A 114,836-nucleotide genomic window follows, 5' to 3' on the forward strand; every position below is an offset into this window, starting at 1 on the left:
TGCGTGTGCGCGGCCGCTCTCCCCACTCCCTACTAAGGCTTTGCACCTCGGCCTATTGTCGGAGGGGGAGAAGCTGGCATGTCCTGCCTTCAGCCCTTGGAGGAAGCGACCTTCCAACCCCAGACCCCCCCCCCTCCCTCTCCCTCCCTCCCCTTCCCCCCAGCCCTCCTCCCCACCGGCGGATTGGAGGGGATGGAGAAGAAGGGGGAACTGCCTTCCAGGAGGACTCCAGACGGGGGTCGAGAAGCCCCTGCGGAGGGTCTGCGCGGAGTGGCCCCCTTCTCCCTCCAGCAGCCCCCCCCTCCCTTTGCACTTCGGGAGGGGGGGGGGGGGAGACTTGCGGGCAGCTCTGGAAGAGGAGGAGAAGAAGGAGGAGGCGATTGAAAGGGAGACTCCGCGGGGCTCCGCTCGCTCCTTCGCCGGCATCCCCGCCGCGGGCTGTGTCAGGGGCGGCCAAGAGGAGAAGCCGAGAGCGCCGCGCTGCCCCGTGTGGGGCGGGAGGGGAGCGGGGGGGGGGTCCGTTCTTTCCTCTCACCTGCTCGAAGGCCCAAGTTTCGGCCACCCGCCGGGCGCTCAGGTCCAGAAGCGTCTCGACGGCCGAAGAGGTGGAAGCGGAAGGGGGGGGAGAGGAGGAGGCGGCGGCGGCGCCTGGTCCCGGTCCCGGCTCGGGCTGCTCCCCAGGGGCGCCGCCGCACCTGCGCTTAGCGGGCGGGAGCTCCATAGGCCCGGCCGATCCCCGGCCTCTCCTGGAGCACCTTTCCCCGAAAAAAAACCCACCAGTGTTCGGCCCGGGCCCAGCCCGGTCAGTTGGTCGTTTCTCTTTCTGTGGGCGGCGGATGCGGCCCCTTTAAGGAGCTCCCACAACAATGAGCTCGACGGCTGCTGCTTCCCTGGACCTCCCTTTTCTCTCCGCCGGCTTCCTATTGGCCAGCGCGCAAGAGAGAGCCTTGAGCCGATTGGGCGAGCCCGGCTGCCGATCAAGGAGGGAACAATGCACGCCCCCATGTTGTGGGCTTTAAAAAAAAAAAAGAGAGAGAGAGAGAATAGGAGCTGTCTGGAAAAAAGGGTGTCAATCAAAGGTCGGGAAGCCCCACCCCCCCCCAGCCAATCAGGCAAGGCAGGACACCCAAGGCCCTTAAGATAGGGTTCTACGTGGGCGTGGCCTACGCCCCCCAGCCAATCAGGCAAGGCAGGAGACCCAAGGCCCTTAAGATAGGGTTCTACGTGGGCGTGGCCTACGCCGCGATCCTTCCATTCACAACATTCTGATGCCGGCTGGGAATGGCAACAATGTAACGAGCTGGGGGTTGAGCCGCATTCCGGCTCAGGCTGTTTCTCTACCCCGCCCGTCACTTCATCTTGGCCGGGACCCTCTTCGGTCTCCTTAACCGGACCCTAGAAAACGGGGCTGAATGGATGTGGTTATTGTATTTTAAATATTTTTCGCTGAAAAACCAAAATAAAGGCTTATGCTGGATGTAAGAAAGCAAAAAACGTGCCAATTGAGTTGTTACAGAGAGTGGAATGATGCTAACAGCCTGATACCCAGAACATTTAAAAGCGTTTAAGTAGTAATCCTCTGAACAAAGTTTGTGTAGGATACACTGAGTTGTCCGCCTTGTCTGCGAAGCATTGCTACCCCCCTTTTCAGCCCAATCCAACCCTGTTCAAATATCCCTTTGATTCTTAATAAGCCAGATAAATAGGCTGGGTTACAATATCAAAAGGGGAATTTGGCATTAGTCATAATGCCTTTTCTGCATCTACACATTGAAATAAGAAACGCAGTATGGGTCCTTGGGGGGGGGGGGAAACCTCTGCAGTTGAGGAATATCAATCATAATTCCACAAGCATTACTGTATTTATGCAATCATGAATTTCCTTTATTTATGAACTGCCAGACTCCAGGAGGACTCAAACTTCTAAGTCACCTGCCAAGCTTTTGAAAATTAGATTAGGAGTAGGGGAGAAGTAAGGGAGGGAAGAAGGGGAAGGAGAGGAGGAAGGAAGGAAGTAGAGAAGGAAGGGAGGGAGAAAAGAAAGAGAAAATAAGGTGGGATGTGGAGGAGAGGTAGGGGAAGAAGAAAGAGGTAAGGAGAGGTGGGCGGGAGGGAGAGAAAGAGAAGGAGAGGAGGGAGGAAGAGAGAAAAAGAGAAGGAGAGAGGGCAGGAAGGAGAAGACAGAGAGTAGGAGTAGGGGAGAAGTAAGGGAAGGAAGAAGGGGAAGGAGAAGAGGAAGGAAGGAAGTAGAGAAGGAAGGGAGGGAGAAAAGAAAAGAAAGAGAAAATAAGGTGGGATGTGGAGGAGAGGTAGAGGAAGAAGAAAGAGGTAAGGAGAGGTGAGTGGGAGGGAGAGAAAGAGAAGGAGAGGAGGGAGGAAGAGAGAAAAAGAGAAGGAGAGAGGGCAGGAAGGAGAAGACAGAGAGTAGGAGTAGGGGAGAAGTAAGGGAAGGAAGAAGGGGAAGGAGAAGAGGAAGGAAGGAAGTAGAGAAGGAAGGGAGGGAGAAAAGAAAAGAAAGAGAAAATAAGGTGGGATGTGGAGGAGAGGTAGGGGAAGAAGAAAGAGGTAAGGAGAGGTGGGTGGAAGGGAGAGAAAGAGAAGGAGAGGAGGGAGGAAGAGAGAGAAAGAGAAGGAGAGAGGGCAGGAAGGAGAAGACAGAGAGTAGGAGTAGGGGGGAAGTAAGGGAAGGGGAAGGAGAAGAGGAAGGAAGGAAGTAGAGAAGGAAGGGAGGGAGAAAAGAAAAGAAAGAGAAAATAAGGTGGGATGTGGAGGAGAGGTAGAGGAAGAAGAAAGAGGTAAGGAGAGGTGAGTGGGAGGGAGAGAAAGAGAAGGAGAGGAGGGAGGAAGAGAGAAAAAGAGAAGGAGAGAGGGCAGGAAGGAGAAGACAGAGAGTAGGAGTAGGGGAGAAGTAAGGGAAGGAAGAAGGGGAAGGAGAAGGGGAAGGAAGGAAGTAGAGAAGGAAGGGAGGGAGAAAAGAAAAGAAAGAGAAAATAAGGTGGTGTCATAGCAGGTGTGAAGGATGGTAAACAATACATTCCAAATTATACCTTATAACCTTTTAAATGGAATAATAATAATATAAGAATGGCAAAGAAAAAGAATAACTATGTGAATGTATACCTAGAACTGTATGTAAGAGAATAAATGACAGTAAAAATATAAAGCACAATTATAGGTAAATAATACTTGATCATAAGTAGCTAAGTATAAATAAATAAAGAAATGTATATAAAAATGGATAATGAATAACGAGATTATGAACGCAAGATAGAAGGAAAAACACTAACTGCAAAGAAACCGATTCGGAACTGCTGTATGATATACGATGGAACTTATTGTTCCTATGTTGTTTTTAAGTTATGTGGTTATTTTTGTTTAATGTGCTTATGTGTTCTATTGATGTGTTTATGTGTATAAAATAAAAAAAATTAAAAAAAAGAAAATTAGTTTTTTTTTTAAACAAAGGAAATACTTTGTGATTGCTTTACTTAATGTGGGAACTTTCTTGTCAAAAACAAAATGCTTTTAGTTTCATTTTGTAAAATGCCTTTGGCAGACCTGATAGACTTACATAAAAATGATAAATAAGTCAATCTTCTGTCAAAAAAAAAAAAGACAGACATAATAAACCTGGCTTGAGGTTGAGCAAAAAAACATATACAGACACCAACAGGAAATCATTATAGCCTTTCAAACTGTAATTGACCTTAAAAGTGGCCATTGCTGGCCAGGGGGGGACTTCAAAAGGAAACATCAACATGAAACTGCTGAATTTCAATACACCAAGTGGTTCAGTGTGGTCTGATATCCAGCTAAAAGTGTTAATTAGCTTACCAATGCCAGGATGTTTACAATATCTTCAACATTGCTTTGTGAGTGGTCCCTTCTTCACAACCCCTTCTTCACTACTTAATACCTTCTCATTGTATGTTTGCGTATAGACACATAACTGCTAACTTGGGCTAACATCCTGATGTATCCAATGAACTTGGATTTCTCTCCAGAAAAGCTTGTATTTAATTCATTCATATTTAAGGTGTTGGAAATCTTTCTTGTTTTTTTGCAACAGCACATCATTATGGCTAGAAATAACATTGATCGTTTTTATAACACCTCCCATGTCCTAATCATTCCTTGCAGCCATGCAAGGTGGATCGGTATTTTACTGTCGATGGAAACAGGATGAGGCAGAGGGTGGATTCATGGTGCATGTTAAGACAGAACGTGGCTTGTTTAGGTTTGGCTCTGCGTGCTGGCAAATAAATTGTGACTCCTGTAAGAGTGTGTGGTTTACCCCAGGATGCTTCTGAGTTAATAGCAATGATGACATCTCAAGCAGAGATTGTCTTTTTTTTCACAGCTCAGATGGATGACCCCGGGACTCATAAACTGAACTATCTAGAGTTCCCAGTTTCGAACAAATTAAAGAACTGCAGAACTTAATGCTTCAGCCAGAGATCCTGTGAGCAATCATCTGACTGTTCCTAATAGTGTGTGTTAATCAGTCAAGTGATCACAGTGTTCCAAGTTGAACCTAGTTGCCAGATCACTCTTCAGGATTCATTTGATTACTGCCCGAGACTAGAGACTCCTTATTCAAATCGGCTGCTGCTAATCAGGGGTGAGAAATGTCTGCTCTGCATATTCCTTAAGTGCAGTTTACATCCAGCCTCACCTCTGGTGTCAAGGAGAGATGGGCCAACTGCAGCTGGTTTAATGTTATTTCAGGGGATGACCATTGTCCATTTGTGCCATAGATTCATCCGCCGTTAATGCCTTGCAAGGAATTAACGGCCGATAAGATCTCACAGGATGGGCCTTCTCCGGGTGCCGTCGACCGGACAATGCCGGCTAGTGACTCCTCGGGGCAGGATCTTCTCGGTTCCACCACAAAACCGCATTCGACTAAAGCGCGCTCGACGAAACCGCGTAGCTGACATCATCACAGGGCGACAACAGCGCGGAGACAGAAGCACGCTGTAAACGCTAAACCTAAAATTAAACCCTAAACCTAAACCTAACCCCCCTAAACCTAATCCTAATCCTAATCCTAAACCTAACCCTTAACCTAACCCTAAACCTAACCCTTAACCTAACCCTATACCTAACCCTAACCCTAACCCTAACCCTTAACCTAACCGTAAACCTAACCCTAAACCTAACCCTTACCTTAACTTGAATCGGCTTGCTTTCAAAGCGCTATTTAAAGCGCCCTTCTTTCTCCGCGCTCGCTGTTGTCGCCCTGTTGATGACATCAGCGATGCGGTTTAATCAGGCGCGCTTTAGTCGAGCGCGGTTTTGTCGTGCCATGGATCCTCTCTGTAGCTGCTTCGGCCCTGTGGAACGATGTACCCCCAGAGATCCGGACCCTTCCCACTCTCCTGGCCTTCTGAAAGGCCACAAAAACCTGGCTATTCTGGCAGGCCTGGGGCTGTTGACCTCAGGACTGAGGTCCAGCCTCACCTAGATTGAGGGTATGATGTGTTGCTTTTTAATCTGTTTTTCTCTTTCCTTATTTTTAACTTTTTATCTTTTTAGTCTTGTATTTTGTAAGCCGCCCAGAGTCCTTCGGGATTGGGCGGCATATAAATTCATTAAATTTACAATTTTACAATTTACAATCTGGACTGTCCTTATGTGAGGGGTTTCCCCCCCCCACTGTCTTTGGACAAAAGGTGCTATTTCATTACGATGGGTGGGATAGAAAGAAAGACATAATTTGTACTATTAAATGTATCTGGATGCATAATTCCAAAGACTGAAGCAGAGACTAACCTGGAAGCTGATCTACTTACCAAAAGAATGAAGTGGTCAGATTCCAATCATTTCAGTTACTAACAAGAGGTCATTAATTTATACTTTGTCATGTTGTTCTATGTTGAACAAAAAAGCCATTGTATTAGAGAATTTCCTTATTGTGCAGTTCATTATGACCAGTGAATATTTTGCCTGCAGCAACATTCAAATAAATGGTACCTACCCAGACACAACCATTCATATTTATTTATTTTTTAAAAGAAGCAATTGGCTACTTTTTAAATAACTGGAATGCAGATTCTGTATCCCATTCTGCATAAAAAGATAGATATTCGTTCCTTGGGAAAGAAATGGAACCTAATGCAAATCTAGAAAGGGAGGATGGCAAAATATAGCCTCGGCAATGTTACCATTATAGGGTTCAGTGGTGGGTTTCAAAAATTGCTCGAACCTACTGTGTGGGTGTGGCCTCCTTTGTGGGAGTGGCTTGCCGCCGGTTGTGACTCAGCAGAAGTTTGCTGTGAGTTGAGTCGGGATGCAAGATTAACAATGCAGCTGGGGCTCGTTAGTGGCGTCTTCTGGTGATAAAAGAACGGATGGTGCCCTGGTTGCAGAAGTCAATGTTCATTCATCGGTCGTGGTTTGTTGGTGAGAGACACTTGGAGAAGTGATTGGCTTTCTGTAACCCTGATTCAAGGAGACACTTGGCGAAGTGAATTGTTTTGTAAGAGTTTTGTTTTGCATTCTGTTATCTTCTTGTCAGAGACTTTATGTTTATTTTTGGGCTCACAGCCAGTCTGAGCCGAGGACTGATAAAGTTCTTTCCTTTTAAGTTTGTCTGCCTGTCGTCTGTTAACAAGCGAAGAAGGGGGGGACAGAACAGCCACCCATGTGACCAGATGGGAGTGGCTTGCCACCCATGTGACCGGATACGAAATTATGAATTAGTACTTAGGTCGGTCCAAGTAGCTATTCAGAAACTCTGGCATAGAAGCATGCAAGTCTTAAAGCTGTCAAGTTACAAGATCCTTGCACCCCTAACCCTTTAGAAAAAAAACTAGGGGTCTTCAAACCTTAAAGCTTTAAGACTTGTGGACTTCAACTCCCAGAATTCCTCCTCCAGTCACGTTGGCTCAGGAACTTTGGCATTGAAGCATGCAAGTCTTAAAGCTGTCAAGTTACAAGATCCTTGCATCCCTAACCCTTTAGCAGTTGTGGGTTTCAAAAAAATTTGGAACCTCTTCTGTAGGTGTGGCCTGCTTTCCAGGTCCACTGGTGGAACCTCTTCTAACCGGTCCGGTAGATTTGACGAACCGGTTCTACCGAATAGGTGCGAACTGGTAGGAACCCACCTCTGATAGGGTTACAGAGCGAATTAAATAGCTGTATCAGTATGTGGGCATCAATGGTTGTGTGAGTCAAGCTAGAAAAAAGTGGGATGCCACTCTGGGCCCAGTAATGTCTTTTCATATCCAAATAGGACTTTTGGAGCCTGAAACAGGAACAATGGTTTGCAAAGCACTGGAGGTTAGGAGTTTCTCTGCGTTCTTTCATGCCGACAGGGAGCAACATTTCCCTTTTCACCCAGAGGAAGTTAGAAAGAGGGCTAGCGGAATTAGGGCTTTCACTTCCCTGTGCTTACTGATAAATGGGTTGCTAAAATAAACATGCCCAATTTCCAACATTCTGTAACCTAATCCCATTGTTGTTGCAACTGGTTCCACCACAAAACTGCATTTGACTAAAGGGCACTTGACGAAACCGCATAGCTGACGTCATCACAGGGCGACAACAGCGCGGAGACAGAAGCACGCTGTAAACGCTAAACCTAAAATTAACCCCTAAACCTAAACCTAACCCCCCTAAACCTAATCCTAAACCTAACCCTAAACCTAACCCTTAACCTAACCCTAACCCTTAACCTAACCCTAAGCCTAACCCTTAACCTAACGCTAAACCTAATCCTAACCCTTAAACTAACCCTAAACCTAACCCTAAACCTAACCCTAACCCTAAACCTAAACCTAACCCTAAAGCTAACCCTAAACCTAACCCTTACCTTAAGTTGAATCGGCTTGCTTTCAAAGCGCTATTTAAAGCGCCCTTCTTTCTCCGCGCTGGCTGTTGTCGCCCTGTTGATGACGTCAGCGACGCGGTTTAATCGGGCGCGCTTTAGTCGAGCACGTTTTTGTCGTGCCACGGTTACAACTGTACCTTCCAATCGATTTTGATTCCCTGCAAACTGCCTGGCCTCCTCTCTCCAGTTGTCTTGGCAAGATTTTCAGAAGTGGCTGGCCATTGCCTTTTTCTTCCTAGGGCTGAGAGGGTGTGATTGGCCCAAGGTCACCCAGCTGGCTAGGTGCCTAAAGTGGGGTTAGATTTAGAACTCATGATGCCTTAACCACTCTACTAACCACTCTACTAAACGGGCTCCTCTAATTTAATCCCTTTTATCTTTCAAAAAAAAATCTGACTAATGTGACCCTAAGGGGCTTGTCAGCAACTTATTTTTAAATAATGGAGAAGCAGATAGGAGTTCAGGAAGGGAAGCCAAGGGAGAAGAACCTTTACTCTTCTTCTGCTTTTTCTGCATTTGATCTCCCCCCCCCCCCCCGCCCGCCCATCTTCTTCCAATCCAGAGGAACCATCACCCAGAGAAGCCCTTTCTAGGCCCTCGCAAAGCAAGTGAACAAGGAAGGACTGGCTAAAAAAGTCTAAATCAGTGTTTCTCAACCTTGGCCACTTGAAGATGTCCGGACTTCAACTCCCACAATTCCACATTCGCTGGCTGGGGAATTCTGGGAGTTGAAGTCCGGACATCTTCAAGTTGCCAAGGTTGAGAAACACTGCTCTAAATAATTGGGACCAGCAGGGGAAGGATTATGGTGATCTGCAAGATGTGTGCACTATTTGTCTTCCTGCCCTAAGAGGACCCAAACCTCTCCCCGTGCAAGTTCAAGCTCGTTCCCTTATTGGAAGAAAATGTGAAGGAACTTGAAAGGAGAGATGCTACCCTGAAATGCATCAGGAAAAAGTGGGTTTGGATCAGAGGTGGGTTCCTACCAGTTCGCACCTATTCGGTAGAACCGGTTCATCACATCTACCGAACCGGTTAGAAGAGGTTCCAACAGTGGACCCGGAAAGCAGGCCACACCTACAGAAGAGGGTCCAAACATTTTTTGAAACCCACCACTGGTCCTTGGATATGATTATTCTACACTATCATGCTCCTATTTATAAAACTCAGGGCCTCTGTGAACGGTAAGGATGACTCCTGCGTTTGTGGTGCAATCAGAATATTGCGTGTGTTGAGGTTGTTTTAACGCAAACCAAAGATGCCTTTTAAAAAACAAGTTTGCATCCTATTCTTATGCATGCCAGGGCTGTGTGTGATGCAATTTAAGGTGGTTCTGACAAATGTCGTCGGCATCTTCATATCTGGTCACATGAACGGCAAGCCACTCCCATCCGGTCACATGGGCGGCAAGCCACTCCCACAAAGGAGGCCACACCCACAGAGTAGGTTCGAACAATTTTTGAAACCCACCACTGTTTTGGAGCCTCTAGGAAGAGCAGAGAAATGAAGAGAACTCTGGAGAAAGGGGAGGAAAGAGTTTCGGCAGAGGCAAATATGTGGAAGCATGGGACCTGAAGAAGCAGGAGGCCTCTGATGCAAATGGGACTCACACATCAGTTCCAGGCGTTCCTTCTAGGGGCTGATTGACAGCCACCTGAGCAAACAGTGCTAAAGAACAGGGGTCTCCAACCTTGGCATCTTTAAGCCTGGTGGACTTCAACTCCCAGAATTTGCTCCCACTCACCTCCCAAAGCTTTGCTGGCTGAGGAATTCTGGGAGTTTGAAGTCCACCAGGCTTAAAGTTGCCAAAGTTGGAGATCCCTGCTATAGAACATCTCTTAGGCTCCCATAGATCAAAGAAATCCACTCTGAGAAAGAAGACATGTGCAAAGGTGATGGGTGAGTCCAGTGGTGGGTTTCAAAAATCGTTGGAACCTACTCTGTGGGTGTGGCCTCCTTTGTGGGAGTGGCTTGCCACCTGTTGTGACTCAGCAGAAGTTTGCTGTGAGTTGAGTCGGGATGCAAGATTAACAATGCAGCTGGGGCTCGTTAGTGGCGTCTTCTGGAGATAAAAGGACGGATGGTGCCACGCCCTGGTTGCAGGAGTCAACGTTCATCATTCATCGGTCATGGTTTGTTTGTGAGAGACACTTGGAGAAGTGATTGGCTTTCTGTAACCCTGATTCAAGGAGACACTTGGAGAAGTGAATTGCTTTGTAAGAGTTTTGTTTTGCATTCTGTTATCTTCTTGTCAGAGACTTTATTTATGTTTATTTTTGGGCTCGCAGCCAGTCTGAGCCGAGAACTGATAAAAGTTCTTGAACTGATAAAAGTTCTTGTCTGCCTGTCGTCTGTTAACGAGCGAAGGAGGGGGGACAGAACAGCCACCCATGTGACCGGATGGGAGTGGCTTTCCGCCCATGTGACCGGATATGAAATTATGAATTTGTACTTAGGTCGGTCCAAGTAGCTATTCCGAAACTCTGGCATTGAAGCATGCAAGTCTTAAAGCTGTCAAGTTACAAGATCCTTGCCAGTGGTGGGTTTCAAAATTTTTTGGAACCTCTTCTGTAGGTGTGGCCTGCTTTCCGGGTCCACTGGTGGAACCTCTTCTAACTGGTTCGGTAGATTTGACGAACCGGTTCTACATAATAAGTGCGAACTGTTAGAAACCCACCTCTGGGTGAGTCCCACTTCAGGGGACCCAATGCAGGATGTGCAGGCTTTGTAAGATTTTGCAGGAGGTTTGTTGTGAATAGGTACCAGATGCCTGCATGTAGGATGTGATGGAGAAATTATTAAGACTATTGAAACGTACCAAGATCTATCATTTCCTCTTGATCGATGTGGAGGCAAAGGATTTGGCCAGAAGAAACCCTGAAAAAAATCTCTGAATATGATAAGTCCTGAAGGAGGAGAGTATAGAAAACTGGTAGTTTTTTTCATCAATCCTTCCTGTTGAAGGCATAGGAAGAGAAAACAGAACTCAATAATTTGCTACGTAAACGGTGATGCTGAATAGAAGGGGAAAAATGGTTAGCAGAACCAGATATGTGGCCAAGGACCGTTCCAAGAAAATGAAACATCATATTCCACGTGCACGGAATACAGGAAAGAAAAAGAGGAAATTATAGATGCTTACTCCGGAAGACCAAGAGGATGTGACAGGGAAGTTGGAGGGATGATGCATAAGATTTGGATACAGCACAGGAAGCCTACAATTTATTTTAAAAAGCAGGCCAAATAGAAAGGATAGGGCTGTTGTGCTGTAAAGAAAAAAATATACATGCACAGAAATTAAGGAATGGGATATAGAAATCCTGCTGGAAAAAAATGGGCAAGGATAAAAGCAGAGGGATACAAACCATAGTGAGAGTTATCATTGTGAGACTGTGTGAGCAGCAGAAGACATACAGTAGACAAAATACAGTATTTCCAGGATTTATTTATTTATTAATTAGACTTATATACCGCTTCATAGGGCTTTCAGCCCTCTCTAAGCGGTTTACAGATTTTTAGCAAATTGAGTCAGCATATCGCCCCCACAGTCTGGGTCCTCATTTCACCTACCTTGGAAGGATGGAAGGCTGAGTCAACCTTGAGCCGGTGAGATTTGAACCTCTGAACTGCAGACCACAGTCAGCTGAAGTGGCCTGCAGTACTGCACCCTAACCACTGCGCCACCTCGGCTCTAAATGACCAGCCTTTCAAAGGGGCATGCAAGAGTGATAACCAGAGATTTCAATTATTCTGTCATCTGCTGGGAATTTTACTCTATCAAGAGTCAACCGACAAATTCTTGCCCCTTTTTTTTTGCTGACAACTTCATATGCAAGAATGGGGATGGAGGAAACAGAACATTTCCTATCTCTAGCAACCAGAAAAGAATTGGTGAAGAATTGAAGGTGACTGACATTTGGGGGGGGGGGGATTAATAATATTATCCTTGATGATATTTGGTGATAGCCAGAAGAGGAGGAATTGAGGTGAATCAGATCTGCACGCTGGACCTCAGAAAAACTGGCTTTGATAAACTGCAAAAAAAGGTAAGTCGGAGCTGATGGCTTCAAATCCTTAAGGAGAAAAGAGTCGAGGAAGGATGGGAAATTCTATGAAATCAGATATTGAAGGTACAATTGCAAACAATTCTCACAGGAAGTATAATGGGAGAAACCAAAAGAGGCCAGCGATGATGCACGGAGAGTTCTTTAAACTGTGGGAGAGAAACGGGACCTTTATAGAAAATGGAAGGAACAGAACGGTTCCACCACAAAACCACGCTCGACTAAACCGCGCCCGACTAAACCGCATAGCTGACATCATCAACAGGGCGACAACAGCGCGGAGACAGAAGCACGCTGTAAACCCTAAACCTAAAATTAACCCCTAAACCTAAACCTAATCCTAACCCTAACCCTAAACCTAACCCTAAACCTAACCCTTAACCTAACCCTAAACCTAACCCTAACCCTAACCCTAACCCTAACCCTAACCCTAAACCTAAACCTAACCCTTAACCTAACCCTAACCCTAACCCTAACACTTAACCTAACCCTAAACCTAACCCTGAACCTAACCCTAACCCTTAACCTAACCCTAAACCTAATCCTAACCCTAACCCTTAACCTAACCCTAAACCTAACCCTAACCCTTAACCTAACCCTAAACCTAACCCTAACCCTAACCCTAACCCTAACCCTAAACCTAAACCTAACCCTTAACCTAACCCTAACCCTAACCCTAACACTTAACCTAACCCTAAACCTAACCCTGAACCTAACCCTAACCCTTAACCTAACCCTAAACCTAATCCTAACCCTAACCCTTAACCTAACCCTAACCCTAACCCTAACCCTAACCCTAACCCTAACCCTAACCCTAACCCTAACCCTAACCCTAACCCTAACCCTAACCCTAACCCTAACCCTAAACCTAAACCTAAACCTAACCCTAAACCTAACCCTTAACCTAACCCTAAACCTAACCCTAACCCTTAACCTAACCCTAAACCTAACCCTAAACCTAACCCTAACCCTAACCCTTAACCTAACCCTAAATCTAACCCTAACCCTTAACCTAACCCTTAACCTAACCCTAAACCTAACCCTTACCTTACGTTGAATCGGCTTGCTTTCAAAGCGCTATTTAAAGCGCCCTTCTTTCTCCGCGCTGGCTGTTGTCGCCCTGTTGATGACGTCAGCGACGCGGTTAAATCGGGCGCGGCTTAGTCGAGCGCGGTTTTGACGGGTCACGGAACAGAACATCACCAGAGATGGATACAAGGTAGTTTCCAGGATCTCTAGAAATGAAAAGGAAAGCTATAACTCAGAATGAGTGGTGAGGAGTGCAAGAAATACTAAAATAAAATAAAAAAATAACAGTGTAAGCAAGCCACAAAGAAAAAGAAAGCCGAAGACAGCATAAGTCCCTTCAGGAAAGAAGTGGCGATGGGTGATGATAAGAAGGCAGAACTTCTTAACTCCTTCTGTATTTTGTAAGAATGGGAAGAACAGATGCCTAGCTGGTCGTGGTTTTGTCACTGGAAGGAAGGAGGAAACAGCAGCTTAAGACCGACAAGGAGACTGAAAGGGCTAATTGAAATGAATTCAAGTCTCTAGAGCCAGATGGATCAAATGCTAGTGGAGAAACAAGTAAAGGTGGTTGCAGGCTCTCGCTTAATTTATTTTTGAGATTCTTGGAGGACAGGTGAGGACGCGGAACATTAAGAGTAGGGCGAACGTCATACACATCTTCAAAAAGCAGGAGGAGGCGGATCTTGGAATTACAACCTGCCAGCTTGACATCTACACTAGGCAAGAATCTTTGAACAGATGACCAAACATCAGGTGTGACTTGGATAAGACATGCTACAGTTAACAGGAGCCAGTGTAGGTTGTTCCAAATGAATCATGCTAGACTAATCTCCCACTCCCTCTTTAATAGAGTTACTAGCCTCGTAAATCAACCAAGGGAATGCTATAGTCATAGAGTATGTGGACCTCAGCAATGCTTTTGTCCAGTGTTTCTCAACCTTGGCAACTTGAAGATGTCCGGACTTCAACTCCCAGAATTCCCCAGCCAGCATTCGCTGGCTTTTGTCGGAATGCCCCATGATTTCTTCCCTCATACAATGTAAATATGGGCTAGAGATGTTAGACTGATTAGCGTGCGTGCGCACAGTTTTGGCCCGCAAGGGGACAAAGGTTAGCCATTACTGTGCTATAGTTTAATCCTGGAAGTCAAATCAAATGCAAACTTGATTATGAGCCATGAACAGGGATAAACTACTGTTGTGACTCAGCAGAAGTTTGCTGCGAGTTGAGTCGGGCTGCAGGAATAACAATGCAGCTGGGGCTCGTTAGCATGGTCTTCTGGAGATAAAAGGACTGATGGTGCCACACCCTGGTTGCAGGAGTCAACGTTCACTCGCTCGTTCGTGGTTCATCGTTCATCGGTCGTTGTTTGTTTGTGAGAGGCACTTGGATAAGTGATTTGTTTTCTGTAACCCTGATTCAAAGAGACACTTGGAGAAGTGCTTGGCTTTCTTTCTGTACACCTGGTTTGGCCGTAAGAGATCTTTGTTTTGCATTCTCTTATCTTCTTGCCAGAGATTTTATTTATGTTTATTTTGGGCTCGCAGCCAGCGGGAGCCAGGACTGATAAAGTTATTTCCTTTTAAGTCTGTCTGACTGTCATCTTTGAACAAGCGAAGAAGGGGGGTCAGAACAAACTACTATGTTGCATGGAATACTTTTCTTCCAAATTCGACAGCACTATAAATAGTCATCAGTTTATGATTACAATTGGGACCAGAATTTTTGATTCTAAGCCGTGGTTTGTTAAATTAATCACACCTGATTTTATGGCCTTTTTTTTTTGGCCAAGTTGTTAAGCAAATCAGTGCAATTGTAAAATTGAGCCAGGCAGTTTTTAATCCAGCTTTCCCCCATTGACTTTGCTTATCGGAAGCATCCTTTTCCAGTGCTGTTGTAACTTCAAATGTCACTGAATGAATGGTTGTAACCCAAGGACAACCTGTACAGAGTATAGTATAGTATACGGTATAAATCTGCCTACTCTGAACCCTGACAGTTCATCTCTCAAGATGAATCAAGCCAATCTAGGAATTCAGCCAGCAGATGTTTAGTATACATATGACTGGTTTAGCTCAACAAAAAATTGCCAGACTCATTCCAATCTCTTATAGATTGGAATTATAATAAATCAAGTCACAATCCTTCGGAATCTTGGTGGAATTATCTATGGCCATGAATAAGGAAGGCGGGGCAGATGTCCATCAGTTCAAATTACTGCATATAATTTCTTTTTTTTTTCTTTTTTCATTCTTTTTTACTTGCCCCTTAATTTGCTAAATAAGACAATGTCCAAAAGGCAGGATTAAAAAGGTGTTTGGAAGCTGATGTCAAAGCCCGGAGTTCTTTGAAAGTTACAAACCTAGCCGAGATGGCTAAAATATCGGCATATCTTAAAGACCATTCAAATGAGAGATATAAACGAGACTGGAAAAAATGGATTGACTATATACAAAACAAATACGGGACTAAGAAATTACAGATAGCCTATGCTTAAGATCAGGAATAATCTAAACTGCTCAAAGTTAGTGTAACAGGAAGAAGCTGAGTTTAATGCAGAGATGTTATTAACTTCTTTTTTTTATTTCCTTTGTCTTAATATATTTTAGACTGTATTTGTTAAAAACCTATACCGTGTACGGGCTCTGGGAAGTCGGGGGGGGAGGGGAAGGGAGGTGGGGTGTTAGGGGGGAGGGGGGATATATAGTATGTGTTAGATTTTAAAGTAACGCGACTGCACTTTTATACTGTTGCTCTTTAATTTCACTGTAAAAATAGGACAAGCTGAATATATTAATAGATTGTAGAAATACACCGAAGGGAGGAGTAGAGGGATAGAAGAAAGAGGGGTAGAGAGAGGATGGGAGGGAGGGTGAGAGGGAAGGGAGGGAGTGTACTGGGAGAGAGGAGTGGTAGAGGGGGAGGGGAAGTAGGGTAGAGGGGAATGTTGGAGGGAAGATGGAAAGTTGGACGGGGGCGAAAGAAAGAAAGAAAGACAGACAGACAGACAGACAGAAAGAAAGAAAGAAAGAAAGAAAGAAAGAAAGAAAGAAAGAAAGGGTCGAAGAGGTATATTGGGTTTGTATTTTGGGGGGTATTGTTGACAAGAGGAATGGCTGTGTTTATTGTTCAATGTTATATGGCCCCGGTTATGCACAGTATATATGTGACTGTACGAAATGAAAATGGAAAAATAAAAACACATTTATAAATAAATAAATAAAAAAGCCCGGAGTTCTTTCATGCTCTTACACTGCCTGACTGGGGCAACTGTTTTTAAGAGGCAATTGGCATTTTTTTGTCACTGAGCTCCTCAAATACAATTTTGTGGAACGCTCAGCAAAGAATTAGTTTATCCATTTGTTCTCAGGGTTTTTTTTGTTGTTTTGCACATGCCTCTTCCTAGAAGCCTACAGCCCTCAGCATACCCACACTTCAGTTTTGTAGTACATTCTTTAGATATTCTTGCACAACTGCCTGAGCCTGGATGCCCTCTCATCCAGTATGTTTTAACGGGAGTACCTTGGCTAGCTGTCCATTTCCGGGCCATGTTTGGAACACCCAATCCAATCCGGTGAGAAACATGTTGCTTAAGTAGCAGGTCTTCTACTGCATATAATTTCTTAAGACAGGATTCTAATCTGGAACCTTTGTTTTGCATCTTTAGAGTAGACCTTTGATTCCATAACGTGAAACTTGGGGCCCTGCAGTTAAAGAAGTCACTTTCTAACTCCAAATCTAGGGAATGGGTGCTTGTGTGCACACGAGGTAGCAAAATGTTCTTCTTAACACCATTTGATATACGAGAGAGGACAGATAACAAGATACTATTTAGATGACATGGAGTTATCAGGCTCCCTACCAGGACGCTTTGAATGAGCAGCTGCTCTCGGTTGCTGCCACGATTCTCTTGAGGCGTCCTTCTTTTTATTTTATTTTTATTTTTATTTTGTTATTAATAATATGTATTTATAACAATTTTTCCCTACAGTTGACAATATACTTGAAGATTGCTTTTTTAACATCCCATAGATCCATCTTATCTTACAACGGTCCTACTTCTTCTTCCCTCCCTCCCTCTTTCCTTCCCCCGTCTCTTCTCTCCTACTCCCCTTCCTTCCCTCCTTCCTTCCCTCCCTCCTTCCCCTTCCCTCCTTCCCTCCTTCCTTCCCTTTCTTTTCTCCTTCTCTCCTTCCTTTCCCCCTTCCTTTCCTCCTTCCTTCCCCCCTTCCTTCTCTCCTACATTCCCTCCTTCCTTCCCTCCTTCCTTCTCTCCTTCCTTCCCTCCTTTCTTCTCCCCTTCTCTCCTTCCTTCCCTCCTTCCTTCCCTCCTTGCTTCCCTCCCTCCTTCCTGCCCCCCTTTCTTCTCTTTCTTCTCTCCTTCTTTTTAAATGGAGCAACTGCTACAGTCTTAATAACTTTTGAGCAGGAGTTAAGAAGCGTGATTTCGTTTTTTTTTTTTGTACTGTCTGAAAAATTGGTTCAGCTTTTCGCAATCGTAACTCAACTGGGCTTGAGATTTACAGGCACAGCTCCCGAGAAGAGGAAGGGATGATATACAGTAGTTATTGTATCCCCATTTAAGTCTGTGGTTTTGTGATGGGGTGGAGTGGTTAGAAAATATGGTTATCAGATTTTCAGATGACTGAAAAATAAAGAGGATAGCAAACTTATTCAGCGGACACTGTTGAGATTCAAGAATATTTTGATGAGGGACAGTTGGCCAGCATTTTCTAGAAAACAAGATGTTTAAATGATAAAGGAAGAGATTTTGATTGGACAGTGGGAAGGCTTTTCTAACTATTAGAGCAGTTTAAGGAGATGATAGCAATAACAGTTAGCAATAGCAGTTAGACTTATATACCGCTTCATAGGGCTTTCAGCCCTCTCTAAGCAGTTTACAGAGTCAGCATATCGCCCCCAACAACAATCCGGGTCCTCATTTTACCCACCTCGGAAGGATGGAAGGCTGAGTCAACCCTGAGCCGGTGAGATTTGAACAGCCGAACTGCAGAACTGCAGTCAGCTGAAGTAGCCTGCAGTGCTGCATTTAACCACTGCGCCACCCCGGTCTGTTCTTCAGTGGAGGTGTTTAATGAAAGCTGAATTGGGCATCTGTCACGGAGGCTGAAGCAGTAGATTCCTGCACTTGGCAATGAGTTGAATTAGATGATTTTCAAGAACCTTTCCATTTCTCCTATCATTCGTTCATAGTTTTATATCCTACCTTTCACTCTATGGCCTTCTGTGGCTGAAAGCGAATTTAAAACCTCGGTCGTAGTCCAACTCCTTAACTACACATGAAGGTAGAACAGCAAACTTTAAAGCTAGTACGAGGCCGAATTGTATTGTATGCGCTCTACATGGGGCTACCTTGAAAGTCTTCAGAGACTGCAACTATTCCAGAATGCAGCCGCGCGAGCGATATGGGGTGTACCTAGGTACACCCATGTTACACCTATCCTCCGTGAGCTGAACTGGCTACCTATTGGTCTCCGGACGCAATTCAAGGTGTTGGTTATTACCTTTAAAGCCCTACATGGCTTAGGGCCAGCGTACCTGCGAGACCGCCTACTGCCACACTCCTCCCAACGGCCGGTAAGATCCCACAGGGTGGGCCTCCTTCGGTTGCCGTCAGCCAGACAATGTCGGCTGGTGGCTCCCCGGAGGAGAGCCTTCTCTGTGGCTGCCCCGACCCTTTGGAACGAACTACCCCCAGAAATCCGGACCTTACCCACTCTCATGGCCTTCAGAAAAGCTGTTAAAACCTGGCTATTCCGGCAGGCCTGGGGCTGTTGACCTCATTGTTGAGGTCCAGCCGCAACCGAAAACGAATGTATCTGTGTTGTTTTTAATTTGTCTATTTTTATTCTTATTTTCTTTATTGCTTTTCTTTTTCCCCTCGTTGTAAGTCGCCCGGAGTCCTCCGGGATTGGGCGGCCTATAAATAAAATTAAACTCAAACTTGTTGAAATTGCTCTCGTTCTGTGATAAAAACCAGAAGGCATAAGAAAAGTGGCTATACTGAAAGCTGTAGATGCATGAAGACGTCATGTTTAGAGAAACGTTTTCACTTATGTGACTCTGTCCATACTTCTTCCATAGATACCACACACATTGCAAAGGCATATTTGGGGTTTCCCCCCCCCCCTCCTGATACCGATACAATTGCCTTACCAAAGAAGCACTTCTCATCCTGCATACTATTTGCCATGTTATTTCCTCTTTCCCCCATCCAACTAAATCCTTTTGAAGTTCTTTGTCAGCCAAGGATCTTCCATTCTAGCTTACCGCTGTGCCATTGTACCCTCTCCAACTGGGAAGGCCCACACATCTTATTAACCTATGAATAGGTGATAGACCAAACCTGCAGAGGCTTCCCTTTGATTTCCACAAATGGAAGGAAAACTGCCAACTATCTTCTTTGATTCAAACAACTGAAACCTTTGGAGGGATTTCCTGATGTACTTAAAATAGTAATGGTGAGGTGATGTTGCAATCCTTTAGACATTTCCCCAAGGATCATCCCACTTAACTCAGGAGAACCTATTCCTAACTGGACCCGTGGAGGATTGCTTTGTAAGATTTCAGGGCTACAGCTGGCTCCAATAAATTGAAAAACTCTGGCCCTATCAGCACAGAAGAATTATTTTCATGGAAAAGCACCATGAAAGACCATCTGAAGACCATGTTGGTTATCACCTTTAAAGCCCTGCATGGCTTAGGACCAGGATACCTGCGAGACAGCCTACTGCCACATTCCTCCCAACGGCCAGTGAGATCCCACAGGGTTGGCCTCCTTCAGATGCCGTCAGCCAGACAATGTCGGCTGGCGGCTCCCCGGAGGAGAGCCTTCTCTGTGGCTGCTCCGACCAACTACCCCAGAAATCCGGACCTCACCCACGCTCATGGCCTTCAGAAAAGCTGTCAAGACCTGGCTTTTCCGGCAGGCCTGGGGCTGTTGACCTCATTATTGAGGTCCAGCCCTGACTGAAATGAATGTATCTGTGTTGTTTTTAACTTGTCTTATTTTATTTTTATTTTATTTTCTTTCTTTTCCTTCTGTAAGCCGCCCGGAGTCCTTCGGGATTGGCTGGCCCATAAATAAAATTAAACTTGCAAACTTGCAAGGCCATCCCATCACCCTTTCCAACAGTGGAGAAATAAAACTATATCCTGGGAAAGGGACTAGGATCGGTCTTTCCCATTGGCAAGATTCAGAGAAAGACATTAAAGTTGACAAGACTAGAAACCACTTTTAGGACAGATTGGAAAAAAAAACCTGAGTGTTTAACATTAGGAAGAAACTAAGGAGGGGGGGGATACGAGGGCACTGGAAGGATGCCAAAGAGAAGTAGACTTGAGATTCGATCTTGGGTGTTTCAGATGCAGGACACAGAGGAACTGATTTATGGTACTCTACAGGAAAGCTACATCAACCTGCCAATGTTTTTATTTCAACGGGAATAAAAGGAAGGAGGAAGGGAGGCCAGAGATTCTCCCATGTCTCAGTAAATAGTTGGTCCATCCGACAAATATGCATAACATGATTTTTTTTTAAAAAAATTACTTATTTCCATTTCATTAAAAATGCGTACGCGCTTTCAGAAGGATGCTCTGCCAATCCAGTATTGTCTCCAACACTGACCTCTTCTGGCCATTACTGATAAAACCTGAGCAGCATTCAGCCATCAGAGAGCAGGGCAGTCACTTCCAAAATTGTGTTGCTGGTCTATAATAAATTACGGTATTTTGTAATCTCAAAGTAACCTTTTTGCAGAGGAAGATGCCCAATCTATCTCTGTAGGATGTTCTGCTGAGGTTCTGGACTCCGGTCTCCATCTGTTGGGACACCTTGGAATTATCAGTTCTGCTCATTCATTGCATAAAGTGGGAGCATTAACTCATTCCTAACACAGAAATGCATTTGAATTAACAGTTTAAGAGGCTCTACATCGCATCCCTGTTTGAGTCTCTTCCTTCTTCCAATCAGGTGTCCAATCAGATGACAGCAAAGGGATAACTATCATTCATTCATTCATTCATTCATTCATTCATATATATATATATATATATATATATATATTATATTATATATATATATATATATATATATATATATATATATATATATATATATATATATATATGTATATATTTGTGTTTTTTTTATTTGTGTATAGATCTATTTCAAGCTATTTAGCTCTCATCAGCTAGCCATACCCATGTTGGGAATCGAACCTGTGCTCTATTGCCTCTTAGGCAGATGTGCTAACCATTGAGCTACAGAGCTCGACTCCTTATCAGCCAGCCAGGGTGAGAGGTATATATTTAAAGTCACAACCCCTGGTATGCCCAAATATGGGAGGAAGGTCACACTTCCACTCTCTGTCTTCGGCTCGTCACAAGAGACCATCCAGACAGAAACCCAATATTTTTTACTGTTGCCTTTTTGTTACATTTGTTATATTTATGCTGATAAATAAATAAAGGGAGACTAGTATAGATCTATTTCAAGCTATTTAGCTCTCATCAGCTAGCCATACCCATGTTGGGAATCGAACCTGTGCTCTATTGCCTCTTAGGCAGATGTGTTAACCATTGAGCTACAGAGCTCGACTCCTTATCACTCCTTATACTAGTCTCCCTTTATTTATTTATCAGCATAAATATAACAAATGTAACAAAAAGGCAACAGTAAAAAATATTGGGTTTCTGTCTGGATGGTCTCTTGTGACGAGCTGAAGACAGAGAGTGTAAGTGTGACCTTCCTCCCATATTTGGGCATACCAGGGGTTGTCACTTTATATATATATATATATATATATATATATATATATATATATATATATATATATATATATATATATATATATATATTATTTGATTTTTACAACCCCTGGTAAGCCCCATTTATGGGAGGAAGCTAACTGCTTCCATAATCTGTCATTCGGCTCGTCACAAGAGTCCATCATGACAGAAACCCAATATTTTTACTGTTGCCTTTGTTATATTTGTGTTTTTTTTTTAATTTGTGCTGATAAATAAATAAAGGGAGACTAGTATAGATCTATTTCAAGCTATTTAGCTCTCATCAGCTAGCCACACCCTTACTGGGATTTGAACCTGGGCTATATTGCATACTAGGCACACTAGGCAGAGATCTTAGCCATTAGGCCACAGGCTCTTATCCGTTTATCAGCGAAGCCAGGGTGAAAGGTATCTATTAGATTTTTACAACCCCTGGTAAGCCCCAATTATGGGAGGAAGCTAACTGCTTCCATCATCTGTCATTCGGCTCGTCACAAGAGTCCATCACGACAGAAACCCAATATTTTTACTGTTGCCTTTGTTATATTTGTGTTTTTTTATTTGTGCTGATAAATAAATAAAGGGAGACTAGTATAGATCTATTTCAAGCTATTTAGCTCTCATCAGCTAGCCATACCCTTACTGGGATTTGAACCTGAACCTGAAATAGATCTATACTAGTCTCCCTTTATTTATTTATCAGCACAAATAAAAAACACAAATATAACAAAGGCAACAGTAAAAATATTGGGTTTCTGTCGTGATGGACTCTTGTGACGAGCCGAATGACAGATGATGGAAGCAGTTAGCTTCCTCCCATAATTGGGGCTTACCAGGGGTTGTAAAAATCTTATTTATATATATATATATATATATATATATATATATATATATATATATATATATATATATATATATATATATATATATATATACACACACACACACACACACATATACACACATATATACATACATACATACATACATACACACACACACACACACCAATTTTTAGAATACCTTGTTGAAAAATGAAGGAATAACATCTTTGTTTGAATGTATGATGTACAAGGACAATAATGAACATAAGCACACTTGATAGTTGATTGGTGGGATTTTACATAATTGAAAACAGTGATATGCAAATATAAATGGTTGGTAAATCTCTTTCATATCGGAATCTGTGATTGTATAAAGGTATATTGTTATTAAGCAGACTATCAAGAATGTAAGGGAATTAGGTTTATTGAAAAAAAATATTAATTGTAATTGAATATATGTACAATGAAAGTCAGGTATCTAGTTATATTAGATGAAAAATCTGTGATGGTAAATGTAATTGAGAACATGGATGCAAAAACACTTGTAACCAAACGACATGCTGTGCGTAATGGATGAAAAAAAAATTATTATTATTTTATGTTTAAAAATAAAAACAAATTGCAAAAAAAAAGCAAAGGGATAATTTTTATCCCTATAACCTAAGGCAGAGTTCTCCAATCTTTCCGACTTGCGCACAAATGCTGGGTGTGTGTGTGTGTTTCATGCAAACAGAGCACAAGTGGGGATATGTGAGTGGGCTCGCCCACCACTTCCGTCACCCAGAAGGGCTCAAGCTCAAGGCTTGGTAGTGGGCTACAGCATGGGGGTTGGGGCCCCCTGTTCTATGGGAGTAAAAAGCTATCCGTTTACTTGCAGAAAAATCCAGATTTAACCCTAAATTTTGATTAGGGATTCCGAACAACCTCTACTACCCCAAAGCTTGGACAATTGCTATGGAATTAAGTAGAGAAAATCCTGGCCCAAACAAATAAAATGACCTTCTAGGAAATGCTTCTCCAGATCTGCTCCTGAATTTAAATTGGACAGCCTACAGCGATTTATTTCTCAGGTTTTTTAGAAATCTAGTTAAGAACTGTCTGCCCAGGATATTCATTCCAAAACACACTACAGCAAGAACCTGTTTGTATTTCAGGTATTGTTTTTCCACTGTAGGACCGAGAAGTGAAAAGAATTTTGGTTCTCCTCAAAAGTAATACAATACAAAAGCAGAGTTGGAAGGGACCTTGGAGGTCTTCTAGTCCAACCCCCTGCCTAGGCAGGAAACCGTATACCGTTTCAGACAAATGGCTATCTAACATCTTCTTAAAGACTTCCAGTGTTGGGGCATTCGCAACTTCTGGAGGCAACTTCTGTTCCATCGATTAATTGTTCTAACTGTCAGGAAATGGGGAAAAAAATTACTTATTTCCCTTTCTCCAAGGTGGTGCAGTGGTTAGGGTGCAGTACTGCAGGCCACTTCAGCTGACTGTTATCTGCAGTTCAGCGGTTCTAATCTCACCGGCTCAAGGTTGACTCAGCCTTCCATCCTTCCGAGGTGGGTGAAATGAGGACCCAGACTGTGAGGGCGATATGCTGACTCTGTAAACTGCTTAGAGAGGGCTAAAAGCCCTACGAAGTGGTATAGAAGTCTAACTGCTATTGCTATTCTCTATATCAGTCGATCCATTTTCACTACCATCTCTGAAGCCATAGAATATTAGAGATACATATCCCAAAAGATCCCCTATCAAAGCAATTTTCTTCCCCTTTGGGGATTGCACATGTACTCTACGCTGTGTAGATTTGTATTAAGAGTTTCAGAAGGAACGCAATAGAAGTCTACACTTCCAGAAGAAAATCTTGATGCTGCCATTTCCCCATCTGTCTTTTTGCTCACTAAACTAGCCTCTTCAACCTAGTGTTTCAGATGCGTTGAATTACAACTTTTCTAAGAGCGGTAGAGACACATCACCAATATTTTGAGGATACCAAGATATTGGCGGAATATTGATTGAAATAGCTTTCCCAAATAGTATTTTTTCAGATGCGTTGGACTTCCGCTTCCAAAATTCCCACCCAGCATTGTGCAAAAGATTTAAAGCAGCATTTTTCAAACTTGACCATTTTAGGATATGGACTCCCAGAACTTCCTAGTCAGCAAGATGGCGAAGGTTAATTTTCACGGTTCACCGACAAAAGGGCGAACGACAAAACTGCGCCCGACTAAACCGCGGTGACAAAACCGCGTGTTCTAAAGCGCTGACGAATGAGCGCTGAATCGCGCCAACAGCGCGGCGACAGAGGCGCGCTGTAAAACTAAACCTAACCCTAAACGTAACCCTAAACCTAACCCTTACCTTAACTTAAATCGGCTTTCTGTCTCCGCGCTGTTGTTGCCGCGTTGATGACGTTGCAGTTTTAGCGACGCGGTTTAGTCGGGCGCGGTTTTGTCGTTCGCCCTTTTGTCGGGTTACGAATTTTCACACATTTTCCTGCGCCAGTCCTCTTTGAAACTGGTTTCGGCCAGCCTCTAAACATTATTTTTGAAATACAAAAACATCTCTGCTTCTCAGAGTCCTTTTCTTCTTGACAGAATTGACCAGACTTCATGATTTAGAAATCCTATCTGGAAGAAAGATTCAGATACCTTCTTGCGTTGATCAAAAGTAGAGAAAAACAGTTCTATTTCTTTTTTTCCATGTCCACTTGTTTTTTCTGGTTTTCCAGTGTCACCAAGCAATAGGAAAGGGCCAGGCCAGTAAAGATGCTGTACGCCTTGAAAAAAACTTGGGTGTGTTACAGTCACCATCACCTATAAACTTCTCCTTTCCCTACGCTGCACAAATTTTCACCATTACAAAAATCTTGATTATCTCCAGATTAAAACTGGATTTTCTCTTTTTATTGCCTCTTCTCATTTCATCATCCCCTCCACTTTTTATTATGACCCAAGCCTCAAATGCAAGGCAATATAAAAAAAAACCCAGGCATTACAACCATCAGCCACAAAATTCTATTTCTGATGTGGGTTTTTTTCGTTTTACAAAACTTACAGGATTGCTTATAGCAGTGTTTCTCAACCTTAGCAACTTGAAGATGTCTGGACTTCAACTCCCAGAATTCCCCAGCCAGCATTGGAGTGCTTAGTGTTTCTGTGAAGAGGTATAATCATGCCATTCCATTCCTCCATGCCATTTCCAAGTTTTCTGTACCCTTCCTCCACTTTTCCAAAATCCTGTATTCAAGAAACATCCCCCATTCCTTCACCTCCCCCCTCCCTTGTTTCTTTATTGGGAGTGGGGAGAGAATGGGGACTTATACCCAAGCCAGTGGTGGGTTTCAAAAATTGTTCGAACCTACTCTGTGGGTGTGGCCTCCTTTGTGGGAGTGGCTTGCCGCCCATGTGACCGGATGGGAGTGGCTTGCTGCCCATGTGACCGGATATGAAATTATGAATTAGTACTTAGGTCGGTCCAAGTAGCTATTCAGAAACTCTGGCATTGAAGCATGCAAGTCTTAAAGCTGTCAAGTTACAAGATCCTTGCACCCCTAACCCTTTAGAAAAAAAAAAACCCATGGGGTGTTCAAACCTGACAGCTTTAAGACTTGTGGACTTCAACTCCCAGAATTCCTCTTCCAGTCACATTGGCTCAGGAACTCTGGCATTGGAGAGTGAAAGTCTTAAAGCTGTCAAGTTACAAGATCCTTGCACCCCTAACCCTTTAGCAGTGGTGGGTTTCAAAAAATTTTTGGAGCCTCTTCTGTAGGTGTGGCCTGCTTTCCGGGTCCACTGGTGGAACCTCTTCTAACCGGTCCGGTAGATTTGATGAACTAGTTCTACCGAATAGGTGCGAACTGGTAGGAACCAACCACTGACCCAAGCCCAACTTTATTTAAAAAAAAAAAAAACAAGTCTTAAAGTTGCCAAGGTTGGAGACCCCCTGCTCTAGAGTACTTTAAAGTGTGGTAAAATACACTGAAAAATTAACAGCTTGCATTCTTGAACTGATTTGGATATCTGCACGGAGGGGGGCAAAGAATGACAAGTGTGAAATGCTAACATCATCATATCCAAATCACAATTTGTTACTTGCCTCAGATAATGTGACACAAGTACAAAATGTGGGCAGGACGATGCCAGTGCACACATCATTTTGACCTCACTGTAGTTTATTATAACTATATGCAATTTGTGGGGGCAGGAGGATTCAACTACGATAAGCAGATGTGGGATGAGATAAATAGGAACAGAATCAGCAGGCAGAAAAGCATCACACTATACGTTATAGTGATCAGAAGACAATAGGTAAAAGCAGATAGAAGAGAGCTGGCAATAAGCCAAGCTACTTTCCAGCAGAAGGGATCACATTCCCACAATTGAGAATAAACTCAAGGTTGCCATTTCTGCTCCTATGTCCAAAACTGAACACAAAAGATGCGAATCCATGTTTGATGTAAAAACATTAAAATTTGTGGTTCTATAGCAATAGCAGTTAGACTTATATACCGCTTCATAGGGCTTTCAGCCCTCTCTAAGCGGGTTTACAGAGTCAGCATATCGCCCCCAACAACAATCCGGGTCCTCATTTTACCCACCTCGGAAGGATGGAAGGCTGAGTCAACCCTGAGCCAGTGAGATTTGAACAGCCGAACTGCAGAACTGCAGTCAGCTGAAGTAGCCTGCAGTGCTGCATTTAACCACTGCGCCACCTCGGCTCGGTCATAAACCCCAAAACAAAGGAGGGAAACTTGAAACTAGAGTAAGTCAAGTTTGAAAGCAATCTAATAGCTATTGTATTAGCCCACCATCCAGTATCAGGCAAGGAGCTAACCAGGTGGATTTTTATGTAGAAGAAAACTCTTTCTCTGCCAGATGATCAGCCCTTAAAACCTGGCTTGTTCCGACAGGCCTGGGGCTAAATAGCAATAGCAATAGCAGTAGACTTATATACCGCTTCATAGGCCTTTCAGGCCTCTCTAAGCGGTTTACAGAGAGTCAGCATATTGCCCCCAACAATCTGGGTCCTCATTTTACCCACCTCGGAAGGATGGAAGGCTGAGTCAACCCTGAGCCGGTGAGATTTGAACCGCTGACCTGCTGATCTAGCAGTAGCCTGCAGTGCTGCATTTAACCACTGCGCCACCTTGGCTCTTCTCTAAAGAGCTTTTGCCCCCCCCCCCCCCCCCCTCGAATGGTATGGTTGTTGTGTGCTTTTAAATTGTGTATTGTTTTGTTCGTCTTTTTTATCCCTTATCTGTATCCCCTTCCCTGACTTGGATTGTGAGCCGCCCTGAGTCCCCTTCAGGGGGAAAAGGGCGGCATATAAGTGCAATAAATTCAATTTAATTCAATTCAACAAAATCACAGATACCATGGACACAGTCAAACTGAAATGTATTGCAGGCCACAATCACCAGTTCAGCAGTCCATGAAACATTGTTATGACTTGCTAGAGTGGCCTGGATCTTTCTTTTTTCCCACTTTGGGGGCCTTTAACAAACTAAGTTTCTTGGCTAACTTAGTGCTGGCTTTCATGACCACCTCATGCTCAATCTTCTTACAGATGGTAACCTCCAGATTCTGCAGAGAGGAAGAGAGAAAGGCTCAGTTTATAGAATGACAGGCAATTCATGACGATTAACCAATAATTGCTTAATCCTGTAAATGTTCAAGGGTCTTGCTAGATTTATGAACAAAGGTACCACGCTTTTCAACTCCCTAAGTAACGTAATATTTTTTTCTGTTATTTGGTTGTCCTTCATAAAATAAACATTAAATCAGCATAGAGTAACATTAAATCAGCATAGAGTAACATTAAACAAAAAGGAAAACAGCAACCCGAATACAAAAATACCTATATTTCCAAGAATTTTTGAAAAAGGTTTTCCTAACACCAAAAATTTAAGACAAGGGAGGCACCCTGGGAGGGAAGTTTTGTAGACGACATACTTGAGAAGAAACACCTTTCACACATCATCAAATCCAGCTCTGCCATTAGGCAAAGTGAGAGTTCTTCATGCAGCTGACCTTGGATATTACACAATAGCAAGATCTTCATATTTGCTGGAGTTGCAAAGTGTTGTGGCCCAGAAGGAGCCGTTGGAGCTGCCACCAGACTCCCGACAGCGAGGGGCCCTATGAGTCAGCTCTGAAGGATGTAGAGGACCCTGGACAGGGTTCCGATTCCGAGCAGGGCGCAGAGAGGCTGGTTGGCCACCAAGAGGCACCTGAGCCTTGGACCAGTGGGGAGGATTTCAATTTCAATTTTAATGGATTTGTATGCCACCCAATCCCGAAGGACTCCAGGCGGCTTACATAAAAAATAGTTTAAAAAATATTAAAAGAATTTAAAATACAAGACAAAGCGAATTAAAAAAGACACAACATGCACTCAATCTTAATGGGGCTGAAGCTCAATCAAAGATCAGCAGCCCCAGGCTTGCCGGAACAGTCAAGTCTTAACAGACTTTCGGAAGGCTGAGAAAGTGTGGAGGGTCCGGATCTCAGGGGGTAGATCGTTTCAGAGGAGACAAGGGAGTGTGATCCGGACATCAGCAGTGAGTTGTTCCTAGATGCTCGGCACCGAAGAGCTGATAGGCGTCAGGAACAGTTGCGCAGTTACAGGAGGTAATTGCACTCAGCTGGTGGTCATTAGGCTCCTCTCCAGACTATAAAAGGACTGCTTGCGCACATGCCCCTCTTTCAGAAGTCAACGCAGGAACTAATGTTGGAGAACATTATTGTGAGCTTGGCAGGCTGGATTGCTGCCATGGCTTATCTGTGCTGGATTGCTGCCCAATCTTGTCTGTGCCGGTTTGCTGCCAAGGACCTGTCTGTCAATTAAATGCCGTAATGTATCTTTGGCTCGGAGTGTGTGTTGGTGTGGTGTGTGTGTGTGTGTGTGTGTGTGTGTCTCAGAACAGTCAGCTATCTAATTAAAAATTCTGCAGCCAAATTTTATATGCACCACAAGTTTTGAACCCTCTTCCAGAGCTACATTTGTGCAGTAGTTACCAGAACATAGACAACTGGTGAAGCTATTCAAGTTCGGAAAAGGATACAAGTAATGAATTAGGTCACATTCATAGATTTGTAGTAAAAACAAACTCTGTGCCACCGATTTAAAGGCAATTATTGGTGGACGAAGGGCTGAGAATGAGAGATAGCACACCTTTTTCACTTTCTGTTGCTGGATCACGCGGGCTTTCTTGGGCGCAATCACACGACCTGTGAGAGGAACCAAATAATTATAAATATATTTTGTTCTGGCATCAACGTCTCATGAAAAAAATTGCATTAGATTAATTTCTATTACGTTTGTTAGATTTCCCTAACAAGCTGCCTTCCAGGCACGGAAGACGTATTTCCCGTATTTTGCAGCCTGCATGATAGCAATCTGAGAAGGACTCCAACTGCATCTGGAAAGCACCAGAGTGGGGGAGTGGCTGGTGTTTAGAGAACAATCTGCCCAACACATGTTCTTTTTCACATAGAAAATTTTTATTTCCCATTTTCATAGCATATAATCACATGTATACTATTGTATAGTCAATATCATGTTGTATTATTAAGTAATTACATAAATTAATCTTACCATCAACTACCAAAGAAAGAAAAAAGAAAAACACCAGTTATTGGCTCTTCTGCTCTCCATACACCATATTTATACCTTATCCGACACTTTCTTCCCCCTCTCTCCTCCCCCTTTCTACATTCTGTCTTCCCTCCATCATTTTCTACTCTACTTCCCCTTCCTTTCTCCTTCTCCTCTCTCCCCTTACCACTCCTCCTTATAGACCTCATCTTCCCCCTTCACCCTCTCTCCTGTCCCTCTCTTCCTATCTTTCTTCTCTCCTCTGCTTCCCACTCTTCTACATCCTGTCTTCCCTCCATCATTTTCTACTCTACTTCCCCTTCCTTTCTCCTTCTCCTCTCTCCCCTCACCACTCCTCCTTATACACCTCATCTTCCCCCTTCACCCTCTCTCCTGTCCCTCTCTTCCTATCTTTCTTCTCTCCTCTGCTTCCCACTCTTCTACATCCTTTCTTCCCTCCATCCTTTTCTACTCTACTTCCCCTTCCTTTCTCCTTCTCCTCTCTCCCCTTACCACTCCTCCTTATACACCTCATCTTCCCCCTTCACCCTCTCTCCTGTCCCTCTCTTCCTATCTTTCTTCTCTCCTCTGCTTCCCACTCTTCTACATCCTGTCTTCCCTCCATCCTTTTCTACTCTACTTCCCCTTCCTTTCTCCTTCTCCTCTCTCCCCTTACCACTCCTCCTTATACACCTCATCTTCCCCCTTCACCCTCTCTCCTGTCCCTCTCTTCCTATCTTTCTTCTCTCCTCTGCTTCCCACTCTTCTACATCCTTTCTTCCCTCCATCCTTTTCTACTCTACTTCCCCTTCCTTCTCCTTCTCCTCTCTCCCCTTACCACTCCTCCTTATACACCTCATCTTCCCCCTTCACCCTCTCTCCTATCCCTTTCTTCCTATCTTTCTTCTCTCCTCTGCTTCCCACTCTTCTACATCCTGTCTTCCCTCCATCGTTTTCTACTCTACTTCCCCTTCCTTTCTCCTCCTCTCTCACCTTATCACTCCTCCTTATACACCTCCTCTTCCCCTTCACACTCTCTCCTGCCCCTCTCTTCCTATCTTTCTTCTCTCCTCTGCTTCCCACTCTTCTACATCCTGTCTTCCCTCCATCGTTTTCTACTCTACTTCCCCTTCCTTTCTCCTTCTCCTCTCTCCCCTTACCACTCCTCCTTATACAGCTCATCTTCCCCCTTCACCCTCTCTCCTGTCCCTCTCTTCCTATCTTTCTTCTTTCCTCTGCTTCCCCCTCTTCCTCTAATTCACTTGGTGCATTTCAGCTTCTGAGCAAACTCCCTTTTGTGTTGATGGTATTTATAATTCCATTTCAATATACATAAAAAAGAAAAAATAGCAGTATACATGTACAATCATAATACCTTAAAATCCAACACCCCTCCTCCAACTTAGTAAACCCACCCCAACCTTCCCCCCCCCGCCTTCCCCCCCTGACTTCCCAGAACCAATACAAGGTATAAATCTTTAACAAAAACAGTTTAAAATATACTTAAAGAGAAAGTAGAAAATTAATAACGTCTTTGAATTGAGCTTAGCTCCTCCTTGCTAGGCTAACTATAAACAATTTGTATCATTTCTGATCTTAATCATAAGCTATCTGCCCAACACATGTTCTTATTGCCACTCCGAAAAAGCTCTTTAGCACACTGTGTGCTACTCAACCACTTTTGTTGTTCAAAGTATTTTTAAAAAAAACAAATGAATAATTGGAAGAACGTTTGCAAAGGTTGTGTTTAGAAATCTTCCATAATAGCCCTAAGGATCGTGCAAACTTGCACTAATCGAAGTTGGTGTAAATAAAGGAGAACATCTGTAGCTCGGGGCTGAAATGTGGGGTCCTTGGTGCTCTCTGAGCTTGATTATTTTCTTGCAGATGTTTCATTACTCAAACTAGGTAGCATCACCAGTGCTAGTGATGTTAGACTACCGCTGATAATGCTATTTAATTTGGGTAATGAAACCAAGTTCCGACAGCACCAAAACCCCCTCAAAGCTGGTTTAAAAAATAAAGTAATTGCTAGTGCTGATTTAAGAAGACTACTTCTCTGCTTCAATTCTATAACACTTTGTTTGTTGTGTTATCCTTAAACAGCTTCAAACACTATGTATGATGGTTCTCCCACATCCTCTTTCAGAGCAATCTCTAAGATAGCAAAAGCAATAGCAGTTAGACTTATATACCGCTTCATAGGGCTTTCAGCCCTCTTTAAGCGGTTTACAGTCAGCATATCGCCCCCAATAACAATCCGGGTCCTCATTTTACCCACCTCGGAAAGGATGGAAGGCTGAGTCAACCCTGAGCCGGTGAGATTTGAACAGCTGAACTGCAGAACTGCAGTCAGCTGAAGTAGCCTGCAGTGCTGCACTCTACCCACTCCGCTACCTTGCAGGCTCAGACATCAAGTGGACCAAAGGCCCTTCAGGGAACTTCATGACTGCAGGGATCTGTACCAGTCCTCCCCCGAGGGGTATGTGGATTATCCATAACCTGCCTCAATAAGATGCATCATCTTTGATCATCACGTTTGATGCACTAACGCAGTTTTTCTCAAACTGGGCAGCTTTAAGAAGCATGGACCAACTTCCAGAATTCCCCATGGGTAGCTGAGGAATTCTGGGAGTTGAAGTCCACCCCTCTTAAAGTTGCCCAGTTTGAGAAACCTGAATCCAGGTTTGGTTGAGTTCTCAGATGCCATGTAGTCAATCCCATCCCCCCTGGAGCTGAAGTGGAGAAGCCTTTATTATGTAAAGTGGACTAGCTTGGCCTTCTTAATGGCCCATTGACAAAGTGGGGATGGGCAGGAAGCTACAGGCAGGTATCCTGTCTTTGAAAACACTTTTCTTTCTTTTCACATCCAGAGAAATATTCTGCCTTTTCAATATTTCCTAGGATATTTCATTTTTTTCTGGGAGAGGGCTGGGTGATAACTGCCTACACCAGCACCACCACCCTCCAGTACTGTGGGAAGTTATCATCCAGCCCTCTCCGAGAAAAATGAAATATCCTAGGAAATATTGAAAAGGCAGAATATTTCTCTGGATGTGAAAAGAAAGAAACATGCTTTAAAAGACAGAATAGTTGCCTGTAGCTTCCTGCCCATCCACACTTTGTCAATAGGCCATTGAGAAGGCCAGGCTAGCCCACTTTACATAATAAAGACTTCTCCACTTCAGCTCCAGGGGGATGGGATTAAAGCATGATAATATTGGCCCTTTACTCAACTGACCACATGGCATCTGAGAACTCAACCAAACCTGGATTCAAAACGCAGCCTAGAGAGTTGCCCCTGCATGGCCCCATGGGAGTCTGACAACCAATCAGAATACATTTCTTACACAGGAACAGGAAACAGAGAGGTGGGACTAAACAGGGTATAAAAAGCCTAGCAAGCCCCTCCCTCAGCCCTTCTCTTCTTCTCCACCAACATTGAAGCATGTGATCCCCTTTTCTGTCCAGGGCTCAAGCCATGTGGCCCTGTCCAACAATAAACCATCTTTCCAAGCAGCCTCCGTGTCTCCAGTGTCTTTTCCCCACTTGGAGCCGAACCCAGAAGGACATTTCTTTCAACAGTGCAATGAAACCCCAAAAAATGTACAAGTGAAACACTTTGAAGCTCCAAGTCACTCTTATCAAACTATCTAGATTTTGCTTAGTACGTGTTTCTCAACTATGGCAACTTGGAAGAGGTCCGGACTTCAACTCCCAGAATTCCCCAGCCAGCATTCGCTGGCTGGGGAATTCTGGGAGTTGAAGTCCGGACCTCTTCCAAGTTGCCAAGGTTGAGCAATCTTGGCTTGGACAGGGTGCATAAAAAGCCCGTTCTTCCTACGCACCAAAAGGCTCTCAGCCTCCTTCCTGTTCATGGACGAAGCAAGGCTAGCGCGACCAGTCCGGCCCCCCAACCCCCCCCCCCTACCCTCCCCGCCCTCGGCGCCTTTTCCCCAGCTATACCTCCTTTGCGAGGTCCGCGGGCAGCCGCAGCCGCCGCCGCCTTCCCCGCAGCGGCCGTCTTGCGCGCCTTGAACTTCTGCTTGCCCTGAGCCATCGATCCCAGCGAGCTCTCCGCCTCCGGGGCTCCTCCGCCCACCAGAAGCAGAGCCGGAAACAGCCCAGGCGCTGCTGGGATAGGAAGGGATTCGGCGTTTCGGCGCAGCCGCGAAGTTGGTAGCGAAAGCGGCCGTGCTTTGCACTGATGCATGAGAAAGCGCTTGCTTTTCGCCTGAAGACTCGGTGCATTGATGCATGAGAAAGCGCTTGCTTTTTACTTAAAGACCCGGTGCATTGATGCATGCGAAAGCGCTTGCTTTTTTCCTTGGAGACTCGGTGCATTGATGCTTGCGAAAGCACTTGCTTTTTGCTTAAAGATCTGGTGCATTGATGCATGCAAAAGCGCTTGTTTTTTGCTTAAAGATCCGGTGCATTGATGCTTGCGAAAGCGCTTGCTTTTTTCCTTGGAGACTTGGTGCATTGATGCTTGCGAAAGCGCTTGCTTTTTGCTTGGAGACCCGGTGCATTGATGCATGCGAAAGCGCTTGCTCTTTGCCTGAAGACCCGGTGCATTGATGCATGCGAAAGCGCTTGCTCTTTGCCTGAAGACCCGGTGCATTGATGCATGCGAAAGCGCTTGCTTTTTGCTTGAAGACTCGGTGCATTGATGCATGAGAAAGCGCTTGCTTTTTTCCTTGGAGACCCGGTGCATTGATGCATGCGAAAGCGCTTGCTTTTTTCCTTGGAGACTCGGTGCATTGATGCATGCGAAAGCGCTTGCTTTTTGCTTAAAGACCCGGTGCATTGATGCATGCGAAAGCGCTTGCTTTTTGCTTAAAGATCCAGTGCATTGATGCATGAGAAAACGCTTGCTTTTTGCTTAAAGACCCGGTGCATTGATGCATGCAAAAGCGCATGTTTTTTTTTTGCTTGGAGACCCGGTGCATTGATGCATGCGAAAGCGCTTGCTTTTTGCTTAAAGATCCGGTGCATTGATGCATGCGAAAGCGCTTGCTTTTTGCTTAAAGACCCGGTGCATTGATGCATGAGAAAGCGCTTGCTTTTTGCTTAAAGATCTGGTGCATTGATGCATGAGAAAGCGCTTGCTTTTTGCTTAAAGATCTGGTGCATTGATGCATGCAAAAGCGCTTGTTTTTTGCTTAAAGATCCGGTGCATTGATGCTTGCGAAAGCGCTTGCTTTTTTCCTTGGAGACCCGGTGCATTGATGCATGCGAAAGCGCTTGCTCTTTGCCTGAAGACCCGGTGCATTGATGCATGCGAAAGCGCTTGCTCTTTGCCTGAAGACCCGGTGCATTGATGCATGCGAAAGCGCTTGCTTTTTGCTTGAAGACTCGGTGGATTGATGCATGAGAAAGCGCTTGCTTTTTTCCTTGGAGACCCGGTGCATTGATGCATGTGAAAGCGCTTGCTTTTTTCCTTGGAGACTCGGTGCATTGATGCATGCGAAAGCGCTTGCTTTTTGCTTAAAGACCCGGTGCATTGATGCATGCGAAAGCGCTTGCTTTTTGCTTAAAGATCCAGTGCATTGATGCATGAGAAAGCGCTTGCTTTTTGCTTAAAGACCCGGTGCATTGATGCATGCAAAAGCGCATGTTTTTTTGCTTGGAGACCCGGTGCATTGATGCATGCGAAAGCGCTTGCTTTTTGCTTAAAGATCCGGTGCATTGATGCATGCGAAAGCGCTTGTTTTTTGCTTAAAGATCCGGTGCATTGATGCATGCGAAAGCGCTTGCTTTTTGCTTAAAGATCCAGTGCATTGATGCATGAGAAAGCGCTTGCTTTTTGCTTAAAGACCCGGTGCATTGATGCATGCAAAAGCGCATGTTTTTTGCTTGGAGACCCGGTGCATTGATGCATGCGAAAGCGCTTGCTTTTTGCTTAAAGATCCGGTGCATTGATGCATGCGAAAGCGCTTGTTTTTTGCTTAAAGATCCGGTGCATTGATGCATGCGAAAGCGCTTGTTTTTTGCTTAAAGATCCAGTGCATTGATGCATGAGAAAGCGCTTGCTTTTTGCTTAAAGACCCGGTGCATTGATGCATGCAAAAGCGCATGTTTTTTTGCTTGGAGACCCGGTGCATTGATGCATGCGAAAGCGCTTGCTTTTTGCTTAAAGATCTGGTGCATTAATGCATGCGAAAGCGCTTGCTTTTTGCTTGAATGACTCGGATGTGGAGGGGGGGTCGATTCCCACGGCAACAAATGCGGCCGTTAAGTGGGCCACACAACTTACCAAAGCATTTGTTCATGGCTAAACCAAAAGGGTCATTAGAAGTAAAAAAAAAAAATTTTTTTTTTATTTTAAGCACATAAACACATCAACAGAAACAGACACATGACTTAAAAACAACATAGGAACAAGAAGTTCCATCGTATATCATACAGCAGTTACGAATCGGTTTCTTTGCAGTTAGTGTTTTCCCTTCTATACGTTTCTATCTTGCATTCATGGTCTCCTTATTCGTTATCCATTTTTATGTACAATTCTATATTTATTTATACTTAGCTATTTATGACCAAGTATTATTTACCTCTATTGTGCTTTATATTCTTACTGTCATTTATTCTCTTACATACAATTATAGGTGTACATTTACATAGTTATTCTTTTTCTTTGCCCTTCTTATACTATTGTTATTCCATTTAAAAGGTTATAAGGTATAGTTCGGATTGCTTTGTTTACCATCCCTTGCGCCTGTTGTAACACCACCTTATTTTCTCTTTCTTTTCTTTTCTCCCTCCCTTCCTTCTCTACTTCCTTCCTTCCCCTTCTCCTTCCCCTTCTTCCTTCCCTTACTTCCCCCCTACTCCTACTCTCTGTCTTCTCCTTCCTGCCCTCTCTCCTTCTCTTTCTCTCTCTTCCTCCCTCCTCTCCTTCTCTTTCTCTCCCTTCCACCCACCTCTCCTTACCTCTTTCTTCTTCCCCTACCTCTCCTCCACATCCCACCTTATTTTCTCTTTCTTTTCTCCCTCCCTTCCTTCTCTACTTCCTTCCTTCCTCCTCTCCTTCCCCTTCTTCCTTCCCTTACCTCTCCCCTACTCCTACCCTCTCTCTTCCCCTAGGATAATTTTGATTGCGGGAGACTTGCGTGATTGGCTTCTTTCCCAAGAAGTGTTCCGTTAGATCTCGTGGCTAAATGACCACGTTACTGCAGTTGTTTTCTTGTTACGTTGCCCGGAGAAACGGCGGGTTTGTTTTCTGTACACGAATTGAGTTTCATTTTGTAGGAAGTTATCACCCAGCCCTCTCCCAGAAAAATGAAATATCCTAGGAAATATTGAAAAGGCAGAATATTTCTTTGGATGTGAAAAGAAGCATGCTTTAAAAGACAGAATAGCTGCCTGCAGCTTCCTGCCCATCCATACTTTGTCAATGGGCCATTAAGAAGGCCAAGCTAGTCCCTTTACATAATAAAGACTTCTCCACTTCACGTCCAGAGTGATGGGATTAAGGCATGATAATATTGGTCCCAACTGACCACATGGCATCCAAGAACTCAACCAAACCTGGATTCAAAACACAGCCTAGAGAGTTGCCCCTGCATGACCCCATGGGAGTCTGACAACCAATCAGAATACATTTCTTACACAGGAACAGGAAACAGAGAGGTGGGACTGAACAGGGTATAAAAAGCCTAGCAAGCCCCTCCCTCAGCCCTTCTCTCCTTCTCCACCAACATTGAAGCATGTGATCACCTTTTCTGTTCAGGGCTCAAGCCATGTGGTCCTGTCCACCAATAAACCATCTTTCCAAGCAGCCTCCGTGTCTCCGGTGTCTCTTTCCCCACTTGGAGCCGAACCCAGGAGGACATTTCTTTCATCAATTTCTGGGCAGCCTCATTGTTTTCTAGCTGGAAAGCCCCATTGGATTTAAGCCCTTTGGCACGGTTGAACTAGTAACAGTGTCAACAAGAATTAACATTGCTATTTATGGAAGTTCTTGTTTTCTGGTCTGATATGATTATATTCCATGTCCGTACTAACTATTCTAATCCAGCAATAGCCAGTGCATCAGTTCTCTATCCTCTCAGAGATAGCGCAGAAGTGTTTGCTGATCAAGAAGAAGAAGAAAATGCTCATCCTTCAGTCAAGCAAACAAAATTATATCACTTGTATAAAATGATCAGTTGGTTTATAATTAAGGCAGAATGCTGCTGAGAATTCAGGTGTAACATTTCCAATGTTGAGTTCAATGAAAAGGTCAAACACTTTTTTCCCTTGACTTTATAAGAATTCAAGACTTTATAAGAATTGGGCAGGATGCACGAGCTGTTCAGCATTGCTCTTTCAACTTAGGACAGTGTTTCTCAATCTTGACAACTTGAAGATGTCTGGATTTCAACTCCCAGAATTCCCCAGCCAGCGAATGCTGGCTGGGGAATTCTGGGAGTTGAAGTCCAGACATCTTCAAGATGCCAAGGTTGAGAAACACTGGCTTAGGAGTCTGGCCGGCCTTTTCTGACTTTTAACAAGTTTTATTAAAAGACATAAAACTTTCCTGAGTTGCAATTCATTTCATCAGATGCAACTTATAGATGGGCTTTCCAACCACCTTTTTCAGATCTAAATTGTAAATCTCTTGACTGAATTGAAAATGTCTTTAGATAAACTGTGCTTATTTACAAACAATTTCTTTAAAAACTTGGGGGACAGCTGGCCCTTGTGTTTTTTTAATTGCTTGGGAGTTTTGTAGGACACTCCTTTTGGATTCAATTGAAAAATACGGATAGCTTTTATAATAAAAAGATATTATTTTATAATAAAAAAAATCAAATAATTATTTCATTCTCAGAAAGCTGCTATAACTTCAGCATGTTTTTTAGCTGTTTCCAAATAGCAGTCAATCGGATCGGTGGTATTTGCACTATACAGAGTTTTTAACCATGGTTTACAAGCATCTCAACTGAAGTCAGCATCTTTTTCGTTTGCTGGGGTGAGCAGCTGAACAGGGTCTAATTTTGATTAGTACTTGAAGGGGAATTTTCCAATGTATCCCAGACCCTTAGAAGTAAAAAAGAAAATTGCCAGAAGGGAAACATTTCCATTTTCCTGCCAGAAAACACACACGGATGTGTTCATTTAAGTTACTAGTACAACTCAGCTGTGGAAGACTGTCCTTTACAAATATGATTATGCTAAAACCAAATAATCTTGCTGTGTGAACCCAGTTAAGCCATTATGTGAAATTTTTAATGATAAATACGGTTCCACCACAAAACCGCGCTCGACTAAACGGCGTCCGACTAAACCGCGTAGCTGACGTCATCAACAGGGCGACAACAGCGCGGAGACAGAAGCACGCTGTAAACCCTAAACCTAAAATTAACCCCTAAACGTAAACCTAACCCCCCTAAACCTAATCCTAACCCTAACCCTTAACCTAACCCTAAACCTAATCCTAACCCTTAACCTAACCCTAACCCTTAACCTAACCCTAACCCTTAATCTAACCCTTAACCTAACCCTAAACCTAACCCTAACCCTTAACCTAACCCTAACCCTTAACCTAACCCTAACCCTTAACCTAACCCTCAACCTAACCCTTAACCTAACCCTAAACCTAATCCTAACCCTTAACCTAACCCTCAACCTAACCCTAACCCTTAACCTAACCCTTAACCTAACCCTAAACCTAATCCTAACCCTAACCCTTAACCTAACCCTAACCGTTAACCTAACCCTCAACCTAACCCTAACCCTTAACCTAACCCTAAACCTAATCCTAACCCTTAACCTAAACCTAACCCTTAACCTAACCCTCAACCTAACCCTAACCCTAAACCTAACCCTTACCTTAACTTGAATCGGCTTGCTTTCAAAGCGCTATTTAAAGCGCCCTTCTTTCTCCGCGCTCGCTGTTGTCGCCCTGTTGATGACGTCAGCGACGCGGTTTAATCGGGCGCGGTTTTGACGTGTCACGGATAAATACCAATATAACCCAAACAAATAAAAGCTTGAGTGCAAAAAAGTTTCTAAAACACTTATCTCGGTGATCCTTCATTTTATATTTCTTTCCTCTTTCCTGGCACACACAGTTTCCTGTAATGGCATATAACTGTTATATTCTGGGCATAACAAAGAAGAAAGGCTAAGGAGATAGCATTGTTTATTTTATGACACTTGGGACCAAACAATGGGCTGATGTTTAAAGAATTGGGGAACAAGTGCAGACGATGTAAGAAAAAAACAGCAAAAGGTAGTTGGCCATGGAATGCTCTCCCCCCCCCCCCTCTCTCTCACACTCACACAAACGCACACACACAGACTCGCATACACTTCTATTCACATATTCCAACTGCTTCATGTACCAACTGCAAAGAGTACTTTTGTTGTTTGGAGGGGGGGAAAAAAAGACATTGATTTGCACATCATTTCCGGCCATATTTTCTCTCTCTATATCCATAAACTCGGTTCAAAGTTCAGCATCTGAACCAGATGCAGAATCTGAATAATCTGCAACAAGAGAAGCAGCAAAAGTAGAGGGGGGGCTCCTCTCCGCTTTTTGGGAGCCTCCTGAAGGCCTCGCGGGAGAGTCGAAGGGCATTTCACTCGCTCCGCTGTCCTGCCTGTTGACTTGTGCCGGGGCATCCGAGGCGTTGCTCTCCCCTTCGCTGGGAGTTTGCTTGGCATCCCTGGATTTCCGACACACGACACCGAGGCTGTTCAGAGGTACAAGGGACTTGCTAGAGGGTGATCTCCCAACAAATGCCAACTTTTTCAGGGTGTCATTGGTCTTGGAACTTGAGAACCACGGGCGATCTACAATCTCATTGCGTTTTTGTTTCTGTCTGTCTTCGTAGGCTGAAAAGGAAGAAGCAAGCATGCTACAATGACAGAAAATAGGAACAACAGAGGTCTAGTTATAGTAATAGCAGTTAGACTGATATACCGCTTCATAGGGCTTTCAGCCCTCTCTAAGCGGTTTACAGAGTCAGCATATCGCCCCCCCCAGTCTGGGTCCTCATTTCACCCACCTCGGAAGGATGGAAGGCTGAGTCAACCCTGAGCCGGTGAGATTTGAACCGCCGAACTACTGAACTAGCAGTCAGCTAAAGTGGCCTGCAGTACTGCACCCTAACCACTGCGCCACCTCGGCATCCCAATCTAGCCTACAGTTCTGGGGTTTTCAAGTAGTCTTCCATCTATTAATAAACCAAATCCCACCCTACTTGGCTTCTTAAAATCAGTCCAGATTGCCCAGATGCTGCCATCTAGCTGGTCAGTTCTTTTCTCGGATCTATGCAGTAGGGATCCGTCACACCTCCTTTCCCTAGATCCAGGGATCTATGCCATGATTTAGCAATAGCAATAGCAATAGACTTATATACTGCTTCATAGGGCTTTCAGCCCTCTCTAAGCGGTTTACAGCGTCAGCATATTCCCCCCCCCCCCCAGTCTGGGTCCTCATTTCACCCACCTCGGAAGGATGGAAGGCTGAGTCAACCCTGAGCCGGTGAGATTTGAACCGCCGAACTGCAGAACTGCAGTCCGCTGAAGTAGCCTGCAGTGCTGCACTCTAACCACTGCGCCACCTCGGCTCTTAGCTTACTCTATTGGTATATTTCTGTATTTGGGATATAGGGTGAGTAGTTTCCCACCTCTATAGGGAAATCCTACAAATAATCGTGCATGGAGAAAGATGACAAGAAATTCAGCAATTATTAAAAATTACACTCATGGTAGCAAAGGTATAGAATCAATTTACCAGCAAAATATACAGTATGTCTTGTTAAAATTAGTATTGGCATTACCCTTATATTGTATTAAGGTGGTAGGCTGAACCAAAGTAGGCCTCAAGCCTGAACCAAACTAGGGTTTCATGAGATTAAGCTTTAACTGTTCACATAGAAATTGCAAGGTTTGCTTTTAGTGCGGTTAGACACGGGTTAGAAGGAAGTCTGCACATGAAATATGCTGAAGTAAAACATCTATTTTAGCCCATCTTCTGGCTTGGCTGTTAATCTGTTTGGTAGACACGTATTGTTAGTTCCTCAAAATACGAGCTATGCATGTCCGTTAGCTGACCCATGTATTATGACATCCTGTAGACATACTTTCTGTAACTCAAGGGCAAATCTTGAGGGGTGTTTCCAAAACTAACAGATGGCTTTAGCTGAAAGTGATAAACTATATAAGGAAGTTCTTGAATTTCACTCAGTGTTCAGGCCATTTATTCTTTGCTATGAACCTGCGCAAATAAACGTTTCCTTCTCTGAAGAGCTGGCTTGTGTGTCCTGTCATTTTCTACAACAGTATAATAAAGGAGATTAAGAAGCACTGTTTGGAAAGTGGGGGTAGCAATCCAAACCTACCTCTTAAAAGCAACTCCTCCTACAGTACAGCCAACAACACTTTGTCAAGCACACATTCTTCTAGGAGGGAGTTCCATCCTTGAGCCCCACATGCTCCCCCCTGCAAAGACCCCTTTACGTACAATCAAGGCTCTGGTACTTGAGGAGAGCTGCCAGATGCCGATCTTCTTCAGCTTCCTGTACAAGTGGAATACTTAAGTTTGCTCTTGCCTGCAAAGCAAGGTCTTTTTTCTCTTCTTCTTGGAGAACTTTCTTCTCTTCCTATGAGAAGGGAAAGAGGACAGAGGCAGCATGACACATGAGGCGCACTCATTACTGCCATGAAGCCGGAACAGAAGAAAACAGGTTTGAAAAATACAATAGAGGGGAACAGTGACATCTTTTTAAATACTACCTCCAAAGAGCCCAGCTGTCCCAAAGACGTTTAAGAAAATTAAAGTAAGAACAAGTCCACAACTTTAATCCAAGATTTTCATTTTCAATCTTTAGCTTGGTTATTTGTACAGTAGTTACTACAATTATGACTTCCTATATAAAAATTGGTTGTTATATACTGTATATACTCGAGTATAAGCCTAGTTTTTCAGTCCACTTTTTGGGCTGAAAAAAGCCGCCTCGGCTTATACTCGAGTCAGTGAAAAATTTGCCCGAAATGGAGGAGAAAAAGGGGCAGGGCCATGCCGCTGGGTGACACTCGTGAATGGCCCAGTGCCCCTGTGAGTTTCCCCTCCCTCTGTGTCAGTTTGCCGCGCAGCGCGCACCGCACCATCCCCCCTCCTCACGTTCTAATGTAATGCAGGGCTGTCTTACGATTCCCCTTCCTCCCCCTCCTGCCGCTCTGCAACGATGTCCCACCTCCTCCTTGTTATGGCAAGCAGCCACATAGCGATGTCCCACCTCCTCTGGTACAGTGATCCAATGATAGGAATCACTGTGCCGTGTGTCATAGGAGGCGGGACATCGCTCCCGCGGCTGCACGGGACATCATCATCACAGCGGGACATCAGCATCATGAGGTGAGTGAAGTATTTCATTGAATACACCGCTAGTTTACTGTTTTTCTTTGAAATAAATATTCAAAAACATTATTGGTATCTATTTTTATTTTTGAAATTTACCGGTAGCTGCTGCATTTCCCACCCTAGGCTTATACTCGAGTCAATAACTTTTCCAGTTTTTTGTGGTAAAATTAGGTGCCTCGGCTTATATTCGGGTCGGCCTATACTCGAGTATATACGGTAAGTGGCTTATGTAATAGAACAATAGTATAACATAAAATCCTGCTACCATGAATTTGAAAATACTGCGATTACACTTCTATTACAAGTGAAGAAAAAGTGCTCCATAGAAAATAAAATGTGGGTTTTTAAAAAAGCTTTTGAAAGAAGAAACAGGATAGAGATAAGATGGAAAAATGAATACAGAAACAATTTTAGATGGCTAAAATATCGGCATATCTTAAAGATCACTCAAATGAGAGATATAAACGAGACTGGAAAAAATGGATTGACTATATACAAAATAAATACGGGACCAAGAAATTCCAGTTAGCCTCTGCTTAAGATCAGGAATGATTTAAATGGTTTAAAGTTAGCTTAGCAAGAAGAAGCTAAGGTCAATGTAGAGATGTCATTAATTTCTTTATTTCTTTTTTCTCAATAGATTTTAGACTGTGTTTGTTAAAAATCCATACCGTGTACGGGTTCTGGGAAGTCGAGGGGGGGAAGGAGGAGGGCGGTTGGGGGGGAGGGTGGAGGGAGGGAGGGGTATACATTAGGCTAGACAAGAATTTGGTGGTAAACTAGAACTATTTTGACACCAAAAAAAAAAAAAAAATGTACTCCGATGTCTCACTGATTGAGGAATGATGAAATGTTTGTTTTAAAAGAAAATAAAACTTTTGAAAAGAAGAAACAATTCTTTTTTTAAAAAAAGAGATCTACAATCATAATGGGAAATGATAATGTTGAAAAGTTTTATCAGATTTTTAAAAAAGAAAAAATGTATTATGACTTGAAATGCAATTGCAGTTGTTCTATTCTGTTTTCATTTGCTGAACTTTAGAAACATCATTCTAGGAATATTCAAAGGAATCCTTCTCCCTCCCTCTACCCATCTTCTCCCTCCCTCTACCCTCTTCCCATCATTTACCCTGAACTTCCGCCGAAGGCGGCTGTTGAGCGCGAAATCATCCTTCCAGGCACTTTGAGCCTCTTGGATATTCTGGAGCGTAGGGAGGGCTCGCTGAAGCTTGCTCTGATCCTGTGTGCCGTGCTCCAATCGGTACATAGGATCTGTCTCCAGCTTCTGCTTTTCCTCGTGGGCTAAGAATCAGACACATACATCAAGCCAGGCCCAGTTAAAGAAATGTTCAAGGATGCTACTGGTCCCAAAACACACACCTGTGGCCATTACTTGTTCACTGGCTTCAGCATCCCAGCGCTCTTCCTTGCGCCGGGCACCACTGACAATGACATAGTCACAGCTGGCAGGATCAGTCTGCATCTCAATGTAGTTGGGGCAAAGGTGGCACTTCATACGGAACCTGTAAAGCCAAATGCAATGGAGCAAGAAGGGGAATGAGGGCACCAGGTCTGAGGCTGCGAATGCCAGAAACACCCGAAGCCACCCTCTTGCCTTCATGCCAAATCTCTTTCTTTTTTCATGCAAGCCCAATGACCCAAGGAGAGATCTGCCTTTGCTCTGAATTACTGACCACTCAATCTAAAGCAGTGTTTCTCAACCTTGGCAACTTAGATTTAGATTTAGAAGGTTTATTTATATGCCGCCCTTTTCTCTGGGGGGACTCAGGGCGGCTCACAATCCAAAGGAAAGTGGGGAAAACAGACTTTTTATATATAAGACAATACATAATTAAAACACAACATTCATACCATTCGGGCATGTTACAATCTTAGCCCCAGGCCTGACAGGATAGCCAGATTCTGAGGGCTGTGCGGAAGGTCTGGAGGGTGGTGAGGGTACGAATCTCCACGGGGAGATCGTTCCACAGGGTCGGAGCTGCCACCGAGAAGGCTCTCCTCCGCATAGTTGCCAGTTGACATTGACCGGCAGATGGGACTCGGAGGAGGCCTAATCGATGAGATCTAATAGGTCGTGTGGAGGTAATTGGCAGTAGGCAGTCTCTCAAGTACCCAGATCCACTACCATGGAGGGCTTTATGGGTGACAAGTAGCACCTTGAAGCGTATCCGGAGATCGACAGGTAGCCAGTGCAGCTCGCGGAGGATAGGTGTTATGTGGGTGAAGCGAGGTGCACCCACAATCGCTCGCGCGGCTGCATTCTGGACTAGCTGAAGTCGCCGAATACTCCTCAAGGGCAGCCCCATGTAGAGCACATTGCAGTATTCCAGCCTAGAGGTCACAAGGGCACGAGTGACTGCTGTGAGGGCCTCCCGGTTCAGGTAGGGGCGCAACTGGTGCACCAGGCGAACCTGGGCAAATGCCCCCCTGGTCACAGCTGACAAATGGTGTTCAAAAGTCAGCTGTGGGTCCAGGAGGACTCCCAAGTTGCGGACCCTGTCTGAGGGGTGTAATGTTTGACCCCCCAGCCTGAGAGGTGGAATACTTGCCGGATTGGTGGGAGGGAAACACAACAGCCACTCGGTCTTATCTGGGTTGAGCATGAGTTTGTTAGCCCTCATCCAGTCCCTAACAGCTTCAAGTCCCTGGTTCATCACGTCCACCGCATTCGCTGGCTGGGGAATTCTGGGAGTTGAAGTCAGGACATCTTCAAGTTGTCAAGGTTGAGAAACACTGATCTAAAGGAATTCAGCAGTCAGAACTCAACTTTTTAATGAAACTGTGGATTTAGGAATGGCCTCAAAGTACATTCCAGCAGTACATTGTGACATTTTGGTTACTAGATGGAGACTGCGCAAGTTTTGGCTCTGGCATGTAGCTTTGTGCGTCTTGTATGTTTAATAGATGTGGATTTACGTATCACAAATCAAATCATGCAGAGTTGCATAAATTAGCTAGGTTCTAAGAATTTGTCCTTTCTTGGATTACCATTGAGAAAGTTAAATGAAAAATGCTAGCACAGAATAGCAATAGCAGTTAGACTTATATACCGCTTCATAGGGCTTTCAGCCCTCTCTAAGCGGTTTAGAGTCAGCATATCGCCCCCAACAACAATCCGGGTCCTCATTTTACCCACCTCGGAAGGATGGAAGGCTGAGTCAACCCTGAGCCGGTGAGATTTGAACTGCAGAACTAGCAGTCAGCTGAAGTAGCCTGCAGTACTGCACTCTAACCACTGCGCCACCTCGGCTCTTTATAACATAGCCTGACCAGGAGTCTTTTCCATCTGCTGGACCGATCCTTTCCAACTCCCCACTAGGGCACTTTCCACCAAACGATCAATGACAATAGTATCTTCTGCCTTCAGAGTACCCACCTGAAAATAGGAGTGGTGTAATAATTACCGACCTTCTTCTTCTCTGCATTATAGCGAACACCTGCAGAAACAAGTGGAAGAAAGGACATCTCACCTTTGTATAAGCTATTTATAGGCCACAAACTCTGCTTGGAAACCGACTAACGAATCACTGAATGTGTTTTAAACTACCATATCCACTCTTTAAAACATTACACCATAATAGGCCTTTAGGAACTCTGCCTTGTTACACCTAGGAACAAGTCCAATTTCCTTAAATTTGGAAACATCTGAGAGGTCAGACCACAACCCTCCGCTAGTATGCCTCATTCCCTGTATTCCAGAGGATATAGGAAAAAACAAGTTTGGTCAGAACAAGATTCAGGGAGGCCAAATCCACCAACCCATTCAGAACTGAATTCAAGCCCTTGAATTCTATTCCTCCTGTTCTAACATTTTACATTTAGCAACATGATTATTACTGAGTTCTTATTACATAAGCTGGAATGCTACCTAATTCACTCGAGATTAATAACCGAATTTGGGGGTCTGGGGGGATTTCTTTCTGAAGTAATAATCGAAAAGGGATATACACATTTGAATAATATCAATCAAATCTATTGGCTGAAATACTGATAAAAAGAGAGGCTTTAGTGATTATAAAGTGTTCTCATCAGTTTTGGCAAACAGGCAAAAAGGTTTTTAGGCAAGTTTATTCATGAAGATCAATGTGCGTTTTACCGAAAAGGCAGCAAAAAGTTAATGTGGGAACTGTTATATGTAGTAGAATACATACAACAGAATGATGAAAAACAAGTTGCATTAATTTTTTTAGATGCTCTTGACATTTTGAACTAGTTCTTCTTGTTTAAAGTCCTGGAAGAATTAAACTATGGTGAGAATTTTCTTCATGGAATCAAATCAATATATACAGTATATAGGTTAGAGTCCTAAACACCGAAGAGAAAAATGATCACGAAGAAATCAAATCTGTTGACATCGATGGTGAATGGTTTGTGTCTGGAAATGGAAAGAGTGGAATACGGAAAGAGGAGTTAGATGGATGGGAACTCTACCCCAGATGGCAAGACATAGAAGAAGAAAAAACAAAAGAATTTATAGATTTAAAGAGAGAAATGTTATCAGTAACATCATTGATAACACCACAGATAATTAAACATAAGCTGATCAAGGAAACAGAAGAAGGCTATCAAAATTATATAAGGGACTTAATAAGCAATGAACTGTAAAGAGGAGTTCATGGAAATTTGATTAAGGAGATGATTAGAGGACTGATACCACAAATGGCAGAAGACATGAGATTGTTTTGCTACTGGAAAGATACAGGTTGATAGATGAAAGTGTATAATCTAAAACTAGTTAAACTTAGTGAAATTTAGTGACAATAGATATAGTTAAATAAATAATTGATAACGATAATAATGTATACATATGTATTGCTATGATAAGTAATAATTGGATATGAATATTGAATGGTAGCTATGAAAGGAAGATTAGAAATTTGTTGGTTTTATATGAAGGTTAATAAAAAAGAACTAAGTTAAATTTAGTTAAGTTTTGATTATTAGGTGGAAAAATGTTATGATAAAGGATATAGTCAAATAAAGGAGGGATAATGATAACGTATATATATGTATGGGTACAACATAAGGAAATTGGATGTAAATTGTAAACAGTGATTTGGAAAGGAGGATTAGAAATTTTTGTTACTAAATATTATGGATGTTTAGCCAGAATAGGCCATAAGGATTTAGTGTTTATTGGAGGATATTAGAAATAGCAAATGAAATGCCAGTATGTGGTTATGTTTTAAATCTTGGTATATTTTATGATGAAGGATGTTTAAACAATTATAGTCAAATTAAAATGGAGGTATGAGGATGGTAATATGTATAAATATATCTGAGTTAAAATACTTGAGCTAGTATGAATTATGCTTGATGACTGTGGAAGAGATGCACGAAAGTCTTTTGAAACCAACTGATACACTTTCTACAGTATGTAAAGGAGGAGGATTCTTTGTGTTGTGTTTGTTTTGAAAATAAAAAATTAAATAAAAATTTAAAAAACGAAACAGAATTAAATATAAATTCCGGCAGGACGCTAAAGAAAGAGTAGGTTTGGGAGTATCGTGTTTGAAATTATATTTTAAGCTTGTTGTTTAGTTTGGATGAAAGAGGAGGTGACTTTAAGAAATAAGAGGTTATTGCAATTGGAAGAGTATGATTTAGCATTTGGATGACAAAACTATTTGTGGGATGACAAAGTTAAGGTTAATGTAGATTTCAAAAACCATTTTTTGACATGCCATAATGAGAATTTAGAATAGATATAAGGCAGAACTATTTTATAAAATCTCTTTAAAGTTGTTACCCCAAGAAGCCTTTTAAGAAGGGAAATTACAGTTATAAACAAAAATGATTAACTTATGCTAACTTGATTTTTTAAAGTTTAACTTAAAATGAGAAAACTTGGAGCTGGGAAGGTTTTACTATTAGTATTTTTACATTCAGCTAATGGAAAGATTTAAGTTGGATAAAAGGAATTATGAATATGAAAAGGGTAACACTGAATTTGATGTAGAGCTCCCTGCAAATGATAAACATATTATTATTATTAGGAACTCTCGCTGAATTATTAATTCTCACTGAATTATTAACTCTTAACTGAAAATGGAAACTGAGGACAAACAAGTTAAAGACTGTATGATAAAATGGGCAAAAAAATTAAAACACAGTTGGGCTAATGAGAGAGTAAGGTTGAAATTTACATTGAATTACAAGCTTAAGAGAACGTTTATAAACTGATTGTTGGTACAAGACACTGGATAAATCGTCAAAAATCTGTAAGGGAATTTCAAATATTGTTTGGAAATCTAATCAAACTGAGTGATGTGTATCACTTTACATTAACTACTAAATGGTGGTCACACAGTAATAGTTTTTTCTCCTGCATGTAACTCCAATCACTACCTATAAACTGGACTGTTTTGAGGGATATATCCATACTTACCCATCCCAATGTGATTCTGGCAGCCATCACACCAAATATTATAGGGCATCTCAAATCTGGGAAAGAAGTGACATGTTTACGCATGTTGCAGAAACATTCAGAATTTTACTTAGTGGGAGAAAACAAGCCCTATCAGAATAGAAAGGGAACTGCTTCCGATGTTCCCTTGCTATGACTAGGATGTAGTCAACATTTCTTGCCTCCAGCAACCCAAGAGTTCTTGCTCTAAGTACAGATGTGGCTAGGTGGCCTTACCTGATGATGAGGATACCCTGGGACAGTTTACGAGCTCTTTCCCGCAACGGATGGCTATTGCGATATTTGTTAAGGGAGCCATGCTGCAAGATAGATAAAGTCGGTGTTAAGCTTCTTGTACATAAGATACTTCCATGAATCTTTATCTGGTGGACAATTAACAAGCATTTGTTGGCCGTGGTATTGGGGGGGGGGGGGGGAATAGCCAAAAAGGCTGAAATTCCTTTTCCGTTTATGTGGATATTTCAATTATACAACTATACATAAAAACAGAATCCAGAAAGTTTAATTCTACATTACATTTACATTTAATTCTATTTTATCTTATTGAAGTGTTCTGACACCATTCAAACACTGACTCTGTATCTTAGCTTGTAAATATACCAACAGGAGGTTATCCTGCATAAGCTCTATTTGTTTAAATTCCTTGTAATGACCCAATATCCCAAGCTACTCCAACATTCCAGATGGACCTCTTACCTTGGCTGGATCAAAATCAGGTGGGTAATACTTGTTGACTCCTTTCCTTTCCCCCTGTGAGAAACCAAAGGCAAAGCCATGTTGTTTGATAGTAAATTGAGCAATTTGTGTTTTTTTTTTAAGTTTTTATTTTACACACATAAACACATCAACAAGAACAAACACACGACTTAAGACAACATAGGAACAAGAAGTCCCATCATATATCACACAGCAGTTCCGTATCGGTTTCATTGCAGTTAGTGTTTTCCCTTTCTATAGTTAGCTATTTATAACCAAATATTGTTTAGCTCTAATGTGCTATATATACATCCAATTCCTGGTAAACATTCACATGGTTATTCTTTTTCTTTGCCAATCTTATACTATTGTTATTCCATTTAAGAGATTATAGAGTACAGTTTGGATTGGATTGTTTACCATCCCTAGCGTCTGTTATGACACCACTTTATTTTCTCTTTCTTTTCTTTTCTCTCTCCCTTCCTCCTCTTCCTTCCTTCCCCTTTTTTCTTCCCTTACCTCTCCCCTACTCTTACTCTCTCTTCCCCTTCCTGCCCTCTCTCCTTCTCTTTCTCTCCCTTCCTCCCTCCTCTCCTTCTCTTACTCTCCCTTCCACCCACCTTTCCTTATCTCTTTCTTCTTCCCTTACCTCTCCTCCACTCTCTTCCTTCCCTACTATCTCTCCTTCTCTTTCTCTCCCTTCCATCCTTCTCTCCTTTCCCTTCCTTCTTCCCTCCTTTCACTACTTCCTTCCTCCTCTCCTCTCCTCTCCTTCCCTCCCTTTCTTTTTCTATTGTTATAGATGTCTCTTTCAAATCTCAAGTAAATTAAGCAATTTGAAGGGCACAAACATTCTCCAGACTGAGGTAGGTTAATTTATACAAATGGTACCACTACAGATTCAGCCTCCAAACTACCAAATAGGAAGCAGCCCTTTAATAAGTATTTCTCATTATTTCATTTATAGTCATCACAATCTGACAAAAGAGGCCACAAGCTTCTAGGGACTCTTGCAAATTAAGGACTAGGTCCTATTTGGCAGCATAGACAGCACCATGACAGCTACTACTGTATTTGTAGAAAAATCAAATTTCCACAAAGGCCCTGATTGTGAAATAAAGAGTTTCGTGTGAGATTGCATAAATGCTATTAAGTGTAAGCTGTAATTATATATGTTGCAAAAGGAGTTGGATCTATCCTCATGAGGTTAAAGAACGAAGGAAGAGAAATTGCAGTTGTGGATTTGATTCAAAATCCTGCATCCACTTACCATGGTGATAGTGATTTAGTCAGGCAAGAGTGATAGTCTAGGAGAAAAACTAGAGAATGTTATTTCTAGGGTTCCCTTGAAATGAAAAAAAAAACATCACTTTTGGGAGCATGCAAGCCATAGCTAGCTAGTCACAGCAAAACAACCTGCTTTTGATTCCAATATAGAATATGCAATGAATACATAATGCCATGCCTCTGAGCATTGTGAGACCTTTTGTATTGCTTAGCAACAGTCTAAATATGCAATAATGAAGCTTTTAAAAAAGTTATGGCAGAGGTAGCACAAAAACTTAAATTCTGGATCTGAATTAATTCTTCTCATTTACAACTATACTTTTATTTGTTTTTATTTATTAAATTTGTTGGCCGCTATCTCACAAAGATGGGTTACCAAGAGGCCTCTAAAATGCTAAAAGCAGGGAATGAAGTTGACTCTTCTCCCCTGTTGCTGGCTTCCAATATTTAAGTGTACATTGTTTCTGAATATAAAGTTTCCATTAAACTATACATTAAGCAATCATAGGTTTTAAAAAAAACCTTTCAAAGCTATTATCTTTTACAAAGCCTTGGGTTTTATCAATCATCCTACATCAAAATTAAGCATATGAGTTCAATGTATACATTTACAACACCCATGTAATACTCCTAGCATACAATTATTCAGGACTAATGCGCCATAAGGCTATTTCGTATGCGTGACCTCCAGATACACCAATCCCATAATCCTCAATTGTTACACAAGCAAATAATAGAAAATTAATCTCCAACACAATTTGGAAACACCAGGTTGTGAAGGTTCTTCCAACACCTTCACAATTTTCAAAATGTGGGCCACACATTACAGTTTTACACATTAACGTAATACTTGGATTTTATTAGGAAAGGGTTTATAAACAATTTTACAATCAGCAAGTTTAGCTGGTGGCTCAAGGGCAGCCCCAACACCTTTAACTGACACGTTGAAAGACGTTGCGTTGCTGTGAATCCTGCCGTATGGTATATATCCATCACCACTTACTTTTCAGGCACTTCAGAAAGGTGGGAATGCAACCCCCAACATCTCCAGTTGGTTGGCAATCAGGATACTGTAATGCAAGAACAAATGATAAAATGGGCACAGAACTTTGGCTATAATATTGAATTAAGACAAATGGGAAAAATTTTGGGGAATAAATTTAAAAATGACATTATCAGTTGCATACAAGGAAAACCAGTACACAATGTTTTACAGATGGCACCTGGCACCAACAAGGTTAGCTGAAATTTTAACAAACACCTCCCCAAAATGCTGGAAATGTGAATCAATACACATATTACCATTTATGGTGGACCTGTGAGGAGGCAAAAATTTTTTGGAAAAGGATCAAAAATTGGCTGGAGGCAATAACAGGGGTTAAAATAGAATGGAAACCTGAAGTTTTTTTTATTAGGAATAATGTTTGCAAAACACAAAAAAGAAATCCAGTATTTAATACTACATATTATTACGGCGGCAAGGATTGCCTTTGCCCAGAAATGGAAAAACAAATTAATCCCAAGCGAAGATGAAATAATAAGAAAGGGTATGGACTGTGCCGAAATGAACAAACTAACTAAAGAAATCCAAGGAAAAGAAGAATCAGAATTCTACCAGATATGGGATAAATGGTATAGGTGGATGGAGGAAAGAAACAAAAATCAATGAAGGAATATAACAAAACTCAAAAAACAATAGTTATGAGTAAAATAAGAGGGTTAATGGTGAAACCCAAATGAAATACAATAGAAGGGGAAATAATATAAGGTGAGTGGTATCGATTGATGATTGCTATTATAAAGAACAGGAAGTTCCTGTTCGTATTGTATAAATGTGATATACGTCTAATTTGTGTGTGTGTATTTTACATGTTTGTTAATAAAAATCTTTTTAAAAAAGTAAAAATAATAAACTATGATAATAAACTCACTATTACAGCTCAAAAAACGAAAAATAAAAAGTTACATAAAATGTTGATAGATAATCTGCCCAGGACAAAATAGACAATGGAGAAAGGGAAGGCAAACTGGTTTGTTTACCAGTTCAAGTATTATATATACACTATATTGCCAAAAGCATTCGCTCACAACTGCTTCTGATTATGTGGATGGGTGAGAGAATACTTTTGGCAATATAGTGTATGTATATCTATCTATCTATCATCTATCTATCATCTATCTATCTATCTATCATCTATCTATCTATCTTATCTAATCTATCTATCTATCTATCATCTATCTATCTATCTATCTATCTATCTATCTATCTATCTATCTATCTATCTATCTATCTATCTATCTATCTATCTATCTCTATATCTATGTTGCATTTGTGCTGATAAATAAATAAATAAAGGGAGACTAGTATAGATCTATTTCAAGCTATTTAGCTCCCATCAGCTAGTCATACCCTTACTGGGATTTGAACCTGTGCTGTATTACATATTAAGCAGTTGTGTTAACCACTAAGCCACAAGGTTCTCCTCCTTATCAGAAGGAGATTATCTTATTATACCTTATTATCTCTATCTATCTATCTATCTATCTATCTATCTATCTATCTATCTATCATCTATCTATCTACAGGAGTGGGTGAGAAAAGTCTTTTTTAACCTCATTAAGAGATAATTCTAAGAGCATTATGACTGAATGTGGTGTACGTCTAACTTTTGTGTGTGTGTGTATTTTACATGTTTGTTAATAATTTTTTTTTAAAAAAAGGTAGGATACTGTAATGCAAAGGAAGAGGGACATCAGTTTGGGAAAAGTTCCTATCTACAGTACGCGTCCACCAAGCAGACCCCACAAGCAAGGTAGTCCCCCACCCCACTTTCCAAAGTCATCAGAAGGATAGGAGATGAGCAACACCATCATACCCTATTTGCGCCCCCCCCCAAATGGGGTCTATATCCCCAACAATAAGGTGCCTACTGCCCGTCCCGAAAGAATAGGGCAGTGTTAGGGCCTGGTCGAGAATGGAGAGGAACCTGACTGGTTTCTAGCCGAATAGGCCCCCCACCCGCCGGGATAATCCTAAAAGGAAACGCCGTGTGTGGGGAGGGGTGTGTGTGATGGTGGCGCGCACCGGTCTACTAACCTCCCCCGTCCCTTCGCTTGCTCTTCTTGCCTCCGCCTCTTTCGGATGACATCATCAACTCGCGCCAGAACTGCTCGACTTCCCCATCCAACGGCCGGCGCCGGATCCAGTTTCTGCGTGGCGACTTCTCGCGAGAGTACCGCAGGTCGGTTCTGCCGGCAAGCGGGCGGGCGGGCGGGCGCTTGGTCCGAGAGGAGGAGGAGGTAGCTCTTTGAATCCTTTGGGCAACAAAAAAAGGCAGTGGCGGCAGGGCCCAAGAGCCTTGCCTGGGATTATGGGAATTGTTGTCAAATAACCCGGGAGGAGGAGTTGGAGTCGGCGAAGGCGTACCTTTTCCAACCTTGGCAACTTTTAAGACTTGTGGACTTCAACTCCCAGAATCCCTCAGCCAGCATTGGTGGCTGAGGAATTCTGGGAGTTGAAGTCCACAAGTCTTAAAAGTTGCCAAGCTTGGAGACCCCTGCCGTAGAGCAATTCGGGACGTTGCTGTCTTCGTATCCGAATCTAATGGAGGGACTTTTATTACACAGATTATATCTATGTTTGTAGCTTTAATATTCAATTATGTTTACAACTATCCTCCGGCGTGCATTTCGTTAGGAAATAAGTCCCTATTGAAGGGTTTGTGGGGTGGGGTTTTTTTTTTTGGGGGGGGGGGTGCTTTGGAGTCTTGGCGACTGCTTGGAATAACAGAAAATTGGTTTTCTCTCGGCAAGATTTCAGAAGAGGCTTGCCGTTGTCTTCTTCCCAGGGCTGAAAGAAAGTGACTGGCCCAAGGTCACTGGTCTTGTGCCTAGAACTCGTAGTCTCCCATGTATCTGGTTTAGTAACTTAACCACACTAAACTGGCTCTCCGATTGAATTTAGGGGGTGTTTATTTTTGACTCAGATTGCCTAAAAATGTAGCCTAGGCTGCATCAAACAACTGGGTTTAGCATTTAAAAAAAATTGAGTGTGATACAATTCCTTGCACATAACATTTTTAAAAACTGTTCAGATAAAGGTTAGGCATCTAGCCTAATTTGATTTCCAAGGGGAATTCTTTAATTGATATTTGATCATTTATTCATATAAAGCAGAATAATGCAAATGATGCATATAAGATTATTTCCTTTTTTACAAATAATATTTTTAAAACTAACTTTGGAAGGGAGAGCAAATATTGCTCACTGCTTATCGGTTACGATTCCCAATAACATTTGTGAAAAACCATTTCAATACTTTTCAAACGTGTTTTTAAGATGCTCCAGTAGCCCAGTGTTTCTCAACCTTGTCAACTTGAAGATGTCTGGACTTCAACTCCCAGAATTCCCCAGCCAGCGAATGCATCTTCAAGTTGACAAGGTTGAGAAACGCTGCAGTAGCCAATCCCAGTTCAATCAAAGTTTAGCAGACCTCTTCGTCAGTTGAGGTGCAAACTTTACAATGATTCCTTTATAGATTTTGTCCAGTGTCTTAGTGCAACTAAGTTGTGCTGTCAGTTAACAAGTCAGAGAAAGCCTGCAGAGCATGGTTTCAGAAATTCTTTTCAGCCCCTTTGCCACTCATGGCCCCAAGAGAGAGTGAATTATATTCTGTAGAAGGAAAAAAGAAACATGTTTTCTCTCTGTGTATATGTGAGGACCTAATTGGGGCAGGTGCATACATATGAGTAAGTGGGAGTATGTAATCAAGGTGGATACTGTTTTCATGTGGCATTTATGTGCACAAGGCAGATGGCACATGGTTCACCCTGGGTCATGTGACCAGGAGAGTAGTAGAAGGGGGCTTGGAATGTAGGAACTGGCAGCATTTGGAATCTCTGTTCAATTGTCCTTCCCATGAGTGCTTGTGTGGAGAGGAGGCATTTTTTTCTCTCCACTCCAAGCTGGATCAGGCCTGTTTCTGACCCTGATCAGCCAATAGTAATTTATTCAATAATAAGTGATCACATATCAACCTAATGCAACAAATGCAGGCATAGTCATGCAGTCTTCTATCTGTATTCTGAAAACAGACAGGAAATTAAAATAACAGATGGTACAGCAGATGTAAAAAGTGCCTCTATTTGAATTTTTCCATGTTTTATTATTCCCACAGTTTAAAATGGCACTGCAGTTATTTCCACAATGTAAACTTTATCATTCCATTATTAGCTCAAATCCAAAGACAGTAAAAATCTTGTGTTACTTTTAATTTTCTCTGTCTGAAGATATGTTTGAATAATATGATATAATCTTTTTTTTTTTTTAAAAAATGCTTCAGGAAGTTGTGGGATTTTGAAGGTGGAAATTTTAAAAACCACAAGATCGATACATATACATATATATAATTTGGTTTTAATTTACATGTCTCAAACAGGGTGGAAAACAAAAGCTTTCCTACCCTGATAAGGCAACTGTGAACTATGATAAATCTCAAGAGAGTCAAAGATTACACAGGTTGAAACAGCAGTAGTTTATCTCCTCTCCCTTTTTCCTTCCAACCCCCCCCCCCTCCTTTCCCTCCCACTAAATAGTACAGAGTCCATCTTCACCATTTCTTCTTGTGCTCATCCATGGAAACTCCCCCAGGTCCTAATGCCACAACAAGCAGCAGGCCACCAATGACAGACATGGTCTGGAAAAAGTCATACTTGAGGAAATCATGAAGGGGGCTGTAGTTGGAGATGTGCCAGAAGGCATTCTGGATCAGGTTGATGATGAAAAGCCAGATGACCAGAGTGAGAGCAGCAAGCTTGGTCTTGAAGCCAATGGCTACCAAAATAATAAGAGCCATGCCAAAAATATCTTGGAAAATCTGGGAAAGGAAAGGACAAATGCAGTATGTTAGCTCCTTACAGTTTCTTGCCTTAATGGCAATTCCCCCCCCCCACTCGCGCAGATCCAAAATATACTAAAGATACAATTTCAGGATTTTAATTTGCACGAAATGTACTAGAACAAGAAAAAATAAAAATATAAAATAAATTGTCACTCTTTATTCTATATTGTGTCCATGCGCACGCACCTGTCTGTCTGTCTGCCTGCCATGATTTACTATAGTTTTACTGTAAATGTTAAGAACGGCAAAGTGTAATGCAGTGGTTCTAAAGAAAAAATAGACCTTGGAAAGAAGGAAAGAAATGCTAATGATGTTTTAGCAAAAGAGCCACAGGATAGGACCAAAATCAGACGGAGTTTAAGTTCTAGAACAACAGTCCGCAACCTTTCCATGAGCCGTGGTGGCACAGTGATTAGAATGCAGTATTGCAGGCTAATTCTGCTGACTGCCAGGAGTTTGATCCTGACCGGCTCAACGTTGACTCAACCTTCCATCCTTCCGACTTGGGTAAAATGAGGACCCAGATTCTTGGGGGCAATATGCTGACTCTGTAAACCGCTTAGAGAGGGCTGTAAAGCACTATGAAGCAGTATATAAGTCTAAGTGCTATGGCCGTTGTTTCCAGCTTGGCAGATTGATTGGGGGGGAGAATGGTTCTGTACGAGCAGCTTATGCAAATGCGTGCACCTGTTTCTCTCAGCCCACTTCTGAATGGGCCATAACCCAATCGTGGGCAGCAGCCCAGGGGTTGAGGACACCTGTTGTAGAAGATTCTTCCATTCCTGTCTTTCATCACTACTGGAATTTGAGCAGCCTGGACTTATAAATCAGTCAGCAGTTGCAATTCCCTGGCTGAGAAGACTTGCTTAAAACTGAAATATCCAATTAATTGTCTGATTTAATCTTGAGGGAGTTAATTCATGAGTAGTACTACAGATAGTCCTTGACTTGACCATAATTGAGCCCCAAATTTCAGTTGCTAAGTGAGTTTTGCTCCATTTCACAATCTTTTTTTGCTACAGTTATTAAAAGTGTCACTGCAGCTATTAAGCAAATCATGTGGTCGTTAAGCAAATCTGGATTTTCCCATTGGCTTTGCTTGTTGGAAGCCATCTGTGAAGGTTACAAATGGTGATCACATGACCCTTGGATGCTGCAAAGATTGTAAATACATGCCATATGCCAAGTGCCCAAATTTTGCTCGTGTGACCATGGGGATGCCGAGGTGGCGCAGTGGTTAGGGTGCAGTACTGCAGGCCACTTCAGCTGACTGCTAGCTGCAGTTCGGCAGTTCAAATCTCACCGGCTCAAGGTCGACTCAGCCTTCCATCCTTCCGAGGTGGGTAAAATGAGGACCCAGACTGTGGGGGCGATATGCTGACTCTGTAAACCGCTTAGAGAGGGCTGAAAGCCCTATGAAGCGGTATATAAGTCTAACTGCTATTGCTATGCTGCAATGGCTGTGTGAAAAATGATCGTGTCACTTTTCAGTGCTGTTGTAACACTGAACGGTCACTAAACAAATGGTTGTAAGTTATGAATTATTACCAGTACAGGTCGTCCTCAAGTTATGATGGCTGTTAGGACCAGGATTGTCCTCACTAAGTGATGTGGTAATAAAGTGTGACATGTGAGCGCATTGCTTAGCAATGGCAAACTAAACAATCCGGATGGTTCTTGTAACCCCACGACATGTGGGTTTTTAAGCAGGAAGCGAAAGGAGTCCCGGTTGAGGGTTGAGTGAAGCTTGGTGTAGGTTGTGCATGAATTGGAAGGTGCTACAACGAGCTATGAGCGCAGGGAAGCCAGGGAAAGAGGATGCGGAGTGCATGTGTGACTGAAAATGCAGGGAAGTCAGGGAAAGATGGTCTTCTCTAGGATGCGTTGGTGTGAGTGCGGGGAGGTCAGGGAAAGTGACCGGGAGGCACACGTGTTTAAGATTAAGATTTAGTTTATTTGTATGCCGCCCTTCTCCGGGAGGGACTCAGGGCGGCGAACAACTCAAAAGGGGAAAAGGGGATACAAACACAATACACGTAATTAAAATACACAAGAGTCATACAGCCATACAAGTCGAGAGGGGAGGGGAACTCATCAACCGCAGGCCTGCCGGCACAGCCAGGTTTTGATGGCTTTCCGGAAGGCCTGGAGAGGGGTGAGGGTCCGAATCTCCGCGGGGAGTTCATTCCAAAGGGCCGGAGCTGCTACAGAGAAGGCCCTCCCCCGGGTGGTAGCCAGATGGCATTGGCTGGTAGACGGAACCCGGAGGAGGCCGACCCTGTGCGATCTAACGGGTCTATGGGAGGTAATTGGCAGCAGGCGGTCTCTCAAGTACCCAGGTCCAATACCATGAAGGGCTTTATAAGTTACGACTAGCACTTTGAAGCGTATCCGGAGACCGATCGGTAGCCAGTACAGCTCGTGGAGGATAGGTGTAACGTGGGTGTACCGAGGTTTAAGTCCAGGGGCCCAGGAAAGGAGGGTGCAAGTGAGTAAAGAGGAAGAAGAGCACAACGGGAGTTTTATCCAAGTAACGACGGATGCTGCGAGTGTCTGAATTTCGTCCACATGATCACCGGGGGTGGGGGGGGGGGGGGAGGATTGCAACTTTGAGGACTGGTTGTTAAGTCCCTTCAGTGCCATCATAACTTTGGCCAGTTGCGAACAAATGATTGTAAACTCCATACTTGTAGAGTGACTACCTGAACAATTCCTTAGACAGAAAATAAAACAAAACGACACGCCACTCACCATGAAAGGACTGAGTTCAAAATGCAGGAGGGTCATGAACATGAGAACAAGGAGTAACCGGCCACCAAGTTGCATGTACTGCCGCGGTGAGATATCGTCCACAGTAGGAACTCCAGCAAACATAGATTTCCCCTCAGAGCGAGATTCTGCAAGTAATAAAAGCAATCCACCCCCAACAGCCAAATTCCTACAAAGAAGAATGGGGGGAGGAAGGGAGGGGCACTCAGTATCATTCTTCAGGCCAGGATAGAAGTATCAAATGTCATAATTTGCATCAAAGTAATACCTGGCACCTAGATTTTCCCTAGTAACCTTTTATGACTTTCTAACCTTATAATGTTTAACTGTGGAGGATTTGATGGTTTTTTTTCTCCCTGTATAGCATATATCACAAAGTAAAACGTATAATTCTGGCCTCGATGGTATAAAGGACCAGAAAGCAGAACGGGGAACCATAACATAACCTTTCACGAGTTTGGTCAATAATCTCCTTAATGTATTGAAGAGTTAAAAGTAAAAAAAAAGGTCAGTTGTAGATACTTTTATTTCTCAGTGTTGACATTCTTTCAATAGGCAGGGGCTCGTAGAAACAAATTTAATTCAAGAGTGCTACATGGAGAATATTGAAACAGAAACAGAATTTAGGTAGGCACTTCTAGAGTAAAAATCACAAGGCAGTTGGATCAAGTTCCTCTCGGTTACTGAGTTGTGTATAGCAATAGCAATAGCAGTTAGACTTATATACCGCTTCATAGGGCTTTCAGCCCTCTCTAAGCGGTTTACAGAGTCAGCATATTGCCCCCAACAACAATCCGGGTCCTCATTTTACCCACCTCGGAAGGATGGAAGGCTGAGTCAACCCTGAGCCGGTGAGATTTGAACAGCCGAACTGCAGAACTGCAGTCAGCTGAAGTAGCCTGCAATGCTGCATTTAACCACTGCGCCACCTTGGCTCTTGGCTCTATCACTAAACTGCTCTCTTGGGGTTAGACCAACCTAGCTCTCTCATTTATTCCACAGTAATTTATTTCTATCACCAGCCTGGCAATAAAGCTCTTCTCAGACATAAATGTAAACACACAAAATGTTTACATTAATTAAAATTAACACCCTTGCTTTATAAGAATACAGGGAATTTTTGCCAAAATATCTAGCCAGTTTTCCTTGGGAAGACAGAACAGATAGGGCCTTGGGGCTTCACTTACCTCATTAAGAACTTGAGGTCCCATAAAATACTGTAGACAATTGTCTGAAAAACAAACAGATGTTGGGATATAGTAACTATATGGACACCAATTACCATTTTGGCTGAATTTTTGCAGGACTTCATTTTATTCACTTTTGAAAACCATTCCTCCTTGTCAAAGTACCACTGTGCATGTTAACTGGACACATTCATACAACTAAATCTGTGATTTAGGCTTGGTTCTTTCATCTTCGGCTGGGGTCTCAGTCCTCCTTGGAATGGGCTAATAAACTGGCATCTCCCTATTTTTTTCTAAATGATCAGAAACACAGTAACTCAATCAAAAGGAGTTGGGAGAGCTACTCCTTAAATAATCCAGCAGCAATGGGAGATAACTGAGTGGGAAGTTTCCAATTTGTAGCCATCTTAAATGAGGAGAAGTGATAGCTAAGCATGGTTTAATTCCTCCATTTAGGTTCAGATAGTAGAACCTGGGTTCCCAAACTGCTGGTGAAATACCATTATACTATGCTTTTCTTTTTTACAAAATAAAATTTAAATATATTAATTATGAAAGTGTTGAAATACAAAGAGTATGAAAAATTAAATTGAATGCAAAGAAAGCAGAAAAAAGATGACACAAAAATACTGTTTAAATTAAAAATCAAAGAAATCATAGTGAGAAAGAAAAAGTGGGTTGCATCTTCCCCTTCTCTTCCCTTTTTGCTGCCAACTATTAAGACTTTGTTTAGATATTTGATATCTTATCTATATCAAACACTAGCCACTTTTTAAAGTTTCCGTTTAAATCCTAGAAAAAAGGTATTCAACATTTAAGTCTGCCTTGCTCTGTAAAAGTATCTGTAAACATATATTGTAAATATATAATGGCAATTTTGCCATTGCAGCATATTTTCCAATATTAGTATCCCAATCCAATATCATAACCAAGATATCTATTTTCCAATATTGTGGTAAGCTTATTCTTGCTGCAGTTAATATGTATCTTGCTAAATACCGGTAGTTTTTATTTATGTTTATTAGGATTATGCTTAGGCTGTTTTTACTATTTTTTTCACGCAGTTCTTTTCAATACTTTGCGAGATTTTTTGCATGACTATCTCAGGTTACAAAATGATATTTTGTATTATGGCATATCCAACATTTGTGGGTTTTTTGCTTTATCTATTTTGGCAATCACTGGCAATGTTATAGACCACCTGTAAAACGTTTTATGTCAACTTTCCCTTAAACTGTTTCCCCAACATTTCTGACATTACTTTATTGTTTCTCACATAATAAATCTGTGATGAAAGTAGAAATAACTCAGAATAATGTGGTAACAATCACAAGAATCATGAAAAAACATTCTGTATTCATTCTCCCCCTAAAATACCCAGAAGCTCTAGAGAAAAAAAACATTGTCAATTGACTATTTAATATGTACTAACCAAAGCTACTTGTTAACTTTATTTAGGTTTCTAATAATAATTATACAAATAGCTGTAATATTTTAGATTTTCACAATACATATAGAAGTCTGCATGAGTCCCGTATATATTAAACTGTAATGTGATTATAGAACTAAATCCTGTGAATGAATTGCACCACACATTCCGGCTGTGGGATTTGGATATTATTCTGTGTAATTTTCAACTTACCTGCATAAAAATAATTCCAAATAAGCCAAAACATGCATAAGGAACAAACTTTCTTGCTAGGACAAACACACACCCAGCTAAAAGAGAAAAAAAAGAGTAACTTTGGTAACAGGAAACTAATATTCTGTGAAATTAAAAAACAGAAACTACCTCTCTTACGGTTCTTTCCAATATTTAGCTTTAAATAGCTTAATATTTTTTTGCTTTCAAAAATCTACAAATAATTCATTTTCTCATGTTGATTTTGTTTCATATGGACTGAACCATCTACAGGCAGTCCTCACCTTACAACACTATTGGGATAACTTCCTTTGCTAAGGGATGTCATGGTTTAGTGAGTCACAACTGATTTTGCTACCTTTTTTTTACTGTGGTCGTTAAGTGAATCACACGGTTGCTGGGACATTGCAACCATCATAAATACATGAAGGTTGCCAAGCACCCAAATTGTGATCACATGACCAAGGGGACACCACAACAGTTTTAAGCCTGAGGACCAGTTGTAAGTCACCTTTTTCAACACCATCATAACTTTGAATGGTCATTAAACAGTTGTAAAACAAGGACTGGTTGTATTACATGTAGTAAGTGCACGCAGACAAACTTAAGCTTAGCAGGGGCCCTTTTTTGACTTCTATTTTTTAGATGACATTAGAGACTATTATAGCAGCACCTTCCTGATCTAGAAAACTATATAATCAGTACTTAAGTACTAATCGGTCTGGCTCTGATTAAGACTTGAAAGAGGTGCATTGGATAAGTCGACTATACTAGAAAAAACATATTAGAAGGCAAAGGCAAACTGCTCCTACAACAGCATGGATCCAGTTACATCTGACTCAAGGAAATGTTGGCCTCTTTTGCTATCTTGGTTTTTTTCTGGCTAAAATTTCAAGAATAAATGTGGAGTTATCCTTAGTTTATTAACCTACAAACATACCCAGTTTTTTTAAACTGGACTCTGCTTCCAAGAAACTCAAGGCAACTTAAGTTAATCCACCTTTCTGCAATAAGATTCATGCTGGAGGACAGATCTGAAGTTCAATTAAAGTTTTGTTCTCATACTTTGGAGTATGCTTTAATTCAGTGGTCTCCAACCTTGGCAACTTTAAGACCTGTGGACTTCAACTCCCAGAGTTCCTCAGCCAGCTTTGCTGGCTGAGGAACTCTGGGAGTTGAAGTCCACAGGTCTTAAAGTTGCCAAGATTGGAGACCACTGCTAATTCACTCTGTGGTACTAAATGTGAACAATACAGATCATCCTTAACAAACATTCATTCAATGACCACTAACGGTAGCTCTGAACAAATGGTAGTTATGTCCAGTCCTCAAGGTATGATCATTGCAGTACCCCTGTGGTCACATGATCAAAATTCAGGCATTTGGAAGAAGGAGGAGCCACATCACGATGTCACAATGTGCGGTCTCGATACTCCGAGACCGCCGTTGACACTTTTGCCGCTGGATGGTCCATTGAAACCTAAACTGTCCCGTAGAGACGGTGATCAGGAAGACAAAGCCTTGCTGGTCTCAGGGACATCGCAAAGTCCCTGATCGACCCAAGGGAAGCGCTTCAAGCTGGCAGTAAACAGGCAGCCCCCAGGCTGATGAAATCGGGACGCTCCGGAAGGAAGTGAAAAGAGAAAGTGAGTCCATCTGGTGAGGTATTTTTTTCTATTTTGCTAAAAACTGCCCAAAGAAATGTTTCTTTAAAGCCAAATTAGATCCTTAAGCAAAAGAACTGAGCGGCGAAAATAACCCTAATTGGATTGCTGTGGAAAGTTTTTTTTTTCTTTGTAACTATTCTTTGTGGATTGAAATGCTCGCAACGTTTTTCATCTCTCCTCTTAAAGTGAACGGATTGATTTTTTTTCTTCTGCTTTTTGTTGCTTTATTTTTTGACTTGTGGATTAAAATCTTCCTTCTTATTTTAACAATTCTTCCTATTACTTGTTACTAAATCTCACTAAAAGAAATATAAAGAACTTTGTTTCCTATAAGACAGAGATAAAAATTAGAAGGTGAAAAATTAGCAGACTGCCACTCGGAGGTCAGAGGCTGGGGGTTTTGAAACAACGTATCTCTTTTCATTCCTTATTTGACTTCACTAACTTTGTAGCTGAAGGGTTTGCAACTTGTTTACAGAAACTGATAAAGAACCAAGGGCACAAATTGTTTTCACAGGTGCCTCTGAGAATTATTTTGGCAGGGGAAAGAAATGGGGGGGGGACAATAGAACCCTTCTCTTTTGAAGAGCATAAAAGAACTTGTGTTCAAGTCAATCTAAAATAAAAAATAAGAGGCCTGGAAGGCTAGAGTGGCAGTTGCTATTTGTTTTGTTTTCTTTTTCTTTCTTTCTTTTTTTTTGGAAACATGGATCAATATTCAGATGAGGAAACCTTAAAATTCCAAAATATCTTGGCTGGAAGTCTAAATCTATTAGAAGGATATGGGAGAATTGAGAAGAAGTTGGAAAGACTAGTCTTCCTCACAGAAAAAGATGATGGGGTTGGAGCCCCAAAAATTAAAGGGGAGAATGAAGATATAGAAGATAAAGATGACAATAGATGAATTTTTTAATGGAGCAAATGTGGGTGAAAGTGGAAAGAAGGGAATATGGAAAGGGAATTTGACGAATTGGAGCTCTACTCCAGATTCCAGGACACAGAACAAAAAAAAATACTAATGATGATAGACATAAGAAGAGAATTTTTTTCAGAAGCAAGATTGACAACCAAAGACAAGCTAATTTTAGTAGCAACTGGTGGGCATCGAGATTATCTGAGAGACCCTTCAAGCAACAAAGTGCGGAGAGAAGTCTATAAAAACCTTATAAAGGAGATAAAAAGAAGACTGACACCACAATTGGCAAGAGAGATGAGACTGTTTTGTTACTGGAAAGATACAGGTTGACAATCAAAGTTGATAATAAAAAATTAGTTGATTTTGGTGATTAATAAGTAGGAATTTTGTAACGTTTAGATTCTTTTAAATTGTTATCAAATGTTTATTCGCTAACAATTAATTAACCATAATAATAATAATAATGAAATGATAATGGATACAGCGTAATGATATATACATGTATTGGCAATCTAGTAAAAGAAATTTGGATATAAATTGTAAATTGTGATTTGGGAAAAAGACCTATAAATTTTATTAACAAATTTTTATTTAGATCTTGTTATAAAGGTGTAAGATTTTGGGGGGGGGGCTCTGATGAGAGGAGATGGGGCATAAATAGTAAATGATTTTTAGCCAATTATAATAACAACAAGGAAATGTCAATGGACATTGTTTAACAATATATACATGCTATGGTATTGGCAAAAGTAACTTGGATATAAATTCTAAACAGTGAGATGGAAAAAAGTGGGGGGAAGGTTTAGAAACTTTATTAATTGACTTTTATTTAAAATATGTTATAAAGGTGTAATGTTATTGGAGTATTTTTTGAAATAGCTAATGAATGCCATTATGTGGTTGTGTCTTTAAGTATGAATGATTTGAGGTAAAAGCACGTTCAAATAATTGTAGTCAAATGAGAATTGTGGTACATTAATAGTAAGATATACAAAGATTTTTGATTTAAAATATATAATCTAATATGAACTATAAGTAATGACTGTGGAAGAAGTGCACGAAAGTTATGTGTAACTAATTGACACACTTTCTACAAGATGTAATGAAGGATGATTCTTTTTTGTGTTTTTGTTCAATTAAAATGAAATAAAAATTCAAAAAAAAATTCAGGCATTTGGCAGCGGACAGGGTTATTTCAACTCCTCCATCTGCGTATCTCCTGCCTCATTTCTGTCCTTTTGGCTGCCCTCCATTCAGATGCCCCCAGTTAACCTTCCCCATCTTGCTCCCTCTGCTGACCAACCACACCTGGCCTGGCCCCTTCATGAGGCAGCTGCTGGCCTCATAAGGCCGCCTTCCCAAGGGGGTTTCCTCACAAGACCTTGGAAGGAAAGCATGGCCAGCAGCTGTCTTGTGAAGAACCAGGCTCTGTGTGTCCCATCAGCACTGGGAGCAAGAAGACTTGAGGGTCAGCTGGGGTGGAGGAGCACAGGGTGGCAGTGAGGGTGACTGCATCTTCATGCTACACTGAGCTGGAGTGGCTGGAACTTCTCATCATTGTGTTGAGCTGTGGTCGCTGCGCTGCTGCGCTGGGGCTTCATGCTTTCTTGCTAGTGGGTAGGCTTTGTCAATGCTGGGCTCATCTCCACACCCCATCAAAGCCTCGCAGGCAAGTTCTCCAGGAACACTTTCAATGTGAACTGTAGAGCGTGCATCGGAAGGGGTCCTTGAGAATCGGCCAGCAAGCTTTGAAAGCTGTTGTCCCTTTCTGAGGCTTTACAGGAGAGAGGCAATGAGACACATCTGGTGTGTGGAGCCCTGGCAGATAGACTGGATGTACACATGGAAATGTGTAATAGATTGAGCCTGCTGAAATGAGGCAAGCCACCAGGAGCTGGGCGGGAGGGGACGAGCGACTGCACTGGAGAAAGATGGCTAAAGGTCAGCTGGGGATGATTGGGATAATTGGCAGAGTAGCAAAAAAGGAACAGATGAAGGAAGATAGGCAGGTGGGAGTTAATTGAAGCAGAGGTGAATGCAGCAGGGCAGAAGTACCCTAACCCTAAAAATGGCATTATTCTGGCTTAATGACTGCAACCAAGAATACTGGAATTATCATCACTAAACAACGCCATCATGTAACATTCAGTCTAAGGACCATTTACACTGAGCAATGAAAATTCGGTTCCACCACAAAACCGCGGACGACAAAATTGCGCTTGACGAAAGCGCGTACGTGACATCATCACAGCGCGACGAAAACATCGCGCTATGATCGATAAATGTAAAAATAAAGCGAAAACCTTACCCTAACCCCCCCAAACCTAACCCTAAACCTAACCCTTAACCTAACCCTAAACCTAACCCTTAACCTAACGCTAAACCTAATCCTAATCCTAACCCTTAACCTAACCCTAACCCTAAACCTAACCCTTACCTTTATGTGAATCGGCTTGCTTTAATTTTATTTTTATTTCAATATTTAATTTTTTTCGTCGCGCTGTGATGACATCAAATGCACGCTTTCGTCGAGCGCGCTTTTGTCGTCTGCGGTTTTGACGGGTCACGGAAAATTCATCCCAGTTAGGGTGGTTAAGCTAGGACTATCTGCATGCATAGTTACAAATTTTCTAGCTAGGACAAGCACACACTAAGTTAAAATAGAAAAAAAGTATGTTTGCTAACAATAAAAGAAATGCACCAACAAAATAAAACACAGAGGGTCTCGTTCTTTTCTCATGTCCAACACTCTATCCATTACCTTAGTGCTTTTTTGAACATTTTAAATGAATTGTGTAAATATTATATTAGAATAAAATACTTATTCATTTTTAGCAAACTGGGTTTTTCTGAATGCAGCCTGAAGGCAGGGGGAGAGTAAATTCATTCCTCTAATTAACTCCTATTCCCAGTACAATTTTCCCAAGCCTTCTAATTTCATCCTATTGACTCACAAATACAGACATGAAAATTCACTAGCAATAAGACAGAACAGTCTAGTTTATATTCAGAGAGATGTTCTTGAACGTACGGTAAGGAAAATACATCCTAAAAAAAAAAAAATCAAACAATTGAAATCTAGCCCCAATTTCTGCATCAAATTCTATGGAGGACCCTACCTCACTGTCAGTGTTCTTCCTAACCCACCAAAGAGAAGTTCTTACCCAGCTGTCCACACATATTGATTAAGACAAAAAGTGTGCCTACGAGTAGGCCGCTTCCCCAAGATATGTTGATGTAGTCCCGCTGCTCATTCCATTGGAACCACATCCTGATGCCATCTTCCAAAAATGTGCTGATTAGGCAGAGGTGAGCCAGATGAGGTAGTACATGCTTTGTCACGCGCAAGAACTAGAATAATAGGGGAGAGGGGAATAGCATTAGAGAGCCATAAGAAAAGAAGTTAAATTTTAACAACAACAGTTGGTCAAGGGATTTTTGGATATTTGAGCATTAAAAAGCAGCTACACTTGCTTCGTTTATAGATGCAGAAAATACAGTTTTACTCTTGGTGCAAAGGTCACTTAGCATTAAGATTAGAAAAAGGTCACAATACCTCAACTTTAACTAAAGCTAAGCTACCAACCACTCTGGTTTTTTTATTATTTCACCTGAATAAGGTTTTGTCCCTTCTAATATGTGTACTTAAAATGAGGTGATGAAACAGAGTACAAGTGAATAGAAGCAAGATCAAAATCTACTGATGGTGTTTTGGCTCATTTTCACAGTCAGCAAGATGATGATAATGATGATATTTCTTTATTAAATTTAGCATCTACCTGACTCCTAGAGATATTGGATGGTTAAAAATTGTTACAAATATTTAGAATAAGAAACCAACACAACACAAAAAGAAACAAAGATTACAGAGAGATCAAATTTGGAGGGAAAGGAAAAAAAAGCAGATCCTCCTGAGCTAGCCGCCAGATCTGAAATATCAGTGGGGTGGAGGTAATTTAAATCTAAAGGGGGAGGGGGAAATTCATTACAGAGTGCAGGTGCGACTCCCAGGTGCCAATAGATGGCATTATTTAATTGAAGGAACCCAGAGCCTCTCAACTCTGCCAGATTGGATTGGCCTGGCAAATACTGTGGGAGTCAGACCAGAGGTGGGTTCCTACCGGTTCGCATCTATTCGGTAGAACCGGTTCGTCAAATCTACCAAACCGGTTAGAAGAGGTTCCACCAGTGGACCCGGAAAGCAGGCCACACCTACAGAAGAGCTTCCAAAATTGTTTGAAACCCACCACTGGTCCTTGGATATGATTATTCTACACTATCATGCTCCTATTTATAAAACTCAGTGCCTCTGTGAAAGGTAAGGATGACTACTGCGTTTGTGGTGCAATCAGAACATTGCGTGTGTTGAAGTTGTTTTAACGCAAACCAAAGATGCCTTTTAAAAAACAAGTTTACATCATATTCTTATGCATGCCAGGGCTGTGTGTGGGGTCATTTAAGGTGGTTTTGACAAGTGTCGTCGGTATCTTCATATCCGGTCACATGGGCAGCAAGCCACTCCCATCCGGTCACATGGGCGGCAAGCCACTCCCACAAAGGAGGCCACACCCACAGAGTAGGTTCGAACAATTTTTGAAACCCACCACTGAGTCAGACCATCTCTCTTCTCTATGGATTTTAATCGCCATCGAGTTGAATGATCACAACTAAAATGATCACAACTAAAAACTAAAACAAGCAAAACCCTCTGGCTGATTTTTGCTATTTCTTTTTCATTCTGTTTCAGTATTTCCTTCCTATGAAATATGAGCATTAATGTACTGTTAGTTTTAGAGCTAAATGAAATTCTGCATGCTGGTTTATAGTATTGAATTAGTATCGTTAAAGTGTAATAACTCAGATTCAGATCTGTAGTTGTATGTGCAGATTGGGTCAGTATATAAGACACAAGATGCAATATATAATTGGCTCTAATTCGGAGTATTATATTGTGCTTAGATCTAGTTGATAGACATGTATATCCAATACAAAAAAGCATGTAGGTCCTGGAAGCTTAACCTTTGGAATCGATGGCTGTCTAATTAACAATTAGATATTTAAGTCTTGATTTTCTTTTCATTGATTTCTAAGTCCATTTTTTTCAGATTATCGGCTTCCAATTACTGATTAATGTGGTCTGTTTTGTTCTATCAAGGATCTTAAATGTTCTTCAATAATTATCCATAATGTGAGTATGAACTCTGTGTAGAATAGTTTTAATAGCACTATAAATATCTTTGTGCATGGTATTTGGCATCTGCCTTGGTGAGCAGAAATCATGAAGGATATTTATACTTTAATGCTTTCCTCTAATTAACGAACCATTTGTCCTACTTTAGGAAGTCTTTTTCCCCCTCAAAAAATAATATATTTAGCTGTGCCTTCCAATCAGACAGTTTTGTTTTAATCTAGCTCTAATTCTGACTCAAAATAAATGGCTTATTTTGACATCTGTTATCCAGCGAAATCAGACTGTGTGGACATACAACATTGAGGTAGGAAATAATTAGATTTCAAATAGGTTGGTCTAGTTGATATTGCTTTATTTAAAAATCTATTTCCCTAGAAGCCAACTATTTACTTTAAACAGCGATCTGCAGGGTCTGATCAAAGGATTGAATATATTCACTTATCTGTGATTTATCTAAAACTAGTTATGTAACCTGTGGGCTCCTATCCAGAATCCAGACCGCAACTTTTTTTTTTCAGTTCTTAGTCAGCAGTACTAACTATATTGCTGGTAACATACTTATTCATTAATTTGCCTTTTTACTGAGTTTCCAAGATTTTCAGTTGACTATAAACTAAGCTTTATAGTAAGCAAAGGAAACTTCAACATTTATCAGTATAATAAAAAGTGAATTCACATAATAAAGGATGCATGTCATTTCCATTTTTAAACCATACAATTCCTGAACTGATGCCACTGGTGTTTTTTTTTTTAAATCCAAGGTTTCAAAAATGGATCATCCATAATTGCTTTAAAAGAAGATGAAAAAGTATAAGACAGTTTATATTTCTGGACCACTGAGAATTGTTCTTCTTAACATGTTCCTCTATCTTTATGTTGTTATTCAGTGTCAGATTTATATGAACGTCTCCATACACAAAGTACTCCTCCTTTGACTGCTTTTATAATATTTGAAAGCAATGAACTCATGTATGTGCGCCAGAAGAGGAATAGGTGACGGCGTGTGTGCCAGGCAACATGGCTCCGTGTGCCACTTTGGCCACGCATGCCATAGGTTCGACATCATGGGTATAACATACTCTCTGGCCAACACAAAGTGGACATGCAGATACAACTTTCTGCATTTGCCATTTTAAGGCAGAGATGGGAAATCTGCAGCTCCAGAGCCATATATAGTCCTTAACTTTTGAAGAAACCATGTCTGTTCAAAACCAAGAGCAGTTTCTTGACTTCTTGAAATGGGCAATTATAATCTAATATCTACAATAGGCAGATTATACTCGTTTGAAACATACATTTTCCCTATTCACTATTGTGATGTGGTTTCATTTTTTATTTTGCAGCCATAAAATGTTCTGTTACCTCATTCTGTAAAGGTAGTCCTTATATTACAATCATCTGTTTAGTAACCATTCAAAGTTACAATGGCACTGAAAAAAGTGACATGACCAGTTTTCACACTTAGACCGTCGCAACATCCTCATGGTGGCATGATCAAAATTCAGGTGCTTTATAACTGGCATGTATTTATGACAGTTGCACTGTCTTGGGGTCATGTGATCACCAGTTGTAATAACCTTCCCAGCTGACTTCTGACAAGCAAAGTCAGTGGGGGAAGCCAGATTCACTTAACAACCACATGATTCACTTAACAACTGCAATGATTCACTTAACAATTGCAATGATTCACTTAACTGTGGCAAAAAAGATCATAAAATGTGGCACAACTCACAACTACCTTGGTTTGTTGTTAGTTGCAAAGTCGTGTGTAACCCATTGAGATCCCATGGACAACCTTCCTCCAGGCCTTCCTGTCCTCTACCATCCCCCGGAGTCCATTTAAGCTCACGCCGACTGTTTCAGTGATCCCATCCAGCTACCTCATTCCCTGTTGTCCCCTTCTTCTTTTCTTCCTCAATCTTTCCCAACATTAGGCTCTTCTCCAGTGAGTCCTTCCTTATCATTTGATGGCCAAAGTATTTGAGTTTCACCTTCAGGATCTGGCCTTCTAAAGAGCAGTCAGGGTTGATCTCCTCTAGGACTGACCAGTTTGATCACCTTGCAATCCAAGGGACTCACAGGAATCTTCTCCAGCACCATAGTTCAAAGGCCTCAATCCTTTGATGCTCAGCCTTCCTTATGGTCCAACCTTCACAGCCATCCATTGCAACTGGGAAAACCATCGCCTTGACTATACGCACTTCTGTTGGCAGGGCGATGTCTCTGCTTTTTAGTATGCTGCCTAGATTTGCCATAGCTTTCATCCCCAGGAGCAAGCGTCTTTTAATTTCTCGGCTGTAGTCCTCATCTGCGGTGATCTTGGAGCCCAGGAAAATAAAATCTGTCACTACCTTCATTTCTTCCCCATCAATTTGCCAGGAATTGAGAGGGCTGGATGCCATGATTTCTTAATGTTGAGTTTCAAGCCAACTTTTGCACTCTCCTCCTTCACCCACATCAAAAATCTCTTTAGTTCCTCTTCACTTTCTGCCGTGGTATCATCTGCATATCTGAGGTTGTTGATATTTCTCCCGGCAATCTTAATTCCAATTTGTGATTCATCTAGCCTCGCCTTTCTCATGATGTGCTCTGCATATAAGTTAAATAGGCAGGGTGACAGTATACAGCCTTGCTGGAATCCTTTCCCAATTTTGAACCAATCAGTGGTTCTGTGTCCAGTTCTCACTGTTGCTTTTTGACCCGCATATAGGTTTCTCAAGAGACAAATAAGATGGTCTGGTACTCTCATCTCTTTAAGAACTTGCCACAATTTGTTGTGCTCCACACAATCAAAGGCTTTCGCATAGTCAATGAAGCAAACTGTATGGTTTTTCTGGAACTCTCTAGCTTTTTCCATGATCCAGCGTATTTTGGCAATTTGATCTCTAGTTCCTCTAGCATCCATTATTTAGGAAAAATATAAATCTATGCATCGGTCAACTGAGACACAGAATGGAGTGTCAGTATGGATCATGGGCACTTAGATGAAAGATGGGTCTTCAATTTACAACCAGAACCGAGCCCAGAATTACGGTCATTAAGTCAGGCCAAACATTAAGCAGGTCATCATGTGTCCAACCCAATTTCATAATTATTTTTAGGTGGTCATTAAGCAAATCACCGTGATTAGATGACACCACGTTCATTAAGCGAACCCACTGTCTACAATGGGAAATCAGAAGTAAACACCAGTTTCTAGCAAAACAAAAATCATTCATTTTGATTGTATGACCATGGGATACGGCTAACAACCATATATGGTAGATGCAGGCCAGTTGCCAAGTACTTAATGTGCAATCAGGTGACCGGGGGAAGAGGTGTTTTCAAATCTGGATTGTAAATACTTTTTTGGGTTTGTTGTAACTTTGGATGCTCACTAAGCAACTGGCTATATGTCGAGGAATACCTGTACTGTACTTATATACTAATCTTGCATTCACATTGTGTATGCTTATTTTTTAAAGAAAGGCCTATATTATATGTTTTAAAATAACATAGGAAACTTGTAATTGTTCATATTCAAAATGTGCTGATTGCCAGGAGACTGCAAGGCAGGACATAGCACGCTTTGTTCCTGCTGCTGAGTAAATGAATCTGTCTTCCTAGCTAGGTTCACTGCAAAGATTAAGAGAACAACTCTTTCATTATGGAAAGACCTTATGTGTATATCTATAAAGATATCTTTAATGATATCTTTAAAAAAAAAACTACTGAGAGTAGATTTATATATCTAATTTAAAGTAGACCGATTTCTATAAACATTAGTACAGTGTTTCTCAACCTTGGTGACTTTAAGTCCTATGGAATTCAACTCCCAGAATCCCCCAGCCAGCATAGCTTAAAGTACTTAAAGTCACCAAGGTTGAGAAACACTGCATTAGTATCACATTCTTTATTTGCGGATTCTTCTGGAATGTGCGGGTTTGGAATGGCGACCGGGCTTTTTCGCTCCACACTAACTTGGCGAAAAAGCACCGGGAAGCCTCCAAACGGACCGCAAAAACCGTTGGAAACAGTTCCTGGGAGAGCCCAAGAGCTGCGGAACCCATAGGACCTGCTGAAATCCGGAGGCTCGCATTTTCGTTACAGCGGCGGCCCGGGTTGTCCAGCTGTGTGAGGACGGCGGCGGCGGTGCGCGGCGGCGATAGCGGCGCGCGGGCGTTCGGAGCCTCCCCTACCATCATTTTACCATCTCTTGATTTCTGGAAGCCCTTGGTGCTGCTGGTGAGCCCCCTGGCCACCTATCTGCTGGCCCCTGGTCCTGTTAGTCGTCCCAGAGCAGCGGAACAGCAGCTGCTGAAGTTGGAAGGAAAACGTGGAGGAACGCAGGGAGGGAAATGGCGGCGCCAAACAGCTGACTCACAGCATTACATCTGTACATCCTCCTTTCTGGCCAGCCTGTTGACTTCGCTGGAGCTGAGTGATTGTGACTGTGACTGTGAGCCTTGGTGACTAGCGAGCTGAGAGGGGTTAATTTTCTAACTTAGTTCACTTTAAAGAAGGGGGCTGTCGGAGGCTGCATTGAATCTACGGATTGAATGGTTGTGTGTGCTACCGCCCTAGACGCCCCCCCCCTCGGATTTATCTCTGCTTACTTTACTATCTGTTACCTACTTTATTATTCATCATCTGCTGTTTTATTGTATATCATCGTTGCAACCCCCTCCGGACTTTGCTCCCTGCTCATTTAACCATTAGGAGGAGTAGGATTGTGGCTTAACTGGCAGGGAGCGATAGAGGATGGCGGCTGCAGTGACGAGGACTGAGCCCCGAAAACACCAGCAATTTTCCCTCCATCTGCAAGAGCGGCACAAGTCAGCCTTGAACTCTGGTCTCCTACATTGTGGCCCTTATCTATCTTTGGAAAAGAGACCTTTGAATATACAGCCCACTAACCTCCACCAGTGGGGTAAGACTACATGGTTGCCGTTCATGAACTTTGGAGCTTTGCATTTAATCTTGCTTGTACACAGCCACCTTATATATTATGTACTTTTGACTTGGTGGCTAAGGACATTTCCCCAGGACATAAGAAGGGAGAGGAGCAGGCCACCGCTTCCTCCACAGTTTCCATATTACTATATATTATAACTGCGCAATTTTAAATAGTATGTTGAGTGTATGGGAGTTGGCTGGAATTGAATGAATGGCCCACTTTTAGTAATTGTTACCTTTGTATTTATATGTTTTAATATTTTACGTGGGAACTGTTAGTGTGGATAACTGAGAATGTGTGACTCGGAGGACCTGCTGGGGAAGGCGGGGGGTACCGGGGTGGTTGGGGGGACCATGGACATGGGAGTGGGTCGGAGCATAGCGGTCGTGACAGGGAGAGGCAGATATGGTGGGGACCTTAGGGCTGGCCATTACCGGGGAAGGAGGGTTCGCTACATCACAGAGATCCCTCCTTCCGGCCCTAGGAGTCCCACTCCAAGACCAGATGGCGCGAGTAGTCAGGACCCTGGTCTCAGGCTGTTGTCGCTAAATGCCAGGTCTGTTGTTCACAAAGCTCCCCTCGTCCGGGACTTAATTGTTGACGAGAGGGCAGACCTGGCATGTATTACTGAAACCTGGCTGGGCACAGAAGGAGGAGTCCCCCTTGTAGAGATGTGCCCAGAGGGATTTCAGGTGCTTCATCAGCCGAGAGCCCAGGGAAGGGGTGGCGGTGTGGCCATTGTAATCCGGGAGTCTCTGTTACCTCGTAGGGTCCCTGCTCCGGAGCTTGTCGGGTGTGAGTCTCTGCTGATAAAGTTGGACCTCAAGGGTCAAGTGGGTTTGCTGCTAACGTACCTGCCTCCCAACTGCGTTGCAGCATCCCTCCCCTCGCTCCTCGAGTCAGTAGCCGAGCTGGCAGTTGAGTTCCCCAGGCTTATAGTTCTGGGGGATTTCAACCTGCCATCGCTCGGTGAACGCTCTGATGGGGCGCAGGAGTTCATGGCTTCCATGACAGCCATGGGCTTGACCCAAGTAATTCGGGGCCCAACCCACGCAGCGGGTCACATGCTCGACCTCGTATTCCTCTCGGAGCAGTGGATGTGTGATCTTGGTCTGAGGGGTAATGAGATCCTACCCCTGTCGTGGTCAGACCACTGCCTACTGAGGCTTGACTTCCGGAGGCCAAACCCCCACCGTAGGGAGGAGGAACCGACCAGATGGTTCCGCCCCAGGCGACTTATGGACCCGTTGAGGTTCCAGACGGAGCTTGGGGTTATTCCTGATACTCTCGCCCACAGTTCGGCGGAGACTCTGGCTGCCGCCTGGTACTCGGCGGCGTCAGAGTCTCTCGACCGGATTGCGCCACTACGGCCCCTCCGGGTCAGTGGATCCCGGAGACCTCCCTGGTTTACCGAGGAGCTCCGGGAGAAGAAACGCCGGAGGAGGTGCCTAGAGCACCAGTGGAGGTCCGATGGGTCCGAGGCGAACCGAGCACTCTTAACTACCTGCACCAAGGACTATGTCCGAGCACTAAGAACTGCAAAAAGATCATATATTTCAGCCTTGGTTGCGTCCGCCGAGTCACGCCCAGCCGCCCTGTTTAGGATAACCCGCTCCCTCCTCAATAGGAGGGATGCGGGAGACCCCTTGCAGGGTAGGGCTGAGGATTATGCTCAATTCTTGGCGGACAAAGTAGCTCGGTTTCGATCGGACTTGGACTCCACCGCAGTAGATCCAGCTGAGACACAGGAGGATCACTTGCCACACCAGCTCTGGGTTGAGTTCCAGGACGTTGCCTCTGGGGATGTGGACAGGGCCATTCGAGCTGTAAGTGCCTCCACTTGTATTCTGGACCCGTGTCCCTCCTGGCTGGTTGCCAACAGCAGGGAGGTGACACATGGCTGGATCCAGGCGGTTGTCACCGCCTCCCTTCGGGAGGGGCACTTCCCCGCCGTACTTAAAACGGCGGTGGTGAGACCCCTCCTGAAGAAACCATCGTTAGATCCAGCCATTTTAAACAACTTTCGTCCTGTCTCCAACCTTCCCTTTATCGGGAAGGTTGTTGAGAAGGTGGTGGCCTTTCAGCTCCAACGGGCCTTGGAGGAAGCTAGCTATCTTGACCCCTTCCAGTCCGGCTTCAGACCTGGTTACAGCACAGAAACCGCTTTGGTCGCATTGACCGATGATCTCTGGAGGGCCAGAGATGGAGGCTATGCGTCCATCCTGGTTCTCCTTGACCTCTCAGCGGCTTTCGATACCATCGACCATGGTATCCTTCTGCGACGACTGCGGGAGGTGGGAGTGGGAGGCACTGTTTTGCGGTGGTTCTCCTCCTACCTCTCGGACAGGTCGCAGTCGGTGTTGGTCGGGGGGCAGAGATCGTCCCTGAGGCCCCTAACGTGTGGGGTGCCACAGGGTTCGGTCTTATCCCCCCTACTATTTAACATATACATGAAACCGCTGGGCGAGATCATTCGGAGGCACGGGATAAAATACCACCAATATGCGGACGATACGCAATTGTATCTGTCCGCCCCGTGCCAACTCAATGAAGCGGTGGACGTGATGAACCGGGGTCTGGAGGCCGTTAAGAACTGGATGAGTGCTAACAAACTGGTACTCAACCCGGACAAGACCGAGTGGCTGTTGTGCTTCCCCCCCAATAATTTGGCTAATATACCAACGCTTAGGCTGGGGGGTCAAATTTTATACCCCTCAGATAGGGTCCGCAACTTAGGAGTCCTCCTGGACCCACAGCTGACTTTTGATCACCAGCTGTCAGCTGTGACCAGGGGGGCATTTGCCCAGGTTCGCCTGGTCCGCCAGTTGCGGCCCTACCTAGACCGGGGGGCTCTCACAACAGTCACTCGAGCCCTTGTGATCTCTAGACTGGAATACTGCAATGGGCTCTACATGGGGTTGCCCTTGAAGTGCATCCGGCGACTGCAGCTAGTCCAGAATGCAGCCGCGCGAGTGATAGTGGGCGCACCGCGGTTCGCCCACGTTACACCTGTCCTCCGCGAGCTGCACTGGCTACCTGTTGGTCTCCAGGTGCGCTTCAGGGTACTGATGACCATCTTTAAAGCACTCCATGGTAGTGGATCTGAGTACTTGAGAGACCGCCTTCTGCCGATTACTTCCCTAAATCGACCAATTAGATCGCACAGACTGGGCCTCCTCCGAATCCCATCTGCCAGTCAATGCCGACTGGCGACCACACGGAGGAGAGCCTTTTCTGTTGCTGCTCCGACCCTGTGGAACGAGCTCCCCATGGAGATCCGTACCCTCACCACTATCCAGACCTTCCGCGCAGCCCTCAAGATCTGGCTCTCCCAGCAGGCCTGGGGATAGGCTTCCAATTCACCCGCCCGAGTGTTTGATTGTTGAATGAAAGTTGTGTTTTATTATCTTTTCTTTGTTCACATATTGTTTTGTTTTTGACCTTGCACACCCCCCCCCCTGTGGTTGTAAGCCGCCCTGAGTCCCCTCAGGGAAAAGGGCGGCATATAAATCCCAATAAACCTAAACCTAAACCTAAGAACTGAAACCACCTTACATGGCTCCATATTCATAATCATTTACGTAAATAACCATCCCAGTCTATGCCTACATGTACAATTTACCTTCCCTTGCCCACTGTAATTAAAGCATGGAAAAGCACAGTGCGTGCTTTCACTGAGCACACTATAAATTAGATTTATGAAATAACCTGCAATTGTGGTGTATGGAATTCCTTCTGCACAGATGAATTTAGTATTGCCTAAATGCAGAAGACCTGGATAGATGATCCTGATGCAGCTTGAACTCAATCTGGTGGTGGCAGCTCCTTTGATGTACTCATAACATATACATCTGTGCACATGTGCACTTTCAAGTCAGTATTATTCCTGGTGATTGCTTAGACTAGTCCTCGCAGTTGGCAAGCTTCTAAGTGGTTTGCCATTGCCTTTCCCCCAGGGCTGAGAGCGTGTGACCGGCCCAAGGTCACCCCAGCTGGCTTTGTGCCCGAGGCAGAACTAGAATTTACAGTTTTCCTGTATCTAGCCTGATGTCATAGTGACTACACCAAAATGGCTCTCACGCATATCATGAAGGCCATAAAAAAAAGAGAAAAACCAGACCGATTAGATCCCACAGATTAGGCCTCCTCCGAATTCCATCTGCCGGCCAGTGTCGATTGGCGACTACTCGGAGGAGAGCCTTCTCTGTGGCTGCTCCGACCCTCTGGAACGAGCTCCCCGTGGAGATTCGGACCCTCACCACCCTCCAGGCCTTCCGCAAAGCCCTTAAAACCTGGCTGTTCCGACAGGCCTGGGGCTAAAGGGCTTCTGCCCCCTCTTCTCGAATGGTATGGTTGTTGTGTTTTTTTAAATTATGTATTGTTTTATGTTGTGTCAAATTGTCTGTATCCCCCTTTCCTTTGAGTTGTGAGCCGCCCTGAGTCCCCTCAGGGAAAAGGGCGGCATACAAATGAAATAAAACTCAAACTCAAAAACTCAAAACTCAAACTCAGAATGAACAATATAAGGATATATTGCTTTAACGTAAGATGCTCTGTAGTTCTTAAATGTCACAGAACCAGTTTTCTGAACACAAGACTGCAACTCTTTGACAGCATCAGTTAGTTTCAGCACTGAATTTCATAACCATTTGAAACAAAATCCCTAAATAAGGCACCGAGTGCATGCCGTGCAAAATCTCAACATCTCTCTCAAGAGAGGGCAAATTCATAGGCTAGGCCAGGGCTCACCAACCTTTCGGACCACTAAAATCATAATTTTAAATCCCGAAAATCACTAACATGATTTTTAAAAAAAAGATAAATAGTATTTAGTGCAATATAAAAAATGCAAATAATTTTTCCGCGGACCACCAATGGTCCACACGGATCACCAGTTGATGACCACTGAGCTAGACCACAAGAGCTGGCAAGGAGTCACCCTAACAGCTGGCTAGCAGAGCTGGATGAGGTACAAGCCAGAAGGTTTCACCTCCGTTGCGCATGTAGCTTTAGGAAGGCAGCAATTTTTCCCAAGTCCCCGTTGCATCAGACTTTTATCAATGTTCTGCCTTACACTGCAGTTGTTAGGTAACCAAGATAATGTGCCTAACACCCTTTGAAATCTCATTTTGGAATAATTTTATTTTTCTTTAAAAGTTTTGTATGGCTACTCACCTTATTAGTTCCCGCCAATAAAACCCACTAACTACAAAGTTATAACCCATAAAAACAAAAACCCAAACGTCTCGGTCACCCCCTTGAGGTGCCCCACAATCAGCTGTAGATATCTCATCCCAGGCTCCGGGTAAAATGCCAGGGCTTGATGGGCTCCGGGAAGGCTAAAATGGTGGGGGCTGCTGAATCATGGAGGGAGGGTGATCTGTAAGCAGGGCTGGGTTCCTGCCAGTTCTAACCTCTTCTATAGAAGAGGTTCCACAAATCTACAGTGCCGTTTAGAACCGGTTCCAGCTCCCTCCCCCCCGCCCGTCCGCACATCATCAAGATGAAGAGTGAGAGGAGGAACTCTGGGAGTTGAAGTCCACAAGTCTTAAAGCTGTTAAGTTTGAACACCCCTGGGTTTTTTTTTCTAAAGGGTTAGGGGGTGCAAGGGTCTTGTAACTTGACAGCTTTAAGACTTGTGTGCTTCAAATGCCAGAGTTTCTGAGCCAACATTTTGGTTGCTAAGCAAGAGCGTTGTTAAGTGAGTTTCACCACATTTTACAAGTTGGCCACGCCCACCCAGTCACATGGCCGGCAAGCCACTCCCACAAAGCAGGCCACACCTACAGAAGAGGTTCTAAAAAATTTGAAACCCACCACTGTCTGTAAGGTAAGGTAAGGACTATGGAAAAGGACTATGCTTCTGAGGTCCCACTGTATGGCAAGATTTCAGGGAAGAGACTTGGAGAGACCGCGAGTTACAGTCCTGCTTTAGTCATGGAAGTCAGCCGGGGTGACTTTGGGCCGGTCATCTCAGTCCAACCGCCTTACAAGGACGTTGCTGTGGAGGCCAACTGGAGGAGGAATGCGTGTTTTATCACTTTTGAGTTATTGAGAAATTAGTAAACGGACCTGTCCTATCTGATCTGGTAGGACGGGCATATATACTCTCAAGAGAGGAAAGAACCAAGTGTGCTCTGTAGGGCTTTAAAGGTGTGAACCAGCTCCTTAAAATCACACCTGGAAGGAAACAGTGGAGACTGTCAGGCGGCAAAGCATTGAGGGGGGACTCGATCGTGACCAGCGGGTGAACTTGTTCTCAGGCTTTCTGTTAAGGCAGATGTCTCCAATAAGACCTGTGGACTTCAACTCCCAGAGTTCATCAGCCAACTTTGCTGTTGAAGTCCACAGGTCTTAAAGTTGCCAAGGTTGGAGACCCCTGATCTAGACCACTGTTTCTCAACCTCAGCAGCTTTATGTTTTGTGGATTTCAGCTCCCAGAATTCCCCAGCCACCATGCTGACTGAGGAATTCTGGGAATTGAAGTCCACAAAACATAAACGGGCTGAGAGGTTGAGAAACACTGATTATAGACTCTTCTCATTTATGTTCAGCATCCCAATTTCTATGCCAGATGGCTGATTTTCAAATATTATTGCCTAAACTAGAAGGCGCTTCCACACAATATAGGCTCCTGTGGCTACCAGTTGCAAAACAGCGTATACCTATTTTGCACTCCCCAGTCTCCTAAGGCAGTGGTCTCCAACCTTGGCAACTTTAAGACCTGTGGACTTCAAATCCCAGAGTTCCTCAGCCAGCTTTGAAATGTCAAAACATGGTTGAAATAAACAAATTTATATATAGCCCCGCAACACAAAGAGAGATGTTGTATATAGCCACATTTAGAGAAAACCAGAAATATTCATAGAAATACCAAGCACATGTATTTTGATCTCCTAATCAAATTTTGTATTAATTGATATCTATTCTACCAAGTTATTTTTTTAATTAATTTTTTTAATCTAACACCTCTTTAACATATGAACAAATTTCAACCATAGAGCTTTGGTTCTCTCTATATAGACCACATGTCTATAGTCTATGGCAGTGTTTCTCAACCTTGGCAACTTGAAGATGTCTGGACTTCAACTCCCAGAATTCCCCAGCCAGCATTCGCTGGCTGGTGAATTCTGGGAGTTGAAGTCCGGACATCTTCAAGTGGCCAAGGTTGAGAAACACTGGCTTAGAGGATGCTGGCTGGGGAATTCTGGTAGTTGAAGTCCAGACATCTTCAAGTGGCCAAGGTTGAGAAACACTGGCTTAGAGGATGCTGGCTGGGGAATTCTGGTAGTTGAAGTCCAGACATCTTCAAGTGGCCAAGGTTGAGAAACACTGGCTTAGAGGATGCTGGCTGGGGAATTCTGGGAGTTGAAGTCCAGACATCTTCAAGTTGCCAAGGTTGAGAAACACTGGTCTATGGCAATTCACAGTTAGCAACAGGCTCCTCATCAGTTTGTAAGTGTGACATAATGGCATTATGTGGTCCTTGATAAAAATATTGGGTGCACTAAATAGGGTAGATTTATTTCCAATCTAGCATTATAAAAATGTATGTAATGAAAATAACCAATTAAGCTTTGCTGGCTGAGGAATTCTGGGAGTTGAAGTCCACAAGTCTTAAAGTTGCCAAGGTTGGAGATCACTGTGTTAAGGCACCCAGAAACTCCACACCTGCACCTGCCTCACTGAGAGAAGTTAACGACCTGTGGACTCCAGGAAGGCAGGGGGGGGAGGGGGGAGGCGGATAAGAGGTGTGAGGGGAAAAAATTCACCTTTCCTCCTCCCGAAAATTAAAAAAAAAGTGGGGGGGGGGGACGACAGGAGACTTAAAAGGCAGGAACTCTCCATGAGGGATTCGCGCCTCAATGGCCCAAGATCGTCTCTCGTTCTCGTTATGTCCCTCGGCGCCGCTTCCATCCCCGCTGCCGGCAAAGCATGGGCACACCGCGGCCCGTCACTGTCGAGGCGGGCAAGAAGCGAACGGGGAGGGTCGGCGAAATGGGCGTGACGATGCACCAACTCCCCCCCACCCCTACTCCCGAGGAAAGATGGTACGGCTCCCCTCGCTGGCTCGTTCGCGGAAAGGAGTAGGTCGGGCCAGACCATTCAAAGCTCGGGGGTGGGGGGGGTGGGGGGGGAGGTTCTCACCTGATCAGCGACATCTTCGGCGGCCCCCATTAAATCGCCGTTAGGCGCCATTGCGGGAAAGGCGCGCGCGACCCCAGGTTACCCACGCGGGCTTCAGTCCCCTTTTGGGTCTCTTCGCTGAAGGGCTCCGCGAGAAAGTGGGAGGGGACAGCGCGCGAACCAATCACACACCCCAGGGGCCCTTGCTTGTGCCCGCCCCTTTCCGGACCACGTGGATTGAGCCTCCGTTAGCTCCCCTAAGACAAGACCCGGTTTGGCTGTTGCCGTGCAAGATAGATCTAGGAAAGAGTGCAGAGAGAGTTAAGTAAGAGGTCGCCGCCTCTCGTAGACTTTACAAAGCGCTCCAAAGTCCCGAGCTAGATAATTGAGCGGAATTTCCCATCCCGTTTTTTCAAATCAGTGCAAAAAAAAAAAGTACGAAGGAATTTTCCCCCCCCCTCACAGATACGATAAGTAGGAGCAACGCTTCTCTCACGAAGAGAAACCGAACCCTCGCGCCACTCTTCACTTTTTGTATCGATCCCCGTGCCCGTTGCCATGGCAACATTGCAAAAATGGGCGCCTCGGCCTGTTCTCAGGAAGGAGAGTGTTTCACAAGAGCCAGCAGAGCCGAAGCGACGGGAGAAGGGCGAGCGCCACGTGTACAGCTCCCATAAACCGCGGAGGAAATGGCAAGCGTTAGTATTTTTAGTGACGCATACTTAAATACCTTTGATGCTGAATCCTTAGGGGTGGAATTCACTTTTGGGACAATACCTCAATCGCCATATCCTTATGGCAGTGTTTCCCAACCTTTGGCAACTTGAAGATGTCCGGACTTCAACTCCCAGAATTCCCCAGCCAGCATTCGCTGGCTGGGGAATTCTGGGAGTTGAAGTCCAGACATCTTCAAGTGGCCAAGGTTGAGAAACACTGCCATAGACTATAGACATGTGGTCTATATAGAGAGAACCAAAGCTCTATGGTTGAATGCTGGCTGGGGAATTCTGGGAGTTGAAGTCCGGACATCTTCAAGTGGCCAAAGGTTGGGAAACACTGCCTTATGGTACATTAAAAGCATATCCTATTTTTTGGAAAAGGATCAAAAATTGTGGCTGGAGGCAATAACAAGGGTTAAAATAGATTGGAAACCTGAAGTGTTTTTTTTTAATTTATTAGGAATTATGTCTGCGAAATACAAAAAAAGAAATCCAGTATTTTAATACTACATATAATTACGGTGGCAAGGATTGCCTTTGCCCAGAAATGGAAAAAACAAACTAACCCCAAATGAAGATGAAATAATAAGAAAGATTATGGACTGTGCCGAAATGGATAAACTAACTAAAGAAATACAGGGAAAGGGAAATAAATGACAGTGAAAATATAAAGCATAATGTAGGTAAATAATATTTGGTCATAAGTAGCTAGGTTTAAATAAATAAAGAAATGTACATAAAAATGGGAGAACGAATAAGGAGATTGTGAAAGATAGAAATGTATAGAAGGGAAAACACTAACTGCAAAGAAACCGATTCGGAACTGCTGTATGATATACGATGGGACTTATTGTTCCTATGTTGTTTTTAAGTTATGTGTTTGTTTCTGTTGATGTGCTTATGTGTTTAAAATAAAATAAAAATTATAATAAGAAATACAGGGAAAGGAAGAATCAGAATTCTACCAGATATGGGATAAATGGTATAGGTGGGTGGAGGAAAGAAACAAAAAGCAATGAAAGAATATAACAACAAAAGCATAGCAATAGCAATAGCAGTTAGACTTATATACCGCTTCATGGGGCTTTCAGCCCTCTCTAAGCGGTTTACAGAGTCAGCATATCGCCCCCACAGTCTGGGTCCTCATTTCACCCACCTCGGAAGGATGGAAGGCTGAGTCAACCCTGAGCCGGTGAGATTTGAACCGCTGAACTACAGATAACAGTCAGCTGAAGTGGCTTGCAGTACTGCACCCTAACCACTGCGCCACCTCGGCTCCTAGCATGTCCTAAGGGTGTCTCAACCATCTGTGCATGCCTCCTGCTTGGTGGGAAGAAAGCAGCCTGTATTTGTCTGCAAAATAGTTTCAGATTCTGAATAGCATGAAGACGCTTAAGGTACAATTAGGCATTGATTGCCTCTTTGTGACATAGGGCCTCCAGTATGCCCAAAACTGATCAGTTCTCCGTAGGGTATGGAAACCAAATCTTATTTTCTCTGTCTTACTAAAAAAAATGCTATGTGAAAACCTTGATTGATCATATTAGATTGTTGGAAGAAATGTCCTTCTGGGTTCGGCTCCAAGTGGGGAAAAAGACACTGGAGACATGGAGGCTGCTTGGAAAGATGGTTTTAATGGTGGACAGGACCACATGGCTTGAGCCCTGAACAGAAAAGGTGATCATTGCTTCAATGTTGGTGGAGAAGAAGAGAAGGGAGGCTGAGATGCTGAAAGTCCCTGGTTTTATGCCCTCTCTGGCCTTTGATCTTGAGCTTGTATTCTGATTGGTTGTCAGACTCCCATGGAGCCATGCAGGGGCAACTCTCTAGGCTGCGTTTTGAATCCAGGTTTGGTTGAGTTCTCAGATGCCATGTAGGGAGTTGGGTAAAGTGCCAATATTATCATGCCTTAATCCCATCCCCTCTGGAGCTGAAGGGGAGAACTCTTTGTTATGTAAAGTGGACTAGCTCGGGCTTTAATGGCCCATTGACAAAGTGGGGATGGGCAGGAAGCTGCAGGCAGCTATCCTGTCTTTTAAAACATGTTTCTTCCTTTTAACATCCAGAGAAATATTCTGCCTTTTCAATATTTCTTAGGATATTTCATTTTTTTCTGGGAGAGGGCTGGGTGATAACTTCCTACAAGGTGATGCAAGTCAATATCTATGAGGCCATCAATTGATGGCACTAATAAAGGTATGTGGAAGATTATGATTTAGAATGCCAGAGGAGTAAATAGGAAGGGACAAAGATGAAAGGAAGGGATCTTTTGAGTCTGTGAAACTGAGAATAAGGGAAGGATGTAAAATAGGTGAATGAAAGTGTAATGGTCTGATGGAGTGCAGTCTTTGTGTTTTAGATTCTGGGCACAATTTCAGGTCCTGATTATTGTCTGCAAAGCCCTAGATGACATAGGACCAGATTATTTATAGGACTGCCTGACCCAAGGGTGCCTGTCCCAAAGGCTTCCCAAAAGGGGGGTGGGTGCACTCCAACTGATGGGACGGTGGCAATATGTTTTCTCAGTGCTGGGACTTGCGTTTTGGAACAATCTTTCCCCAATAAACGGTTGGGCCTGAACCTTCTTGCCTTTAGAAAAGCAGCTCTGACCTGGCTCTTTCTCCAGGCCTTTTGATTACAATGAATAGACTTCCAATTGAATAAGTTACAGTATAGTTTAGCTCTAGTCATTATTTTATTATTTTAATTAGTTTCTAATGTGGTAGGTTGTTTTTCACTGGGTTTTGTGTTCGTTGTAGAAGATATTTGCATGCCATCTGGAGTCACACTGTTTGAGTGGCCAGCTAAATGCCCTTGATAAATATCTAAACAACATCAGTGGAAATTATTAGACCGTCAAATTGGGGAGTATTTGAAATACTCAAGCTGTTACTTATTCATATCATATTTTGTTTCCAGATAGATGAAAAGCATACTGAAATACTGTGATTTGTATGACATTGTGTCTTTCACAGGTGGGGTGACATTTGATATTTCTAGTTAGGTAGCAAAACATTTTGCTACACACAACAATGGAAATGTCAAAACATGGTTGAAATAAAAAAAAAATTTATATAGACCCGCAACACAAAGAGAGATGTTGTATTTAGGCTTCAATTTATGAAAAGTACCGAAAGAAGGATATAGCCACATTTAGAGAAAACCAGAAATATTCCTAGAAATACCAACCATATGTATTTTGATCTCCTAATCAAATGTTGTATTAATTGATATCTATTATACCAAGTTATTTTTTAATTAATTTTTTTATCTAACACCTCTTTAGCATATGAACAAATTTCAACCATAGAGCTTTGGTTCTCTCTATATAGACCACATGTCTATAGTCTATGGCAGTGTTTCTCAACTTTGGCAACTTGAAGATGTCCGGACTTCAACTCTCAGAATTCCCCAGCCAGCATTCGCTGGCTGGGGAATTCTGGGAGTTGAAGTCCAGACATCTTCAAGTTGCCAAGGTTGAGAAACACTGGTCTATGGCCATTCACAGTTAGCAACAGGCTCCTAATCAGTTTATAAGTGTGACATAATGGCATTATGTGGTCCTTGATAAAACATTGGGTGCACTAAATAGGGTAGATTTATTTCCAATCTAGCATTATAAAAACGTATGTAATGAAAGTAACCAATTAAACCAATTTTGTATTATTTCATAGTATGTTTTGACAAATGCTCTTATAGTTGTAGGATAGTTGCCACTATCATATAAATTAGCATGTACCCACTAAAATACAGAAGAACAAATCTCTTAACTAGCAAATTGCTCGTTGAAATAATGGTCAGGAAAAGGGTTTCATACTCCTGCTCAAAGAACATGTGGTGGGCCTGGCTAGGAAAGCTTTTTTGCCCAACATTGGTCTGTGTACCAGCTGTGGCCTTTCCTGAATCAGGACTCCCTGTGCTTAGCCCTGCAAGTCCTAGTAATGTTTTGGCTGGACTACTGCAATTTACTTTACATGGGGCTACTCCTGAAATGCATTCAGAAGCTTGAGCTAGTGCCGAGGGTGGCAGTGTGAACAGTCTTTGAGGTCCTCTACAATGGCCCATGTTCCACTGCTACGTGAGGAGCTGCACTGGTTGCTGGTTTGCTTCCGGGTCAGTTCAAGGGTCAAGGTGTTGGTTATGATCTTTAAAGCCCACCATGGCGTGAGTCCAGATTACTTGATGAACCGTCTCAACCTACTAGGTCAGGCGCATCTTACTAGTGCCAGCAAAAGAGACTTGTCTGTCAAGGAACTCTGGTCGGTGGGATCAAGGAGAAGTCTTCTCTGCCTCAGCACCAGTGGTGGGTTTCAAACATTTTTCGAACCTACTCTGTGGGTGTGGCCTCCTTTGTGGGAGTGGCTTGCCAGCCATGTGACCTGGTGGGAGTGGCTTGCCAGCCATGTGTTTTCTTTCTTTCTTTCTTTCCTTCTTTCCTTCTTTCTTTCTCTCTCTCTCTTTCCTTCCTTTTGTCTCTCTGTCCCTTTTTTCTTTCATCTCTCTCTCACTCTTTTTCTTTCTTTTTTCTTTATTTATTTCTTCCTTTCTTTCTCTTTCTCTCTCTCTCTGTGTCAGTCTGTCTGTCTCTGTGTATGTGTGTGGGGGGCAGTGGTGGGTTTCAAAAAATTTTGGAGCCTCTTCTGTAGGTGTGGCCTGCTTTCCGGGTCCACTGGTAGAACCTCTTCTAACCGGTCCGGTAGATTTGACGAACCGGTTCTACCGAATAGGTGCGAACTGGTAGGAACCCACTTCTGCTCAGCACCGGAACATTCTGCTCCCCCCCCCCCCGCGGTTGAGATCTGCCTCCATCTTCCTGTTCCGGTTCCACCACGAAACCGCGGACGACAAAATCGCGCTCGACGAAAGCGCATACGTGACGTCATCACAGCGCGACAAAAACATCGCGCTGTGATCGATAAATGTAAAAATAAAGCGAAAACCTTACCCTAACCCACCCAAACCTAACCCTAAACCTAACCCTTAACCTAACGCTAAACCTAACGCTAACCCTTAACCTAACCCTAACCCTTACCTTTATGTGAATCGGCTTGCTTTAATTTTATTTTTATTTCAATTTTTAATTTTTTTCGTCGCGCTGTGATGACGTCAAATGCGCGCTTTCGTCGATCGCGCTTTTGTGGACCGCGGTTTTGACGGGTCACGCCTGTTCCTCCATAAGTGCTGGCTCTGCTCATTGGCCTGGGGACACAATAGGGGAGCATCACATTGGAGGTGGCTATTATATTAATAGCAGAGCCCACCTCCCCCCTTGCTCCTCCTGCTGCCTCCCTGCCCATCTTTTAATTCATATTGTACTTTCGTTATTTGTTTTTATTGTTTCATTATTTTACAGTAGTTCTATTTACCTTTTTTATAATTGTACATTCTACTTGTGTAAGCTGCCCAGAGGAGCCCCACGGAGAGATGGGCGGCAAACCAATGTAATTATCAAATGTAATAATAAATAAGTTATTGAAGAAACCTCCAATATGTGCCATCCAGCCAAACATTGTTGCTTTGATTCTAAAACAAATTCTCTTCAGTGGGTCTTTTAATCTACAGTATTTTATGGTTCCTTCAATACAGTACATCCGTGTTATTTCTTCTGTAATATTAAAGGAAGTATTGCATTTGGGGCTTGGTTCCCATGATGTTTCATTTTATTTAGGATTGGGAGAACTTTGGATGGGCAAACAAATAATGTCCATATTTTGCTCCTTTGCATATCTTAAAATGAAGCCCGTTTCCTTTTTCCCCTGTATAATGGCGAAGGGGAAGGCTACAGTTTTACAAAAGGAACTCAACCATTAGAATCACTACTAGGCCGTGTCCCACAAACTAAAGATCTAGCTTGGCTTGCCTTCCTGTAACACGAAGAGCATTGGTCTGTAAAACAGTGAGATATGTGCATCTTCAGTATTTTGCACAGCACTACATTCTGTCCCCTTTCCAGGCCTGCTGGATAATCCGGCAATCCCTCCCTTCCCAGTTGGCTTGGCTATGAGCAGCTAATCCTAGTGCAGAGAGAGAGGACAGGCAATAAGACGTAGCAAACACTATAAATAACCACCTGGGAACATTAAGTTCTATGCTGATGCATGTTATATAATGAATGCACTGCTATGACCTCCCCCAACCCACTGTACACACATGTTCACCCTCCTTGCTTGTCTTTTATTTCTTATATTAAAAAAACCCCTTATCATTCTTCATCCTTCTGCCATTCTACTTTTTCTCTTTCTTGGAGTGGCATAAGACATTTCGAGCAAAAAAGAAATAAATCACTCTAGTTTTCTCACTGTTTTAGAAGGTGCTTTTACTGCATTTCAATGGAGTGTAGAGCAACCACAAAAAAAAGAAAATCAGATGAATCTGCTCACAATGACGAGGTTGCCTTTCCTTATCTTTCAGGCTCCCCTTGTCTCAACCAGCTATCCACAGCATTGTGCTTTAATTCAAAAGCAGGGTTCTCCCTAATTAATATAAAGGACCTCGTTAGAATTTACATTGTTCTTTGTTTCATATTGATAATTCTTTCTTTGGATAGAGTTGTCACGTCTCGAAATTCACCACAACTTTTTAGAGTGAATTTCAGCTACCCATTCACAGGTCAGATAAGAGAACGAGAGGATCCAAGTGTTATTAAGCATACTGTATTTATTTATTATCAAAATTTATATGCCGCCCAATCCCGAAGGACTCCGGGCGGCTTACAAAAAAAAGAGAGAAAAAAAGATTTTAAAAAGACAGTTTAAAATCACAACACCACATGCATTCATTCTAATCGGGGCTGGACCTCAACAATGAGGTCAACAGCCCCAGGCCTGCCGGAACAGCCAGGTTTTTACAGCTTTCCTGAAGGCCATGAGAGTGGGTATGGTCCGGATCTCTGGGGGTAGCTGATTCCAAAGAGTCGGAGCCCCCCCGGGGGCCCGCCAGCCGACACTGTCTGGCTGACGGCATCTGAAGGAGGCCCAATCTGTGGGATCTTACTGTATGCACCCAGCCTGATAGCATGGCACCTTAGCATATGTTCTTCATGGGTAATAATGTGTTGTTTCTGTTTTCTCCCTACATCATCTGTGGGGTTTTTTTTTGTTGATGTTTCCCAGCTGTTATCAAACGATCTGAGATACGGTACAAGGTATACTGGTTTGATGCCAATCCCTTACATAACAGTAATAAGTGCTTGCGTAATCTATGGAGCGTGTTTGCAAGAGAGAGGCTGGGAAAGAGGTGGATTACATCAAGTACACCTGCACAATGCGATGGCAGTTTGCCCATTTGTTTGAAGTACCTTCCACCTGGCAAAAAAAGTTTATCACATCCTGGATCAGCGCTTATGTAATCCTAGGAGAGGATTAAGCGAGAATCAAAATCTCGGTTTCACTGGAACCGCACTGCCAAAACAAACACAAGCTTGAGCTTGCAAGTAGATACTGAGGATATAAGGCATTTACTGTACACCTCATATCTGTAACTCCATTTTTTTGTGTTCTCCTTTTGGGCCATATGGACTCACAGGTTGGAGTCATGCTGTAATACTGCATGATAGAAAACATATTTTCAAGGCTCCCGTGTGTTTCACATTCAGATACTGCTTTCGCACAATTTCCAGCACTACAAATCGAAAGATATTGTAAAACTAGCCACTCCATTTCATTTACTTATTTATTTTATATGGTTGCCTGTTCTGACCCCCTCTCCTTCGCTCGCTCAAAGACGACAGGCAGACAGACTTAAAAGGAAATAACTTTATCAGTCCTGGCTCACACTGGCTGCGAGCCCAAAAATAAACATAAATAAAGTTTCTGGCAAGAAGATAACAGAATGCAAAAACAAAGATCTCTTGCGGCCAAACCAGGTGTACAGAAAGAAAGCAAATCACTTATCCAAGTGCCTCTCACAAACAAACCACGACCGATGAACCATGAACGAACGACGAACGTTGACTTCTGCAACCAGGGCGTGGCACCATCAGTCCTTTTATCTCCAGAAGACGACACTAACGAGCCCCAGCTGCATTGTTATTCCTGCATCCCAACTCAACTCACAGCAAACTTCTGTTGAGTCCCAACAGTTGCCTATCTCAAACAATGATCCTAGGTGGCTCAGAAACAATCAAAAACAGGAATAAACACACACCCAACCTTCCCACCAGCGCTTAACGGATGTAGTGCACTGAAAAAGCAACAGAAAAAAAGATGAGAATTGCAAACAGATGATGGCGTTGCCTAGACTGAATGTGTTATGTCAAGGGTGTCAAACTCGATTTCATTGAGGGCCGCATCAGGGTTGTGTTTGGCCTCCGACGGTGGGGGAGCATGGCCGGGGTGGGTGTGACCAGCTCAATGTCACTCATGTCAGGGATGGGGGTGCCTGTGGTGGCCCGAGCACTCTGCCAGCAAAAACAAAAACATTTTCGCTGGCAGGGGGCTGCAGGAAAGAGTTGTAGCTGAAAACGGAGCTCGGGAGGGCTGAATGGAGTCCTCCCAAGCTCTGCTTTTGCTGACAGAGGCACTGTGGACCGGTTCCTTCACTGTTTTCAGGGCGGCCTCGCGGGCCAGATTTAGGCACTCTTGGGGGCCAGATCCAGCCCATGGGCCTTTGAGTTTGACAACCTGTGTTATGTGCAAGTTAGTGGGACGGTACCATGCTGTATTCCTATGTGAGTTGAATGGATTCACAATAGAAGCTCCTCTGACCCCAGCCCCCACACATGAATTATCACCATTCCCCAGACAGACAGGATATGTGTTGTGGCCCAGCAGGAGCCGTTGGAGCTGCCACCAGACTCCGACAGCGAGGGGCCCTATGAGTCGGCTCTGGAGGATGTGGAGGACCCTGGACAGGGTTCCGACTCTGAGCAGGGCGCAGAGAGGCTGGTTGGCCACCAGGAGGCGCCTGAGCCTTGGACCAGTGGGGAGGAGACAAGGGAGTGTGATCCTGATGTCCTGCATTGGAGCAGTGGGGAGGAGACAAGGGAGTTGGTCCTGGATGCCCAGCAACGGAGGGCTAATAGGCGTAAGGAACAGTTACACAGTTACAGGAGATAATTGCACTCAGCTGGTGGTAATTAGGCTCCTCTCAAGACTATAAAAGGAATGATTGTGCATATGCCCCTTTGCAGGAGTCATCGTATTCATTAGAGCTGGAGAACTCTCATGGCTAGTTTGGCAGGCTGGATTGCTGCCAACGTCTTGTCTGTGCTGGATTGCTGCCAAGGTCCTCTCTGTGTGTTAATAAATCCTTGCAGTATCTTTGTCTCGGCGTGCTTTGGTGTAGGATGAGGGGGGTCAGAACAGATAGGTAAACTAAAATAAGGAAAGTTGTATGAAAGTTTTTTAAGCCACTGGCCAACTTTACAATCTGGAGAGCCTGTTATGGTGCTCTCTGAAAACAGCTGCCATAGATGGAGTTGCACATTCAGTATAAGGCTGCTATGCAAAATATTTTAAGCTATTGGTTTCATAAAAAGCATAAGTGGAGAACTGGATTCCCCACTACGCTACACCACATCGCACCCTCTAACCACTTAATGATGCTATCCATCATCACAGGGTACCCCTCTCAGGTGGACAAGTTTCCAAGCCAAACATGAATTTCCGAACTGCAGGCATTTATAAAGCTTAATTGCCAACAATGTCTGTGAGGTCCATGTAAAGCAGAGGTGAGTTGCTCCCTATTCGGCCTGGATCGGGCGAACCAGTAGTAGCTGCAGCGAGAGGTTCTGCCCACCTGCCCGGACGCTTCTGTGCATGCGCAGAAGCGTTGTGCGAGCGTATGAGCGTGCATTAGCAAACTGGTAGTAAAAAAAAATGGAAACTCACCACTGATGTGAAGCCCAGTGGCATTATTGAAAATAATCTACACTGATAAGTGGGGGAAAAGACACTGGAGACACGGAGGCTGCTTGGAAAGATGGTTTATTGGTGGACAGGGCCACATGGCTTGAGCCCTGAACAGAAAAGGTGATCACATGCTTCAATGTTGGTGGAGAAGAAGAGAAGGGCTGAGGGAGGGGCTTGCTAGGCTTTTTATAACCTGTTCAGTCCCACCTCTCTGTTTCCTGTTGTTGACTACATTTGCATTATTTGGGTGACCCTGAGGACACATAAACCTCCAAGTGTGTCAACACCTCTCTGAAAGGATGCAAATGACCAGCTTTTCTGTAAGAATGATAAATCCTTACCTCTCCGCCCCCCCAGCCCCATAAGAGCCGAGGTGGCGCAGTGGTTAAATGCAGCACTGCAGGCTACTTCAGCTGACTGCAGTTCTGCAGTTCGGCTGTTCAAATCTCACCGGCTCAGGGTTGACTCAGCCTTCCATCCTTCCGAGGTGGGTAAAATGAGGACCCGGATTGTTATTGGGGGCAATAGGCTGACTCTGTAAACCGCTTAGAGAGGGCTGAAAGCCCTATGAAGTGCTATATAAGTCTAACTGCTATTGCTATCCAGTCAGAGCTGAAGAAGCTTCTTGGATGAGAAGCAAAACGTCTTAAAAGAAAAACCAGAAAGTCCAGTTGCCTCTTGAAAAAAAAGCATCTTTGGGACAACCATGAACTGGATGGCAGAGAATCTCCATAGAGCTGAAAATGACTTTCAATGGCACATAATCAGCCACTCCAGACTGCCTCATCCTTTCTTTTATTTTTGGCAACTTTTGCTTATTTTTAAAATATGTTACCCTCCTTCGCAGCAATACAGTCAAAGATCCTTTGGCCTAAAAGAGCCGAGGTGGCTGCAGTGGTTAGGGTGCAGCACTGCAGGCCACTTCAGCTGACTGTTATCTGCAGTTCAGCGGTTCAAATCTCACCGGCTCAAGGTTGACTCAGCCTTCCATCCTTCCGAGGTGGGTGAAATGAGGACCCAGACTGTGGGGGCGATATGCCGACTCTGTAAACCGCTTAGAGAGGGCTGAAAGCCCTATGAAGCGGTATATAACTGCTATTGCCATTTGGCCCCTGTGAACGGGGAGGGGAGAGGAAGGGGAGGGAACCCGAACTGGAGGCTTTGAACGAGGAGAGTCCTGGCAGATTCCCCAGCCGGAGGAGGCACCTGCTTCTTCTTGCTGCTGTATTTGCGGACTGCGCTGCTGTCCTCCAGAGGCTCCGGCGAAAGCCGAAGCGGTGGAAGCCGCCCGACGGGCACGGAGCCAAAGGTTCCTCCGGGGGCAGCCCGAGGCGGTAAGGCAAGACAGCCCGGCGTGAAACCCGAGCCGAGCCGCTGGGCTGGCTCGGCGGCTCCGCGCTTCCTTCCCTCTGGCCGGCTGCCGGAGTGAACTCGGGTAAGGCGGCGTCCTCGGCTGAACTCCGCTCGGCGAGGGCGTCTCCGGTGCGCTGGGGAGGCGCCTGTCGGGGGCGGAGGCGAATTGTCGCTGCGGCGGCCCCCCCCCCCTCTGGTCCCAGACTGCGGAGCGGACGCCCTCCGGCCAAGCGAAGGGACGCCGCCGGGGCGGAAGGGAGACGCGGGCCCGGCCGCAAGACGCCTTCGGGTGGGCTTCTCTCTCTCTCTCTCTCTCGGGGGCCGCAGCAGGTCGATTGAGCCCAAAGCCTCGCGGGTTCTGTTCTGGCTTCCAAGCTCTTAATGGGTGGGTGTGTTGTGTTGTGTTGTCTTGTGTGTGTGTCAAAGTGACGCTTGTACACGTCGCTCTCCTGTTTGATCCCAGATCTTCTTGCTCCAGAGAATCTCAGGCTTGGGAAGGGGGGGTTATACTCCGTCTGTTGTGTGTGTGTTTGTGTGTTTGTGTGTTTGTGTGTGTGTGTGTGTGTGTGAATCTCAGGCTTGGGAGGGGAGGATTATACTCCGTCTGCGTGTGTGTTTGTGTGTGTTTGTGTGTGTGTGTGAATCAGGCTTGGGAGGGGAAGGTTATACACCGTCTGGTTTGTGTGTTTGTGTGTGATTGTGTGTGTGTGTGAATCGCAGGCTTGGGAAGGGAGGGTTATACTCCGTCTGTTTTGTGTGTGTTTGTGTGTGTTTGTGTGTGAATCTCAGGCTTGGGAGGGGAAGGTTATAGTCTGTTCTTGTGTGTTTGTGTGTGTGTGTGTTTGTGAATCTCAGGCTTGGGAGGGGAAGGTTATACACCGTCTGGTTTGTGTGTTTGTGTGTGATTGTGTGTGTGTGAATCGCAGGCTTGGGAAGGGAGGGTTATAGACCGTCTGGTTTGTGTGTTTGTGTGTGATTGTGTGTGTGTGAATCGCAGGCTTGGGAAGGGAGGGTTATAGACCGTCTGGTTTGTGTGTTTGTGTGTTTGTGTGTGATTGTGTGTGTGTGTGTGTGTTTGAATCGCAGGCTTGGGAAGGGAGGGTTATACTCGGTCTGTTCTTTAGTGTGTGTGTGTTTGTGTGTGTGTGTGTGAATCTCAGGCTTCGGAGGGGAGGGTTATATTCCGTCTGTTCTTGTGTGTGTGTGTGTGTTTGTGTGTGTGTGTGAATCTCAGGCTTGGGAGGGGAGGGTTATGCTCCGTCTGGTTTGTGTGTTTGTGTGTTTGTGTGTGATTGTGTGTGTGTGTGTGTGTGTGAATCGCAGGCTTGGGAAGGGAGGGTTATACTCGGTCTGTTCTTTAGTGTGTGTGTGTGTTTGTGTGTGTGTGTGAATCTCAGGCTTGGGAGGGGAGGGTTATATTCCGTCTGTTCTTGTGTGTGTGTGTGTGTTTGTGTTTGTGTGTGAATCTCAGGCTTCGGAGGGGAGGGTGATGCTCCGTCTCTCGGTTACTCGGAGGTTACCCGTAGTTACGAACAATTATTACACGTCCGCGTGTCAGGAGACCGTGCAGGATATGTAGGTCGCTCCTGTTGAGAACTGGGTCAGCCCATCCCTCCTCCCTGCGCTTAACGACCGAGGGGGCTTTCCCCAAGGGCAGCGGCGCCGCTCCGCTCCTTTGTTCGGAGGCTTGGAGGACCTTCCTCTTTGCCCCCTTTCATTCCGTCCCGCCGCCGCCGCCGCCGCCCTCTTTCCCTCCCGCTGCCCCTCCGCCGCCTCCCTGCCTTCCGCCGAAGCGCCCACGAACCCGTTACGAGCTCTACCGAGAACGAAAGGGAAACATCCCCCCCCCCAGCGCCCCCATCCCCATAAGGCCTGCCCGGCTTTCTCCACCGATCCGTGGGAACAAAGAAAGCAGCACCCGCTCCCCCCCCCCTCCCCAGCTCCAGACCAGGAGATGCATTTCTGGATCTCTTTCCATTCAAGAATTGGAGGTCTCTATCTTGTTAGGGACGGGAGATGCCTCTGAGCATGTGCAGAGAGAGAGCGTGCTTTTCCCTTGGACTTTTGAACGGCTAAGCAAAGTTTTCTCCCATCTGCCACTTGGCATAAGAGGGTTTTGCAGAATTGGAAGATAAACTGTCTGTGGACAAGTTTAAACTTACCTGGTTATTTATCTCTTTAAAAAAAAAAAAAAAAAAAGAAATTAAGGGATGAAGTATATGATTTAAACAATGTCAAACCATTTTAATCATAGGAATGTCGATATGCTTATGTAGTTTGCTTATATAGTACTTCGTGACCCGTCAAAACCGCGGTCCGCTAAAGCGCGCCCGATCAAAGCGCGTACGTGACATCAGCAGCAGCACGACAAATAAAATTAAAAATAAATTAAAATAAAATAAAATTAAAGCAAGCCGATTCACCTAAAGGTAAGGGTTAGGGTTAGGGTTAGGGTTAGGGTTACGTTAAGCGTTAGGGTTAGGGTTAGGGTTAGGTTAAGGGTTAGGGTTAGGTTTAGCGTTAGGTTAAGGGTTAGGTTTAGGGTTAGGTTAAGGGTTAGGCTTAGGGTTAGGTTTAGGGTTAGGTTTGGGGGGGGGGGTACGGTAAGGTTTTCGCTTTAATTTTAAATTTACCGCTCACAGCATGCCGTTTTCATCGCGCTGTGATGACGTCACGTACGCGCTTTCGTCGAGCGCGCTTTAGTCTACCGCGGATTTGTGGTGGAACCATAGTACTTGTGGGTGCGGAATATTGTGACACCACAAAGTGCCCGAAGTGATGATATAAAGTCGGGAAGGGAGGGAGGGTTGGAGGGGGGAGGGTTGCGGTGGGGGGAGGGAAGGGGAAATATTTGTAAAATTTATTAAAACTCTTCAATTAAAAAAACATATTACATCTTATTAACTGATAAATTGTTTATAATCTATGTGACATGTAATTTGCAGATTACATGCACAAAACCTGCAAATTACATGTCGCATAGATTATAAACAATTTATCAGTTAATAAGATGTAATATGCTTTTTTTATTGAAGAGTTTTAACAAATTTTACAAATATTTCCCCTTCCCTCCCCCCCACCCCAACCCTCCCCCCTCCAACCCTCCCTCCCCCCCAACTTCCCAGAGCAAAATACAAGGTATAAACATTTAACAATCATAACTAATATAACCTAACTATAGCATCCTACCTCCCTCTTGTACTTTAACTCCCCTTTTATTAAATTGAATTTAGATAAATTATAACATTCCTTGTTCATTCATAAGCTAATTGAAATTTCTTAGTCCGATATTTATTTTGAATGTAATCAATCCATCTTCTCCATTCCAACTTGTATTTCTCATCTGAATGATCCTTCAAATATGCTGAGATTTTGGCCACCTCTGCTAAATTTACTACTTTTAACGTCCAGTCTTGAATAGTAGACAATTCTTCCTTCTTCCAGTACTGATAATTGTAATATGTTAACAACCCATTGTGTTTGTTGAAACCTTCTGAGATTGCCTGAATTTTTTTTTTTGATGAATTGAGTGAGAAGTTCCTAAATTCAGATCCCCTTTAAAATCCTATATTAGTCTAGTGGTCCAGCCACTCTTACCGTATATACTCAAGTATAAGCCGAGTTTTCCAGCCCACTTTTTGGGCTGAAAAAAGCCGCCTCGGCTTATACTCGAGTCAGTGAAAAATTTGCCCGAAATGGAGGAGAAAAAGGGGCGGGGCCATGCCGCTGGGTGACACTCGTGAATGGCCCAGTGCCCCTGTGAGTTTCCCCTCCCTCTGTGTTAGTTTGCCGCGCAGCGCGCACCGCACCATCCCCCCTCCTCACGTTCTAATGTAATGCAGGGCTGTCTTACGATTCCCCTTCCTCCCCCTCCTGCCGCTCTGCAACGATGTCCCACCTCCTCCTTGTTATGGCAAGCAGCCACATAGCGATGTCCCATAGCGAATCACTGTGCCATGTGTCATAGGAGGCGGGACATCGCTCCCGCGGCTGCACGGGACATCATCATCACAGCGGGACATCAGCATCATGAGGTGAGTGAAGTATTTCATTGAATACACCGCTAGTTTACTGTTTTTCTTTGAAATAAATATTCAAAAACATTATTGGTATCTATTTTTATTTTTGAAATTTACCGGTAGCTGCTGCATTTCCCACCCTAGGCTTATACTTGAGTCAATAACTTTTCCAGTTTTTTGTGGTAAAATTAGGTGCCTCGGCTTATATTTGGGTCAGCCTATACTCGGGTATATACGGTAAGTATCTGACGAAGTGAACTGTATGTCAAAAAAGGTGCTAGCAGGCTTCTGATTTTTTTGGTCATCATAAACTAATCTAGTTCTTCTCATACAATATCCGCAAGTGGTGACAAGAACACTGTAAATTTTAAGAAATATACTACAGAAGCAGTGTGTGGTTTAATGCTGTAGCGCTGTGCATATAAAATCCCCTGGATTGATTAAAAAAATGTATATTTTTTGGTGGAATTCTCTTCACTTACCTAGATGGAGTTCTTACTACTCAAACCTCTATCGGAAGCCAATATTCTGTAGCCAGTCCATTTGTACTCAATGGAAGATCCACGTTGGAGGAGATCAGGAGTATGTTGTATTTCCTCTGAAATTATTCTGAAACATTAGACCTAGTGCAGCACGTGACTCTTTTTAAGTACGGAGCGTGCTCAGAATCCATGCTGCTGCTATGGTCATCGATGTTGTTAGATGTTAGAAAAGAACTTTGGGCAATGCCAGTAGAAGTATTTCATATTCCTTGTTTTCCCACATGATAGATAGGTCAGAATAGAGCTGAATATAGAAGAGCCGAAGTGGCGCAGTGGTTAAATGCAGCACTGCAGGCCACTTCAGCTGACTGCAGTTCTGCAGTTCGGCTGTTCAAATCTCACCGGCTCAAGGTTGACTCAGCCTTCCATCCTTCCGAGGTGGGTAAAATGAGGACCCGGATTGTTGTTGGGGGCGATATGCTGACTCTGTAAACCGCTTAGAGAGGGCTGAAAGCCCTATGAAGTGGTATATAAGTCTAACTGCTATTGCTATTGCTATAATATATTGTTGGTTCTGAGTTTGCAGTGTTATGTTTTCAGAATAAGGCATAGCTATCTTAAAACATTGATTGCTTCACGAGTTGCCACTCAGTAGCCTGAAAATCAAGGCTCCCCCCACCTACCCCAAGGCTCAAAAATGCCTCTCTTTACCATCTAGTCAAGGTTCTGGTCTCAGCCCTTCCCTGCAGAAATGTCTACCTATGACCCAGATTCCACTGGCATAGCGTAAGCGTCAGTCAACAAGCAGGAATCAATGTTCACAAGAGGAATATGAAGTTCTCCTTCTGTGCTCATGAGGCCTTTTCTCTCTTGCACCCAGCCGTGACCCAAACATGCCCTACCAATGACTATTTCCTCATGAATGGTAGAGTGCAGCACTGCAGGCCACTTCAGCTGACTGCTAGTTCAGCAGTTCGGCGGTTCAAATCTCACCGGCTCAGGGTTGACTCAGCCTTCCATCCTTCCGAGGTGGGTGAAATGAGGACCCAGACTGTGGGGGGCGATATGCTGACTCTGTAAACCGCTTAGAGAGGTCTGAAAGCCCTATGAAGTGGTATATAAGTTTAATTGCTATTGCTATTATTCCAAACTCGTACTTAAGGCAGGTCAAATTTGTTTTCGGTGGCTCTAGTATTGTTGCTGAAGCTTTTTTTTTAATTGAAAATTTTTGGGGAAAAAAAACTTTTACAAATGTTTATCTCCCCCCCCCTATCCTCCCCACCCAACCCCCCCCCCTCCAACCTTCCCCCCCCCCCGACTTCCCAGAACCAATACAGGGTATAAATCTTTAACAAAAATATTCTAAAATAAACTTTAAAAAAGTTAGCATCATCTTTCATTTGAGCTTTAACTCCTTTTGTTAGGCTAACTCTAAACCAGTGTTTCTCAACACTGGCTGGGGAATTCTGGGAGTTGAAGTCCGGACATCTTCAAGTTGCCAAGGTTGAGAAACACTGCTCTAAACAGATTATATCATTCCTTGTTTCTTCAGTCATAAACTATCTGGAATCTCTTAGTCCCGTATTTATTTTGAGTATAGTCAATCCATCTTCTCCACTCCAGTTTATATCTCTCGTTTGAATTGTCCTTGAGATATGCTGGTATTTTAGCCATCTCTGCTAGGTTTGTGACTTTTAATGTTCCATTCTTGAATAGTAGGCAAATCTTCCTTCTTCCAGTATTGCGCCACCAACAGTCTTGCTGCGGTTGGTGGCTCTGGTTTTAAAGTAGTGTTTCCCTTTCTAAGCAGGGCAGATGTATTTTAGCTGTGGGTGAAAACTACTTCAAGTTATTTGCTTGGGAGTCCCAATCAATTTGCCTTGAGGAAATGGGATCAGGTTACTGCCTTGTCTTCTTGAAGTTAAGGCAGGCCTTTCTGCTTTGTAAGGCCATTCTGCTCTGGGCAATAAGAGAGCCCAGTTCTTGCACCTATGGCTCTCTCTCTCTCTCTCAGTACTCACCTGGTCCCTAAACTGACCCCCCTCAGCATGAGAACAAAGGAGAGCAACCCATGAGTTTCAGACCTTCCTGGAGCAGACTAGAGGTAGCCAGTGGCAGCAGAGGTTTTTCTGTTCGTGATAGTACTTTTTCAGTAAAAGAACTTTTAAATATTACTGTAATTCAGCTGTGAAGAAGCGTGGCACGACAAAACCGCGCTCGACTAAAGCGCGCCCGATTAAACCGCATCGCTGACGTCATCAACAGGGCGACAACAGCGAGCGCGGAGAAACAAGGGCGCTTTAAATAGCGCTTTGAAAGCAAGCCAATTCAACTTAAGGTAAGGGTTAGGTTTAGGGTTAGGTTTAGGGTTAGGTTTAGGGTTAGGTTAAGGGTTAGGGTTAGGGTTATGTTAAGGGTTAGGGTTAGGGTTAGGTTAAGGGTTAGGGTTAGGGTTAGGTTTAGGGTTAGGTTAAGGGTTAGGGTTAGGTTAAGGGTTAGGGTTAGGTTAAGGGTTAGGGTTAGGGTTAGGGTTAGGGTTAGGTTAAGGGTTAGGTTTAGGGTTATGTTAAGGGTTAGGGTTAGGGTTAGGGTTAGGTTAAGGGTTAGGTTTAGGGTTAGGGTTAGGGTTAGGGTTAGGTTAAGGGTTAGGTTAAGGGTTAGGGTTAGGGTTAGGTTAAGGGTTAGGTTTAGGGTTAGGTTTAGGGTTAGGTTAAGGGTTAGGGTTAGGGTTAGGGTTAGGTTAAGGGTTAGGTTTAGGGTTAGGGTTAGGTTAAGGGTTAGGGTTAGGTTTAGGGTTAGGTTTAGGTTTAGGGGGGTTAGGTTTAGGTTTAGGGGTTAATTTTAGGTTTAGCGTTTACAGCTTGCTTCTGTCTCTGCGCTGTTGTCGCCCTGTATGACGTCAGCTACGTGCTTTCATCGAGCGCGCTTTAGTCGAACGCGGTTTTGTGGTGGAACCGTGAAGAAGACACTCCACTCCTTTGGCTGATAATTTATAGCATCATCTAGCCATTGCAGATTTGTCTGCATTAGCATGTAATCACCATAGCAATCATCGAACGAAGCTATAAATCACTTGCATGGATAGCTACAGTATATGTGGAGCATTTTGCAGCCCGTCATAGCTATTACATGTATGCTCTGTAATTCTGCCAGTTCAAGGCCTTGCGGATAAGTATTTCAACTCTGCCAAGTTGAAACAGCACACGAGGGAAGTAAATAACATTAGCGGTGGCCGTAGGAGAGCAAAGTTGTGGCTTTTCTGGTGATTTTGTTAACTGAATTGAGTTTTTGCCAAGGCTCCTTCGACAGGATAGCATGTCTTGTCCTGTTCTTGGACAGGATGTTGCAGATGAACTGGGTAATAGGGGAGCCGTGGGTGGGAGAGGTGGTAGCGTGTTCCCAGTTACGACAGAGCCTGGAATGCAGAATAAGGAAATAAACCGTTTTACTCTTTTCTAAAAGCCAGGCAAAGGGTTGAAGATAAACACTTCTATTTGCTCTTGGAAACTGGAACCTGGGCTGATTGTAAACAGTAGAATCCATAGTGATATTGCTCCCTGTTTCCTGTCACTTATTTTTCTAATGTGTTTTATATATATAAAATATAATTTTATAATATATATGGTTTTTTTTTTAATTTGTGCTGATAAATAAATAAAGGGAGACTAGTATAGATCTATTTCAAGCTATTTAGCTCTCATCAGCTAGCCATACCCTTACTGGGATTTGAACCTGGGCTATATTACATATTAGGCAGACGTCTTAGCCATTAGGCCACAGGCTCTTATCTGTTATCAGTGAAGCCAGGGTGAAAGGTATCTATTAGATTTTTACAAATCTAATATATATATATTGTAAAAATATGTAAAAATCATACACACACACACACACACACACACACACACACACACACACCTCACGTGCTACTGTGGCTGAAGAACCCATCCTTTATTCATGAATTAAATTTTATGTAACGTGCTCTACCTGATCACAGCTTTAATGTGATGTTACGCAATGCTAGTGTATGGATTTTGATTTTGTTTCTTATTGAAGAATCTTTTCTTTTTTTAAAAAAAAAAAATCTCCACCGTGGATAGTGTTTAAAAAAATCCATGTTGTCAGAAGGTAGCCTTGAGCTAATCAAATGTATTTTGCATTGTGTATCTGGTAGAGGATAAAATCATTTGAATTTATAAATGTAAGAATTAAGGCAATTGCATGCATTGCTAGTCAATTACTCTGAGAAATGGGTTTAGACGCAATGGTAGTCAACCTGGTCCCTACCGCCCACTAGTGGGCGTTCCAGCTTTCATGGTGGGCGGTGGGGGTTTGCTGTAACTCTGCTTTATAATACTCTGCAATGCGCTCTACATGCCCCTCTTGCAGAAGTCAACGCATTGACTAAAAGTTGGAAAACTTTTGTAACTAGCTTGGCAGGCTGGATTGCTGCCAAGGCTTGTCTGAGTTGCTGCCAAGGTCCTTATCCATTTGTTATGCTTGGCTTTCAGCCACCGAGGTTTTGGTTTGGTTGCTATTAAAGTACATTCCAGTTAAGCTTGTCTCGGCTTTTGTTACTGGACGGAGGAGGGGGTCAGAACAGGAATGACTAATAAATGTTAACATTTTAAAGATAGTCTCTCTGCCTTCTAGATGTGTGAAGTCATAGCAATCTTCTAGAAACCTCATATTTTGCCGTGATTCTCAGTTAATTTAGTGTGGCTGATAGGAAAGTGTGTTATGGGACTGCATCTTTCTGTAGTGAGTAGTGATGTGAAACCTTATCACAGCAGCCAACAGAGAACCACATATAGTTAGGGTTTTCTAAATCGCGTCTATTATGATTGAGGCCTTGAAGCTGTGGGAGCGTCCATATACCCAAGATTCAGAACTGTAGAGATCTCTTAACGACTTGGCCACCAAACAGCAGGCATCTCCTTCTCTTGGACCTTGCTGCCCCTCCCGAAGTAGGTACACTGAGGAAATCCAGCTGTAACATGCTCTGATTTGCTTTCCTTCTTCTCATCTTGCAGACTTTGGGGAGATGGATCTGCCTTTGGAGCAACCTCCAACCCAGCCTCCATCAGAACCACTACCAGCACCTCCAAATTCCACGCCGGTGTGTGAGCTCCAGACTGCCGTGTCTTGTTTTACAGAGGAGACGGTGTCTTTCCTCTCCGTCAATAGCTTGTTAAGCCAGTCCCTGCTCAGGGCAGCTGGCAGCCTGGGGGCCCAGCAGAAAGATCAAGGGGTGCCCTCAGCCATGGCCCGTCGCAAGCGTGAATTCACCCCAGATGAGAAGAAGGACGATGGCTACTGGGACAAGAGGAAGAAGAACAACGAAGCGGCCAAACGCTCTCGAGAGAAACGGCGGGTCAGTGATTTAGCCCTGGAGGGACGGGTTTTGGCCCTGCTGGAGGAAAACGCCCGCCTGAAGGCAGAACTCCTAGCTCTCAAGTTTCGCTTTGGCTTGATCCGGGATCCAGTAGATCAACCAGCACTTACCCTGGGCGGTGAACTCCATCGGTCAGCCACTCTGCCCCAGCACTTCACAGGGGCTCCTGAACTACCCCACTACCCTGGCACCTTCCACCCGGAGCCAGCTACCAGTTCTGAGGACTCTGGTTTTTCCACGCCAGGAAGCTCCAACTTGGGAAGTCCTGTCTTTTTTGAGGAGCGCGACAGGACAGAGGAAGGAATTATGTATGAGAGGCATTGCCTAGTCCCCGAGGCTTCCGCTGATGGAGCTGATCTGGGCCGTGTTGGCCGTTACGACTCTGGGGAGAGCGTCAAAGGTCTTCCCCACAAGTTGCGCTTCAAGATGGCGGTAGGGTCAGAGGAGATAGCTGGAGAACAATCTGGACATTGCTCACCTTCTTCACCAGGAGGAACATGGAGAGGGCTGGTGACACGGAAAGAACCACCAACCACAGGGTGTTCTGCAGGTACCCTGGCAATTGAGAGTACTTGTGAAACGGAAGTCCCCGGGGGCCCTCGAGAACCTGAGCCCCAGGCAGAGAACCGCTCCCTCCACTGTCAGCTGGCCTCCCTTTCAGCTGAAGTGGCCCAGCTGAAAAAACTCTTCTCTGAACAAATCCTCATCAGGATGAATTGAAGTGGGGAGGCAGGTAGAAGGAAAGGGGTCACTTTTCTCCCCTTCTTTTTTCTAGGACTACCAAGTATTGGCTGCAAAAAATTGAATTACCACTAGATGGTAGGAAAGAGCTAACTTTTTATTCATTTCTTTGCTGCTGTATGAAGTAGCCAAGAATCGTGCAGCCCAAATCTTCTATCCTTATTTTCCTCTTTTACCCCATCTTCCAGTGCTTCACATTTGCATACATTTGCATACATTTGCATATATTTAACCCCTGGGAGTTTACTTTTGTTGTAAAGATTTGCATTAAGGGAAGCCCTTCCTCCTTTTAACGGCATGCTCTTTCCTGCTCTTTCACATTCTACACATTGATTTCCCGTACATGTATAGTTAAGGGAGGCCACCCAGCGTGGGAATGCTTGGTTCAGTTTTGGTGGGGTGAATGGGGGGCACAGCTACTGCTGGTATCCCGGAGAAAAAAGATTGATGCGGCTCTGCAGTTTGTCAGCTTTTGGGGAACTGTCCTTTTTGCCATATCTAAGAAAGATGACACTCATCCAGATCGGCTCCAGTTAGATACATCTGTCCTTAAAAAGCAGGCATAGCTACCCATTTTGGATGCTAGAAATGTGGATCTGAGGGCAGAGCCGAGGTGGCGCAGTGGTTAGGGTGCAGTACTGCAGGCCACTTCAACTGACTGCTATCTGCAGTTCGGCGGTTCAAATCTCACCGGCTCAAGGTTGACTCAGCCTTCCATCCTTCCGAGGTGGGTAAAATGAGGACCCAGACTGTGGGGGCGATATGCTGACTCTGTAAACCGCTTAGAGAGGGCTGAGAGCCCTATGAAGCGGTATATAAGTCTAACTGCTAGAGCCAAGGTGGCGCAGTGGTTAAATGCAGCACTGCAGGCTACTGCTAGATCAGCAGGTCAGCGGTTCAAATCTCACCGGCTCAGGGTTGACTCAGCCTTCCATCCTTCCGAGGTGGGTAAAATGAGGACCCAGATATGCCCCCAGCATATTGGGGGCAATATGCTGACTCTCTGTAAACCGCTTAGAGAGGCCTGAAAGGCCTATGAAGCGGTATATAAGTCTACTGCTATTGCTATTGCTAAAAGCTCTTCCTTATTGATCTCCAGCAGCTGTTACACAAGGTTTATATGTTCTGCATAAGACCGTTTGATCAGAGCTATGTTAAATGGACTGCAAAACTCTGAATGACCACTGGGTGGCAGACGAGAACCATTTAGTGATGGCCTTGAATTTTGTATCCTACATCTGGTTTATTAGTGCAAGAAATGTCACCATGAAAATAAGGCATACAACACAACATAAAATTTAAAATATAAAACGCGATCAAAATACATACAATTGAAACAGACCTGGCCCAGGAACTAGTAACATTCATTGCATTCTCTCGTGCTGCCATGAGGTTCTCAACTGTGTGTTGATCAGGATACAAAGGGCAGGTATACAAATGTGTTGTCTGCGTGTCACTACAGTTGTCAAGGAGCCTACCCGAAGAATGTGTGCTGTTGACACATTTGGGTGTCCCCTGGGCAACAGCTTATAGCTGGCTAATTGATCCAGAAGCATCTGAAGGGTAGTGAGTTGTTAGAGCTGGTAGCCCTAAATATGGTCTTCCATGAAGCTAGGCATGTACTATGTTCCTTTGAGAGTTACATTAGTGGCTCTCGGGATCTGGACTTCTGGGAAATAATCATTAGAAAATTGTTCCTGAGACCAACTAGATTCCAAGCTGCCTTTTGTAGCTTCTTTCTCCACATTTGGTTTGTCTAGGGAGACACTCGAAGTAGATCACAATGCGTGACCCGACAAAAGGGCGAACGACAAAACCGCGCCCGACTAAACCGCGTCACTAAAACTGTGATGTCATCAATGCTCAGACAACAGCGCGTCGACAGAAGGGAGATTTACAAAAGCACGTTGGCAGAAGGGCAATTTAAGTTAAGGTTAGGGTTAGGTTTAGGGTTAGTGTTACGTTTAGGGTTACGGTTAGCGTTATGTTTAGGGTTAGGGTTAGGTTTAGGGTTAGGTTTAGTTTTACAGCGCACTTCTGTCGCCGCGCTGTTGTCGCCGCGATTCAGCGCTCATTCGTTGGAGCGCTTTAGAACACGCGGTTTTGTCACCGCGGTTTAGTCGGGCGCGGTTTTGTCGTTCGCCCTTTTGTCGGTGAACCATCACAATGAACATTCAGGTAGTCCTCAATTTATAAACATTTGTTCAGCGACTGTTTGAAGTTACAACAGTACCACTGGTGCTTGTACTTACAACAGTTGCAGCATCTCCCAGTCATGTCATCAAAATCCAGGCGCTTAGCAACTGGTATGTATTTACAACAGGTGCAGCATCCTGGGGTTGCCATTTGCGACATTCCCACATGGCGTCCGATAAGAAAAAAATCAACGGGTAGCGCCCGATTTGCATAACAAATGTTTGATTCGCTTAACAACTGCAGTAATCCGGTTCACTTAATAATCATGACATAAAAAGTTTGTAATATTGTGCATAACTGACTTAACAACCGCCTTGTCTAGCAATGAGAATGCTAGTCCTAATTGTGGTTGTTAGTCAAGAACTACCTCTGCATCAGCTGTCAAGATGGGTGAACCCAGGAAAATTAGCAAATTGGTTTAGAGCAAGGCCTCCGGATTTCTCCTTACTTTTCCCAATACTTCAGATGTGCCTGGACGTGACCCGTCAAAACCGCGGTCCACTAAAGCGCGCCCGATTAAAGCGCGTACCTGACGTCATCAGCAGCGCGACAAATAAAATTAAAAATAAATTAAATTAAAATTAAAATAAAATTAAAGCAAGCCGATTCACATAAAGGTAAGGGTTAGGGTTAGGGTTAGGGTTAGGGTTAGATTTAGGGTTACGTTAAGCGTTAGGGTTAGGGTTAGGGTTAGGTTAAGGGTTAGGCTTAGGGTTAGGTTTAGGGTTAGGTTTGGGGGGGTTAGGTTTAGATTTACGCGTTAATTTTAAGTTTACCGCTCACAGCGTGCTGTTTTCGTCGCGCTGTGATGATGTCACATACGCGCTTTCGTCGAGCGCGCTTTAGTCTACCACGGTTTTGTGGTGGAACCGTGCCTGGAAACTGACTCTGAGGTTTGAGAATGTGCTAAAAGTACTCTGCACATACTCCCATTCTCTTCTTGATTCATATTTCATCTGTTTCAGTGCGAAAATTTGACATTGCAAGTATTCGTTGAAGAACTGTTAGCTGTTTTTGAAGTTTGTTGTTTCAGTGATTTAATAAACATTTGGATGACTGTATCCTCAACATGTATTCCTTTTTGAAACATGAGTACCATACTGTATTTTAGTAAATATTTTCAGTTGTCAGCAGAGTGCTAATGTTTTTTTCTAACTTTCCCATCACTTCCTCCTCCATTTTTCTCCTACAGAATAGTCTTGAGTGGTGAAAAGATGAATGAAACTCTTAATAGCTTCTGACTGCAGTCCTAGGAATCTTCTATCTGGGAGAATGAAAAACATGCCTTCATATAATTTATTGTGGTGATGCCTCAGTTTAAAATCCTATTTTAGATTTGACGATAATGGAAAGAGGCCAGTCTCCCTCCCACCCAATTTCATCTGGAAAGTGTATACACTATACACACAGACACGGAGAACAATTAAGTGTGTCCTCTGGCAACACTAATGCAGCATATAACAGATAATCAGGGCTGTATGATCTACTTTCTATTCTATGAAGAGGCAGCATCCATCATTTCTGAAATGATAGTCCAAAAAGCCAACTAAGTCTTCTACAACTAGGTTTTTTTTTCCTTTTCTGCAAGTATTAGAATTTTAGTTCCCATATTAGCCAGGGATTATAGGAATTGAAGTCTTCTGGATTGAAGACTAGTCAATGAACCTTCTTGTCATTTTGCACAGAACTGTAATCTGAAATCAGCTCTCTCTTTTCTCATCGCCTAATTTTTGCGGAGGTGAAAGAATCAGAAATGTTTGCTTTCCCACGAAAATTACTGCATATAGAAAGACAAACTTAGGCAATGAAGTTTGAATGCCTGCATCCTAGCTATAAAAACTAGAAGCAAGTTCTTCATTTAAATTTCTTTTACTCTGTTTGGAGTAAAATATTTCTTTGGAAGGATAAGGTCGCCTATTGCTTATTATTAATAAGATAGTTTTGATCGCTTTCAAAAACTTTCCAGAAGTTTTTTGTCGGAATATCCCTACTTGGCTGCCTCTTCCACTGACTTCTTACCCACCCATCGGGAACAGAATCAACCATAAATGCCTCCAAGGATGCGATCATCTCCAGATGTGCAAGTCCAAGCACGATGGGCATTGTGGCCTGAAACATCTGTAAATGTTGGGGCCAGAAAGCCCGCATGCCGTTTAGCTTATTTTTGTGCATACTTCTTCCATTTTTTCCGTTGTGTCCACTTGATTGAAGTTAATTTTGCAATGTCCTGTTATATTCCGGGAAACACCGGATCCCCTGCATTACACAGCTGTAATAAAGAGGGGTACCTGCAGGACGGGTTAAAAAATAGTCAAGAAGACAGCCATGATAGTGTGATGGAAGCTCTGTTTTTTTTTATGATTGGGCAGAGTTTTGATCACACCATTGTGGTTTTCACCTTGATTTTTGCTTTCATTCAGAATAGGAGAAAAAAAATATTAAACATGATTCAAATATAATAGATAAAACCACAAACAAAACGTTGTACCAAGTGCCACTCGCTTCCATGATCCTTGTTTCTGTAATCGGTTGCAACAAAGCCATTGCCTTAAACCTTCAACCCAGAAGTTGAGACGGGTATATATAAATAAAGTACAAATAAAGTTAAACTTTCTGCTGATGTGGAAGAAGAAAACAAAGCAATTTTTTTTAATGTAGTGGCTTCTGACAATAAATGTGCTGTCTACGCAGTGAGAGTTTAAAATTTCAAGGGCAATTTGTTCCTGGAAGCAAACGAGTTACTCCAGTATTTTTCATGTTTTAGCATGCTGGCTGGGGAATTCTGGGAATGGAAGCCCACGCCTCTTAAAGTTGCCAAAATTGAGAAACATCGACACACTCATTGTAGAATCATTGAAGAGGAACCGGATTGATTTGACTCGACTCTTGTGCCTTAACTATTGGCTGCTCCCCACCCCCCACCCCTCAGTTAAACTTACTGCTTCTGCACCTTTTCAGACTTCCTTTTCCATTCTTTGCTCCCAAAATCTGTATTGCACCAACTTCACTTGTACTAAGGTCAGGGCTGCCTCATGGAATCATAGCAGAGCTGTTCTTAGGATTGGGCAGGTGATAAGGAAGAGAAGGAAGCAGAGGTGATGGAGGATGCAACTATAACTAGATAGACAGATAGGCAGGCAGATAGACGGATGGAGAGAGAGAAAGAGAGACAGATACGCAGGCAGATAGACAGATGGAGAGAGGGAGAGATACCATAACTAGATAGACAGATAGGCAGGCAGATAGACGGACGGAGAGAGAGAAAGAGAGATAGGTAGGCAGGCAGATAGACTGACGGAGAGAGAGAGAGGGAGAGATACCATAACTAGATAGACAGATAGGCAGGCAGATAGACAGACAGAAGGAGAGAGAGATATATACCATAGCTAGATAGACAGATAGGCAGGCAGATAGACGGATGGAGAGAGAGAGAGAGAGATAGGTAGGTAGGCAGGCAGATAGATGGACTGAGAGAGAGAGAGGGACAGAGGGAGAGGGATACCATAACTAGATAGGCAGATAGGCAGGCAGATAGACGGATGGATAGAGAGAAAGAGAGAGAGAGATAGTTAGGCAGGCAGATAGACGGACGGAGAGAGAGAGGGAGAGAGGGAGAGAGATTCCATAACTAAATAGATAGGCAGGCAGATAGACGGATGGATAGAGAGAAAGAGAGAGAGAGAGATAGTTAGGCAGGCAGATAGACGGATGGAGAGGGAGAGAGAGAGAGAGAGAGATACCATAACTAGATAGACAGGCAGGCAGATAGACGGATGGATAGAGAGAAAGAGAGAGAGAGATAGTTAGGCAGGCAGATAGACGGACGGAGAGAGGGAGAGAGGGAGAGAGATTCCATAACGAGATAGATAGGCAGGCAGATAGACGGATGGATAGAGAGAAAGAGAGATAGGTAGGCATGCAGATAGACGGATGGATAGAGAGAAAGAGAGATAGGTAGGCATGCAGATAGACGGATGGAGAGGGAGAGAGAGAGAGAGATACCATAACTAGATAGACAGGCAGGCAGATAGACGGATGGATAGAGAGAAAGAGAGAGAGAGATAGTTAGGCAGGCAGATAGACGGACGGAGAGAGGGAGAGAGGGAGAGAGATTCCATAACGAGATAGTTAGGCAGGCAGATAGACGGATGGAGAGGGAGAGAGAGAGAGGGATACCATAACTAGATATACAGATAGGCACAGCAGATAGACAGACAGACGGATGGATGGATAGAGAAAGGGAGGATATGTATAATTAAGGTGACCAGAGAGGCCGCGGGCTGGCAGTAACCGCTGTGTAGCTTCCCCCCCCCCCCCCCGCGGTCAATGGTGTCCCTCTTTACCAATCTGAAAATCTGGTCACCTTAAACTACCCTCCATAGCCAATTGGAAGCCAAAAGCTTCCAATTTATATAACAGTTCCAGGAGCAAAAATCCCCCAATCAGCCTAAATCCTGAGATCACAGTTAGCGGAGGTTGCTGACTCCTCTCTGTTGAGGTTCGCTCTGGTTCTCACCAAAGAGTGAGCAAGCAGTTTTTGCCACGATGGGTGGGGCTGAAAGAAGCCATGCACAGAGCCAGAGGCAAAAGTGAGTGGAGAGACACGCCCAATCGCTCTCAACATCCCTGTTTTACTGACATTAAATAATAAGAATAGAGATGCGGAAAACCATTGACTTTTTCCTGGCACCCTGAGGTCATCCAAATTTTTGTAGCCCAGATCTGGTGGTCCTATGTTTAGCGTAGCTGAGGCTGGAGGGAAGAGACCCATAGCTCTGGACAGATTCCCCTGCCTGAGGGTGGTAGTGGTGGAAGGCAAAAATTAAGCCAAGGGCCACATGACATTAGTCAAATGTCCATTGAGTCTCCAAACTTCCTGCTTTATTGTGATAAATCCATAGTGTAAATCGACAGTATGTGCTTTCCCAGCCTTTAATCCTCTTTTTTTTCTCATGGTGGTCATGTTCGCCAACCCTTTACACTCGACATACTTCTTCAGCAATTAGCAATAGCAATAGCAGTTAGACTTATATACCGCTTCATAGGGCTTCCAGCCCTCTCTAAGCGGTTTACAGAGTCAGCATATCGCCCCCAACAACAATCCGGGTCCTCATTTTACCCACCTCGGAAGGATGGAAGGCTGAGTCAACCTTGAGCCGGTGAGATTAGAACCGCTGAACTGCAGATAACAGTCAGCTGAAGTGGCCTGCAGTACTGCACCCTAATCACTGCGCCATTTTGTTACCAGTACAAAATGTTTTACAGATGGCACCTGGCACCAACAAGGTTAGCTAAAATCTTAACAAATACCTCCCCAAAATGTTGGAAATGAGAATCAATACACAGAACATATTACCATTTATGGTGGACCTGTGAGGAGGCTAAAATTTTTTGGAAAAGGATCAAAAATTGGCTGGAGGCAATAACAGGGGTTAAAATAGAATGAAAACCTGAAGTTTTTTTAATTAGGAGTTATGTCTGCGAAATACAAAAAAGAAATCCAGTATTTAATACTACATATAATTACGGCGGCAAGGATTGCCTTTGCCCAGAAATGGAAAAACAAATTAATTCCAAGCGAAGATGAAATAATAAGAAAGGGTATGGACTGTGCCGAAATGGACAAACTAACTGAAGAAATCCAGGGAAAGGAAGAATCAGAATTCTACCAGATATGGGATAAATGTTATAGGTGGATGGAAGAAAGAAACAAGAATCAATGAAGGAATATAACAAAACTCAAAAAACAATAGTTATGAGTAAAATAAGAGGGTTAAGAATGGTGAAACTCAAATGAAATACA

General features: G+C 43.5%; 4 protein-coding genes across 8 annotated transcripts; 1 reads left to right on the forward strand and 3 right to left on the reverse strand.

The window, feature by feature from the left end:
- Positions 1-27,939: 27,939 nt before the first annotated feature.
- On the reverse strand, positions 27,940-34,276 carry C2H19orf53 (chromosome 2 C19orf53 homolog). The gene is made up of 3 exons (XM_032211039.1): positions 34,125-34,276; positions 29,736-29,791; positions 27,940-28,144 (listed from the first exon to the last, which is right to left on the reverse strand). The coding sequence occupies exons 1-3, from the start codon at positions 34,216-34,218 to the stop codon at positions 28,004-28,006; spliced, it is 291 nt and encodes a 96-aa protein (XP_032066930.1). The 5' UTR covers positions 34,219-34,276; the 3' UTR covers positions 27,940-28,003.
- A 5,994-nt stretch (positions 34,277-40,270) lies between these two features.
- On the reverse strand, positions 40,271-55,127 carry CCDC130 (coiled-coil domain containing 130). Of its 2 annotated transcripts, none has more exons than XM_032212067.1 (11): positions 55,044-55,127; positions 52,950-53,016; positions 51,930-51,966; positions 50,660-50,713; positions 50,180-50,262; positions 49,925-49,980; positions 46,913-46,973; positions 44,896-45,038; positions 44,645-44,817; positions 42,616-42,754; positions 40,271-40,982 (listed from the first exon to the last, which is right to left on the reverse strand). In XM_032212067.1, the coding sequence occupies exons 3-11, from the start codon at positions 51,930-51,932 to the stop codon at positions 40,594-40,596; spliced, it is 1,101 nt and encodes a 366-aa protein (XP_032067958.1). In that variant the 5' UTR covers positions 51,933-51,966; positions 52,950-53,016; positions 55,044-55,127; the 3' UTR covers positions 40,271-40,593. The 2 variants fall into 2 exon arrangements, with proteins under 2 accessions (XP_032067958.1, XP_032067959.1); XM_032212068.1 differs by having other exon boundaries at positions 51,930-51,978.
- Positions 55,128-57,085: 1,958 nt separating this feature from the next.
- On the reverse strand, positions 57,086-84,439 carry LOC116504395 (surfeit locus protein 4-like). Of its 2 annotated transcripts, XM_032211386.1 has the most exons (6): positions 84,302-84,439; positions 69,191-69,377; positions 63,444-63,520; positions 61,802-61,845; positions 60,597-60,783; positions 57,086-57,821 (listed from the first exon to the last, which is right to left on the reverse strand). In XM_032211386.1, exons 1-6 carry the CDS (start codon positions 84,350-84,352, stop codon positions 57,555-57,557), a joined length of 813 nt encoding a protein of 270 aa, XP_032067277.1. In that variant the 5' UTR covers positions 84,353-84,439; the 3' UTR covers positions 57,086-57,554. The 2 variants fall into 2 exon arrangements, with proteins under 2 accessions (XP_032067277.1, XP_032067278.1); XM_032211387.1 differs by lacking the exon at positions 69,191-69,377 and having other exon boundaries at positions 84,302-84,351.
- Positions 84,440-84,848: 409 nt separating this feature from the next.
- Positions 84,849-107,513, forward strand: LOC116504519. Of its 3 annotated transcripts, none has more exons than XM_032211562.1 (2): positions 84,849-84,978; positions 105,735-107,513. In XM_032211562.1, the coding sequence occupies exon 2, from the start codon at positions 105,746-105,748 to the stop codon at positions 106,814-106,816; it is 1,071 nt and encodes a 356-aa protein (XP_032067453.1). In that variant the 5' UTR covers positions 84,849-84,978; positions 105,735-105,745; the 3' UTR covers positions 106,817-107,513. The 3 variants fall into 3 exon arrangements, with proteins under 3 accessions (XP_032067453.1, XP_032067451.1, XP_032067452.1); XM_032211560.1 differs by lacking the exon at positions 84,849-84,978 and adding an exon at positions 96,399-96,588; XM_032211561.1 differs by lacking the exon at positions 84,849-84,978 and adding an exon at positions 96,399-96,492.
- The last annotated feature ends 7,323 nt before the right edge of the window (positions 107,514-114,836 follow it).

This window comes from Thamnophis elegans, chromosome 2 (genome assembly GCF_009769535.1).
Source record: "Thamnophis elegans isolate rThaEle1 chromosome 2, rThaEle1.pri, whole genome shotgun sequence".
Lineage (NCBI taxonomy): Eukaryota > Metazoa > Chordata > Lepidosauria > Squamata > Colubridae > Thamnophis > Thamnophis elegans.

Excerpts from the sequence above, each read along its gene's own strand:
- C2H19orf53 (XM_032211039.1), bottom strand. The coding sequence starts at position 34,218 with ATGGCTCAGGGCAAGCAGAAGTTCAAGGCGCGCAAGACGGCCGCTGCG. Across the intron at positions 29,792-34,124 it reads CCGCGGACCTCGCAAAGGAG|GTCGTGTGATTGCGCCCAAG; the intron begins GTATAGCTGGGG and ends TTCCTCTCACAG. Across the intron at positions 28,145-29,735 it reads AGCAACAGAAAGTGAAAAAG|AATCTGGAGGTTACCATCTG; the intron begins GTGTGCTATCTC and ends TCCTCTCTGCAG.
- CCDC130 (XM_032212067.1), bottom strand. Across the intron at positions 45,039-46,912 it reads TACACCACTCCTATTTTCAG|GTTCCGTATGAAGTGCCACC; the intron begins GTGGGTACTCTG and ends TTGGCTTTACAG. Across the intron at positions 42,755-44,644 it reads GCCTTCGGCGGAAGTTCAGG|GAAGAGAAGAAAGTTCTCCA; the intron begins GTAAATGATGGG and ends CCCTTCTCATAG.
- LOC116504395 (XM_032211386.1), bottom strand. The coding sequence starts at position 84,352 with ATGGCGCCTAACGGCGATTTAATGGGGGCCGCCGAAGATGTCGCTGAT. Across the intron at positions 69,378-84,301 it reads CCGAAGATGTCGCTGATCAG|TTCTTGCGCGTGACAAAGCA; the intron begins GTGAGAACCTCC and ends CTATTATTCTAG. Across the intron at positions 63,521-69,190 it reads CAATATGTGTGGACAGCTGG|CTGGGTGTGTGTTTGTCCTA; the intron begins GTAAGAACTTCT and ends TTTCTCTTTTAG.